Raw genomic sequence first — 142,545 nt, 5'->3', positions numbered from 1 at the left:
TAAAGCCAGAAAATGAAGAGCTGTTTAATCACTCAATTGGATTTTTTTTGCCAGCATATTTCTTTTTCTCTGCAACCCACTGCTAAATTGTGCTTCCTAGCTGTTTTTATAAAATCACTGAATCAAATCTAACTTTGATTACATCAGAGAAGGCCAGGTACCCTACACCATAACAGGGGGTTTGAAATTTTGACTTGTCTACTTAAAGATCACCAAAATCTGATAACAAGGTCAATTACGTCCCTGGTTGGGATTGAACCACCAACCTTTTGGTTAGTAGCCGGACACAATAACCGATTGCGCCACAGAGACACTTTGCAAAAAAGGCCATTCTGACAAAGTCTAATAAGCATACATCTAGAACGTTTCCTAGAAAAACTTTAAAAAGTCAATAATCTGGAGAGTTTTTGTAAGATGTTTCTTCCATCAACCAATGAAGAAACACATTGGTACTTTCCCATGATGAGTGAGTGCTTCAGGATCTCTTGCACTTACATGTGCTGCAGAGTACTGCAATGGAAGCATGCTGGGCCCATAACCCAGAGGTAGGCAGATTGAAACTATCCTTTGCTATATGCATTTTTTTTTGTTCATTTAATTAATCAAAACTGGGATTGATATTTTTGCTCTTTTATTTTTACTTAAAGTACAATAACTTTTACCATTTTAATTTGTTTTAATAGTATATTGACAGTATAGTTTTCTTTAAAAAATCCACTTAATTTTCTTTACCCTATTATTAAAAGGGTAATTGACAAAAACAAACTACATTGTCACCAGAAGAGCAATACAAAATGTACAAGTGATATATTAAAATCATCTTTCCAGCTTGAATTTCAATGATGCATTGGGGCAACGATTTTGTGAGAAACATCTTCACCCTTAAATAAAGATTTTCTTAATTCCTTACCTGTGTGCTAATTAGATATCACCTTGTTTTCACATTAAACAGACTTCCACATGAGAAAGCAGCAAGGATGCATTGGCGTTAATGTTTCCTGGTGTCAACCTGTATTATTTCAGTAGACATTGAAATGAGGATGCATCTTGCTGCCTTTCCAATGAAGCAAGTTTAATTTAGTAATAGGTGAAAAACCATCCCTACAAAGGTGTTAATCAGAGACTTGGCTTTGTGGACACTTTTCAAAGAACAAATTTGTTAGCATAAAAATAAAGCCAGAAAATGAAGAGCTGTTTAATCACTCAATTGGATTTTTTTTTTGCCAGCATATTTCTTTTTCTCTGCAACCCACTGCTAAATTGTGCTTCCTAGCTGTTTTTATAAAATCACTGAATCAAATCTAACTCTGATTACATCAGAGAAGGTCAGGTACCCTACACCATAAGAGGGGATTTGAAATTTTGACTTGTCTACTTAAAGATCACCAAAATCTGATAACAAGGTCAATTACGTCCCTGGGTGGGATTGAACCACCAACCTTTTGGTTAGTAGCCGGACACACTAACCGATTGCGCCACAGAGACACTTTGCAAAAAGTACATACTGACAAAGGCTAATAAGCATTCATCTAAAATGTTTCCTAGAAAAACTTTAAAAAGTCAATAATCTGGAGAGTTTTTGTAAGATGTTTCTTCCATCCACCAACGAAGAAACACATTGGTACTTTCCCATGATGAGTGAGTGCTTCAGGATCTCTTGCACTTACATGTGCAGCAGAGTACTGCAATGGAAGCATGCTGGGCCCATAACCCAGAGGTAGGCAGATTAAAACTATCCTCTGCTATATGCATTTTTTTGTTAATTAAAGTAATCCAAAACTGGGATTGATATTTTTGCTCTTTTATTTTTCATTAAAGTACAATAACTTTTACCATTTTAATTTGTTTTAATAGTATATTGAAAGTATTGTTTTGTTTTAAAAATCCACTTAATTTTCTTTACCCTATTATTAAAATGGTAATTGACAAAAACAAACTACATTGTCAGCAGAAGAGCAATACAAAATGTACAAGTGATATATTAAAATCATCTTTCCAGCTGGAATTTCAATGATGCATTGGGGCAACGATTTTGTGAGAAACATTTTCACCCTTAAATAAAGATTTTCTTAATTCCTTACCTGTGTGCTAATTAGATATCACCTTGTTTTCACATTAAACAGACTTCCACATGAGAAAGCAGCAAGGATGCAGTGGCGTTAATGTTTCCTGGTGTCAACCTGTATTATTTCAGTAGACATTGAAATGAGGATGCATCTTGCTGCCTTTCCAATGAAGCAAGTTTAATTTAGTAATAGGTGAAAAACCATCCTTACAAAGGTGTTAATCAGAGACTTGGCTTTGTGGACACTTTTCAGAGAACAAATTTGTTAGCATAAAAATAAAGCCAGAAAATGAAGAGCTGTTTAATCACTCAATTGGATTTTTTTGCCAGCATATTTCTTTTTCTCTGCAACCCACTGCTAAATTGTGCTTCCTAGCTGTTTTTATAAAATCACTGAATCAAATCTAACTCTGATTACATCAGAGAAGGCCAGGTACCCTACACCATAAGAGGGGGTTTGAAATTTTGACTTGTCTACTTAAAGATCACCAAAATCTGATAACAAGGTCAATTACGTCCCTGGGTGGGATTGAACCACCAACCTTTTGGTTAATAGCCATACACACTAACTGATTGCGCCACAGAGACACTTTGCAAAAGTACATACTGACAAAGGCTAATAAGCATTCATCTAAAACGTTTCCTAGAAAAACTTTAAAAAGTCAATAATCTGGAGAGTTTTTGTAAGATGTTTCTTCCATCAACCAACGAAGAAACACATTGGTACTTTCCCATGATGAGTGAGTGCTTCAGGATCTCTTGCACTTACATGTGTTGCAGAGTACTGCAATGGAAGCATGCTGGGCCCATAACCCAGAGGTAGGCAGATTGAAACTATCCTTTGCTATATGCATTTTTTTTTGTTCATTTAATTAATCAAAACTGGGATTGATATTTTTGCTCTTTTATTTTTACTTAAAGTACAATAACTTTTACCATTTTAATTTGTTTTAATAGTATATTGACAGTATAGTTTTCTTTAAAAAATCCACTTAATTTTCTTTACCCTATTATTAAAAGGGTAATTGATAAAAACAAACTACATTGTCACCAGAAGAGCAATACAAAATGTACAAGTGATATATTAAAATCATCTTTCCAGCTTGAATTTCAATGATGCATTGGGGCAACGATTTTGTGAGAAACATCTTCACCCTTAAATAAAGATTTTCTTAATTCCTCACCTGTGTGCTAATTAGATATCACCTTGTTTTCACATTAAACAGACTTCTACATGAGAAAGCAGCAAGGATGCAGTGGCGTTAATGTTTCCTGGTGTCAACCTGTATTATTTCAGTAGACATTGAAATGAGGATGCATCTTGCTGCCTTTCCAATGAAGCAAGTTTAATTTAGTAATAGGTGAAAAACCATCCCTACAAAGGTGTTAATCAGAGACTTGGCTTTGTGGACACTTTTCAGAGAACAAATTTGTTAGCATAAAAATAAAGCCAGAAAATGAAGAGCTGTTTAATCACTCAATTGGATTTTTTTTGCCAGCATATATCTTTTTCTCTGCAACCCACTGCTAAATTGTGCTTCCTAGCTGTTTTTATTAAATCACTGAATCAAATCTAACTCTGATTACATCAGAAAAGGCCAGGTACCCTACACCATAACAAGGGGTTTGAAATTTTGACTTGTCTACTTAAAGATCACCAAAATCTGATAACAAGGTCAATTACGTCCCTGGGTGGGATTGAACCACCAACCTTTTAACTAGTAGCCGGACACACTAACCGATTGCGCCACAGAGATACTTCACAAAAAGTACATACTGACAAAGGCTAATAAGCATACATCTAGAACGTTTCCTAGAAAAACTTTAAAAAGTCAATAATCTGGAGAGTTTTTGTAAGATGTTTCTTCCATCAACCAAAGAAGAAACACATTGGTACTTTCCCATGATGACTGAGTGCTTCAGGATCTCTAGCACTTACATGTGCAGCAGAGTACTGCAATGGAAGCATGCTGGGCCCATAACCCAGAGGTAGGCAGATTGAAACTATCCTTTGCTATATGCATTTTTTTTGTTAATTTAAGTAATCAAAACTGGGATTGATATTTTTGCTCTTTTATTTTTACTTAAAGTACAATAACTTTTACCATTTTAATTTGTTTTAATAGTATATTGACAGTATAGTTTTCTTTAAAAAATCCACTTAATTTTCTTTACCCTATTATTAAAAGGGTATTTGACAAAAACAAACTACATTGTCACCAGAAGAGCAATACAAAATGTACAAGTGATATATTAAAATCATCTTTCCAGCTTGAATTTCAATGATGCATTGGGGCAACGATTTTGTGAGAAACATCTTCACCCTTAAATAAAGATTTTCTTAATTCCTTACCTGTGTGCTAATTAGATATCACCTTGTTTTCACATTAAACAGACTTCTACATGAGAAAGCAGCAAGGATGCAGTGGCGTTAATGTTTCCTGGTGTCAACCTGTATTATTTCAGTAGACATTGAAATGAGGATGCATCTTGCTGCCTTTCCAATGAAGCAAGTTTAATTTAGCAATAGGTGAAAAACCATCCCTACAAAGGTGTTAATCAGAGACTTGGCTTTGTGGACACTTTTCAGAGAACAAATTTGTTAGCATAAAAATAAAGCCAGAAAATGAAGAGCTGTTTAATCACTCAATTTGATTTTTTTTGCCAGCATATTTCTTTTTCTCTGCAACCCACTGCTAAATTGTGCTTCCTAGCTGTTTTTATAAAATCAATGAATCAAATCTAACTCTGATTACATCAGAGAAGGCCAGGTACCCTACACCATAAGAGGGGGTTTGAAATTTTGACTTGTCTACTTAAATATCACCAAAATCTGATAACAAGGTCAATTACGTCCCTGGGTGGGATTGAACCACCAACCTTTTGGTTAGTAGCTGGACACACTAACCGATTGCGCCACAGAGACACTTTGCAAAAAGTACATACTGACAAAGGCTAATAAGCATACATCTAGAACGTTTCCTAGAAAAACTTTAAAAAGTCAATAATCTGGAGAGTTTTTGTAAGATGTTTCTTCCATCAACCAACGAAGAAACACATTGGTACTTTCCCATGATGACTGAGTGCTTCAGGATCTCTTGCACTTACATGTGCAGCAAAGTACTGCAATGGAAGCATGCTGGGCCCATAACCCAGAGGTAGGCAGATTGAAACTATCCTTTGCTATATGCATTTTTTTTTGTTAATTTAAGTAATCAAAACTGGGATTGATATTTTTGCTCTTTTATTTTTACTTAAAGTACAATAACTTTTACCATTTTAATTTGTTTTAATAGTATATTGACAGTATAGTTTTCTTTAAAAAATCCACTTAATTTTCTTTACCCTATTATTAAAAGGGTATTTGACAAAAACAAACTACATTGTCACCAGAAGAGCAATACAAAATGTACAAGTGATATATTAAAATCATCTTTCCAGCTTGAATTTCAATGATGCATTGGGGCAACGATTTTGTGAGAAACATCTTCACCCTTAAATAAAGATTTTCTTAATTCCTTACCTGTGTGCTAATTAGATATCACCTTGTTTTCACATTAAACAGACTTCCACATGAGAAAGCAGCAAGGATACAGTGGCGTTAATGTTTCCTGGTGTCAACCTGTATTATTTCAGTAGACATTGAAATGAGGATGCATCTTGCTGCCTTTCCAATGAAGCAAGTTTAATTTAGTAATAGGTGAAAAACCATCCCTACAAAGGTGTTAATCAGAGACTTGGCTTTGTGGACACTTTTCAAAGAACAAATTTGTTAGCATAAAAATAAAGCCAGAAAATGAAGAGCTGTTTAATCACTCAATTGGATTTTTTTTGCCAGCATATTTCTTTTTCTCTGCAACCCACTGCTAAATTGTGCTTCCTAGCTGTTTTTATAAAATCACTGAATCAAATCTAACTCTGATTACATCAGAGAAGGCCAGGTACCCTACACCAAACAGGGGGTTTGACATTTTGACTTGTCTACTTAAAGATCACCAAAATCTGATAACAAGGTCAATTACGTCCCTTGTTGGGATTGAACCACCAACCTTTTGGTTAGTAGCCTGACACACTAACCGATTGCGCCACAGAGACACTTTGCAAAAAGTACATACTGACAAAGGCTAATAAGCATACATCTAGAACGTTTCCTAGAAAAACTTTAAAAAGTCAATAATCTGGAGAGTTTTTGTAAAATGTTTCTTCCATCAACCAACGAAGAAACACATTGGTACTTTCCCATGATGACTGAGTGCTTCAGGATCTCTTGCACTTACATGTGCAGCAAAGTACTGCAATGGAAGCATGCTGGGCCCATAACCCAGAGGTAGGCAGATTGAAACTATCCTTTGCTATATGCATTTTTTTTTGTTAATTTAAGTAATCAAAACTGGGATTGATATTTTTGTTCTTTTATTTTTACTTAAAGTACAATAACTTTTACCATTATAATTTGTTTTAATAGTATATTGACAGTATAGTTTTCTTTAAAAAATCCACTTAATTTTCTTTACCCTATTATTAAAAGGGTAATTGACAAAAACAAACTACATTGTCACCAGAAGAGCAATACAAAATGTACAAGTGATATATTAAAATCATCTTTCCAGCTTGAATTTCAATGATGCATTGGGACAACGATTTTGTGAGAAACATTTTCACCCTTAAATAAAGATTTTCTTAATTCCTTACCTGTGTGCTAATTATATATAACCTTGTTTTCACATTAAACAGACTTCCACATGAGAAAGCAGCAAGGATGCAGTGGCGTTAATGTTTCCTGGTGGCAACCTGTATTATTTCAGTAGACATTGAAATGAGGATGCATCTTGCTGCCTTTCCAATGAAGCAAGTTTAATTTAGTAATAGGTGAAAAACCATCCTTGCAAAGGTGTTAATCAGAGACTTGGCTTTGTGGACACTTTTCAGAGAACAAATTTGTTAGCATAAAAATAAAGCCAGAAAATGAAGAGCTGTTTAATCACTCAATTGGATTTTTTTGCCAGCATATTTCCTTTTCTCTGCAACCCACTGCTAAATTGTGCTTCCTAGCTGTTTTTATAAAATCACTGTATCAAATCTAACTCTGATTACATCAGAGAAGGCCAGGTACCCTACACCATAAGAGAGGGTTTGAAATTTTGACTTGTCTACTTAAAGATCACCAAAATCTGATAACAAGGTCAATTACGTCCCTGGGTGGGATTGAACCACCAACCTTTTGGTTAATAGCCATACACACTAACTGATTGCGCCACAGAGACACTGTGCAAAAGTACATACTGACAAAGGCTAATAAGCATTCATCTAAAACGTTTCCTAGAAAAACTTTAAAAAGTCAATAATCTGGAGAGTTTTTGTAAGATGTTTCTTCCATCAACCAACGAAGAAACACATTGGTACTTTCCCATGATGAGTGAGTGCTTCAGGATCTCTTGCACTTACATGTGCAGCAGAGTACTGCAATGGAAGCATGCTGGGCCCATAACCCAGCGGTAGGCAGATTGAAACTATCCTCTGCTATATGCATTTTTTTTTGTTAATTAAAGTAATCCAAAACTGGGATTGATATTTTGGCTCTTTTATTTTTACTTAAAGTACAATAACTTTTACCATTTTAATTTGTTTTAATAGTATATTGACAGTATTGTTTTCTTTCAAAAATCCACTTAATTTTCTTTACCCTATTATTAAAATGGTAATTGACAAAAACAAACTACATTGTCACCAGAAGAGCAATACAAAATGTACAAGTGATATATTAAAATCATCTTTCCAGCTTGAATTTCAATGATGCATTGGGGCAACGATTTTGTGAGAAACATCTTCACCCTTAAATAAAGATTTTCTTAATTCCTTACCTGTGTGCTAATTAGATATCACCTTGTTTTCACATTAAACAGACTTCCACATGAGAAAGCAGCAAGGATACAGTGGCGTTAATGTTTCCTGGTGTCAACCTGTATTATTTCAGTAGACATTGAAATGAGGATGCATCTTGCTGCCTTTCCAATGAAGCAAGTTTAATTTAGTAATAGGTGAAAAACCATCCCTACAAAGGTGTTAATCAGAGACTTGGCTTTGTGGACACTTTTCAAAGAACAAATTTGTTAGCATAAAAATAAAGCCAGAAAATGAAGAGCTGTTTAATCACTCAATTGGATTTTTTTTGCCAGCATATTTCTTTTTCTCTGCAACCCACTGCTAAATTGTGCTTCCTAGCTGTTTTTATAAAATCACTGAATCAAATCTAACTCTGATTACATCAGAGAAGGCCAGGTACCCTACACCAAACAGGGGGTTTGAAATTTTGACTTGTCTACTTAAAGATCACCAAAATCTGATAACAAGGTCAATTACGTCCCTTGTTGGGATTGAACCACCAACCTTTTGGTTAGTAGCCGGACACACTAACCGATTGCGCCACAGAGACACTTTGCAAAAAGTACATACTGACAAAGTCTAATAAGCATACATCTAGAACGTTTCCTAGAAAAACTTTAAAAAGTCAATAATCTGGAGAGTTTTTGTAAGATGTTTCTTCTATCAACCAATGAAGAAACACATTGGTACTTTCCCATGATGAGTGAGTGCTTCAGGATCTCTTGCACTTACATGTGCAGCAGAGTACAGCAATGGAAGCATGCTGGGCCCATAACCCAGCGGTAGGCAGATTGAAACTATCCTCTGCTATATGCATTTTTTTTTGTTAATTAAAGTAATCCAAAACTGGGATTGATATTTTGGCTCTTTTATTTTTACTTAAAGTACAATAACTTTTACCATTTTAATTTGTTTAAATAGTATATTGACAGTATTGTTTTCTTTCAAAAATCCACTCAATTTTCTTTACCCTATTATTAAAATGGTAATTGACAAAAACAAACTACATTGTCACCAGAAGAGCAATACAAAATGTACAAGTGATATATTAAAATCATCTTTCCAGCTTGAATTTCAAAGATGCATTGGGGCAACGATTTTGTGAGAAACATCTTCACCCTTAAATAAAGATTTTCTTAATTCCTTACCTGTGTGCTAATTAGATATCACCTTGTTTTCACATTAAACAGACTTCCACATGAGAAAGCAGCAAGGATACAGTGGCGTTAATGTTTCCTGGTGTCAACCTGTATTATTTCAGTAGACATTGAAATGAGGATGCATCTTGCTGCCTTTCCAATGAAGCAAGTTTAATTTAGTAATAGGTGAAAAACCATCCCTACAAAGGTGTTAATCAGAGACTTGGCTTTGTGGACACTTTTCAAAGAACAAATTTGTTAGCATAAAAATAAAGCCAGAAAATGAAGAGCTGTTTAATCACTCAATTGGATTTTTTTTGCCAGCATATTTCTTTTTCTCTGCAACCCACTGCTAAATTGTGCTTCCTAGCTGTTTTTATAAAATCACTGAATCAAATCTAACTCTGATTACATCAGAGAAGGCCAGGTACCCTACACCAAACAGGGGGTTTGACATTTTGACTTGTCTACTTAAAGATCACCAAAATCTGATAACAAGGTCAATTACGTCCCTTGTTGGGATTGAACCACCAACCTTTTGGTTAGTAGCCGGACACACTAACCGATTGCGCCACAGAGACACTTTGCAAAAAGTACATACTGACAAAGTCTAATAAGCATACATCTAGAACGTTTCCTAGAAAAACTTTAAAAAGTCAATAATCTGGAGAGTTTTTGTAAGATGTTTCTTCTATCAACCAATGAAGAAACACATTGGTACTTTCCCATGATGAGTGAGTGCTTCAGGATCTCTTGCACTTACATGTGCAGCAGAGTACTGCAATGGAAGCATGCTGGGCCCATAACCCAGCGGTAGGCAGATTGAAACTATCCTCTGCTATATGCATTTTTTTTTGTTAATTAAAGTAATCCAAAACTGGGATTGATATTTTGGCTCTTTTATTTTTACTTAAAGTACAATAACTTTTACCATTTTAATTTGTTTTAATAGTATATTGACAGTATTGTTTTCTTTCAAAAATCCACTTAATTTTCTTTACCCTATTATTAAAATGGTAATTGACAAAAACAAACTACATTGTCACCAGAAGAGCAATACAAAATGTACAAGTGATATATTAAAATCATCTTTCCAGCTTGAATTTCAATGATGCATTGGGGCAACGATTTTGTGAGAAACATCTTCACCCTTAAATAAAGATTTTCTTAATTCCTTACCTGTGTGCTAATTAGATATCACCTTGTTTTCACATTAAACAGACTTCCACATGAGAAAGCAGCAAGGATACAGTGGCGTTAATGTTTCCTGGTGTCAACCTGTATTATTTCAGTAGACATTGAAATGAGGATGCATCTTGCTGCCTTTCCAATGAAGCAAGTTTAATTTAGTAATAGGTGAAAAACCATCCCTACAAAGGTGTTAATCAGAGACTTGGCTTTGTGGACACTTTTCAAAGAACAAATTTGTTAGCATAAAAATAAAGCCAGAAAATGAAGAGCTGTTTAATCACTCAATTGGATTTTTTTTGCCAGCATATTTCTTTTTCTCTGCAACCCACTGCTAAATTGTGCTTCCTAGCTGTTTTTATAAAATCACTGAATCAAATCTAACTCTGATTACATCAGAGAAGGCCAGGTACCCTACACCAAACAGGGGGTTTGAAATTTTGACTTGTCTACTTAAAGATCACCAAAATCTGATAACAAGGTCAATTACGTCCCTTGTTGGTATTGAACCACCAACCTTTTGGTTAGTAGCCGGACACACTAACCGATTGCGCCACAGAGACACTTTGCAAAAAGTACATACTGACAAAGTCTAATAAGCATACATCTAGAACGTTTCCTAGAAAAACTTTAAAAAGTCAATAATCTGGAGAGTTTTTGTAAGATGTTTCTTCTATCAACCAATGAAGAAACACATTGGTACTTTCCCATGATGAGTGAGTGCTTCAGGATCTCTTGCACTTACATGTGCAGCAGAGTACAGCAATGGAAGCATGCTGGGCCCATAACCCAGCGGTAGGCAGATTGAAACTATCCTCTGCTATATGCATTTTTTTTTGTTAATTAAAGTAATCCAAAACTGGGATTGATATTTTGGCTCTTTTATTTTTACTTAAAGTACAATAACTTTTACCATTTTAATTTGTTTTAATAGTATATTGACAGTATTGTTTTCTTTCAAAAATCCACTCAATTTTCTTTACCCTATTATTAAAATGGTAATTGACAAAAACAAACTACATTGTCACCAGAAGAGCAATACAAAATGTACAAGTGATATATTAAAATCATCTTTCCAGCTTGAATTTCAATGATGCATTGGGGCAACGATTTTGTGAGAAACATCTTCACCCTTAAATAAAGATTTTCTTAATTCCTTACCTGTGTGCTAATTAGATATCACCTTGTTTTCACATTAAACAGACTTCCACATGAGAAAGCAGCAAGGATACAGTGGCGTTAATGTTTCCTGGTGTCAACCTGTATTATTTCAGTAGACATTGAAATGAGGATGCATCTTGCTGCCTTTCCAATGAAGCAAGTTTAATTTAGTAATAGGTGAAAAACCATCCCTACAAAGGTGTTAATCAGAGACTTGGCTTTGTGGACACTTTTCAAAGAACAAATTTGTTAGCATAAAAATAAAGCCAGAAAATGAAGAGCTGTTTAATCACTCAATTGGATTTTTTTTTTGCCAGCATATTTCTTTTTCTCTGCAACCCACTGCTAAATTGTGCTTCCTAGCTGTTTTTATAAAATCACTGAATCAAATCTAACTCTGATTACATCAGAGAAGGCCAGGTACCCTACACCAAACAGGGGGTTTGACATTTTGACTTGTCTACTTAAAGATCACCAAAATCTGATAACAAGGTCAATTACGTCCCTTGTTGGGATTGAACCACCAACCTTTTGGTTAGTAGCCGGACACACTAACCGATTGCGCCACAGAGACACTTTGCAAAAAGTACATACTGACAAAGTCTAATAAGCATACATCTAGAACGTTTCCTAGAAAAACTTTAAAAAGTCAATAATCTGGAGAGTTTTTGTAAGATGTTTCTTCTATCAACCAATGAAGAAACACATTGGTACTTTCCCATGATGAGTGAGTGCTTCAGGATCTCTTGCACTTACATGTGCAGCAGAGTACAGCAATGGAAGCATGCTGGGCCCATAACCCAGCGGTAGGCAGATTGAAACTATCCTCTGCTATATGCATTTTTTTTTGTTAATTAAAGTAATCCAAAACTGGGATTGATATTTTGGCTCTTTTATTTTTACTTAAAGTACAATAACTTTTACCATTTTAATTTGTTTTAATAGTATATTGACAGTATTGTTTTCTTTCAAAAATCCACTCAATTTTCTTTACCCTATTATTAAAATGGTAATTGACAAAAACAAACTACATTGTCACCAGAAGAGCAATACAAAATGTACAAGTGATATATTAAAATCATCTTTCCAGCTTGAATTTCAATGATGCATTGGGGCAACGATTTTGTGAGAAACATCTTCACCCTTAAATAAAGATTTTCTTAATTCCTTACCTGTGTGCTAATTAGATATCACCTTGTTTTCACATTAAACAGACTTCCACATGAGAAAGCAGCAAGGATACAGTGGCGTTAATGTTTCCTGGTGTCAACCTGTATTATTTCAGTAGACATTGAAATGAGGATGCATCTTGCTGCCTTTCCAATGAAGCAAGTTTAATTTAGTAATAGGTGAAAAACCATCCCTACAAAGGTGTTAATCAGAGACTTGGCTTTGTGGACACTTTTCAAAGAACAAATTTGTTAGCATAAAAATAAAGCCAGAAAATGAAGAGCTGTTTAATCACTCAATTGGATTTTTTTTTTGCCAGCATATTTCTTTTTCTCTGCAACCCACTGCTAAATTGTGCTTCCTAGCTGTTTTTATAAAATCACTGAATCAAATCTAACTCTGATTACATCAGAGAAGGCCAGGTACCCTACACCAAACAGGGGGTTTGACATTTTGACTTGTCTACTTAAAGATCACCAAAATCTGATAACAAGGTCAATTACGTCCCTTGTTGGGATTGAACCACCAACCTTTTGGTTAGTAGCCGGACACACTAACCGATTGCGCCACAGAGACACTTTGCAAAAAGTACATACTGACAAAGTCTAATAAGCATACATCTAGAACGTTTCCTAGAAAAACTTTAAAAAGTCAATAATCTGGAGAGTTTTTGTAAGATGTTTCTTCTATCAACCAATGAAGAAACACATTGGTACTTTCCCATGATGAGTGAGTGCTTCAGGATCTCTTGCACTTACATGTGCAGCAGAGTACAGCAATGGAAGCATGCTGGGCCCATAACCCAGCGGTAGGCAGATTGAAACTATCCTCTGCTATATGCATTTTTTTTTGTTAATTAAAGTAATCCAAAACTGGGATTGATATTTTGGCTCTTTTATTTTTACTTAAAGTACAATAACTTTTACCATTTTAATTTGTTTTAATAGTATATTGACAGTATTGTTTTCTTTCAAAAATCCACTCAATTTTCTTTACCCTATTATTAAAATGGTAATTGACAAAAACAAACTACATTGTCACCAGAAGAGCAATACAAAATGTACAAGTGATATATTAAAATCATCTTTCCAGCTTGAATTTCAATGATGCATTGGGGCAACGATTTTGTGAGAAACATCTTCACCCTTAAATAAAGATTTTCTTAATTCCTTACCTGTGTGCTAATTAGATATCACCTTGTTTTCACATTAAACAGACTTCCACATGAGAAAGCAGCAAGGATACAGTGGCGTTAATGTTTCCTGGTGTCAACCTGTATTATTTCAGTAGACATTGAAATGAGGATGCATCTTGCTGCCTTTCCAATGAAGCAAGTTTAATTTAGTAATAGGTGAAAAACCATCCCTACAAAGGTGTTAATCAGAGACTTGGCTTTGTGGACACTTTTCAAAGAACAAATTTGTTAGCATAAAAATAAAGCCAGAAAATGAAGAGCTGTTTAATCACTCAATTGGATTTTTTTTGCCAGCATATTTCTTTTTCTCTGCAACCCACTGCTAAATTGTGCTTCCTAGCTGTTTTTATAAAATCACTGAATCAAATCTAACTCTGATTACATCAGAGAAGGCCAGGTACCCTACACCATAACAGGGAGTTTGAAATTTTGACTTGTCTACTTAAAGATCACCAAAATCTGATAACAAGGTCAATTACGTCCCTGGTTGGGATTGAACCACCAACCTTTTGGTTAGTAGCCAGACACACTAACCGATTGCGCCACAGAGACACTTTGCAAAAAGTACATACTGACAAAGTCTAATAAGCATACATCTAGAACGTTTCCTAGAAAAACTTTAAAAAGTCAATAATCTGGAGAGTTTTTGTAAGATGTTTCTTCCATCAACCAATGAAGAAACACATTGGTACTTTCCCATGATGAGTGAGTGCTTCAGGATCTCTTGCACTTACATGTGCAGCAGAGTACTGCAATGGAAGCATACAGGGCCCATAACCCAGAGGTAGGCAGATTGAAACTATCCTTTGCTATATGCATTTTTTTTGTTAATTTAAGTAATCAAAACTGGGATTGATATTTTTGCTCTTTTATTTTTACTTAAAGTACAATAACTTTTACCATTTTAATTTGTTTTAATAGTATATTGACAGTATAGTTTTCTTTAAAAATCCACTTAATTTTCTTTACCCTATTATTAAAAGGGTAATTGACAAAAACAAACTACATTGTCACCAGAAGAGCAATACAAAATGTACAAGTGATATATTAAAATCATCTTTCCAGCTTGAATTTCAATGATGCATTGGGACAACGATTTTGTGAGAAACATTTTCACCCTTAAATAAAGATTTTCTTAATTCCTTACCTGTGTGCTAATTAGATATCACCTTGTTTTCACATTAAACAGACTTCCACATGAGAAAGCAGCAAGGATGCAGTGGCGTTAATGTTTCCTGGTGGCAACCTGTATTATTTCAGTAGACATTGAAATGAGGATGCATCTTGCTGCCTTTCCAATGAAGCAAGTTTAATTTAGTAATAGGTGAAAAACCATCCTTACAAAGGTGTTAATCAGAGACTTGGCTTTGTGGACACTTTTCAAAGAACAAATTTGTTAGCATAAAAATAAAGCCAGAAAATGAAGAGCTGTTTAATCACTCAATTGGATTTTTTTTTCCAGCATATTTCTTTTTCTCTGCAACCCACTGCTAAATTGTGCTTCCTAGCTGTTTTTATAAAATCACTGAATCAAATCTAACTCTGATTACATCAGAGAAGGCCAGGTACCCTACACCAAACAGGGGGTTTGACATTTTGACTTGTCTACTTAAAGATCACCAAAATCTGATAACAAGGTCAATTACGTCCCTTGTTGGGATTGAACCACCAACCTTTTGGTTAGTAGCCGGACACACTAACCGATTGCGCCACAGAGACACTTTGCGAAAAGGACATACTGACAAAGTCTAATAAGCATACATCTAGAACATTTCCTAGAAAAACTTTAAAAAGTCAATAATCTGGAGAGTTTTTGTAAGATGTTTCTTCTATCAACCAATGAAGAAACACATTGGTACTTTCCCATGATGAGTGAGTGCTTCAGGATCTCCTGCACTTACATGTGCAGCAGAGTACAGCAATGGAAGCATGCTGGGCCCATAACCCAGCGGTAGGCAGATTGAAACTATCCTCTGCTATATGCATTTTTTTTTGTTAATTAAAGTAATCCAAAACTGGGATTGATATTTTGGCTCTTTTATTTTTACTTAAAGTACAATAACTTTTACCATTTTAATTTGTTTTAATAGTATATTGACAGTATTGTTTTCTTTCAAAAATCCACTCAATTTTCTTTACCCTATTATTAAAATGGTAATTGACAAAAACAAACTACATTGTCACCAGAAGAGCAATACAAAATGTACAAGTGATATATTAAAATCATCTTTCCAGCTTGAATTTCAATGATGCATTGGGGCAACGATTTTGTGAGAAACATCTTCACCCTTAAATAAAGATTTTCTTAATTCCTTACCTGTGTGCTAATTAGATATCACCTTGTTTTCACATTAAACAGACTTCCACATGAGAAAGCAGCAAGGATACAGTGGCGTTAATGTTTCCTGGTGTCAACCTGTATTATTTCAGTAGACATTGAAATGAGGATGCATCTTGCTGCCTTTCCAATGAAGCAAGTTTAATTTAGTAATAGGTGAAAAACCATCCCTACAAAGGTGTTAATCAGAGACTTGGCTTTGTGGACACTTTTCAAAGAACAAATTTGTTAGCATAAAAATAAAGCCAGAAAATGAAGAGCTGTTTAATCACTCAATTGGATTTTTTTTGCCAGCATATTTCTTTTTCTCTGCAACCCACTGCTAAATTGTGCTTCCTAGCTGTTTTTATAAAATCACTGAATCAAATCTAACTCTGATTACATCAGAGAAGGCCAGGTACCCTACACCATAACAGGGAGTTTGAAATTTTGACTTGTCTACTTAAAGATCACCAAAATCTGATAACAAGGTCAATTACGTCCCTGGTTGGGATTGAACCACCAACCTTTTGGTTAGTAGCCAGACACACTAACCGATTGCGCCACAGAGACACTTTGCGAAAAGTACATACTGACAAAGTCTAATAAGCATACATCTAGAACGTTTCCTAGAAAAACTTTAAAAAGTCAATAATCTGGAGAATTTTTGTAAGATGTTTCTTCCATCAACCAATGAAGAAACACATTGGTACTTTCCCATGATGAGTGAGTGCTTCAGGATCTCTTGCACTTACATGTGCAGCAGAGTACTGCAATGGAAGCATACAGGGCCCATAACCCAGAGGTAGGCAGATTGAAACTATCCTTTGCTATATGCATTTTTTTTGTTAATTTAAGTAATCAAAACTGGGATTGATATTTTTGCTCTTTTATTTTTACTTAAAGTACAATAACTTTTACCATTTTAATTTGTTTTAATAGTATATTGACAGTATTGTTTTCTTTCAAAAATCCACTCAATTTTCTTTACCCTATTATTAAAATGGTAATTGACAAAAACAAACTACATTGTCACCAGAAGAGCAATACAAAATGTACAAGTGATATATTAAAATCATCTTTCCAGCTTGAATTTCAATGATGCATTGGGGCAACGATTTTGTGAGAAACATCTTCACCCTTAAATAAAGATTTTCTTAATTCCTTACCTGTGTGCTAATTAGATATCACCTTGTTTTCACATTAAACAGACTTCCACATGAGAAAGCAGCAAGGATACAGTGGCGTTAATGTTTCCTGGTGTCAACCTGTATTATTTCAGTAGACATTGAAATGAGGATGCATCTTGCTGCCTTTCCAATGAAGCAAGTTTAATTTAGTAATAGGTGAAAAACCATCCCTACAAAGGTGTTAATCAGAGACTTGGCTTTGTGGACACTTTTCAAAGAACAAATTTGTTAGCATAAAAATAAAGCCAGAAAATGAAGAGCTGTTTAATCACTCAATTGGATTTTTTTTGCCAGCATATTTCTTTTTCTCTGCAACCCACTGCTAAATTGTGCTTCCTAGCTGTTTTTATAAAATCACTGAATCAAATCTAACTCTGATTACATCAGAGAAGGCCAGGTACCCTACACCAAACAGGGGGTTTGACATTTTGACTTGTCTACTTAAAGATCACCAAAATCTGATAACAAGGTCAATTACGTCCCTTGTTGGGATTGAACCACCAACCTTTTGGTTAGTAGCCAGACACACTAACCGATTGCGCCACAGAGACACTTTGCAAAAAGTCCATACTGACAAAGGCTAATAAGCATACATCTAGAACGTTTCCTAGAAAAACTTTAAAAAGTCAATAATCTGGAGAGTTTTTGTAAGATGTTTCTTCTATCAACCAATGAAGAAACACATTGGTACTTTCCCATGATGAGTGAGTGCTTCAGGATCTCTTGCACTTACATGTGCAGCAGAGTACAGCAATGGAAGCATGCTGGGCCCATAACCCAGCGGTAGGCAGATTGAAACTATCCTCTGCTATATGCATTTTTTTTTGTTAATTAAAGTAATCCAAAACTGGGATTGATATTTTGGCTCTTTTATTTTTACTTAAAGTACAATAACTTTTACCATTTTAATTTGTTTTAATAGTATATTGACAGTATTGTTTTCTTTCAAAAATCCACTCAATTTTCTTTACCCTATTATTAAAATGGTAATTGACAAAAACAAACTACATTGTCACCAGAAGAGCAATACAAAATGTACAAGTGATATATTAAAATCATCTTTCCAGCTTGAATTTCAATGATGCATTGGGGCAACGATTTTGTGAGAAACATCTTCACCCTTAAATAAAGATTTTCTTAATTCCTTACCTGTGTGCTAATTAGATATCACCTTGTTTTCACATTAAACAGACTTCCACATGAGAAAGCAGCAAGGATACAGTGGCGTTAATGTTTCCTGGTGTCAACCTGTATTATTTCAGTAGACATTGAAATGAGGATGCATCTTGCTGCCTTTCCAATGAAGCAAGTTTAATTTAGTAATAGGTGAAAAACCATCCCTACAAAGGTGTTAATCAGAGACTTGGCTTTGTGGACACTTTTCAAAGAACAAATTTGTTAGCATAAAAATAAAGCCAGAAAATGAAGAGCTGTTTAATCACTCAATTGGATTTTTTTTGCCAGCATATTTCTTTTTCTCTGCAACCCACTGCTAAATTGTGCTTCCTAGCTGTTTTTATAAAATCACTGAATCAAATCTAACTCTGATTACATCAGAGAAGGCCAGGTACCCTACACCATAACAGGGAGTTTGAAATTTTGACTTGTCTACTTAAAGATCACCAAAATCTGATAACAAGGTCAATTACGTCCCTGGTTGGGATTGAACCACCAACCTTTTGGTTAGTAGCCAGACACACTAACCGATTGCGCCACAGAGACACTTTGCAAAAAGTACATACTGACAAAGTCTAATAAGCATACATCTAGAACGTTTCCTAGAAAAACTTTAAAAAGTCAATAATCTGGAGAGTTTTTGTAAGATGTTTCTTCCATCAACCAATGAAGAAACACATTGGTACTTTCCCATGATGAGTGAGTGCTTCAGGATCTCTTGCACTTACATGTGCAGCAGAGTACTGCAATGGAAGCATACAGGGCCCATAACCCAGAGGTAGGCAGATTGAAACTATCCTTTGCTATATGCATTTTTTTTTTGTTAATTTAAGTAATCAAAACTGGGATTGATATTTTTGCTCTTTTATTTTTACTTAAAGTACAATAACTTTTACCATTTTAATTTGTTTTAATAGTATATTGACAGTATAGTTTTCTTTAAAAATCCACTTAATTTTCTTTACCCTATTATTAAAAGGGTAATTGACAAAAACAAACTACATTGTCACCAGAAGAGCAATACAAAATGTACAAGTGATATATTAAAATCATCTTTCCAGCTTGAATTTCAATGATGCATTGGGACAACGATTTTGTGAGAATCATTTTCACCCTTAAATAAAGATTTTCTTAATTCCTTACCTGTGTGCTAATTAGATATCACCTTGTTTTCACATTAAACAGACTTCCACATGAGAAAGCAGCAAGGATGCAGTGGCGTTAATGTTTCCTGGTGGCAACCTGTATTATTTCAGTAGACATTGAAATGAGGATGCATCTTGCTGCCTTTCCAATGAAGCAAGTTTAATTTAGTAATAGGTGAAAAACCATCCTTACAAAGGTGTTAATCAGAGATTGGCTTTGTGGACACTTTTCAAAGAACAAATTTGTTAGCATAAAAATAAAGCCAGAAAATGAAGAGCTGTTTAATCACTCAATTGGATTTTTTTTGCCAGCATATTTCTTTTTCTCTGCAACCCACTGCTAAATTGTGCTTCCTAGCTGTTTTTATAAAATCACTGAATCAAATCTAACTCTGATTACATCAGAGAAGGCCAGGTACCCTACACCAAACAGGGGGTTTGACATTTTGACTTGTCTACTTAAAGATCACCAAAATCTGATAACAAGATCAATTACGTCCCTGGGTGGGATTGAACCACCAACCTTTTGGTTAATAGCCATACACACTAACTGATTGCGCCACAGAGACACTGTGCAAAAGTACATACTGACAAAGGCTAATAAGCATTCATCTAAAACTTTTCCTAGAAAAACTTTAAAAAGTCAATAATCTGGAGAGTTTTTGTAAGATGTTTCTTCCATCAACCAACGAAGAAACACATTGGTACTTTCCCATGATGAGTGAGTGCTTCAGGATCTATTGCACTTACATGTGCAGCAGAGTACAGCAATGGAAGCATGCTGGGCACATAACCCAGAGGTAGGCAGATTGAAACTATCCTCTGCTATATGCATTTTTTTTTGTTAATTAAAGTAATCCAAAACTGGGATTGATATTTTGGCTCTTTTATTTTTACTTAAAGTACAATAACTTTTACCATTTTAATTTGTTTTAATAGTATATTGACAGTATAGTTTTCTTTCAAAAATCCACTTAATTTTCTTTACCCTATTATTAAAATGGTAATTGACAAAAACAAACTACATTGTCACCAGAAGAGCAATACAAAATGTACAAGTGATATATTAAAATCATCTTTCCAGCTTGAATTTCAATGATGCTTTGGGGCAACGATTTTGTGAGAAACATCTTCACCCTTAAATAAAGATTTTCTTAATTCCTTACCTGTGTGCTAATTAGATATCACCTTGTTTTCACATTAAACAGACTTCCACATGAGAAAGCAGCAAGGATACAGTGGCGTTAATGTTTCCTGGTGTCAACCTGTATTATTTCAGTAGACATTGAAATGAGGATGCATCTTGCTGCCTTTCCAATGAAGCAAGTTTAATTTAGTAATAGGTGAAAAACCATCCCTACAAAGGTGTTAATCAGAGACTTGGCTTTGTGGACACTTTTCAAAGAACAAATTTGTTAGCATAAAAATAAAGCCAGAAAATGAAGAGCTGTTTAATCACTCAATTGGATTTTTTTTGCCAGCATATTTCTTTTTCTCTGCAACCCACTGCTAAATTGTGCTTCCTAGCTGTTTTTATAAAATCACTGAATCAAATCTAACTCTGATTACATCAGAGAAGGCCAGGTACCCTACACCATAACAGGGGGTTTGAAATTTTGACTTGTCTACTTAAAGATCACCAAAATCTGATAACAAGGTCAATTACGTCCCTGGTTGGGATTGAACCACCAACCTTTTGGTTAGTAGCCGGACACACTAACCGATTGCGCCACAGAGACACTTTGCAAAAAGTACGTACTGACAAAGTCTAATAAGCATACATCTAGAACGTTTCCTAGAAAAACTTTAAAAAGTCAATAATCTGGAGAGTTTTTGTAAGATGTTTCTTCCATCAACCAACGAAGAAACACATTGGTACTTTCCCATGATGAGTGAGTGCTTCAGGATCTCTTGCACTTACATGTGCAGCAGAGTACTGCAATGGAAGCATGCTGGGCCCATAACCCAGCGGTTTGCAGATTGAAACTATCCTCTGCTATATGCATTTTTTTTTGTTAATTAAAGTAATCCAAAACTGGGATTGATATTTTGGCTCTTTTATTTTTACTTAAAGTACAATAACTTTTACCATTTTAATTTGTTTTAATAGTATATTGACAGTATTGTTTTCTTTCAAAAATCCACTTAATTTTCTTTACCCTATTATTAAAATGGTAATTGACAAAAACAAACTACATTGTCACCAGAAGAGCAATACAAAATGTACAAGTGATATATTAAAATCATCTTTCCAGCTTGAATTTCAATGATGCATTGGGGCAACGATTTTGTGAGAAACATCTTCACCCTTAAATAAAGATTTTCTTAATTCCTTACCTGTGTGCTAATTAGATATCACCTTGTTTTCACATTAAACAGACTTCCACATGAGAAAGCAGCAAGGATACAGTGGCGTTAATGTTTCCTGGTGTCAACCTGTATTATTTCAGTAGACATTGAAATGAGGATGCATCTTGCTGCCTTTCCAATGAAGCAAGTTTAATTTAGTAATAGGTGAAAAACCATCCCTACAAAGGTGTTAATCAGAGACTTGGCTTTGTGGACACTTTTCAAAGAACAAATTTGTTAGCATAAAAATAAAGCCAGAAAATGAAGAGCTGTTTAATCACTCAATTGGATTTTTTTTGCCAGCATATTTATTTTTCTCTGCAACCCACTGCTAAATTGTGCTTCCTAGCTGTTTTTATAAAATCACTGAATCAAATCTAACTCTGATTACATCAGAGAAGGCCAGGTACCCTACACCATAACAGGGAGTTTGATATTTTGACTTGTCTACTTAAAGATCACCAAAATCTGATAACAAGGTCAATTACGTCCCAGGTTGGGATTGAACCACCAACCTTTTGGTTAGTAGCCAGACACACTAACCGATTGCGCCACAGAGACACTTTGCAAAAAGTACATACTGACAAAGTCTAATAAGCATACATCTAGAACGTTTCCTAGAAAAACTTTAAAAAGTCAATAATCTGGAGAGTTTTTGTAAGATGTTTCTTCCATCAACCAATGAAGAAACACATTGGTACTTTCCCATGATGAGTGAGTGCTTCAGGATCTCTTGCACTTACATGTGCAGCAGAGTACTGCAATGGAAGCATACAGGGCCCATAACCCAGAGGTAGGCAGATTGAAACTATCCTTTGCTATATGCATTTTTTTTGTTAATTTAAGTAATCAAAACTGGGATTGATATTTTTGCTCTTTTATTTTTACTTAAAGTACAATAACTTTTACCATTTTAATTTGTTTTAATAGTATATTGACAGTATAGTTTTCTTTAAAAAATCCACTTAATTTTCTTTACCCTATTATTAAAAGGGTAATTGACAAAAACAAACTACATTGTCACCAGAAGAGCAATACAAAATGTACAAGTGATATATTAAAATCATCTTTCCAGCTTGAATTTCAATGATGCATTGGGGCAACGATTTTGTGAGAAACATCTTCACCCTTAAATAAAGATTTTCTTAATTCCTTACCTGTGTGCTAATTAGATATCACCTTGTTTTCACATTAAACAGACTTCTACATGAGAAAGCAGCAAGGATGCAGTGGCGTTAATGTTTCCTGGTGTCAACCTGTATTATTTCAGTAGACATTGAAATGAGGATGCATCTTGCTGCCTTTCCAATGAAGCAAGTTTAATTTAGTAATAGGTGAAAAACCATCCCTACAAAGGTGTTAATCAGAGACTTGGCTTTGTGGACACTTTTCAGAGAACAAATTTGTTAGCATAAAAATAAAGCCAGAAAATGAAGAGCTGTTTAATCACTCAATTGGATTTTTTTTGCCAGCATATTTCTTTTTCTCTGCAACCCACTGCTAAATTGTGCTTCCTAGCTGTTTTTATTAAATCACTGAATCAAATCTAACTCTGATTACATCAGAAAAGGCCAGGTACCCTACACCATAACAGGGGGTTTGAAATTTTGACTTGTCTACTTAAAGATCACCAAAATCTGATAACAAGGTCAATTACGTCCCTGGGTGGGATTGAACCACCAACCTTTTGGTTAGTAGCCGGATACACTAACCGATTGCGCCACAGAGACACTTCGCTAAAAATACATTCTGACAAAGGCTAATAAGCATACATCTAGAACGTTTCCTAGAAAAAACTTTAAAAAGTCAATAATCTGGAGAGTTTTTGTAAAATGTTTCTTCCATCAACCAACGAAGAAACACATTGGTACTTTCCCATGATGAGTGAGTGCTTCAGGATCTCTTGCACTTACATGTGCAGCAGAGTACTGCAATGGAAGCATGCTGGGCCCATAACCCAGAGATAGGCAGATTGAAACTATCCTTTGCTATATGCATTTTTTTTGTTAATTTAAGTAATCAAAACTGGGATTGATATTTTTGCTCTTTTATTTTTACTTGAAGTACAATAATTTTTACCATTTTAATTTGTTTGAATAGTATATTGACAGTATAGTTTTCTTTAAAAAATCCACTTAATTTTCTTTACCCTATTATTAAAAGGGTAATTGACAAAAACAAACTACATTGTCACCAGAAGAGCAATACAAAATGTACAAGTGATATATTAAAATCATCTTTCCAGCTTGAATTTCAATGATGCATTGGGGCAACGATTTTGTGAGAAACATCTTCACCCTTAAATAAAGATTTTCTTAATTCCTTACCTGTGTGCTAATTAGATATCACCTTGTTTTCACATTAAACAGACTTCCACATGAGAAAGCAGCAAGGATGCAGTGGCGTTAATGTTTCCAGGTGTCAACCTGTATTATTTCAGTAGAAATTGAAATGAGGATGCATCTTGCTGCCTTTCCAATGAAGCAAGTTTAATTTAGTAATAGGTGAAAAACCATCCCTACAAAGGTGTTAATCAGAGACTTGGCTTTGTGGACACTTTTCAGAGAACAAATTTGTTAGCATAAAAATAAAGCCAGAAAATGAAGAGCTGTTTAATCACTCAATTGGATTTTTTTTGCCAGCATATTTCTTTTTCTCTGCAACCCACTGCTAAATTGTGCTTCCTATCTGTTTTTATAAAATCACTGAATCAAATCTAACTCTGATTACATCAGAGAAGGCCAGGTACCCTACACCATAACGGGGGGTTTGAAATTTTGACTTGTCTACTTAAAGATCACCAAAATCTGATAACAAGGTCAATTACGTCCCTGGGTGGGATTGAACCACCAACCTTTCGGTTAGTAGCCAGACACACTAACCGATTGCGCCACAGAGACACTTTGTAAAAAGTACATACTGACAAAGGCTAATAAGCATACATCTGGAACGTTTCCTAGAAAAACTTTAAAAAGTCAATAATCCGGAGAGTTTTTGTAAGATGTTTCTTCCATCAACCAACGAAGAAACACATTGGTACTTTCCCATGATGAGTGAGTGCTTCAGGATCTCTTGCACTTACATGTGCAGCAGAGTACTGCAATGGAAGCATGCTGGGCCCATAACCCAGAGGTAGGCAGATTGAAACTATCCTTTGCTATATGCATTTTTTTTTGTTAATTTAAGTAATCAAAACTGGGATTGATATTTTTGCTCTTTTATTTTTACTTAAAGTACAATAACTTTTACCATTTTAATTTGTTTTAATAGTATATTGACAGTATAGTTTTCCTTAAAAAAATCCACTTAATTTTCTTTACCCTATTATTAAAAGGGTAATTGACAAAAACAAACTACATTGTCACCAGAAGAGCAATACAAAATGTACAAGTGATATATTAAAATCATCTTCCCAGCTTGAATTTCAATGATGCATTGGGGCAACGATTTTGTGAGAAACATCTTCACCCTTAAATAAAGATTTTCTTAATTCCTTACCTGTGTGCTAATTAGATATCACCTTGTTTTCACATTAAACAGACTTCTACATGAGAAAGCAGCAAGGATGCAGTGGCGTTAATGATTCCTGGTGTCAACCTGTATTATTTCAGTAGACATTGAAATGAGGATGCATCTTGCTGCCTTTCCAATGAAGCAAGTTTAATTTAGTAATAGGTGAAAAACCATCCCTACAAAGGTGTTAATCAGAGACTTGGCTTTGTGGACACTTTTCAGAGAACAAATTTGTTAGCATAAAAATAAAGCCAGAAAATGAAGAGCTGTTTCATCACTCAATTGGATTTTTTTTGCCAGCATATTTCTTTTTCTCTGCAACCCACTGCTAAATTGTGCTTCCTAGCTGTTTTTATAAAATCAATGAATCAAATCTAACTCTGATTACATCAGAGAAGGCCAGGTACCCTACACCATAACAGGGGGTTTGAAATTTTGACTTGTCTACTTAAAGATCACCAAAATCTGATAACAAGGTCAATTACATCCCTGGGTGGGATTGAACCACCAACCTTTGGTTAGTAGCCAGACACCCTAACCGATTGCGCCACAGAGACACTTTGCAAAAAGTACATACTGACAAAGGCTAATAAGCATACATCTAGAACGTTTCCTAGAAAAACTTTAAAAAGTCAATAATCTGGAGAGTTTTTGTAAGATGTTTCTTCCATCAACCAACGAAGAAACACATTGGTACTTTCCCATGATGAGTGAGTGCTTCAGGATCTCTTGCACTTACATGTGCAGCAGAGTACTGCAATGGAAGCATGCTGGGCCCATAACCCAGAGGTAGGCAGATTGAAACTATCCTTTGCTATATGCATTTTTTTTTGTTAATTTAAGTAATCAAAACTGGGATTGATATTTTTGCTCTTTTATTTTTACTTAAAGTACAATAACTTTTACCATTATAATTTGTTTTAATAGTATATTGACAGTATAGTTTTCTTTAAAAAATCCACTTAATTTTCTTTACCCTATTATTAAAAGGGTAATTGACAAAAACAAACTACATTGTCACAAGAAGAGCAATACAAAATGTACAAGTGATATATTAAAATCATCTTTCCAGCTTGAATTTCAATGATGCATTGGGGCAACGATTTTGTGAGAAACATTTTCACCCTTAAATAAAGATTTTCTTAATTCCTTACCTGTGTGCTAATTAGATATCACCTTGTTTTCACATTAAACAGACTTCCACATGAGAAAGCAGCAAGGATGCAGTGGCGTTAATGTTTCCTGGTGGCAACCTGTATTATTTCAGTAGACATTGAAATGAGGATGCATCTTGCTGCCTTTCCAATGAAGCAAGTTTAATTTAGTAATAGGTGAAAAACCATCCTTACAAAGGTGTTAATCAGAGACTTGGCTTTGTGGACACTTTTCAGAGAACAAATTTGTTAGCATAAAAATAAAGCCAGAAAATGAAGAGCTGTTTAATCACTCAATTGGATTTTTTTGCCAGCATATTTCTTTTTCTCTGCAACCCACTGCTGAATTGTGCTTCCTAGCTGTTTTTATAAAATCACTGAATCAAATCTAACTCTGATTACATCAGAGAAGGCCAGGTACCCTACACCATAAGAGGGGGTTTGAAATTTTGACTTGTCTACTTAAAGATCACCAAAATCTGATAACAAGGTCAATTACGTCCCTGGGTGGGATTGAACCACCAACCTTTTGGTTAATAGCCATACACACTAACTGATTGCGCCACAGAGACACTGTACAAAAGTACATACTGACAAAGGCTAATAAGCATTCATCTAAAACTTTTCCTAGAAAAACTTTAAAAAGTCAATAATCTGGAGAGTTTTTGGAAGATGTTTCTTCCATCAACCAACGAAGAAACACATTGGTACTTTCCCATGATGAGTGAGTGCTTCAGGATCTATTGCACTTACATGTGCAGCAGAGTACAGCAATGGAAGCATGCTGGGCACATAACCCAGAGGTAGGCAGATTGAAACTATCCTCTGCTATATGCATTTTTTTTTTTAATTTTAGTAATCAAAACTGGGATTGATATTTTTGCTTTTTTATTTTTACTTAAAGTACAATAACTTTTACCTTTTTAATTTGTTTTAATAGTATATTGACAGTATAGTTTTCTTTAAAAAATCCACTTAATTTTCTTTACCCTATTATTAAAAGGGTAATTGACAAAAACAAACTACATTGTCACCAGAAGAGCAATACAAAATGTACAAGTGATATATTAAAATCATCTTTCCAGCTTGAATTTCAATGATGCATTGGGGCAACGATTTTGTGAGAAACATCTTCACCCTTAAATAAAGATTTTCTTAATTCCTTACCTGTGTGCTAATTAGATATCACCTTGTTTTCACATTAAACAGACTTCTACATGAGAAAGCAGCAAGGATGCAGTGGCGTTAATGTTTCCTGGTGTCAACCTGTATTATTTCAGTAGACATTGAAATGAGGATGCATCTTGCTGCCTTTCCAATGAAGCAAGTTTAATTTAGTAATAGGTGAAAAACCATCCTTACAAATGTGTTAATCAGAGACTTGGCTTTGTGGACACTTTTCAGAGAACAAATTTGTTAGCATAAAAATAAAGCCAGAAAATGAAGAGCTGTTTAATCACTCAATTGGATTTTTTTGCCAGCATATTTCTTTTTCTCTGCAACCCACTGCTAAATTGTGCTTCCTAGCTGTTTTTATAAAATCACTGAATCAAATCTAACTCTGATTACATCAGAGAAGGCCAGGTACCCTACACCAAACAGGGGGTTTGACATTTTGACTTGTCTACTTAAAGATCACCAAAATCTGATAACAAGGTCAATTACGTCCCTTGTTGGGATTGAACCACCAACTTTTGGTTAGTAGCCGGACACACTAACCGATTGCGGCACAGAGACACTTTGCAAAAAGTACATACTGACAAAGTCTAATAAGCATACATCTAGAACGTTTCCTAGAAAAACTTTAAAAAGTCAATAATCTGGAGAGTTTTTGTAAGATGTTTCTTCTATCAACCAATGAAGAAACACATTGGTACTTTCCCATGATGAGTGAGTGCTTCAGGATCTCTTGCACTTACATGTGCAGCAGAGTACAGCAATGGAAGCATGCTGGGCCCATAACCCAGCGGTAGGCAGATTGAAACTATCCTCTGCTATATGCATTTTTTTTTGTTAATTAAAGTAATCCAAAACTGGGATTGATATTTTGGCTCTTTTATTTTTACTTAAAGTACAATAACTTTTACCATTTTAGTTTGTTTTAATAGTATATTGACAGTATTGTTTTCTTTCAAAAATCCACTCAATTTTCTTTACCCTATTATTAAAATGGTAATTGACAAAAACAAACTACATTGTCACCAGAAGAGCAATACAAAATGTACAAGTGATATATTAAAATCATCTTTCCAGCTTGAATTTCAATGATGCATTGGGGCAACGATTTTGTGAGAAACATCTTCACCCTTAAATAAAGATTTTCTTAATTCCTTACCTGTGTGCTAATTAGATATCACCTTGTTTTCACATTAAACAGACTTCCACATGAGAAAGCAGCAAGGATACAGTGGCGTTAATGTTTCCTGGTGTCAACCTGTATTATTTCAGTAGACATTGAAATGAGGATGCATCTTGCTGCCTTTCCAATGAAGCAAGTTTAATTTAGTAATAGGTGAAAAACCATCCCTACAAAGGTGTTAATCAGAGACTTGGCTTTGTGGACACTTTTCAGAGAACAAATTTGTTAGCATAAAAATAAAGCCAGAAAATGAAGAGCTGTTTCATCACTCAATTGGATTTTTTTTGCCAGCATATTTCTTTTTCTCTGCAACCCACTGCTAAATTGTGCTTCCTAGCTGTTTTTATAAAATCAATGAATCAAATCTAACTCTGATTACATCAGAGAAGGCCAGGTACCCTACACCATAACAGGGGGTTTGAAATTTTGACTTGTCTACTTAAAGATCACCAAAATCTGATAACAAGGTCAATTACATCCCTGGGTGGGATTTAACCACCAATCTTTTGGTTAGTAGTCAGACACACTAACCGATTGCGCCACAGAGACACTTTGCAAAAAGTACATACTGACAAAGGCTAATAAGCATACATCTAGAACGTTTCCTAGAAAAACTTTAAAAAGTCAATAATCTGGAGAGTTTTTGTAAGATGTTTCTTCCATCAACCAACGAAGAAACACATTGGTACTTTCCCATGATGAGTGAGTGCTTCAGGATCTCTTGCACTTACATGTGCAGCAGAGTACTGCAATGGAAGCATGCTGGGCCCATAACCCAGAGGTAGGCAGAATGAAACTATCCTTTGCTATATGCATTTTTTTTTGTTAATTTAAGTAATCAAAACTGGGATTGATATTTTTGCTCTTTTATTTTTACTTAAAGTACAATAACTTTTACCATTATAATTTGTTTTAATAGTATATTGACAGTATAGTTTTCTTTAAAAAATCCACTTAATTTTCTTTACCCTATTATTAAAAGGGTAATTGACAAAAACAAACTACATTGTCACCAGAAGAGCAATACAAAATGTACAAGTGATATATTAAAATCATCTTTCCAGCTTGAATTTCAATGATGCATTGGGGCAACGATTTTGTGAGAAACATTTTCACCCTTAAATAAAGATTTTCTTAATTCCTTACCTGTGTGCTAATTAGATATCACCTTGTTTTCACATTAAACAGACTTCCACATGAGAAAGCAGCAAGGATGCAGTGGCGTTAATGTTTCCTGGTGGCAACCTGTATTATTTCAGTAGACATTGAAATGAGGATGCATCTTGCTGCCTTTCCAATGAAGCAAGTTTAATTTAGTAATAGGTGAAAAACCATCCTTACAAAGGTGTTAATCAGAGACTTGGCTTTGTGGACACTTTTAGGAGAACAAATTTGTTAGCATAAAAATAAAGCCAGAAAATGAAGAGCTGTTTAATCACTCAATTGGATTTTTTTTGCCAGCATATTTATTTTTCTCTGCAACCCACTGCTAAATTGTGCTTCCTAGCTGTTTTTATAAAATCACTGAATCAAATCTAACTCTGATTACATCAGAGAAGGCCAGGTACCCTACACCATAACGGGGGGTTTGAAATTTTGACTTGTCTACTTAAAGATCACCAAAATCTGATAACAAGGTCAATTACGTCCCTGGGTGTGATTGAACCACCAACCTTTTGGTTAGTAGCCAGACACACTAACCGATTGTTCCACAGAGACACTTTGTAAAAAGTACATACTGACAAAGGCTAATAAGCATACATCTGGAACGTTTCCTAGAAAAACTTTAAAAAGTCAATAATCCGGAGAGTTTTTGTAAGATGTTTCTTCCATCAACCAACGAAGAAACACATTGGTACTTTCCCATGATGAGTGAGTGCTTCAGGATCTCTTGCACTTACATGTGCAGCAGAGTACTGCAATGGAAGCATGCTGGGCCCATAACCCAGAGGTAGGCAGATTGAAACTATCCTTTGCTATATGCATTTTTTTTTGTTAATTTAAGTAATCAAAACTGGTATTGATATTTTTGCTCTTTTATTTTTACTTAAAGTACAATAACTTTTACCATTTTAATTTGTTTTAATAGTATATTGACAGTATAGTTTTCCTTAAAAAAATCCACTTAATTTTCTTTACCCTATTATTAAAAGGGTAATTGACAAAAACAAACTACATTGTCACCAGAAGAGCAATACAAAATGTACAAGTGATATATTAAAATCATCTTTCCAGCTTGAATTTCAATGATGCATTGGGGCAACGATTTTGTGAGAAACATCTTCACCCTTAAATAAAGATTTTCTTAATTCCTTACCTGTGTGCTAATTAGATATCACCTTGTTTTCACATTAAACAGACTTCTACATGAGAAAGCAGCAAGGATGCAGTGGCGTTAATGTTTCCTGGTGTCAACCTGTATTATTTCAGTAGACATTGAAATGAGGATGCATCTTGCTGCCTTTCCAATGAAGCAAGTTTAATTTAGTAATAGGTGAAAAACCATCCCTACAAAGGTGTTAATCAGAGACTTGGCTTTGTGGACACTTTTCAGAGAACAAATTTGTTAGCATAAAAATAAAGCCAGAAAATGAAGAGCTGTTTCATCACTCAATTGGATTTTTTTTGCCAGCATATTTCTTTTTCTCTGCAACCCACTGCTAAATTGTGCTTCCTAGCTGTTTTTATAAAATCAATGAATCAAATCTAACTCTGATTACATCAGAGAAGGCCAGGTACCCTACACCATAACAGGGGGTTTGAAATTTTGACTTGTCTACTTAAAGATCACCAAAATCTGATAACAAGGTCAATTACATCCCTGGGTGGGATTTAACCACCAATCTTTTGGTTAGTAGTCAGACACACTAACCGATTGCGCCACAGAGACACTTTGCAAAAAGTACATACTGACAAAGGCTAATAAGCATTCATCTAAAACTTTTCCTAGAAAAACTTTAAAAAGTCAATAATCTGGAGAGTTTTTGTAAGATGTTTCTTCCATCAACCAACGAAGAAACACATTGGTACTTTCCCATGATGACTGAGTGCTTCAGGATCTCTTGCACTTACATGTGCAGCAAAGTACTGCAATGGAAGCATGCTGGGCCCATAACCCAGAGGTAGGCAGATTAAAACTATCCTCTGCTATATGCATTTTTTTTGTTAATTAAAGTAATCCAAAACTGGGATTGATATTTTTGCTCTTTTATTTCTCATTAAAGTACAATAACTTTTACCATTTTAATTTGTTTGAATAGTATATTGACAGTATAGTTTTCTTTCAAAAATCCACTTAATTTTCTTTACCCTATTATTAAAATGGTAATTGACAAAAACAAACTACATTGTCACCAGAAGAGCAATACAAAATGTACAAGTGATATATTAAAATCATCTTTCCAGCTTGAATTTCAATGATGCATTGGGGCAACGATTTTGTGAGAAACATCTTCACCCTTAAATAAAGATTTTCTTAATTCCTTACCTGTGTGCTAATTAGATATCACCTTGTTTTCACATTAAACAGACTTCCACATGAGAAAGCAGCAAGGATGCAGTGGCGTTAATGTTTCCTGGTGTCAACCTGTATTATTTCAGTAGAAATTGAAATGAGGATGCATCTTGCTGCCTTTCCAATGAAGCAAGTTTAATTTAGTAATAGGTGAAAAACCATCCCTACAAAGGTGTTAATCAGAGACTTGGCTTTGTGGACACTTTTCAGAGAACAAATTTGTTAGCATAAAAATAAAGCCAGAAAATGAAGAGCTGTTTAATCACTCAATTGGATTTTTTTTGCCAGCATATTTCTTTTTCTCTGCAACCCACTGCTAAATTGTGCTTCCTAGCTGTTTTTTATAAAATCACTGAATCAAATCTAACTCTGATTACATCAGAGAAGGCCAGGTACCCTACACCATAACAGGGGGTTTGAAATTTTGACTTGTCTACTTAAAGATCACCAAAATCTGATAACAATGTCAATTACGTCCCTGGTTGGGATTGAACCACCAACCTTTTGGTTAGTAGCCGGACACACTAACCGATTGCGCCACAGAGACACTTTGCAAAAAGTACATACTGACAAAGTCTAATAAGCATACATCTAGAACGTTTCCAAGAAAAACTTTAAAAAGTCAATAATCTGGAGAGTTTTTGTAAGATGTTTCTTCCATCAACCAATGAAGAAACACATTGGTACTTTCCCATGATGAGTGAGTGCTTCAGGATCTCTTGCACTTACATGTGCAGCAGAGTACTGCAATGGAAGCATACAGGGCCCATAACCCAGAGGTAGGCAGATTGAAACTATCCTTTGCTATATGCATTTTTTTTGTTAATTTAAGTAATCAAAACTGGGATTGATATTTTTGCTCTTTTATTTTTACTTAAAGTACAATAACTTTTACCATTTTAATTTGTTTTAATAGTATATTGACAGTATAGTTTTCTTTAAAAAATCCACTTAATTTTCTTTACCCTATTATTAAAAGGGTAATTGACAAAAACAAACTACATTGTCACCAGAAGAGCAATACAAAATGTACAAGTGATATATTAAAATCATCTTTCCAGCTTGAATTTCAATGATGCATTGGGGCAACGATTTTGTGAGAAACATCTTCACCCTTAAATAAAGATTTTCTTAATTCCTTACCTGTGTGCTAATTAGATATCACCTTGTTTTCACATTAAACAGACTTCTACATGAGAAAGCAGCAAGGATGCAGTGGCGTTAATGTTTCCTGGTGTCAACCTGTATTATTTCAGTAGACATTGAAATGAGGATGCATCTTGCTGCCTTTCCAATGAAGCAAGTTTAATTTAGTAATAGGTGAAAAACCATCCCTACAAAGGTGTTAATCAGAGACTTGGCTTTGTGGACACTTTTCAGAGAACAAATTTGTTAGCATAAAAATAAAGCCAGAAAATGAAGAGCTGTTTAATCACTCAATTGGATTTTTTTTGCCAGCATATTTCTTTTTCTCTGCAACCCACTGCTAAATTGTGCTTCCTAGCTGTTTTTATAAAATCAATGAATCAAATCTAACTCTGATTACATCAGAGAAGGCCAGGTACCCTACACCATAACAGGGGGTTTGAAATTTTGACTTGTCTACTTAAAGATCACCAAAATCTGATAACAAGGTCAATTACATCCCTGGTTGGGATTGAACCACCAACCTTTTGGTTAGTAGCCAGACACACTAACCGATTGCGCCACAGAGACACTTTGCAAAAAGTACATACTGACAAAGTCTAATAAGCATACATCTAGAACGTTTCCTAGAAAAACTTTAAAAAGTCAATAATCTGGAGAGTTTTTGTAAGATGTTTCTTCCATCAACCAACGAAGAAACACATTGGTACTTTCCCATGATGAGTGAGTGCTTCAGGATCTCTTGCACTTACATGTGCAGCAGAGTACTGCAATGGAAGCATGCTGGGCCCATAACCCAGAGGTAGGCAGATTGAAACTATCCTTTGCTATATGCATTTTTTTTTGTTAATTTAAGTAATCAAAACTGGGATTGATATTTTTGCTCTTTTATTTTTACTTAAAGTACAATAACTTTTACCATTATAATTTGTTTTAATAGTATATTGACAGTATAGTTTTCTTTAAAAAATCCACTTAATTTTCTTTACCCTATTATTAAAAGGGTAATTGACAAAAACAAACTACATTGTCACCAGAAGAGCAATACAAAATGTACAAGTGATATATTAAAATCATCTTTCCAGCTTGAATTTCAATGATGCATTGGGGCAACGATTTTGTGAGAAACATTTTCACCCTTAAATAAAGATTTTCTTAATTCCTTACCTGTGTGCTAATTAGATATCACCTTGTTTTCACATTAAACAGACTTCCACATGAGAAAGCAGCAAGGATGCAGTGGCGTTAATGTTTCCTGGTGGCAACCTGTATTATTTCAGTAGACATTGAAATGAGGATGCATCTTGCTGCCTTTCCAATGAAGCAAGTTTAATTTAGTAATAGGTGAAAAACCATCCTTACAAAGGTGTTAATCAGAGACTTGGCTTTGTGGACACTTTTAGGAGAACAAATTTGTTAGCATAAAAATAAAGCCAGAAAATGAAGAGCTGTTTAATCACTCAATTGGATTTTTTTGCCAGCATATTTCTTTTTCTCTGCAACCCACTGCTAAATTGTGCTTCCTAGCTGTTTTTATAAAATCACTGAATCAAATCTAACTCTGATTACATCAGAGAAGGCCAGGTACCCTACACCATAAGAGGGGGTTTGAAATTTTGACTTGTCTACTTAAAGATCACCAAAATCTGATAACAAGGTCAATTACGTCCCTGGGTGGGATTGAACCACCAACCTTTTGGTTAATAGCCATACACACTAACTGATTGCACCACAGAGACACTGTGCAAAAGTACATACTGACAAAGGCTAATAAGCATTCATCTAAAACTTTTCCTAGAAAAACTTTAAAAAGTCAATAATCTGGAGAGTTTTTGTAAGATGTTTCTTCCATCAACCAACGAAGAAACACATTGGTACTTTCCCATGATGAGTGAGTGCTTTAGGATCTATTGCACTTACATGTGCAGCAGAGTACAGCAATGGAAGCATGCTGGGCACATAACCCAGAGGTAGGCAGATTGAAACTATCCTCTGCTATATGCATTTTTTTTTTGTTAATTTTAGTAATGAAAACTGGGATTGATATTTTTGCTTTTTTATTTTTACTTAAAGTACAATAACTTTTACCATTTTAATTTGTTTTAATAGTATATTGACAGTATAGTTTTCTTTAAAAAATCCACTTAATTTTCTTTACCCTATTATTAAAAGGGTAATTGACAAAAACAAACTACATTGTCACCAGAAGAGCAATACAAAATGTACAAGTGATATATTAAAATCATCTTTCCAGCTTGAATTTCAATGATGCATTGGGGCAACGATTTTGTGAGAAACATCTTCACCCTTAAATAAAGATTTTCTTAATTCCTTACCTGTGTGCTAATTAGATATCACCTTGTTTTCACATTAAACAGACTTCTACATGAGAAAGCAGCAAGGATGCAGTGGCGTTAATGTTTCCTGGTGTCAACCTGTATTATTTCAGTAGACATTGAAATGAGGATGCATCTTGCTGCCTTTCCAATGAAGCAAGTTTAATTTAGTAATAGGTGAAAAACCATCCCTACAAAGGTGTTAATCAGAGACTTGGCTTTGTGGACACTTTTCAGAGAACAAATTTGTTAGCATAAAAATAAAGCCAGAAAATGAAGAGCTGTTTAATCACTCAATTGGATTTTTTTTGCCAGCATATTTCTTTATCTCTGCAACCCACTGCTAAATTGTGCTTCCTAGCTGTTTTTATAAAATCAATGAATCAAATCTAACTCTGATTACATCAGAGAAGGCCAGGTACCCTACACCATAACAGGGGGTTTGAAATTTTGACTTGTCTACTTAAAGATCACCAAAATCTGATAACAAGGTCAATTACGTCCCTGGGTGGGATTGAACCACCAACCTTTTGATTAGTAGCCGGACACACTAACCGATTGCGCCACAGAGACACTTTGCAAAAATTACATACTGACAAAGGCTAATAAGCATACATCTAGAACGTTTCCTAGAAAAACTTTAAAAAGTCAATAATCTGGAGAGTTTTTGTAAGATGTTTCTTCCATCAACCAACGAAGAAACACATTGGTACTTTCCCATGATGACTGAGTGCTTCAGGATCTCTTGCACTTACATGTGCAGCAAAGTACTGCAATGGAAGCATGCTGGGCCCATAACCCAGAGGTAGGCAGATTAAAACTATCCTCTGCTATATGCATTTTTTTTGTTAATTAAAGTAATCCAAAACTGGGATTGATATTTTTGCTCTTTTATTTCTCATTAAAGTACAATAACTTTTACCATTTTAATTTGTTTGAATAGTATATTGACAGTATAGTTTTCTTTCAAAAATCCACTTAATTTTCTTTACCCTATTATTAAAATGGTAATTGACAAAAACAAACTACATTGTCACCAGAAGAGCAATACAAAATGTACAAGTGATATATTAAAATCATCTTTCCAGCTTGAATTTCAATGATGCATTGGGGCAACGATTTTGTGAGAAACATCTTCACCCTTAAATAAAGATTTTCTTAATTCCTTACCTGTGTGCTAATTAGATATCACCTTGTTTTCACATTAAACAGACTTCCACATGAGAAAGCAGCAAGGATGCAGTGGCGTTAATGTTTCCTGGTGTCAACCTGTATTATTTCAGTAGAAATTGAAATGAGGATGCATCTTGCTGCCTTTCCAATGAAGCAAGTTTAATTTAGTAATAGGTGAAAAACCATCCCTACAAAGGTGTTAATCAGAGACTTGGCTTTGTGGACACTTTTCAGAGAACAAATTTGTTAGCATAAAAATAAAGCCAGAAAATGAAGAGCTGTTTAATCACTCAATTGGATTTTTTTTGCCAGCATATTTCTTTTTCTCTGCAACCCACTGCTAAATTGTGTTTCCTAGCTGTTTTTTATAAAATCACTGAATCAAATCTAACTCTGATTACATCAGAGAAGGCCAGGTACCCTACACCATAACAGGGGGTTTGAAATTTTGACTTGTCTACTTAAAGATCACCAAAATCTGATAACAATGTCAATTACGTCCCTGGTTGGGATTGAACCACCAACCTTTTGGTTAGTAGCCGGACACACTAACCGATTGCGCCACAGAGACACTTTGCAAAAAGTACATACTGACAAAGTCTAATAAGCATACATCTAGAACGTTTCCAAGAAAAACTTTAAAAAGTCAATAATCTGGAGAGTTTTTGTAAGATGTTTCTTCCATCAACCAATGAAGAAACACATTGGTACTTTCCCATGATGAGTGAGTGCTTCAGGATCTCTTGCACTTACATGTGCAGCAGAGTACTGCAATGGAAGCATACAGGGCCCATAACCCAGAGGTAGGCAGATTGAAACTATCCTTTGCTATATGCATTTTTTTTGTTAATTTAAGTAATCAAAACTGGGATTGATATTTTTGCTCTTTTATTTTTACTTAAAGTACAATAACTTTTACCATTTTAATTTGTTTTAATAGTATATTGACAGTATAGTTTTCTTTAAAAAATCCACTTAATTTTCTTTACCCTATTATTAAAAGGGTAATTGACAAAAACAAACTACATTGTCACCAGAAGAGCAATACAAAATGTACAAGTGATATATTAAAATCATCTTTCCAGCTTGAATTTCAATGATGCATTGGGGCAACGATTTTGTGAGAAACATCTTCACCCTTAAATAAAGATTTTCTTAATTCCTTACCTGTGTGCTAATTAGATATCACCTTGTTTTCACATTAAACAGACTTCTACATGAGAAAGCAGCAAGGATGCAGTGGCGTTAATGTTTCCTGGTGTCAACCTGTATTATTTCAGTAGACATTGAAATGAGGATGCATCTTGCTGCCTTTCCAATGAAGCAAGTTTAATTTAGTAATAGGTGAAAAACCATCCCTACAAAGGTGTTAATCAGAGACTTGGCTTTGTGGACACTTTTCAGAGAACAAATTTGTTAGCATAAAAATAAAGCCAGAAAATGAAGAGCTGTTTAATCACTCAATTGGATTTTTTTTGCCAGCATATTTCTTTTTCTCTGCAACCCACTGCTAAATTGTGCTTCCTAGCTGTTTTTATAAAATCAATGAATCAAATCTAACTCTGATTACATCAGAGAAGGCCAGGTACCCTACACCATAACAGGGGGTTTGAAATTTTGACTTGTCTACTTAAAGATCACCAAAATCTGATAACAAGGTCAATTACATCCCTGGTTGGGATTGAACCACCAACCTTTTGGTTAGTAGCCAGACACACTAACCGATTGCGCCACAGAGACACTTTGCGAAAAGTACATACTGACAAAGTCTAATAAGCATACATCTAGAACGTTTCCTAGAAAAACTTTAAAAAGTCAATAATCTGGAGAGTTTTTGTAAGATGTTTCTTCCATCAACCAACGAAGAAACACATTGGTACTTTCCCATGATGAGTGAGTGCTTCAGGATCTCTTGCACTTACATGTGCAGCAGAGTACTGCAATGGAAGCATGCTGGGCCCATAACCCAGAGGTAGGCAGATTGAAACTATCCTTTGCTATATGCATTTTTTTTTGTTAATTTAAGTAATCAAAACTGGGATTGATATTTTTGCTCTTTTATTTTTACTTAAAGTACAATAACTTTTACCATTTTAATTTGTTTTAATAGTATATTGACAGTATAGTTTTCTTTAAAAAATCCAATTAATTTTCTTTACCCTATTATTAAAAGGGTAATTGACAAAAACAAACTACATTGTCACCAGAAGAGCAATACAAAATGTACAAGTGATATATTAAAATCATCTTTCCAGCTTGAATTTCAATGATGCATTGGGGCAACAATTTTGTGAGAAACATCTTCACCCTTAAATAAAGATTTTCTTAATTACTAACCTGTGTGCTAATTAGATATCACCTTGTTTTCACATTAAACAGACTTCTACATGAGAAAGCAGCAAGGATGCAGTGGCGTTAATGTTTCCTGGTGTCAACCTGTATTATTTCAGTAGACATTGAAATGAGGATGCATCTTGCTGCCTTTCCAATGAAGCAAGTTTAATTTAGTAATAGGTTAAAAACCATCCCTACAAAGGTGTTAATCAGAGACTTGGCTTTGTGGACACTTTTCAAAGAACAAATTTGTTAGCATAAAAATAAAGCCAGAAAATGAAGAGCTGTTTAATCACTCAATTGGATTTTTTTTGCCAGCATATTTCTTTTTCTCTGCAACCCACTGCTAAATTGTGCTTCCTAGCTGTTTTTATTAAATCACTGAATCAAATCTAACTCTGATTACATCAGAGAAGGCCAGGTACCCTACACCATAACGGGGGGTTTGAAATTTTGACTTGTCTACTTAAAGATCACCAAAATCTGATAACAAGGTCAATTACGTCCCTGGGTGGGATTGAACCACCAACCTTTCGGTTAGTAGCTAGACACACTAACCGATTGCGCCACTGAGACACTTTGTAAAAAGTACATACTGACAAAGGCTAATAAGCATACATCTGGAACGTTTCCTAGAAAAACTTTAAAAAGTCAATAATCTGGAGAGTTTTTGTAAGATGTTTCTTCCATCAACCAACGAAGAAACACATTGGTACTTTCCCATGATGAGTGAGTGCTTCAGGATCTCTTGCACTTACATGTGCAGCAGAGTACTGCAATGGAAGCATGCTGGGCCCATAACCCAGAGGTAGGCAGATTGAAACTATCCTTTGCTATATGCATTTTTTTTTTTGTTAATTTAAGTAATCAAAACTGGGATTGATATTTTTGCTCTTTTATTTTTACTTAAAGTACAATAACTTTTACCATTTTAATTTGTTTTAATAGTATATTGACAGTATAGTTTTCCTTAAAAAAATCCACTTAATTTTCTTTACCCTATTATTAAAAGGGTAATTGACAAAAACAAACTACATTGTCACCAGAAGAGCAATACAAAATGTACAAGTGATATATTAAAATCATCTTTCCAGCTTGAATTTCAATGATGCATTGGGGCAACGATTTTGTGAGAAACATCTTCACCCTTAAATAAAGATTTTCTTAATTCCTTACCTGTGTGCTAATTAGATATCACCTTGTTTTCACATTAAACAGACTTCTACATGAGAAAGCAGCAAGGATGCTGTGGCGTTAATGTTTCCTGGTGTCAACCTGTATTATTTCAGTAGACATTGAAATGAGGATGCATCTTGCTGCCTTTCCAATGAAGCAAGTTTAATTTAGTAATAGGTGAAAAACCATCCCTACAAAGGTGTTAATCAGAGACTTGGCTTTGTGGACACTTTTCAGAGAACAAATTTGTTAGCATAAAAATAAAGCCAGAAAATGAAGAGCTGTTTCATCACTCAATTGGATTTTTTTTGACAGCATATTTCTTTTTCTCTGCAACCCACTGCTAAATTGTGCTTCCTAGCTGTTTTTATAAAATCAATGAATCAAATCTAACTCTGATTACATCAGAGAAGGCCAGGTACCCTACACCATAACAGGGGGTTTGAAATTTTGACTTGTCTACTTAAAGATCACCAAAATCTGATAACAATGTCAATTACGTCCCTGGTTGGGATTGAACCACCAACCTTTTGGTTAGTAGCCAGACACACTAACCGATTGCGCCACAGAGACACTTTACAAAAAGTACATACTGATAAAGTCTAATAAGCATACATCTAGAACGTTTGCTAGAAAAACTTTAAAAAGTCAATAATCTGGAGAGTTTTTGTAAGATGTTTCTTCCATCAACCAATGAAGAAACACATTGGTACTTTCCCATGATGAGTGAGTGATTCAGGATCTCTTGCACTTACATGTGCAGCAGAGTACTGCAATGGAAGCATACAGGGCCCATAACCCAGAGGTAGGCAGATTGAAACTATCCTTTGCTATATGCATTTTTTTTGTTAATTTAAGTAATCAAAACTGGGATTGATATTTTTGCTCTTTTATTTTTACTTAAAGTACAATAACTTTTACCATTTTAATTTGTTTTAATAGTATATTGACAGTATAGTTTTCTTTAAAAAATCCACTTAATTTTCTTTACCCTATTATTAAAAGGGTAATTGACAAAAACAAACTACATTGTCACCAGAAGAGCAATACAAAATGTACAAGTGATATATTAAAATCATCTTTCCAGCTTGAATTTCAATGATGCATTGGGGCAACGATTTTGTGAGAAACATCTTCACCCTTAAATAAAGATTTTCTTAATTCCTTACCTGTGTGCTAATTAGATATCACCTTGTTTTCACATTAAACAGACTTCTACATGAGAAAGCAGCAAGGATGCAGTGGCGTTAATGTTTCCTGGTGTCAACCTGTATTATTTCAGTAGACATTGAAATGAGGATGCATCTTGCTGCCTTTCCAATGAAGCAAGTTTAATTTAGTAATAGGTGAAAAACCATCCCTACAAAGGTGTTAATCAGAGACTTGGCTTTGTGGACACTTTTCAGAGAACAAATTTGTTAGCATAAAAATAAAGCCAGAAAATGAAGAGCTGTTTAATCACTCAATTGGATTTTTTTTGCCAGCATATTTCTTTTTCTCTGCAACCCACTGCTAAATTGTGCTTCCTAGCTGTTTTTATTAAATCACTGAATCAAATCTAACTCTGATTACATCAGAAAAGGCCAGGTACCCTACACCATAACAGGGGGTTTGAAATTTTGACTTGTCTACTTAAAGATCACCAAAATCTGATAACAAGGTCAATTACGTCCCTGGGTGGGATTGAACCACCAACGTTTTGGTTAGTAGCCGGATACACTAACCGATTGCGCCACAGAGACACTTCGCTAAAAATGCGTTTTGACAAAGGCTAATAAGCATACATCTAGAACGTTTCCTAGAAAAACTTTAAAAAGTCAATAATCTGGAGAGTTTTTGTAAAATGTTTCTTCCATCAACCAGCGAAGAAACACATTGGTACTTTCCCATGATGAGTGAGTGCTTCAGGATCTCTTGCACTTACATGTGCAGCAGAGTACTGCAATGGAAGCATGCTGGGCCCATAACCCAGAGGTAGGCAGATTGAAACTATCCTTTGCTATATGCATTTTTTTTGTTAATTTAAGTAATCAAAACTGGGATTGATATTTTTGCTCTTTTATTTTTACTTGAAGTACAATAACTTTTACCATTTTAATTTGTTTGAATAGTATATTGACAGTATAGTTTTCTTTAAAAAATCCACTTAATTTTCTTTACCCTATTATTAAAAGGGTAATTGACAAAAACAAACTACATTGTCACCAGAAGAGCAATACAAAATGTACAAGTGATATATTAAAATCATCTTTCCAGCTTGAATTTCAATGATGCATTGGGGCAACAATTTTGTGAGAAACATCTTCACCCTTAAATAAAGATTTTCTTAATTCCTAACCTGTGTGCTAATTAGATATCACCTTGTTTTCACATTAAACAGACTTCTACATGAGAAAGAAGCAAGGATGCAGTGGCGTTAATGTTTCCTGGTGTCAACCTGTATTATTTCAGTAGACATTGAAATGAGGATGCATCTTGCTGCCTTTCCAATGAAGCAAGTTTAATTTAGTAATAGGTGAAAAACCATCCCTACAAAGGTGTTAATCAGAGACTTGGCTTTGTGGACACTTTTCAGAGAACAAATTTGTTAGCATAAAAATAAAGCCAGAAAATGAAGAGCTGTTTAATCACTCAATTGGATTTTTTTGCCAGCATATTTCTTTTTCTCTGCAACCCACTGCTAAATTGTGCTTCCTAGCTGTTTTTATAAAATCACTGAATCAAATCTAACTCTGATTACATCAGAGAAGGCCAGGTACCCTACACCATAAGAGGGGGTTTGAAATTTTGACTTGTCTACTTAAATATCACCAAAACCTGATCACAAGGTCAATTATGTCCCTGGGTGGGATTGAACCACCAACCTTTTGGTTAGTAGCCAGACACACTAACCGATTGCGCCACAGAGACACTTTGCAAAAAGTACATACTGACAAAGGCTAATAAGCATTCATCTAGAACGTTTCCTAGAAAAACTTTAAAAAGTCAATAATCTGGAGAGTTTTTGTAAGAATTTTCTTATATCAACCAACGAAGAAACACATTGGTACTTTCCCATGATGAGTGAGTGCTTCAGGATCTCTTGCACTTACATGTGCAGCAGAGTACTGCAATGGAAGCATGCTGGGCCCATTACCCAGAGGTAGGCAGATTGAAACTATCCTCTGCTATATGCATTTTTTTTTGTTAATTAAAGTAATCCAAAACTGGGATTGATATGTTAGCTATTTTATGTTTACTTAAAGTACAATAACTTTTACCATTTTAATTTTTTTAATAGTATATTGACAGTATTGTTTTCTTTCAAAAATCCACTTAATTTTCTTTACCCTATTATTAAAATGGTAATTGACAAAAACAAACTACATTGTCACCAGAAGAGCAATACAAAATGTACAAGTGATATATTAAAATCATCTTTCCAGCTTGAATTTCAATGATGCATTGGGGCAACGATTTTGTGAGAAACATCTTCACCCTTAAATAAAGATTTTCTTAATTCCTTACCTGTGTGCTAATTAGATATCACCTTGTTTTCACATTAAACAGACTTCTACATGAGAAAGCAGCAAGGATGCAGTGGCGTTAATGTTTCCTGGTGTCAACCTGTATTATTTCAGTAGATATTGAAATGAGGATGCATCTTGCTGCCTTTCCAATGAAGCAAGTTTAATTTAGTAATAGGTGAAAAACCATCCCTACAAAGGTGTTAATCAGAGACTTGGCTTTGTGGACACTTTTCAGAGAACAAATTTGTTAGCATAAAAATAAAGGCAGAAAATGAAGAGCTGTTTAATCACTCAATTGGATTTTTCTGCCAGCATATTTCTTTTTCTCTGCAACCCACTGCTAAATTGTGCTTCCTAGCTATTTTTATAAAATCACTGAATCAAATCTAACTCTGATTACATCAGAGAAGGCCAGGTACCCTACACCATAAGAGGGGATTTGAAATTTTGACTTGTCTACTTAAAGATCACCAAAATCTGATAACAAGGTCAATTACGTCCCTGGGTGGGATTGAGCCACCAACCTTTTGGTTTATAGCCATACACACTAACTGATTGCGCCACAGAGACACTTTGCAAAAGTACATACTGACAAAGGCTAATAAGCATTCATCTAAAACGTTTCCTAGAAAAACTTTAAAAAGTCAATAATCTGGAGAGTTTTTGTAAGATGTTTCTTCCATCAACCAATGAAGAAACACATTGGTACTTTCCCATGATGAGTGAGTGCTTCAGGATCTATTACACTTACATGTGCAGCAGAGTACAGCAATGGAAGCATGCTGGGCACATAACCCAGAGGTAGGCAGATTGAAACTATCCTCTGCTATATGCATTTTTTTTTGTTAAAGTAATCCAAAACTGGGATTGATATGTTGGCTCTTTTATTTTTACTTACAGTACAATAACTTTTACCATTTTAATTTGTTTTAATAGTATATTGACAGTATTGTTTTCTTTCAAAAATCCACTTAATTTTCATTACCCTATTATTAAAATGGTAATTGACAAAAACAAACTACATTGTCACCAGAAGAGCAATACAAAATGTACAAGTGATATATTAAAATCATCTTTCCAGCTTGAATTTCAATGATGCATTGGGGCAACGATTTTGTGAGAAACATTTTCACCCTTAAATAAAGATTTTCTTAATTCCTTACCTGTGTGCTAATTAGATATCACCTTGTTTTCACATTAAACAGACTTCCACATGAGAAAGCAGCAAGGATGCAGTGGCGTTAATGTTTCCTGGTGTCAACCTGTATTATTTCAGTAGACATTGAAATGAGGATGCATCTTGCTGCCTTTCCAATGAAGCAAGTTTAATTTAGTAATAGGTTAAAAACCATCCTTACAAAGGTGTTAATCAGAGACTTGGCTTTGTGGACACTTTTCAGAGAACAAATTTGTTAGCATAAAAATAAAGCCAGAAAATTAAGAGCTGTTTAATCACTCAATTTGATTTTTTTTGCCAGCATATTTCTTTTTCTCTGCAACCCACTGCTAAATTGTGCTTCCTAGCTGTTTTTATAAAATCACTGAATCAAATCTAACTCTGATTACATCAGAGAAGGCCAGGTACCCTACACCAGAACAGGGGGATTTGAAATTTTGACTTGTCTACTTAAAGATCACCAAAATCTGATAACAAGGTCAATTACGTCCCTGGGTGGGATTGAACCACCAACCTTTTGGTTAATCGCCGTGCACACTAAATGATTGCGCCACAGAGACACTTTGCAAACGTCCATACTGACAAAGGCTAATAAGCATTCATCTAAAACGTTTCCTAGAAAAACTTTAAAAAGTCAATAATCTGGAGAGTTTTTGTAAGATGTTTCTTCCATCAACCAACGAAGAAACACATTGGTACTTTCCCATGATGAGTGAGTGCTTCAGGATCTCTTGCACTTACATGTGCAGCAGAGTACAGCAATGGAAGCATGCTGGGCCCATAACCCAGCGGTAGGCAGATTGAAACTATCCTCTGCTATATGCATTTTTTTTTTGTTAATTAAAGTAATCCAAAACTGGGATTGATATTTTGGCTCTTTTATTTTCACTTAAAGTACAATAACTTTTACCATTTTAATTTGTTTTAATAGTATATTGACAGTATTGTTTTCTTTAAAAAAATCCACTTAATTTTCTTTACCCTATTATTAAAAGGGTAATTGACAAAAACAAACTACATTGTCACCAGAAGAGCAATACAAAATGTACAAGTGATATATTAAAATCATCTTTCCAGCTTGAATTTCAATGATGCATTGGGGCAACAATTTTGTGAGAAACATCTTCACCCTTAAATAAAGATTTTCTTAATTCCTAACCTGTGTGCTAATTAGATATCACCTTGTTTTCACATTAAACAGACTTCTACATGAGAAAGCAGCAAGGATGCAGTGGCGTTAATGTTTCCTGGTGTCAACCTGTATTATTTCAGTAGACATTGAAATGAGGATGCATCTTGCTGCCTTTCCAATGAAGCAAGTTTAATTTAGTAATAGGTGAAAAACCATCCCTACAAAGGTGTTAATCAGAGACTTGGCTTTGTGGACACTTTTCAGAGAACAAATTTGTTAGCATAAAAATAAAGCCAGAAAATGAAGAGCTGTTTAATCACTCAATTGGATTTTTTTGCCAGCATATTTTTTTTCTCTGCAACCCACTGCTAAATTGTGCTTCCTAGCTGTTTTTATAAAATCACTGAATCAAATCTAACTCTGATTACATCAGAGAAGGCCAGGTACCCTACACCATAAGAGGGGGTTTGAAATTTTGACTTGTCTACTTAAATATCACCAAAACCTGATCACAAGGTCAATTATGTCCCTGGGTGGGATTGAACCACCAACCTTTTGGTTAGTAGCCAGACACACTAACCGATTGCGCCACAGAGACACTTTGCAAAAAGTACATACTGACAAAGGCTAATAAGCATTAATCTAGAACGTTTCCTAGAAAAACTTTAAAAAGTCAACAATCTGGAGAGTTTTTGTAAGAATTTTCTTAAATCAACCAACGAAGAAACACATTGGTACTTTCCCATGATGAGTGAGTGCTTCAGGATCTCTTGCACTTACATGTGCAGCAGAGTACTGCAATGGAAGCATGCTGGGCCCATTACCCAGAGGTAGGCAGATTGAAACTATCCTCTGCTATATGCATTTTTTTTGTTAATTAAAGTAATCCAAAACTGGGATTGATATGTTAGCTATTTTATGTTTACTTAAAGTACAATAACTTTTACCATTTTAATTTGTTTTAATAGTATATTGACAGTATTGTTTTCTTTCAAAAATCCACTTAATTTTCTTTACCCTATTATTAAAATGGTAATTGACAAAAACAAACTACATTGTCACCAGAAGAGCAATACAAAATGTACAAGTGATATATTAAAATCATCTTTCCAGCTTGAATTTCAATGATGCATTGGGGCAACGATTTTGTGAGAAACATCTTCACCCTTAAATAAAGATTTTCTTAATTCCTTACCTGTGTGCTAATTAGATATCACCTTGTTTTCACATTAAACAGACTTCTACATGAGAAAGCAGCAAGGATGCAGTGGCGTTAATGTTTCCTGGTGTCAACCTGTATTATTTCAGTAGACATTGAAATGAGGATGCATCTTGCTGCCTTTCCAATGAAGCAAGTTTAATTTAGTAATAGGTGAAAAACCATCCCTACAAAGGTGTTAATCAGAGACTTGGCTTTGTGGACACTTTTCAGAGAACAAATTTGTTAGCATAAAAATAAAGGCAGAAAATGAAGAGCTGTTTAATCACTCAATTGGATTTTTCTGCCAGCATATTTCTTTTTCTCTGCAACCCACTGCTAAATTGTGCTTCCTAGCTGTTTTTATAAAATCACTGAATCAAATCTAACTCTGATTACATCAGAGAAGGCCAGGTACCCTACACCATAAGAGGGGATTTGAAATTTTGACTTGTCTACTTAAATATCACCAAAATCTGATAACAAGGTCAATTACGTCCCTGGGTGGGATTGAGCCTCCAACCTTTTGGTTTATAGCCGTACACACTAACTGATTGCGCCACAGAGACACTTTGCAAAAGTACATACTGACAAAGGCTAATAAGCATTCATCTAAAACGTTTCCTAGAAAAACTTTAAAAAGTCAATAATCTGGAGAGTTTTTGTAAGATGTTTCTTCCATCCACCAACGAAGAAACACATTGGTACTTTCCCATGATGAGTGAGTGCTTCAGGATCTCTTGCACTTACATGTGCAGCAGAGTACTGCAATGGAAGCATGCTGGGCCCATAACCCAGAGGTAGGAAGATTAAAACTATCCTCTGCTATATGCATTTTTTTTGTTAAAGTAATCCAAAACTGGGATTGATATTTTTGCTCTTTTATTTTTCATTAAAGTACAATAACTTTTACCATTTTAATTTGTTTTAATAGTATATTGAAAGTATTGTTTTCTTTTAAAAATCCACTTAATTTTCTTTACCCTATTATTAAAATGGTAATTGACAAAAACAAACTACATTGTCACCAGAAGAGCAATACAAAATGTATAAGTGATATATTAAAATCATCTTTCCTGCTTGAATTTCAATGATGCATTGGGGCAACGATTTTGTGAGAAACATTTTCACCCTTAAATAAAGATTTTCTTAATTCCTTACCTGTGTGCTAATTAGATATCACCTTGTTTTCACATTAAACAGACTTCCACATGAGAAAGCAGCAAGGATGCAGTGGCGTTAATGTTTCCTGGTGTCAACCTGTATTATTTCAGTAGACATTGAAATGAGGATGCATCTTGCTGCCTTTCCAATGAAGCAAGTTTAATTTAGTAATAGGTGAAAAACCATCCCTACAAAGGTGTTAATCAGAGACTTGGCTTTGTGGACACTTTTCAGAGAACAAATTTGTTAGCATAAAAATAAAGCCAGAAAATGAAGAGCTGTTTAATCACTCAATTGGATTTTTTTGCCAGCATATTTATTTTTCTCTGCAACCCACTGCTAAATTGTGCTTCCTAGCTGTTTTTATAAAATCACTGAATCAAATCTAACTCTGATTACATCAGAGAAGGCCAGGTACCCTACACCATAAGAGAGGGTTTGAAATTTTGACTTGTCTACTTAAAGATCACCAAAATCTGATAACAAGGTCAATTACGTCCCTGGGTGGGATTGAACCACCAACCTTTTGGTTAATAGCCATACACACTAACTGATTGCGCTACAGAGACACTTTGCAAAAGTACATACTGGCAAAGGCTAATAAGCATTCATCTAAAACGTTTCCTAGAAAAACTTTAAAAAGTCAATAATCTGGAGAGTTTTTGTAAGATGTTTCTTCCATCAACCAATGAAGAAACACATTGGTACTTTCCCATGATGAGTGAGTGCTTCAGGATCTATTACACTTACATGTGCAGCAGAGTACAGCAATGGAAGCATGCTGGGCACATAACCCAGAGGTAGGCAGATTGAAACTATCCTCTGCTATATGCATTTTTTTTTGTTAAAGTAATCCAAAACTGGGATTGATATGTTGGCTCTTTTATTTTTACTTACAGTACAATAACTTTTACCATTTTAATTTGTTTTAATAGTATATTGACAGTATTGTTTTCTTTCAAAAATCCACTTAATTTTCATTACCCTATTATTAAAATGATAATTGACAAAAACAAACTACATTGTCACCAGAAGAGCGATACAAAATGTACAAGTGATATATTAAAATCTTCTTTCCAGCTTGAATTTCAATGATGCATTGGGGCAACGATTTTGTGAGAAACATTTTCACCCTTAAATAAAGATTTTCTTAATTCCTTACCTGTGTGCTAATTAGATATCACCTTGTTTTCACATTAAATAGACTTCTACATGAGAAAGCAGCAAGGATGCAGTGGCGTTAATGTTTCCTGGTGTCAACCTGTATTATTTCAGTAGACATTGAAATGAGGATGCATCTTGCTGCCTTTCCAATGAAGCAAGTTTAATTTAGTAATAGGTTAAAAACCATCCTTACAAAGGTGTTAATCAGAGACTTGGCTTTGTGGACACTTTTCAGAGAACAAATTTGTTAGCATAAAAATAAAGCCAGAAAATTAAGAGCTGTTTAATCACTCAATTTGATTTTTTTTGCCAGCATATTTCTTTTTCTCTGCAACCCACTGCTAAATTGTGCTTCCTAGCTGTTTTTATAAAATCACTGAATCAAATCTATCTCTGATTACATCAGAGAAGGCCAGGTACCCTACACCAGAACAGGGGGATTTGAAATTTTGACTTGTCTACTTAAAGATCACCAAAATCTGATAACAAGGTCAATTACGTCCCTGGGTGGGATTGAACCACCAACCTTTTGGTTAATAGCCGTGCACACTAAATGATTGCGCCACAGAGACACTTTGCAAAAGTCCATACTGACAAAGGCTAATAAGCATTAATCTAAAACGTTTCCTAGAAAAACTTTAAAAAGTCAATAATCTGGAGAGTTTTTGTAAGATGTTTCTTCAATCAACCAACGAAGAAACACATTGGTACTTTCCCATGATGAGTGAGTGCTTCAGGATCTCTTGCACTTACATGTGCAGCAGAGTACAGCAATGGAAGCATGCTGGGCCCATAACCCAGCGGTAGGCAGATTGAAACTATCCTCTGCTATATGCATTTTTTTTTTGTTAATTAAAGTAATCCAAAACTGGGATTGATATTTTGGCTCTTTTATTTTCACTTAAAGTACAATAACTTTTACCATTTTAATTTGTTTTAATAGTATATTGACAGTATTGTTTTCTTTCAAAAATCCACTTAATTTTCTTAACCCTATTATTAAAATGGTAATTGACAAAAACAAACTACATTGTCACCAGAAGAGCAATACAAAATGTACAAGTGATATATTAAAATCATCTTTCCAGCTTGAATTTCAATGATGCATTGGGGCAACGATTTTGTGAGAAACATCTTCACCCTTAAATAAAGATTTTCTTAATTCCTTACCTGTGTGCTAATTAGATATCACCTTGTTTTCACATTAAACAGACTTCCACATGAGAAAGCAGCAAGGATGCAGTGGCGTTAATGTTTCCTGGTGTCAACCTGTATTATTTCAGTAGACATTGAAATGAGGATGCATCTTGCTGCCTTTCCAATGAAGCGTTTAATTTAGTAATAGGTGAAAAACCATCCCTACAAAGGTGTTAATCAGAGACTTGGCTTTGTGGACACTTTTCAGAGAACAAATTTGTTAGCATAAAAATAAAGCCAGAAAATGAAGAGCTGTTTAATCACTCAATTGGATTTTTTTTTGCCAGCATATTTCTTTTTCTCTGCAACCCACTGCTAAATTGTGCTTCCTAGCTGTTTTTATTAAATCACTGAATCAAATCTAACTCTGATTACATCAGAAAAGGCCAGGTACCCTACACCATAACAGGGGGTTTGAAATTTTGACTTGTCTACTTAAAGATCACCAAAATCTGATAACAAGGTCAATTACGTCCCTGGGTGGGATTGAACCACCAACCTTTTGGTTAGTAGCCGGACACACTAACCGATTGCGCCACAGAGACACTTTGCAAAAAGTACATACTGACAAAGGCTAATAAGCATACATCTAGAACGTTTCCTAGAAAAACTTTAAAAAGTCAATAATCTGGAGAGTTTTTGTAAAATGTTTCTTCCATCAACCAACGAAGAAACACATTGGTACTTTCCAACGATGAGTGAGTGCTTCAGGATCTCTTGCACTTACATGTGCAGCAGAGTACTGCAATGGAAGCATACAGGGCCCATAACCCAGCGGTAGGCAGATTGAAACTATCCTTTGCTATATGCATTTTTTTTGTTAATTTAAGTAATCAAAACTGGGATTGATATTTTTGCTCTTTTATTTTTACTTGAAGTACAATAATTTTTACCATTTTAATTTGTTTAAATCCACTTAATTTTCTTTACCCTATTATTAAAAGGGTAATTGACAAAAACAAACTACATTGTCACCAGAAGAGCAATACAAAATGTACACGTGATATATTAAAATCATCTTTCCAGCTTGAATTTCAATGATGCATTGGGGCAACGATTTTGTGAGAAACATCTTCACCCTTAAATAAAGATTTTCTCAATTCCTTACCTGTGTGCTAATTAGATATCACCTTGTTTTCACATTAAACAGACTTCCACATGAGAAAGCAGCAAGGATGCAGTGGCGTTAATGTTTCCTGGTGTCAACCTGTATTATTTCAGTAGACATTGAAATGAGGATGCATCTTGCTGCCTTTCCAATGAAGCGTTTAATTTAGTAATAGGTGAAAAACCATCCCTACAAAGGTGTTAATCAGAGACTTGACTTTGTGGACACTTTTCAGAGAACAAATTTGTTAGCATAAAAATAAAGCCAGAAAATGAAGAGCTGTTTAATCACTCAATTGGATTTTTTTTGCCAGCATATTTCTTTTTCTCTGCAACCCACTGCTAAATTGTGCTTCCTAGCTGTTTTTATTAAATCACTGAATCAAATCTAACTCTGATTACATCAGAAAAGGCCAGGTACCCTACACCATAACAGGGGGTTTGAAATTTTGACTTGTCTACTTAAAGATCACCAAAATCTGATAAGAAGGTCAATTACGTCCCTGGGTGGGATTGAACCACCAACCTTTTGGTTAGTAGCTGGACACACTAACCGATTGCGCCACAGAGACACTTCACAAAAAGTGCATACTGACAAAGGCTAATAAGCATACATCTAGAACGTTTCCTAGAAAAACTTTAAAAAGTCAATAATCTGGAGAGTTTTTGTAAAATGTTTCTTCCATCAACCAACAAAGAAACACATTGGTACTTTCCCATGATGAGTGAGTGCTTCAGGATCTCTTGCACTTACATGTGCAGCAGAGTACTGCAATGGAAGCATACAGGGCCCATAACCCAGAGGTAGGCAGATTGAAACTATCCTTTGCTATATGCATTTTTTTTGTTAATTTAAGTAATCAAAACTGGGATTGATATTTTTGCTCTTTTATTTTTACTTGAAGTACAATAATTTTTACCATTTTAATTTGTTTAAATCCACTTAATTTTCTTTACCCTATTATTAAAAGGGTAATTGACAAAAACAAACTACATTGTCACCAGAAGAGCAATACAAAATGTACAAGTGATATATTAAAATCATCTTTCCAGCTTGAATTTCAATGATGCATTGGGGCAACGATTTTGTGAGAAACATCTTCACCCTTAAATAAAGATTTTCTTAATTCCTTACCTGTGTGCTAATTAGATATCACCTTGTTTTCACATTAAACAGACTTCCACATGAGAAAGCAGCAAGGATACAGTGGTGTTAATGTTTCCTGGTGTCAACCTGTATTATTTCAGTAGACATTGAAATGAGGATGCATCTTGCTGCCTTTCCAATGAAGCAAGTTTAATTTAGTAATAGGTGAAAAACCATCCTTACAAAGGTGTTCATCAGAGACTTGGCTTTGTGGACACTTTTCAGAGAACAAATTTGTTAGCATAAAAATAAAGCCAGAAAATGAAGAGCTGTTTAATCACTCAATTGGATTTTTTTTGCCAGCATATTTCTTTTTCTCTGCAACCCACTGCTAAATTGTGCTTCCTAGCTGTTTTTATAAAATCACTGAATCAAATCTAACTCTGATTACATCAGAGAAGGCCAGGTACCCTACACCAGAACAGGGGTTTTGAAATTTTGACTTGTCTACTTAAAGATCACCAAAATCTGATAACAAGGTCAATTACGTCCCTGGGTGGGATTGAACCACGAACCTTTTGGTTAATAGCCGTGCACACTAACTGATTGCGCCACAGAGACACTTTGCAAAAGTCCATACTGACAAAGGCTAATAAGCATTCATCTAAAACGTTTCCTAGAAAAACTTTAAAAAGTCAATAATCTGGAGAGTTTTTGTAAGATGTTTCTTCCATCAACCAACGAAGAAACACATTGGTACTTTCCCATGATGAGTGAGTGCTTCAGGATCTCTTGCACTTACATGTGCAGCAGAGTACAGCAATGGAAGCATGCTGGGCCCATAACCCAGCGGTAGGCAGATTGAAACTATCCTCTGCTATATGCATTTTTTTTTGTTAATTTAAGTAATCAAAACTGGGATTGATATGTTAGCTCTTTTATGTTTACTTAAAGTACAATAACTTTTACCATTTTAATTTGTTTTAATAGTATATTGACAGTATTGTTTTCTTTCAAAAATCCACTTAATTTTCTTTACCCTATTATTAAAATGGTAATTGACAAAAACAAACTACATTGTCACCAGTAGAGCAATACAAAATGTACAAGTGATATATTAAAATCATCTTTCCAGCTTGAATTTCAATGATGCATTGGGGCAACGATTTTGTGAGAAACATCTTCACCCTTAAATAAAGATTTTCTTAATTCCTTACCTGTGTGCTAATTAGATATCACCTTGTTTTCACATTAAACAGACTTCCACATGAGAAAGCAGCAAGGATACAGTGGTGTTAATGTTTCCTGGTGTCAACCTGTATTATTTCAGTAGAAATTGAAATGAGGATGCATCTTGCTGCCTTTCCAATGAAGCAAGTTTAATTTAGTAATAGGTGAAAAACCATCCCTACAAAGGTGTTAATGAGAGACTTGGCTTTGTGGACACTTTTCAGAGAACAAATTTGTTAGCATAAAAATAAAGCCAGAAAATGAAGAGCTGTTTAATCACTCAATTGGATTTTTTTTGCCAGCATATTTCTTTTTCTCTGCAACCCACTGCTAAATTGTGCTTCCTAGCTGTTTTTATAAAATCACTGAATCAATTCTAACTCTGATTACATCAGAGAAGGCCAGGTACCCTACACCATAACAGGGGGTTTGAAATTTTGACTTGTCTACTTAAAGATCACCAAAATCTGATAACAAGGTCAATTACGCCCCTGGTTGGAATTGAACCACCAACCTTTTGGTTAGTAGCCGGACACACTAACCGATTGCGCCACAGAGACACTTTGCAAAAAGTACATACTGACAAAGTCTAATAAGCATATATCTAGAACGTTTCCTAGAAAAACTTTAAAAAGTCAATAATCTGGAGAGTTTTTGTAAGATGTTTCTTCCATTAACCAATGAAGAAACACATTGGTACTTTCCCATGATGAGTGAGTGCTTCAGGATCTCTTGCACTTACATGTGCAGCAGAGTACTGCAATGGAAGCATGCTGGGCCCATTACCCAGAGGTAGGCAGATTGAAACTATCCTCTGCTATATGCATTTTTTTTGTTAATTAAAGTAATCCAAAACTGGGATTGATATGTTAGCTCTTTTATGTTTACTTAAAGTACAATAACTTTTACCATTTTAATTTGTTTTAATAGTATATTGACAGTATTGTTTTCTTTCAAAAATCCACTTAATTTTTTTACCCTATTATTAAAATGGTAATTGACAAAAACAAACTACATTGTCACCAGAAGAGCAATACAAAATGTACAAGTGATATATTAAAATCATCTTTCCAGCTTGAATTTCAATGATGCATTGGGGCAACGATTTTGTGAGAAACATCTTCACCCTTAAATAAAGATTTTCTTAATTCCTTACCTGTGTGCTAATTAGATATCACCTTGTTTTCACATTAAACAGACTTCCACATGAGAAAGCAGCAAGGATACAGTGGTGTTAATGTTTCCTGGTGTCAACCTGTATTATTTCAGTAGACATTGAAATGAGGATGCATCTTGCTGCCTTTCCAATGAAGCAAGTTTAATTTAGTAATAGGTGAAAAACCATCCTTACAAAGGTGTTCATCAGAGACTTGGCTTTGTGGACACTTTTCAGAGAACAAATTTGTTAGCATAAAAATAAAGCCAGAAAATGAAGAGCTGTTTAATCACTCAATTGGATTTTTTTGCCAGCATATTTTTTTTCTCTGCAACCCACTGCTAAATTGTGCTTCCTAGCTGTTTTTTATAAAATTACTTAATCAAATCCAACTCTGATTACATCAGAGAAGGCCAGGTACCCTACATCACAGGTTCTCAAACTCGGTCCTCAGGACCCTACACAGTGCATGTTTTGCAGGTAACCCAGCTGGAGTACAGGTGTATTAATTGCTCACTAACACATTTTAAAAGGCCCACAGGTGCAGCTAATTATTTCACTTGTGATTCTGTGAGGATACCTGCAAAACATGCACTGTGTGGGGTCCTGAGGACCGAGTTTGAGAACCTATGCCCTACATCATAAGAGGGGGTTTGATATTTTGACTTGTCTACTTAAAGATCACCAAAACATGATCACAAGGTCAATTACATCCCTGGGTGGGATTGAACCACCAACCTTTTGGTTAGTAGCCAAACACACTAACTGATTGCACCACAGAGACACTTTGCAAAAATGCATACTGACAAAGGCTAATAAGCATTCATCTAGAACGTTTCCTAGAAAAACTTTAAAAAGTCAATAATCTGGAGAGTTTTTGTAAGATGTTTCTTAGATCAACCAACGAAGAAACACATTGGTACTTTACCATGATGAGTGAGTGCTTCAGGATCTCTTGCACTTACATGTGCAGCAGAGTACTGCAATGGAAGCATGCTGGGCCCATAACCCAGAGGTAGGCAGATTGAAACTATCCTCTGCTATATGCATTTTTTTTTTATTAAAGTAATCCAAAACTGGGATTGATATTTTAGCTCTTTTATTTTTACTTAAAGTACAATAACTTTTACCATTTTAATTTGTTTTAATAGTATATTGACAGTATTGTTTTCTTTCAAAAATCCACTTAATTTTCTTTACCCTATTATTAAAATGGTAATTGACAAAAACAAACTACATTGTCACCAGAAGAGCAATACAAAATGTACAAGTGATATATTAAAATCATCTTTCCAGCTTGAATTTCAATGATGCATTGGGGCAACAATTTTGTGAGAAAAATCTTCACCATTAAATAAAGATTTTCTTAATTCCTTACCTGTGTGCTAATTAGATATCACCTTGTTTTCACATTAAACAGACTTCCACATGAGAAAGCAGCAAGGATGCATTGGCGTTAATGTTTCCTGGTGTCAACCCGTATTATTTCAGTAGACATTGAAATGAGGATGCATCTTGCTGCCTTTCCAATGAAGCAAGTTTAATTTAGTAATAGGTGAAAAACCATCCCTACAAAGGTGTTCATCAGAGACTTGGCTTTGTGGACACTTTTCAGAGAACAAATTTGTTAGCATTAAAATAAAGCCAGAAAATGAAGAGCTGTTCAATCACTCAATTGGATTTTTCTGCCAGCATATTTTTTTTTCTCTGCAACCCACTGCTAAATTGTGCTTCCTAGCTGTTTTTTTATAAAATCACTTAATCAAAACGAACTCTGGTTACATCAGAGAAGGCCAGGTACCCTACATCATAAGAGGGGGTTTGAAATTTTGACTTGTCTACTTAAAGATCACCAAAACCTGATCACAAGGTCAATTACATCCCTGGGTGGGATTGAACCACCAACCTTTTGGTTAGTAGCCAAACACACTAACTGATTGCACCACAGAGACACTTTGCAAAAATGCATACTGACAAAGGCTAATAAGCATTCATCTAGAACGTTTCCTAGAAAAACTTTAAAAAGTCAATAATCTGGAGAGTTTTTGTAAGATGTTTCTTAGATCAACCAACGAAGAAACACATTGGTACTTTCCCATGATGAGTGAGTGCTTCAGAATCTCTTGCACTAACATGTGCAGCAGAGTACTGCAATGGAAGCATGCTTGGCTTATAACCCAGAGGTAGGCAGATTGAAACTATCCTCTGCTATATGCATTTTTTTTAATTAAAGTAATCCAAAACTGGGATTGATATTTTAGCTCTTTTATTTTTACTTAAAGTACAATAACTTTTACCATCTTAATTTGTTTTAATAGTATATTGACAGTATTGTTTTCTTTCAAAAATCCACTTAATTTTCTTTACCCTATTATTAAAATGGTAATTGACAAAAACAAACTACATTGTCACCAGAAGAGCAATACAAAATGTACAAGTGATATATTAAAATCATCTTTCCAGCTTGAATTTCAATGATGCATTGGGGCAACGATTTTGTGAGAAACATTTTCACCCTTAAATAAAGATTTTCTTAATTCCTTACCTGTGTGCTAATTAGATATCACCTTGTTTTCACATTAAACAGACTTCCACATGAGAAAGCAGCAAGGATGCAGTGGCGTTAATGTTTCCTGGTGTCAACCTGTATTATTTCAGTAGACATTGAAATGAGGATGCATCTTGCTGCCTTTCCAATGAAGCAAGTTTAATTTAGTAATAGGTGAAAAACCATCCTTACAAAGGTGTTAATCAGAGACTTGGCTTTGTGGACACTTTTCAGAGAACAAATTTGTTAGCATAAAAATAAAGCCAGAAAATTAAGAGCTGTTTAATCTCTCAATTGGATTTTTTTTTGCCAGCATATTTCTTTTTCTCTGCAACCCACTGCTAAATTGTGCTTCCTAGCTGTTTTTATAAAATCACTGAATCAAATCTAACTCTGATTACATCAGAGAAGGCCAGGTACCCTACACCATAACAGGGGGTTTGAAATTTTGACTTGTCTACTTAAAGATCACCAAAATCTGATAACAAGGTCAATTACGTCCCTGGGTGGGATTGAACCACCAACCTTTTAGCTAATAGCCGTGCACACTAACTGATTGCGCCACAGAGACACTTTGCAAAAGTCCATACTGACAAAGGCTAATAAGCATTCATCTAAAACGTTTCCTAGAAAAACTTTAAAAAGTCAATAATCTGGAGAGTTTTTGTAAGATGTTTCTTCCAACAACCAACGAAGAAACACATTGGTACTTTCCCATGATGAGTGAGTGCTTCAGGATCTCTTGCACTTACATGTGCAGCAGAGTACTGCAATGGAAGCATGCTGGGCCCATAACCCAGAGGTAGGCAGATTGAAACTATCCTCTGCTATATGCATTTTTTTTTTATTAAAGTAATCCAAAACTGGGATTGATATTTTAGCTCTTTTATTTTTACTTAAAGTACAATAACTTTTACCATCTTAATTTGTTTTAATAGTATATTGACAGTATTGTTTTCTTTCAAAAATCCACTTAATTTTCTTTACCCTATTATTAAAATGGTAATTGACAAAAACAAACTACATTGTCACCAGAAGAGCAATACAAAATGTACAAGTGATATATTAAAATCATCTTTCCAGCTTGAATTTCAATGATGCATTGGGGCAACAATTTTGTGAGAAACATCTTCACCATTAAATAAAGATTTTCTTAATTCCTTACCTGTGTGCCACTTAGATATCACCTTGTTTTCACATTAAACAGACTTCCACATGAGAAAGCAGCAAGGATGCATTGGCGTTAATGTTTCCTGGTGTCAACCCGTATTATTTCAGTAGACATTGAAATGAGGATGCATCTTGCTACCTTTCCAATGAAGCAAGTTTAATTTAGTAATAGGTGAAAAACCATCCCTACAAAGGTGTTCATCAGAGACTTGGCTTTGTGGACACTTTTCAGAGAACAAATTTGTTAGCATTAAAATAAAGCCAGAAAATGAAGAGCTGTTCAATCACTCAATTGGATTTTTCTGCCAGCATATTTTTTTTCTCTGCAACCCACTGCTAAATTGTGCTTCCTAGCTGTTTTTTATAAAATCACTTAATCAAAACGAACTCTGGTTACATCAGAGAAGGCCAGGTACCCTACATCATAAGAGGGGGTTTGAAATTTTGACTTGTCTACTTAAAGATCACCAAAACCTGATCACAAGGTCAATTACATCCTTGGGTGGGATTGAACCATCAACTTTTTGGTTAGTAACCGAACACACTAACTGATTGCGCAACAGAGACACTTTGCAAAAGTGCATACTGACAAAGGCTAATAAGCATTCATCTAGAACGTTTCCTAGAAAAACTTTAGAAAGTCAATAATCTGGAGAGTTTTTGTAAGATGTTTCTTAGATCAACCAACGAAGAAACACATTGGTACTTTCCCATGTTGAGTGAGTGCTTCAGGATCTCTTGCACTTACATGTGCAGCAGAGTACTGCAATGGAAGCATGCTGGGCCTATAACCCAGAGGTAGGCAGATTGAAACTATCCTCTGCTATATGCATTTTTTTTAATTAAAGTAATCCAAAACTGGGATTGATATTTTAGCTCTTTTATTTTTACTTAAAGTACAATAACTTTTACCATTTTAATTTGTTTTAATAGTATATTGACAGTATTGTTTTCTTTCAAATATCAACTTAATAGTATCTCACCTGGCAGGTAAGTAGGAGTTGGGCTAGAGCTGGGGAGGGTCGCTGCTCGGGCACCCCCCTGTCAAGTGAAGGAGATCCAACTGAGGCAGCACAAGGGAACTCTCGAAAGAAGAACAAGGCTAGAGGAAGATCTGAGACAAAGAAATCTGACTTTTACCAGAGCTGACCAGAGGAAAGCACAAACACACTCCCCCACTACCACAAATAATGCAGTCGAGTTTCCCACATTTGGGGAAATCACAGGGGTCAGCATACCCAGAATGCAATGAATGACCCTCACCCTGGGAGAACAATCTTCATGACCATGGTATCTCCTATGCAAAATAAGTATGATTTGGGATAGGGCTGGGGAGGGCCGCTGCTCAGGCACATCTCTGTCAAGTAAAGGAGATTCAACTGAGGCAGCACAAGGGAACTCTCATCTGGGGACAACAACTGCAGGGAGAACACATATTTTCAGATGAACATGGGAGGGCAGAAGGCTGCCTAATACTGAAGCACCCCCAAACAACAAACCAAATGCAACAACTAGGCAAGCATTCCTGGGGGAAGGCCTGCAGCAGATGGATTTGCATATGGTGATGTCATCAAAGCAGTGGGTCAAAGTTGGCTTCAACCCTCGTCTGCATATGAAAAGAGAAAAGGGGCGTGCAGGGCATGGCAGCCTTTTGCGGCGCTTGGAAGACCCCTAGTTCGCATTAAACACCTCCACCCTCCTTCGGTGTGGGGCTCATGTTGGCTATGCCCCAGCCCCTGAAGCATTCAAGCTGATTTCTTGCAGCGGCTGGGCACTGTAACAGCTCCAGAGCTGATCTGTAAGGCAAGTAAAAGGGAGTGGGCCCTGCAGCACTACCTGTAGTTCGCATTGTGCGTTGGAAGGCACAAATTAAGCAGACGGGAGAAGTCAGGATAGTGCGCAAGGGCATAGAAGGGAGTGGCTCAAGAAAAGAGAAGTGGAAACAGACAGCAAACTAGGCTGGAGAGAGACCTGAGACAAAGAGATCTGAATTATATGAGAGCCGACCAGGGGAAACACAAATTATGCAGTCAAGTGTCCAACATTTGGGGAAACCGCAGGAGCAGCACACCCAGAGTGCAATGGGTGAGCCTTGCCCTGGGAGAAGCACCTTCATGATCATAGTATCTCACCTGGCAGGTAAGTAGGAGTTGGGCTAGAGCTGGGGAGGGTCGCTGCTCGGGCACCCCCCTGTCAAGTGAAGGAGATCCAACTGAGGCAGCACAAGGGAACTCTCGAAAGAAGAACAAGGCTAGAGGAAGATCTGAGACAAAGAAATCTGACTTTTACCAGAGCTGACCAGAGGAAAGCACAAACACAGTCCCCCACTACCACAAATAATGCAGTCAAGTTTCCCACATTTGGGGAAATCACAGGGGTCAGCATACCCAGAATGCAATGACTGAACCTCACCCTGGGAGAACAATCTTCATGACCATGGTATCTCCTATGCAAAATAAGTATGATTTGGGATAGGGCTGGGGAGGGCCGCTGCTCAGGCACATCTCTGTCAAGTAAAGGAGATTCAACTGAGGCAGCACAAGGGAACTCTCAGCTGGGGACAACAACTCCAGGGAGAACACATATTTTCAGATGAACATGGGAGGGCAGAAGGTTGCCTAATACTGAAGCACCTCCAAACAACAAACCAAATGCAACAACTTGTGCAAGCATTCCTGGGGGAAGGCCTGCAGCAGATGGATTTGCATATGGTGATGTCATCCAAGCAGTGGGTCAAAGATGGCTTCAACCCTCGTCTGCATATGAAAAGAGAAAAGGGGCGTGCAGGGCATGGCAGCCTTTTGCGGCGCTTGGAAGACCCCTAGTTCGCATTAAACACCTCCACCCTCCTTCGGTGTGGGGCTCATGTTGGCTATGCCCCAGCCCCTGAAGCATTCAAGCTGATTTCTTGCAGCAGCTGGGCACTGTAACAGCTCCAGAGCTGATCTGTAAGGCAAGTAAAAGGGTGTGGGCCCTGCAGCACTACCTGTAGTTCGCATTGTGCGTTGGAAGGCACAAATTAAGCAGACGGGAGAAGTCAGGATAGTGCGCAAGGGCATAGAAGGGAGCGGCTCAAGAAAAGAGAAGTGGAAACAGACAGCAAACTAGGCTGGAGAGAGACCTGAGACAAAGAGATCTGAATTATACGAGAGCCGACCAGGGGAAACACAAATTATGCAGTCAAGTTTCCCACATTTGGGGAAATCGCAGGAGCAGCACACCCAGAGTGCAATGGGTGAGCCTTGCCCTGGGAGAAGCACCTTCATGATCATAGTATCTCACCTGGCAGGTAATTAAGATTTGGGATAGAGCTGGGGAGGGTCGCTGCTCGGGCACCCCCCTGTCAAGTGAAGGAGATCCAACCGAGGCAGCACAAGGAAACTCTCGAAAGAAGAACAAGGCTAGAGGAAGATCTGAGACAAATAAATCTGACTTTTACCAGAGCTGACCAGAGGAAAGAACAAACACAGTCCCCCACTACCACAAATAATGCAGTCGAGTTTCCCACATTTGGGGAAATTATAGGAGTCAGCATACCCAGAATGCAATGAATTAACCTCACCCTGGGAGAACAATCTTCATGACCATGGTATCTCCTATGCAAAATAAGTATGATTTGGGATAGGGCTGGGGAGGGCCGCTGCTCAGGCACATCTCTGTCAAGTAAAGGAGATTCAACTGAGGCAGCACAAGGGAACTCTCAGCTGGGGACAACAACTCCAGGGAGAACACATATTTTCAGATGAACATGGGAGGGCAGAAGGCTGCCTAATACTGAAGCACCCCCAAACAACAAACCAAATGCAACAACTAGTGCAAGCATTCCTGGGGGAAGGCCTGCAGCAGATGGATTTGCATATGGTGATGTCATCCAAGCAGTGGGTCAAAGTTGGCTTCAACCCTCGTCTGCATATGAAAAGAGAAAAGGGGCGTGCAGGGCATGGCGGCCTTTTGCGGCGCTTGGATGACCCCTAGTTCGCATTAAACACCTCCACCCTCCTTCGATGTGGGGCTCATGTTGGCTATGCCCCAGCCCCTGAAGCATTCAAGCTGATTTCTTGCAGCAGCTGGGCACTGTAACAGCTCCAGAGCTGCTCTGTAAGGCAAGTAAAAGGGCGTGGGCCCTGCAACACTACCTGTAGTTTGCATTGTGCGTTGGAAGGCACAAAGTAAGCAGACGGGAGAAGTCAGGATAGTGCGCAAGGGCATAGAAGGGAGCGGCTCAAGAAAAGAGAAGTGGAAACAGACAGCAAACTAGGCTGGAGAGAGACCTGAGACAAAGAGATCTGAATTATACGAGAGCCGACCAGGGGAAACACAAATTATGCAGTCAAGTTTCCCACATTTGGGGAAATCACAGGAGCAGCACACCCAGAGTGCAATGGGTGAGCCTTGCCCTGGGAGAAGCACCTTCATGATCATAGTATCTCACCTGGCAGGTAAGTAGGAGTTGGGCTAGAGCTGGGGAGGGTCGCTGCTCGGGCACCCCCCTGTCAAGTGAAGGAGATCCAACTGAGGCAGCACAAGGGAACTCTCGAAAGAAGAACAAGGCTAGAGGAAAATCTGAGACAAATAAATCTGACTTTTACCAGAGCTGACCAGAGGAAAGCACAAACACAGTCCCCCACTACCACAAATAATGCAGTCGAGTTTCCCACATTTGGGGAAATCACAGGGGTCAGCATACCCAGAATGCAATGAATGAACCTCACCCTGGGAGAACAATCTTCATGAAAATGTTATCTCCTATGCAAAATAAGTATGATTTGGGATAGGGCTGGGGAGGGCCGCTGCTCAGGCACATCTCTGTCAAGTAAAGGAGATTCAACTGAGGCAGCACAAGGGAACTCTCATCTGAGGACAACAACTGCAGGGAGAACACATATTTTAAGATGAACATGGTAGGGCAGAAGGCTGCCTAATACTGAAGCACCCCCAAACAACAAACCAAATGCAACAACTAGTGCAAGCATTCCCGGGGGAAGGCATGCAGCAGATGGATTTGCATATGGTGATGTCATCCAAGCAGTGGGTCAAAGTTGGCTTCAACCCTCGTCTGCATATGAAAAGAGAAAAGGGGCGTGCAGGGCATGGCGGCCTTTTGCGGCGCTTGGATGACCCCTAGTTCGCATTAAACACCTCCACCCTCCTTCGGTGTGTGGGGCTCATGTTGGCTATGCCCCAGCCCCTGAAGCATTCAAGCTGATTTCTTGCAGCAGCTGGGCACTGTAACAGCTCCAGAGCTGCTCTGTAAGGCAAGTAAAAGGGCGTGGGCCCTGCAGCACTACCTGTAGTTTGCATTGTGCGTTGGAAGGCACAAAGTAAGCAGACGGGAGAAGTCAGGATAGTGCGCAAGGGCATAGAAGGGAGCGGCTCAAGAAAAGAGAAGTGGAAACAGACAGCAAACTAGGCTGGAGAGAGACCTGAGACAAAGAGATCTGAATTATACGAGAGCCGACCAGGGGAAACACAAATTATGCAGTCAAGTGTCCAACATTTGGGGAAACCGCAGGAGCAGCACACCCAGAGTGCAATGGGTGAGCCTTGCCCTGGGAGAAGCACCTTCATGATCATAGTATCTCACCTGGCAGGTAAGTAGGAGTTGGGCTAGAGCTGGGGAGGGTCGCTGCTCGGGCACCCCCCTGTCAAGTGAAGGAGATCCAACTGAGGCAGCACAAGGGAACTCTCGAAAGAAGAACAAGGCTAGAGGAAGATCTGAGACAAAGAAATCTGACTTTTACCAGAGCTGACCAGAGGAAAGCACAAACACAGTCCCCCACTACCACAAATAATGCAGTCGAGTTTCCCACATTTGGGGAAATCACAGGGGTCAGCATACCCAGAATGCAATGAATGAACCTCACCCTGGGAGAACAATCTTCATGACCATGGTATCTCCTATGCAAAATAAGTATGATTTGGGATAGGGCTGGGGAGGGCCGCTGCTCAGGCACATCTCTGTCAAGAATTTATAAAGTCTATACATATATATAACCAAATGTCAATATATATATATAGAACCCAGCGCTCCTATCAAAACTTATCTATTTCACCAATTTGTTGCTTATTTAATCTTTATACATCTATTAATTTTCACCATATATTATAAAATGCTGCTCCCATAGGTAGTACTGTTCTACCAATAATAAACCAAATTTTAAAGATAATCACACTTGTTATCAAGGGAGCGCAAAAAATAAAATATACAAGCTCTTTATTTTAAAAAAAATATATATAGACAGAAGAAACCCACATTCAATAAAATACAATGGAGTCAACATATATAGGCACCACTATCCATATCTAAATGTAATCAGTATCTATTTCATATTGCCCTTGATGACAACGGAATGTCTATTAAAGTGTCCAAAAAATCCTCCTGGATACAGCTGTTGTAATTTAATCGTTACTTTCCAATTGTAATTGATACATTAAATTCCTTCTTGTGGATGAACAGCAACAGTTGTAACCAACGCCTCTTATTTACTGCAGTTAAAGTTCATATGTAACTCACGTGAGTAATGAAAGAAAACAGGGGGAGAGCGCTGTGATGGTTGATGAAACACAGCGGTATGCTACGACCCCCGTTAACCGTGGCTGGATCTTATTGGCACTCGCGGTCGGGATATTCCTCCCTGCCGTGGGGTAGAGACCTCCTTTTGCTCGCTCTCAAATTGCTTTTTCCCCTTCACCGCTGTCTTTACATCAGACGTCCGCCGTGATGTAGCTCGTTCATGAACGGGCTTATATCTCAGCAATCAGAGTGTCCGGTAGTCACCTTCTGACGCGTTTCTCCGCTGTTATCCAAGAGCGGTTTCGTCAGAGGATACATCAGCAGCCTAGCAGGCTCTTTTTAAAATGCACCGGACCAATAGCATTACTAATTAGTTGATTGGATACATACATATACTAATTGGATGCATACATGTAATGACTCATATATGGAACAACTTTCTAATTGCAATTGCACATATAAAGGCATTTCATAATATAAAAATAAGCAACATGGTGATTAAAAATAATAATAAAATAAGCAACAAGGTGGTTTAAAAAATAACAGAAAATATATAATCTATATACAGATTAACCTCTAATCTTTCAATCAATACCTCATATCTATAATCACATATACATAATTCATAAACTCAGCACTAAGGATCCCCATTTACTTATATAAAACCTTTTAGGGTAACATAAATCCATGCCACTACTAAAGCTGCTCTCGTGGCGCAGGGGAAACATCACCTGCACTTTATGCAGTGAGTCCCATGTTCGAATCCAACCCGCTCAGCTTAACATCCATATTATTTATTTACTTTTAATGGGATCATTCTATCAATTCATTTTTACCTTTAATTTTTGTTAATATTATTTCTATATTTCATTATTTTAACCCCTGGAATAATTACATTGCAGCTTAAACAACAAAAAGAATTGAAGAAAAAATAAATATTAAACAGACAATTTAAGGATTCGAAGATTTAAAGATTTAAAGATTTTAAAATTTAAAACAGGGAGGGGGGGGGAGGGAGGGGGGCCTTTTGGGAGAAGGAGGGGAAAAAAATAAAATAAAAATAAAAATATATATATATATATATAGAACCAAGAGAAAGTGTAAAAAGAGGATGGAGGAAGAAATCTGATGTTCATCATTACTAGTGGATTTTACTAAAGAACTTTAAAGGAACACACACAACAGGATTATACAGTTTCATCCTAAGAGGAAAGCTGTTTCCAAAATAGCTACTTCTAATAATTTTGTTTATTTATTAAACATACAATAAATGGATATTCAATAAATAATATATTAGGTAAATCAATAGATAAAATCTTCAGAGACTGCCAATGTTGTTCAGTTCGATGCTCTCATTCAGACCATCAGGTGTAAGGGTACCCAAAGAAAAAATCCAAAATGCCTCCCTTGTCAAGTAAAGGAGATTCAACTGAGGCAGCACAAGGGAACTCTCATTTGGGGACAACAACTGCAGGGAGAACACATATTTTCAGATGAACATGGGAGGGCAGAAGGCTGCGTAATACTGAAGCACCCCCAAACAACAAACCAAATGCAACAACTAGTGCAAGCATTCCTTGGGGAAGGTCTGCAGAAGATGGATTTGCATACGGTGATGTTAGCCAAGCAGTGGGCCAAAGTTGGCTGGAACCCTCATCTGCATATGAAAAGAGAAAAGGGGTATGCAGGGCATGGCGGCCTTTTGCGGCGCTTGGATGACCCCTAGTTTGCATTAAACACCCCCACCCTCCATCGGTGTGGGGCTCATGTTGGCCATGCCCCAGCCCCTGAAGCATTCAAGCTGATTTCTTGCAGCAGCTTGGCACTGTAACAGCTCCAGAGCTACTCTGTAAGGCAAGTAAAAGGGCGTGGGCCCTGCAGCACTACCTGTAGTTCGCATTGTGCGTTGGAAGGCACAAAGTCCGCAGACGGGAGAAGTCAAGATAGTGCGCAAGGGCATAGAAGGGAGCGGCTCAAGAAAAGAGAAGTGGAAACAGACAGCAAACTAGGCTGGAGAGAGACCTGAGACAAAGAGATCTGAATTATACGAGAGCCAACCAGGGGAAACACAAATTATGCAGTCAAGTTTCCCACATTTGGGGAAATCGCAGGAGCAGCACACACAGAGTGCAATGGGTGAGCCTTGCCCTGGGAGAAGCACCTTCATGATCATGAAGGTGCTTCTCCCAGGGCAAGGCTCATCCATTGCACTCTGGGTGTGCTGCTCCTGCGATTTCCCCAAATGTGGGTAAGTTGACTGCATAATTTGTGTTTCCCCTGGTTGGCTCTCGTATAATTCAGATCTCTTTGTCTCAGGTCTCTCTCCAGCCTAGTTTGCTGTCTGTTTCCACTTCTCTTTTCTTGAGCCGCTCCCTTCTATGCCCTTGCGCACTATCCTGACTTCTCCCGTCTGCTTACTTTGTGCCTTCCAACGCACAATGCGAACTACAGGTAGTGCTGCAGGGCCCACACCCTTTTACTTGCCTTACAGAGCAGCTCTGGAGCTATTACAGTGCCCAGCTGCTGCAAGTAATAAGCTTGAATGCTTCAGGGGCTGGGTCATAGCCAACATGAGCCCCACACCGAAGTAGGGTGGAGGTGTTTAATGCGAACTAGGGGTCATCCAAGCGCCGCAAAAGGCCGCCATGCCCTGCACGCCCCTTTTCTCTTTTCATATGCAGACGAGGGTTGAAGCCAACTTTGACCCACTGCTTGGATGACATCACCATATGCAAATCCATCTGCTGCAGGCCTTCCCCCAGGAATGCTTGTACTAGTTGTTGCATTTGTTTTGTTGTTTGGGGGTGCTTCAGTATTAGGCAGCCTTCTGCCCTCCCATGTTCATCTGAAAATATGTGTTCTCCCTGCAGTTGTTGTCCCCAGATGAGAGTTCCCTTGTGCTGCCTCAGTTGAATCTCCTTTACTTGACAGAGATGTGCCTGAGCAGCGGCCCTCCCCAGCCCTATCCCAAATCATTCTTATTTTGCAGGAGATACCATGGTCATGAAGATTGTTCTCCCAGGGTGAGGTTCATACATTGCATTCTGGGTATGCTGACCCCTGTGATTTCCCCAAATGTGGGAAACTCGACTGCATTATTTGTGGTAGTGGGGGACTGTGTTTGTGCTTTCCTCTGGTCAGCTCTGGTAAAAGCCAGATTTCTTTGTCTCAGATCTTCCTCTAGCCTTGTTCTTCTTTCGAGAGTTCTCTTGTGCTGCCTCAGTTGGATCTTCTTCACTTGACAGGGGGGTGCCCGAGCAGCGACCCTCCCCAGCTCTAGCCCAACTCCTACTTACCTGCCAGGTGAGATACTATGATCATGAAGGTGCTTCTCCCAGGGCAAGGCTCACCCATTGCACTCTGGGTGTGCTGCTCATGTGATTTCCCCAAATGTGGGAAACTTGACTGCATAATTTGTGTTTCCCCTGGTCGGCTCTCGTATAATTCAGATCTCTTTGTCTCAGGTCTCTCTCCAGCCTAGTTTGCTGTCTGTTTCCACTTCTCTTTTCTTGAGCCGCTCCCTTCTATGCCCTTGCGCACTATCCTGACATCTCCCGTCTGCTTACTTTGTGCCTTCCAATGCACAATGCAAACTACAGGTAGTGCTGCAGGGCCCACGCCCTTTTACTTGCCTTACAGAGTAGCTCTGGAGCTGTGACAGTGCCCAGCTGCTGCAAGAAATCAGCTTGAATGCTTCAGGGGCTGGGGCATTGCCAACATGAGCCCCACACACCGAAGGAGGGTGGAGGTGTTTAATGCGAACTAGGGGTCATCCAAGTGCCGCAAAAGGCTGCCATGCCCTGCACGCCCCTTTTCTCTTTTCATATGCAGACGAGGGTTGAGGCCAACTTTGACCCACTGCTTGGATGACATCACCATATGCAAATCCATCTGCTGCAGGCCTTCCCCCAGGAATGCTTGCACAAGTTGTTGCATTTGGTTTGTTGTTTGGGGGTGCTTCAGTATTAGGCAACCTTCTGCCCTCCCATGTTCAGCTGAAAATATGTGTTCTCCCTGGAGTTGTTGTCCCCAGATGAGAGTTCCCTTGTGCTGCCTCAGTTGAATCTCCTTTACTTGTCAGAGATGTGCCTGAGCAGCGGCCCTCCCCAGCCCTATCCCAAATCATACTTATTTTGCATAGGAGATACCATGGTCATGAAGATTGTTCTCCCAGGGTGAGGTTCATTCATTGCATTCTGGGTATGCTGACCCGTATGATTTCCCCAAATGTGGGAAACTCGACTGTATTATTTGTGGTAGTGGGGGACTGTGTTTGTTCTTTCCTCTGGTCAGCTCTGGTAAAAGTCAGATTTATTTGTCTCAGATCTTCCTCTAGCCTTGTTCTTCTTTCGAGAGTTTCCTTGTGCTGCCTCAGTTGGATCTCCTACACTTGACAGGGGGGTGCCCGAGCAGCGACCCTCCCCAGCTCTAGCCCAACTCCTACTTACCTGCCAGGTGAGATACTATGATCATGAAGGTGCTTCTCCCAGGGCAAGGCTCACCCATTGCACTCTGGGTGTGCTGCTCCTGTGACTTCCCCAAATGTGAGAAACTTGACTGCATAATTTGTGTTTCCCCTGGTCGGCTCTCGTATAATTCAGATCTCTTTGTCTCAGGTCTCTCTCCAGCCTAGTTTGCTGTCTGTTTCCACTTCTCTTTTCTTGAGCCGCTCCCTTCTATGCCCTTGCGCACTATCCTGACTTCTCCCGTCTGCTTAATTTGTGCCTTCCAACGCACAATGCGAACTACAGGTAGTGCTGCAGGGCCCACACCCTTTTACTTGCCTTACAGAGCAGCTCTGGAGCTGTTACAGTGCCCAGCTGCTGCAAGAAATCAGCTTGAATGCTTCAGGGGCTGGGGCATAGCCAACATGAGCCCCACACCGAAGGAGGGTGGAGGTGTTTAATGCGAACTAGTGGTCATCCAAGCGCCGCAAAAGGCCGCCATGCCCTGCACGCCCCTTTTCTCTTTTCATATGCAGACGAGGGTTGAAGCCAACTTTGACTCACTGCTTGGATGACATCACCATATGCAAATCCATCTGCTGCAGGCCTTCCCCCTGGAATGCTTGCACTAGTTGTTGCATTTGGTTTGTTGTTTGGGGGTGCTTCAGTATTAGGCAGCCTTCTGCCCTCCCATGTTCATCTGAAAATATGTGTTCTCCCTGGAGTTGTTGTCCCCAGATGAGAGTTCCCTTGTGCTGCCTCAGTTGAATCTCCTTTACTTGACAGAGATGTGCCTGAGCAGCGGCCCTCCCCAGCCCTATCCCAAATCATACTTATTTTGCATAGGAGATACCATGGTCATGAAGATTGTTCTCCCAGGGTGAGGTTCATTCATTGCATTCTGGGTATGCTGACCCCTGTGATTTCCCCAAATGTGGGAAACTCGACTGCATTATTTGTGGTAGTGGGGGACTGTGTTTGTGCTTTCCTCTGGTCAGCTCTGGTAAAAGTCAGATTTATTTGTCTCAGATTTTCCTCTAGCCTTGTTCTTCTTTCGAGAGTTCCCTTGTGCTGCCTCAGTTGGATCTCCTTCACTTGACAGGGGGGTGCCCGAGCAGCGACCCTCCCCAGCTCTAGCCCAACTCCTACTTACCTGCCAGGTGAGATACTATGATCATGAAGGTGCTTCTCCAAGGGCAAGGCTCACCCATTGCACTCTGGGTGTGCTGCTCCTGTGATTTCCCCAAATGTGGGAAACTTGACTGCATAATTTGTGTTTCCCCTGGTCGGCTCTCGTATAATTCAGATCTCTTTGTCTCAGGTCTCTCTCCAGCCTAGTTTGCTGTCTGTTTCCACTTCTCTCTTCTTGAGCTGCTCCCTTCTATGCCCTTGCGCACTATCCTGACTTCTCCCGTCTGCTTACTTTGTGCCTTCCAACGCACAATGCAAACTACAGGTAGTGCTGCAGGGCCCACGCCCTTTTACTTGCCTTACAGAGTAGCTCTGGAGCTGTTACAGTGCCCAGCTGCTGCAAGAAATCAGCTTGAATGCTTCAGGGGCTGGGGCATAGCCAACATGAGCCCCACACCGAAGGAGGGTGGAGGTGTTTAATGCGAGCTAGGGGTCATTCAAGCGCCGCAAAAGGCCGCCATGCCCTGCACGCCCCTTTTCTCTTTTCATATGCAGACGAGGGTTGAAGCCAACTTTGACCCACTGCTTGGATGACATCACCATATGCAAATCCATCTGCTGCAGGACTTCCCCCAGGAATGCTTGCACTAGTTGTTGCATTTGGTTTGTTGTTTGGGGGTGCTTCAGTATTAAGCAGCCTTCTGCCCTCCCATGTTCATCTGAAAATATGTGTTCTCCCTGCAGTTGTTGTCCCCAGATGAGAGTTCCCCTGTGCTGCCTCAGTTGAATCTCCTTTACTTGACAGAGATGTGCCTGAGCAGCGGCCCTCCCCAGCCCTATCCCAAATCATACTTATTTTGCATAGGAGATACCATGGTCATGAAGATTGATCTCCCAGGGTGAGGTTCATTCATTGCATTCTGGGTATGCTGACCCCTATAATTTCCCCAAATGTGGGAAAGTCGACTGCATTATTTGTGGTAGTGGAGGACTGTGTTTGTGCTTTCCTCTGGTCAGCTCTGGTAAAAGTCAGATTTCTTTGTCTTAGATCTTCCTCTAGCCTTGTTCTTCTTTCGAGAGTTCCCTTGTGCTGCCTCAGTTGGATCTCCTTCACTTGACAGGGGGGTGCCCGAGCAGCGACCCTCCCCAGCTCTAGACCAACTCCTACTTACCTGCCAGGTGAGATACTATGATCAGGAAGGTGCTTCTCCCAGGGCAAGGCTCACCCATTGCACTCTGGGTGTGCTGCTCCTGTGATTTCCCAAAATGTGGGACACTTGACTGCATAATTTGTGTTTCCTCTGGTCGGCTCTCGTATAATTCAGATCTCTTTGTATCAGGTCTCTCTCCAGCCTAGTTTGCTGTCTGTTTCCACTTCTCTTTTCTTGAGCCGTTCCCTTCTATGCCCTTGCGCATTATCCTGACTTCTCCCGTCTGCTTACTTTGTGCCTTCCAACGCACAATGCGAACTACAGGTAGTGCTGCAGGGCCCACACCCTTTTACTTGCCTTAAAGAGCAGCTCTGGAGCTGTTACAGTGCCCAGCTGCTGCAAGAAATCAGCTTGAATGCTTCAGGGGCTGGGGCATGGCCGAAGGAGGGTGGGGGTGTTTAATGCGAACTAGGGGTCATCCAAGCGCCGCAAAAGGCCGCCATGCCCTGCATAACCCTTTTCTCTTTTCATATGCAGATGAGGGTTCCAGCCAACTTTGGCCCACTGCTTGGATGACATCACTGTATGCAAATCCGTCTTCTGCAGACCTTCCCCAAGGAATGCTTGTACTAGTTGTTGCATTTGGTTTGTTGTTTGGGGGTGCTTCAGTATTAGGCAGCCTTCTGCCCTCCCATGTTCATCTGAAAATATGTGTTCTCCCTGCAGTTGTTGTCCCCAGATGAGAGTTCCCTTGTGCTGCCTCAGTTGAATCTCCTTTACTTGACAGAGATGTGCCTGAGCAGCGGCCCTCCCCAGCCCTATCCCAAATCATACTTATTTTTCATAGGAGATACCATGGTCATGAAGATTGATCTCCCAGGGTGAGGATCATTCATTGCATTCTGGGTATGCTGACCCATATGATTTCCCCAAATGTGGGAAACTCGACTGCATTATTGACCATGGTATCTCCTATGCAAAATAAGTATGATTTGGGATAGGGCTGGGGTGGGCCGCTGCTCAGGCATATCTCTGTCAAGTAAAGGAGATTCAACTGAGGCAGCACAAGGGAACTCTCATCTGGGGACAACAACTGCAGGGAGAACACATATTTTCAGATGAACATGGGAGGGCAGAAGGCTGCCCAATACTGAAGCACCTTCAAACAACAAACCAAATGCAACAACTAGTGCAAGCAATCCTGGGGGAAGGCCTGCAGCAGATGGATTTGCATATGGTGATGTCATCCAAGCAGTGGGTCAAAGTTGGCTTCAACCCTCGTCTGCATATGAAAAGAGAAAAGGGGTGTGCAGGGCATGGCGGCCTTTTGCGGTGCTTGGATGACCCCTAGTTCGCATTAAACACCTCCACCCTCCTTCGGTGTGGGGCTCATGTTGGCTATGCCCCAGCCCCTTAAGCATTCAAGCTGATTTCTTGCAGCAACTGGAAACTGTAACAGCTCCAGAGCTGCTCTGTAAGGCAAGTAAAAGGGTGTGGGCCCTGCAGCACTACCTGTAGTTCGCATTGTGCGTTGGAAGGCACAAAGTAAGCAGACGGGAGAAGTCAGGATAGTGCGCAAGGGCATAGAAGGGAGCGGCTCAAGAAAAGAGAAGTGGAAACAGACAGCAAACTAGGCTGGAGAGAGACCTGAGACAAAGAGATCTGAATTATACGAGAGCCGACCAGGGGAAACACAAAATATGCAGTCAAGTGTCCCACATTTGGGGAAATCGCAGGAGCAGCACACCCAGAGTGCAATGGGTGAGCCTTGCCCTGGGAGAAGCACCTTCATGATCATAGTATCTCACCTGGCAGGTAAGTAGGAGTTGGGCTAGAGCTGGGGAGGGTCGCTGCTCGGGCACCCCCCTGTCAAGTGAAGGAGATCCAACTGAGGCAGCACAAGGGAACTCTCGAAAGAGGAACAAGGCTAGAGGAAGATCTGAGACAAAGAAATTTGACTTTTACCAGAGCTGACCAGAGGAAAGCACAAACACAGTCCCCCACTACCACAAATAATGCAGTCAAGTTTCCCACATTTGGGGAAATCACAGGGGTCAGCATACCCAGAATGCAATGAATGAACCTCACCCTGGGAGAAAAATCTTCATGACCATGGTATCTCCTATGCAAAATAAGTATGATTTGGGATAGGGCTGGGGAGGGCCGCTGCTCAGGCATATCTCTGTCAAGTAAAGGAGATTCAACTGAGGCAGCACAAGGGAACTCTCATCTGGGGACAACAACTGCAGGGAGAACACATATTTTCAAATGAACATGGGAGGGCAGAAGGCTGCCTAATACTGAAGCACCCCCAAACAACAAACCAAATGCAACAACTAGTACAAGCATTCCTGGGGGAAGGTCTGCAGAAGACGGATTTGCATACAGTGATGTCATCCAAGCAGTGGGCCAAAGTTGGCTGGAACCCTCATCTGCATATGAAAAGAAAAAAGGGGTATGCAGGGCATGGCGGCCTTTTGCGGCGCTTGGATGACCCTTAGTTCGCATTAAACACCCCCACCCTCCTTCGGTGTGGGGCTCATGTTGGCAATGCCCCAGCCCCTGAAGCATTCAAGCTGATTTCTTGCAGCAGCTTGGCACTGTAACAGCTCCAGAGCTGCTCTGTAAGGCAAGTAAAAGGGTGTGGTCCCTGCAGCACTGCCTGTAGTTTGCAATGTGCATTGGAAGGCCCAAAGTAAGCAGACAGGAGGAGAAGTCAGGATAGTGCACAAGGGTATAGAATGGAGGGGCTCAAAAAAAAAAGAAGTGGAAACAGACAGCAAACTAGGCTGGAGAGAGACCTGAGACAAAGAGATCTGAATTATATGAAAGCCGACCAGTGGAAATACAAATTATGCAGTCAAGTTTCCCACATTTGGGGAAATCACAGGAGCAGCACACCCAGAGTACAATGGGTGAGCCTTGCCCTGGGAGAAGCACCTTCATAATCATAGTATCTCACCTGGCAGGTAAGTAGGAGTTGGGCTAGAGCTGGGGAGGGTCGCTGCTCAAGCACCCCCCTGTCAAGTGAAGGAGATCCAACTGAGGCAGCACAAGAGAACTCTCGAAAGAAGAATAAGGCTAGAGGAAGAAATGAGACAAAGAAATCTGACTTTTACCAGAGCTGACCAGAGGAAAGCACAAACACAGTCCCCCACTACCACAAATAATGCAGTCGAGTTTCCCACATTTGGGGAAATCACAGGGGTCAGCATACCCAGAATGCAATGACTGAACCTCACCCTGGGAGAACAATCTTCATGACCATGGTATCTCCTATGCAAAATAAGTATGATTTGGGATAGGGCTGGGGAGGGCCGCTGCTCAGGCATATCTCTGTCAAGTAAAGGAGATTCAACTGAGGCAGCACAAGGGAACTCTCATCTGGGGACAACAACTGCAGGGAGAACACATATTTTCAAATGAACATGGGAGGGCAGAAGGCTGCCTAATACTGAAGCACCTCCAAACAACAAACCAAATGCAACAACTAGTACAAGCATTCCTGGGGGAAGGTCTGCAGAAGACGGATTTGCATACAGTGATGTCATCCAAGCAGTGGGCCAAAGTTGGGTGGAACCCTCATCTGCATATGAAAAGAGAAAAGGGGTATGCAGGGCATGGCAGCCTTTTGCGGTGCTTGGATGACCCTTAGTTCGCATTAAACACCCCCACCCTCCTTCGGTGTGGGGCTCATGTTGGCAATGCCCCAGCCCCTGAAGCATTCAAGCTGATTTCTTGCAGCAGCTTGGCACTGTAACAGCTCCAGAGCTGCTCTGTAAGGCAAGTAAAAGGGTGTGGGCCCTGCAGCACTACCTGTAGTTCGCATTGTGCGTTGGAAGGCACAAAGTAAGCAGACAGGAGGAGAAGTCAGGATAGTGCACATGGGTATAGAAGGGAGAGGCTCAAAAAAAAAGAAGTGGAAACAGACAGCAAACTAGGCTGGATAGAGACCTGAGACAAAGAGATCTGAATTATATGAAAGCCGACCAGTGGAAACACAAATTATGCAGTTAAGTGTCCCACATTAGGGGAAATCGCAGGAGCAGCACACCCAGAGTGCAATGGGTGAGCCTTGCCCTGGGAGAAGTACCTTCCTGATCATAGTATCTCACCTGGCAGGTAAGTAGGAGTTGGGCTAGAGCTGGGGAGGGTCACTGCTCGGGCACCCCCCTGTCAAGTGAAGGAGATCCAACTGAGGCAGCACAAGGGAACTCTCGAAAGAAGAACAAGGCTAGAGGAATATCTGAGACAAAGAAATCTGACTTTTACCAGAGCTGACCAGAGGAAAGCACAAACACAGTCCCCCACTACCACAAATAATGCAGTCAAGTTTCCCACATTTGGGGAAATCACAGGGGTCAGCATACCCAGAATGCAATGAATGAACCTCACCCTGGGAGAACAATCTTCATGACCATGGTATCTCCTATGCAAAATAAGTATGATTTGGGATAGGGCTGGGGAGGGCCGCTGCTCAGGCATATCTCTGTCAAGTAAAGGAGATTCAACTGAGGCAGCACAAGGGAACTCTCATCTGGGGACAACAACTGCAGGGAGAACACTTATTTTCAAATGAACATGGGAGGGCAGAAGGCTGCCTAATACTGAAGCACCCCCAAACAACAAACCAAATGCAACAACTAGTACAAGCATTCCTGGGGGAAGGTCTGCAGAAGACGGATTTGCATACAGTGATGTCATCCAAGCACTGGGCCAAAGTTGGCTGGAACCCTCATCTGCATATGAAAAGAGAATAGGGGTATGCAGGGCATGGCGGCCTTTTGCGGCGCTTGGATGACCCTTAGTTCGCATTAAACACCCCCACCCTCCTTCGGTGTGGGGCTCATATTGGCAATGCCCCAGCCCCTGAAGCATTCAAGCTGATTTCTGGCAGCAGCTTGGCACTGTAACAGCTCCAGAGCTGCTCTGTAAGGCAAGTAAAAGGGTGTGGGCCCTGCAGCACTGCCTGTAATTTGCATTGTGCATTGGAAGGCCCAAAGTAAGCAGACAGGAGGAGAAGTCAGGATAGTGCACAAGGGTATAGAAGGGAGGGGCTCAAAAAAAAAGAAGTGGAAACAGACAGCAAACTAGGCTGGAGAGAGACCTGAGACAAAGAGATCTGAATTATATGAAAGCCGACCAGTGGAAATACAAATTATGCAGTCAAGTTTCCCACATTTGGGGAAATCACAGGGGCAGCACACCCGGAGTGCAATGGGTGAGCCTTGCCCTGGGAGAAGCACCTTCCTGATCATAGTATCTCACCTGGCAGGTAAGTAGGAGTTGGGCTAGAGCTGGGGAGGGTCGCTGCTCAAGCACCCCCCTGTCAAGTGAAGGAGATCCAACTGAGGCAGCACAAGGGAACTCTCGAAAGAAGAACAAGGCTAGAGGAAGATCTGAGACAAAGAAATCTGACTTTTACCAGAGCTGACCAGAGGAAAACACAAACACAGTCCCCCACTACCACAAATAATGCAGTCGAGTTTCCCACATTTGGGGAAATCACAGGGGTCAGCATACCCAGAATGCAATGAATGAACCTCACCCTGGGAGAACAATCTTCATGACCATGGTATCTCCTATGCAAAATAAGTATGATTGGGATAGGGCTGGGGAGGGCCGCTGCTCAGGCACATCTCTGTCAAGTAAAGGAGATTCAACAGAGGCAGCACAAGGGAACTCTCATCTGGGGACAACAACTGCAGGGAGAACACATATTTTCAAATGAACATGGGAGGGCAGAAGGCTGCCTAATACTGAAGCACCCCCAAACAACAAACCAAATGCAACAACTAGTACAAGCATTCCTGGGGGAAGGTCTGCAGAAGACGGATTTGCATACAGTGATGTCATCCAAGCAGTGGGCCAAAGTTGGCTGGAACCCTCATCTGCATATGAAAAGAGAATAGGGGTATGCAGGGCATGGCGGCCTTTTGCAGCGCTTGGATGACCCCTAGTTCGCATTAAACACCTCCACCCTCCTTCGGTGTGGGGCTAAGCCCCAGCCCCTGAAGCATTCAAGCTGATTTCTTGCAGCAGCTGGGCACTGTAACAGCTCCAGAGCTGCTCTGTAAGGCAAGTTAAAGGGTGTGGGCCCTGCAGCACTACCTGTAGTTTGCATTGTGCGTTGGAAGGCACAAAGTAAGCAGACGGGAGAAGTCAGGATAGTGCGCAAGGGCATAGAAGGGAGCAACTCAAGAAAAGAGAATTGGAAACAGACAGCAAACTAGGCTGGAGAGAGACCTGAGACAAAGAGATCTGAATTATACGAGAGCCGACCAGGGGAAACACAAATTATGCAGTCAAGTGTCCAACATTTGGGGAAACCGCAGGAGCAGCACACCCAGAGTGCAATGGGTGAGCCTTGCCCTGGGAGAAGCACCTTCATGATCATAGTATCTCACCTGGCAGGTAAGTAGGAGTTGGGCTAGAGCTGGGGAGGGTCGCTGCTCAGGCACCCCCCTGTCAAGTGAAGGATATCCAACTGAGGCAGCACATGGAAACTCTCGAAAGAAGAACAAGGCTAGAGGAAGATCTGAGACAAATAAATCTGACTTTTACCAGAGCTGACCAGAGGAAAGCACAAACACAGTCCCCCACTACCACAAATAATGCAGTCGAGTTTCCCACATTTGGGGAAATCACAGGGGTCAGCATACCCTGAATGCAATGAATGAACCTCACCCTGGGAGAACAATCTTCATGACTATGGTATCTCCTATGCAAAATAAGTATGATTTGGGATAGGGCTGGGGAGGGCCGCTGCTCAGGCACATCTCTGTCAAGAATTTATAAAGTCTATACATATATATAACCAAATGTCAATATATATATATAGAACCCAGCGCTCCTATCAAAACTTATCTATTTCACCAATTTGTTGCTTATTTAATCTTTATACATCTATTAATTTTCACCATATATTATAAAATGCTGCTCCCATAGGTAGTACTGTTCTACCAATAATAAACCAAATTTTAAAGATAATCACATTTGTTATAAAGGGAGCGCAAAAAATAAAATATACAAGCTCTTTATTTTAAAAAAATATATATAGACAGAAGAAACCCACATTCAATAAAATACAATGGAGTCAACATATATAGGCACCACTATCCATATCTAAATGTAATCAGGATCTATTTCATATTGCCCTTGATGACAACGGAATGTTTATTAAAGTGTCCAAAAAATCCTCCTGGATACAGCTGTTGTAATTTAATCGTTACTTTCCAATTGTAATTGATACATTAAATTCCTTCTTGTGGATGAACAGCAACAGTTGTAACCAACGCCTCTTATTTACTGCAGTTAAAGTTCATATGTAACTCACGTGAGTAATGAAAGAAAACAGGGGGAGAGCGCTGTGATGGTTGGTGAAACACAGCGGTATGCTACGACCCCCGTTAACCGTGGCTGGATCATATTGGCACTCGCGGTCGGGATATTTCTCCCTGCCGTGGGGTAGAGACCTCCTTTTGCTCGGTCTCAAATTGCTTTTTCCCCTTCACCGCTGTCTTTACATCAGACGTCCGCCGTGATGTAGCTCGTTCATGAACGGGCTTTATATCTCAGCAATCAGAGTGTCCTGTAATCACCTTTCTTACGCGTTTCTCCGCTGTTATCCAAGAGCGGTTTCGTCAGAGGATACATCAGCAGCCTAGCAGGCTCTTTTTAAAATGCACCGGACCAATAGCATTACTAATTAGTTGATTGGATACATACATGTACTAATTGGATGCATACATGTAATGACTCACATATGGAACAACTTTCTAATTGCAATTGCACATATAAAGGCATTTCATAATATAAAAATAAGCAACATGGTGATTAAAAATAATAATAAAATAAGCAACAAGGTGGTTTAAAAAATAACAGAAAATATATAATCTATATACAGATTAACCTATAATCTGTCAATCAATACCTCATATCTATAATCACATATACATAATTCAGAGACTCAGCACTAAGGATCCCCATTTACTTATATAAAACTGTCAAAATCAGAAAAATATCACTATGCACACTGCCATATCTGCACCTCATGCGAGCTCCCGCTGCGCGTGCAAGAGCTCTCCCGTGCGTGCGCATACTCGCAGTCGCGTACACCCGCAGGCGCACGATATGCGGATTTACGGTAGAGTTTGTATGCGTCTAGCGGGCGACTCAATCGATATATATTTTAACCATATAATGTATTTTGTAGATTATGGTCCCTTTGATAGAATCTGAAAGTTTAGTTAATATAGCATGTTCATGGACAGAGAGATCCCTCTTTGTTTGATACGAAGGGTCAGACATGAGTCATACAGTGGTGTTTAGTATCCATCGGAAGAGTATTTAATTAGCAATATTCCGGTGTTGGTTTGAAGCAGATTAATCGCTCGTGCGAATAGTTATGGACATAAGAAGTTTATGTACTTTTACTATTATTTGCACTTACTTATCCATGCGGCGGGAAACCTAGTTTCCCACCCACCTGAGCAGTTGGAAATAGTCACAGCCCACCTGTATGAATCAACCTATAACCTTTTGTTATAATGCGAAGACGAATTCCTGTGTCCAATGAACAATGAGATTGTAGGGACCATTGAATTGTATTGTGTGTGTGGGGCATAAATAGACAAGCCGATCATATCCAGCTCTCACTCTTCAACGGTTCTCATTGCTGATAATCGGGAGCTGGATATCCAGAGGCGCATGCAATCGTTCCCCTTGGGCGTAAGTTTTTCTCCGCAATCATATTGTCTTTATTGGTATTGTGGGCCATATCTCTCTCTCTCTCCTCTCCTCTTTCTCTCATTTTTTTCCTTAAACGTACTTGTATTGTATTGTATTTCCTGTGTAGTTATCTGGTTAGTTAGTCTATGTTATATTGGTAGTGTATGACTTGTATTGTATTATTCTTTTGCAAGTATAACATTCATATAAGGCGTTAGACCCTAAGCCCGGCATTTGTGTATTTCTTATGGTGTTAAGTATTCTAAGGTCTGTCGGAGACGCTCGAACAGCTTTAAGTTAATAAGGTTACATTGTGTTGCATCTACACCCCACCATTACACTAAGGTTTTTCCTGTATAATACATTGTTCATGGTTTACATGTAAAGGTTTAACATTGTGAGCGTCTGCGCCGCTGGTGATCTCCTCGTGGTCCCGAGCGTACGCTACGCTAAGCGATTGTTACGCAACGTGCGTACCCTTACGGTACTCCAGACGTCAATAGCGTACAGTGCTCTGAGGCCTCTTAAAGGGTTTTAAGTAAGATAAATATTTAGCTTTATCAATTGGCGGCTCGTCCGTCCTTCACATATCTGCACTAGGTAATTTCAGCAGACATTATCCATCAGCAAAGGGCGGGAGGTCATATTCCTCGTAGTGCTGTCTGGATAAGCGTCTGCTTCGCTTAGTAAAGGGTGCTGAGGGAATCCGGAACCGGAGGTAAGAACAACACGCTAGTGTCTTTTAAAACTGTTTATTTCTGTCTTGCGTACGCACGCACATATCTGCATTTCTTTTCATTTTCGTGTATTTTCACATATCACTCTTCTGTTTGCCATTTTATAATTGATAAACGTGCTAAGAGAGATTTGCCGCTATTTCATAGTTAAAGAGTAAAAGTAATACATTAAGGTGTAAATTGAAAAGCACGCACGCAGCTCTACCTAAAGATACAAGGAGAGATTTGTGTGGTGTTCGGTAGATTATCGAGGATCATCTACATTGATAAACGTGTAAAATTGTGTTACGGTGGATATTTGCTTTGTGTACACGTGTCTCTAACAAAGGGTGAGACTCGCGTACGCAACTCAAAGGCCGACGCACGCAGCGTATATTACGCAACGGAGCGTCCGGGTACGCCCACGTAACTCAAATCACACGCTAGTGTTATTGTAACAGGCGAAAAGGTGGCAACGCGATAAATAGCGCAAATCTATTTTAGTGTCCGAAATTTAGATTAACAGATCCTTCTCCAAATTTACAACACATCTGGTCTAAAGGAAAGAAAATTTCTGCGCAGAAATAGAAATAGAAACAAAAGTGTACATGTGGTGAGTGAGTGTGTGCATATATAAGTTTATACAATTTTTTGAGGTTGAACCACAAGAAGTCGAGTTCTCGCAGGGTACATACATGTAAGTGACGTGCATGGTGGCAAGGGAGGCATCCTTTGTTAAACATAAAATCTGAGCATTAGAGTATAGCAGACCAGGAGGTCTATTGTAGCACAGACCAGGAGGTCCGGAATTGACCAGGAGGTCCAGGTACAGCAGACAAGGAAGTCCGCTATAAATAGAGAAAAGAGCACAACCCAGGGGGTTGGTGCAGAACCCATATAGGCCATTAAAGCTCATGCTGAAGGAATTCGCAGCCGCAATTTTCGATTCCACTGGTCGCTCTGCACATAAGATTAGTTGCTTATGTGCAGACTGATTGTACCGCACGTAATTGTGTGCATTAGTTAATCTGACCAGTACCATTTGTGTACGAAACGGGTCATAAACACTATTTGTACATTCTGACGTGATTTGTGTAATTTTTTATTTTCTGAAGGGAAGTTCGCTGGTCACTCAGGAATTATCCAACAACCAACAGTTACTGGAAAGGGTTAATGCTCTGCGGATCACACTCACATGTTCCAGTAAACGAAGGTTCATAGGGGCCCTGGGTCGAGTACGCCAGCACTAGGGCAGTGTGTAGGTCGTATTGGTCGGCGTGGGCGAGTGAGTGGGGTACTCGGTAAACCGCCACCGTCAGCCTATCTTGAACATTTTGGTTTTGTAAGGGTTCGCTGAAGACCCTGATTGAAGGTCAGAGGTGGTGAAAGCAACACCTACAGGTATGGGGGCCAATTGTTCAGGTAGGGGGCGATCAACCTCGGTTCGGGTTGATTCAGTAAACCGACCAATCGGGTCGGCAAGGTACGTAATGTGTGAAAAATACGGTTCACACACAGAGGTTTTATGTGATGAATGGGAGAGAATGACGGTACATGACGGGGAGAAGTTCCCAAGAGTAGGCAGCTTTAGCCCAGAAGTGTTACAAAATCTAAGGAGGAGGATATGTCTCATTAAATCAACAAAGAGACGGATTAAACATTATGATTATTTGCAGTTATGGCAACAGGAGGGTGAAATACAGAGAGGATTGGCTCAGGCGGCGGGATCTAACCCTATCAGGAAACTGATAGCCACGGCACCGCCGCCACCATACATATCAGGAGAGAAATCGGTTGCGGAGAATGACGCATTAGGGTGTAACAAACAAACACTTAGCAACTGTGTAAATGTTAATAAGTTAACCAATGCAAGTATTAACCCGTGCAAGTTGTACCCTGTTTTGAACTTTCCCCAGGAGTGTGATCAAGAGGATGAATCGGCAACAATATCGGCGCTCTCTCTAGCAGCCACCATATCAGAAACAACAGTAGGCACGGCCCAACCCTTAAGATTAGTAACAAAGGCCCCTAGCGGAGGGACAGGTGAGGTCGTATCAACAGGTAAGTACGGCACCATACACTATGCTGAAACCATTTCACCACAGGCTGTAGAATCTACACAGAATGATGTTATTAAACTTGCTCCCGTGAGGGTAATAGCAGTTCCAAATGGGAAAACGGACACTACAGGAGTCACTCCTATCAGGAACATTGCCATGTACAGCCCGTTTTCCCGAATGGAATTAAGAACCATAGTGTCTGAATTCCCTGACCCTAGGAAAGACTTAGTTGCTAGCCAGAAATACATCAGAGACCTAGGGAACACTTTAGAGCCCAATAACAAAGACTGGCAGGTATTGCTGAGGGCTTGTTTACCCTCCAATGTCGACTCGGCTCAATTTTTAGCTGACTGTGGATTGGATCAGGATGTACCTCTTACAGATGTGTACAACAAAGACAATGTAAAAAGGATAAGTTTACAGTTAAAGGAGTATTTTCCAGCTGTAGTTAAATGGAACAAGATTTTCTCCATTAAACAAAAGGAGTCAGAAACAGCTGCAGAGTATTTTCACAGGGCATTACTAGATATGGCAAAATACACAGGCATAGAGGACATTAAAACAAACATAAACCATCGAGAAGTAGCAGTATCTGTACTAATGGATGGTTTAAAAGAGGCATTAAAGACAAGGGTACAGACCACGCAACCATGTTGGCGAGGTCTGTCGGTGGCTACTTTGAGAGAGGCAGCTGTGGATCACGATCGGAATATCACCAGACACAGGGAATTACAAGGTGATAAGTTAATGGCCGTAAGTATACAGGCCCTGACCACAAGGCAGCCTTTGTATAAATCACCAAACCCTGTGGGTAAGTCGAATGTGGTAACCTGTTATTTCTGTCATAGAGAGGGACACTTTGCACGAGACTGTAAATCGAGAAACATACAAAAGTCTTATCAACCCCCTAGACAACGACACGACACACGACATTGGGAGCAGGGTCCGCAGAAACGGAGTTATGAGCCACATGCAGGGGAAACAAAAAGATACCCCCCGAACAGAGACTGGCAAGCCTCTGGCAGTTCCCAGTTAACCCCTTCACAAGTAGTTGCTGCCAGCGGGATTCAGGGAGGTCACCATACCCAATAGGGGTGTGGCCATACCTGTAATCTGCAGCCAGTAAAATTGATTGCAAGTCTTGGTAGTGAACCCGAAATTGCAATTGATGTAGCTGGTAAAACATTAAACTTTCTTGTAGATACGGGGGCGGCCAAATCAGTGATAAATTCGACAGTGGGCATGAGAACCACTGGTAAGACAATTCCAGCCATGGGAGTAACGGGAGTAGTCCAGCATTACCCTGTTAGCAAACCAGCCGAGATTACAATAGGGCCTTTACATACCAAGCATTCCTTTTTGCTGGCTGCATCGGCACCGACAAATCTCTTGGGAAGAGACTTATTGTGTAAAATGGGGTGCGTCATTTATTGTACTCCTGAAGGTGTATTCTTGGACATACCTGAGAATCACGCTCAGGAAGTGCGAGACATGTTAGACTCCCCATCAAAATTAATGTCACATACCATTATGACAAATAGGACTCCATCCCAAGTAGAAGAAATGACATCCCAGATACCAGAGTCACTGTGGACTAAAGACGGACAAGACACTGGATTGATGGCAAACGTAGCTCCAGTAGTTGTGCAAGTAAAAGATGGTAGGATAGCTCCAAAAATCCCACAATACCCTCTGAAGCCAGAGGTGGAGTTAGGAGTATACCCAGTAATAGAGTGCTTGCTACAACAGGGCATCCTGGTAAGAACATCCAGCACAGCCAATAGTCCCATCTTCCCTGTGAAAAAGAGTGGGGGGAGGGGTTACCGGCTAGTGCAGGATTTAAGGGGGATTAACAAAATAGTTGAGAGTCAGTTCCCCGTAGTGCCAAATCCAGCTGTCATCCTTATGCAAATCCCTCCCACTGCGAAATTTTTCACTGTTATTGACCTCTGCTCCACTTTCTTTTCGGTACCTCTGCACCCTGACAGCCAATATTTGTTTGCATTTACATACAGAGGAGTCCAATACACATGGACTCGATTACCACAAGGTTTCATAGACAGTCCAAGTATTTTTTCCCAGGCTTTGCATGATTGTTTACAGTCTTTCCAACCAGAGAGTGGATCAATATTGATACAGTACGTGGATGATTTACTACTGTGTTCAGATTCATTGGAAGCATCCCTGAAGGATACGAAACAGCTCCTGTTTCATCTTTCAGACACAGGACACAAGGTTTCCAAAGACAAGTTGCAATTATGCCAAACTAAAGTAAAATATTTGGGACACTGTCTAACACAAGGACTGAGACACCTGACCGCTGATAGAATTCAAGCAATTAGAGACATGACTCTGACTCAAACCCAGCAACAGATCAGAACGTTTTTAGGAATGTGTGGGTATTGCCGTAACTGGATCCCAGGATTTTCCATTCTAGCATTACCTTTGCAGGAGATGGTCTCCTCAAACAAGCCTGATCGGATTTCGCACACAGACGAGTCCGAGATGGCATTTGAGAGACTTAAACAGTGCCTAACGCAGGCACCAGCATTAGGTATGCCAGACTATGGGAAACCCTTTGAGCTGTACGGAACAGAAAGTGCTGGTTGCGCAGCAGGCGTCCTAACCCAAAAGCACGGTGATGCCAGCAGGCCGGTAGCATACTACAGCGCTCAGCTAGATACGGTAGCGCGATCCCTCCCCACATGCTTGCGAAGCGTTGCTGCGATAGCATTGCTAGTAACGAAAAGCGAAGATGTAGTGCTAGGTCACAACCTCACAATTCATACACCACATGCAGTGTCAGCCTTGCTAAATTCTGCCCAAACCAGACACGTCTCATCAGCGCGGTTTACAAGATGGGAATTGGCACTAATGGCCCCCGTAAACATCACCATAAGGAGATGCAGTGCATTAAATCCTGCAACATATCTCCCAGGTGTGCCTGGACAGGCACAAAGGGTGGAGGATGAGAGTGGTGGGGAAGGAGAATTTAATACAAAGGAGGACACACATGATTGTATGGAATATTTGACCCAAAATTTTACCGCAAGGCCTGACATCAGTGACAACCCACTGGAAGATGTAGATCTTACCTTCTACACGGATGGTAGTTGTCACAGACAGTCGGACTCGGGAGACTTGTGTACTGGATACGCAGTCGTAGATGATCAAGGCACCATAGAAGCAGAACCGCTAGGCCCACCTCACTCAGCCCAGGTTGCTGAACTGGTCGCCCTAACCAGAGCATGTGAATTGGCTAAGGGCAAATCAGCCAATATCTACACCGACTCTAGATACGCATTCGGGGTAGTCCATGATTTTGGAGCCCTATGGCGCCTCAGAAATTTCATGACGGCAGCTGGTACACCGGTAGCGCATGCAGCTCACATCAAAAGGCTTCTAGCAGCGATACAGGAACCCGACAGAGTGGCTGTTATCAAGTGTAAAGCACACACATATAGCCAGGACCCAGTATCACTTGGTAACAGCCGAGCAGACGAAGCTGCTAAGTTAGCAGCTGGTACCTCCAGACAGACAGACACCACACAACTGATGGTATTTAATACCATCAACACACAGAAGTTGTGTGAGATGCAAAATTTGTGTTCCACACAGGAAAAGGCAGTCTGGAAGGCAAAAGAATATGGCCAGGAGTCCTCAGGACTCTGGACGGATGGACAGGGTAAACCAGTGGCCCCCAGAGCATATCTTCCATGTTTAGCTGAGGCAGCACACGGGCTGACTCATCTGGGCAAGGAGGGAATGTGCAAGTTGGTAAGAGCATATTGGTGCGCCCCAGGATTTTCATCTCATGCAGGTAAGAGAGCAATGTCATGCCTTACCTGTTTGAGGAAGAACATCGGAAAGGCAATACCAACAGAACCATCTCATATTCCACCTACAGGCGGCCCTTTTCAGGTAATACAGATTGACTTTATTCAATTACCCCCTTGTCGAAATTTGAAATATGTACTTGTTTGTATAGATGTATTCTCAAATTGGGTTGAAGCATTTCCTGCGGCCACAAATACCACTATGTTTACTGCTAAGAAAATTGTGCAGGAATTTGTGTGTAGATATGGTATCCCTAGAATAATCGAAAGTGATAGGGGTACCCATTTTACAGGTGATGTCTTTCAAGGAATGTGTAAGTTGATGGGAATTGATAGTAAGCTGCACACTCCATACCATCCACAGGCGAGTGCGAAGGTGGAAAGAGTGAACAGCACTATTAAAAATAAACTGAGCAAAGTTATGGCAGAAACAGGATTGGCATGGCCAGAAGCTTTACCCATAGTACTGTACAGCATCAGAACCACTCCCAGGTCCCCTCTTAATCTGTCTCCCTTTGAAATCTTGTTTGGTCGACAACCGCATGTTATGATTAACCCTCAGGATGATTTGAAGTGTAACAATGAAGTGACTGTAAAGTACCTGATTAACATGAGTAAACAGCTAAGGAATCAAAATGATAATTTGAAGTTATTGATTCCTGATTTACCAGATAGTAATTGTCATGACATTGAACCTGGGGATTATATAATGATACGGAATTTTCTACGCTCAGGTTGCCTTATTGACAGATGGGAAGGACCATACCAAGTCTTATTGACTAGCACTACAGCATTGAAGGTTGTCCAGAGAGAGACTTGGGTTCATTCGTCCCATTGTAAGAAGGTTGCTGATCCAGAGAGGTCCCGTGATAAGGAACAGACGGTAGAGGAAGTTGTATCACTGGAGTGTCTGTTCCAGGAGGACTGAGGCGGCACCTGAGCATTGAAAATCACAAGATCAAAAGCAGTTGTCGATTCCCTGTTCCCTTTTATTGTTTTTCTCCACTTCCCATCCCCTCTCCCTCAAATTATTTTTTCCCCCTTCTCATTCTTCTTCGTTTCCTCCTATAAGATGGACTTGCCCCAAGAGACTGTGATCCGGATTTTCCTGTTGACCATGATGTTGACCAGAGCAGTCTGTTCCGGCGAGAGTACCATGGAGGTCGAGAAAGGTTCTGGAATGGGTTCTGATGACAAAGATGGAGGCGTAGTTTTCCAAGAACAACTTAACCAACAAGTAAAGGCGAGTATCAGAAAACGATCCGATAGCATTGACAATAGAAGGAATTGTGAAGGATTGTTAGCTGAAGAAAACTGTATCTGTAGGCTCTGTGACAATGTAGTTGAGGATGGGTGCATCAAGAAATGCCAATCCAGTTTTAATATCCACATGGACCGGCAGCCCTTGAGTGACTATCACTCCTTAGTGGGTAGTGTGTTAAATCAAACAGATTGTTGGGTATGCTCTCAAGTACCTCAAGGTCATAGCAAATCAGGACTAGTACCATTTCCTTTAATGGTAGGGGAGGTACTTGAGCTAAAGGGTGGGGGACCGGTGGACAGGAGGTTTAATATCTCCAGTCCTCCTAGTTTGAAGCTCCACCAATATTATGTGGATAGATCCCTAATATGTTTTAACATTTCCAATCCCCGAAAGCCGGGAAATTGGGAAGTGTCATGGAGTAACCAAACCATGACCTTTTCATATAGAGCAGATAGAATGCCGACAGATACAGAGCTTATACGCCACATAGCCAGTAGAGAAAAATCTTTCCGATATAGGTATACCCTAGGAAGTAGGATTACGAGAGTTGGAGAGGTATCACCAGGATACTGTGCACATATCGTACAAACTGATACGTGTACCAGACAGATGGGAGAATTAGGGTTAGGAGATTTCACATGGAAGATGTGTAATATGGTTATGTCCTACTCCGTCCCATATGTTCTCCCCGATGATGCCTATTTCATATGCGGGAGGAAGGCGTATAAGTGGCTTGCCCCAAACTCTGAAGGATTGTGTTATATTGGAAAAGTACTGCCTGAAGTAATGACTGTATCACATGCCAAAATTAAAGATATACACCGTGGTGCCCAAGCTCCTTATACTCATACTCATTACGAGCATGTAGTTAAACGGCACCTGATAGAAAGAACAGAGCATCCGGCCTCTGACATGATCCATGAATCCACCGGGATTCAGGTTCTACTCGCGTTAGACATCACTCGCACCGCCAGAGGAGTGTTGAATTATAAATACATATCTGCGCTTGCAAATTTGTTAGACAATATCACAGAAATGTATGATGACACTTTTAGGTATACTGGAAGAGAGCTTCAAGCTTATAAAACAGAACTGGTTCAGCATAGAATGGTTCTTAATTATCTCACAGCAGTAACAGGTGGATATTGTGTCACACTGGCAACGCAGTACGGCGTGAAATGCTGCACATATATAACGAATAGTACCGAGGATCCGGTCGAGGTCATAGACCAAAAGATGGACGATATTCTCCAATTAAAGTGGGAATTTCGCAGGAGACACAATCTCACCCTTGCTGCTGTGGGTAATGAGCTGACTGGTTGGGTGTCATGGTTGAACCCGTGAAATTGGTTCTCTGGTTTAGGAGAATGGGCTCAAGGAGTCATAATGGATGTAGGGAAGTTTCTTCTATGTATCTTAGGTGTTGTCATAACGATTGGCTTGACATTTAGATGCGGTCAGGCTTTAATGAAGTGCAAACGTAGTACCAGGGTAATGAGTCTAAGGAGTGAGGAAATTGTAATTCCAATGGATTTGATTTATGACCCAACTGTAGAAACAATGATGTGATGAAAATGCGATTATACGGTCCGTTTCTTTCACCTGTTTTTCCGTTTTTTCCAAGGTAAAAAGACCCACTTTTTGACGAGGAATTTGATGACCCTGTATACAGACAACTGATGGATTAAAGAAGAAGTTTTGACAACCTTATACACAGATATTTGATAAACTATGCCATAGACCCCCAGTTTCCCTAGAAATTTTAAAATTACGCTAGCCCAACACTTTTGTAAGTCTATGGACATTGACAAAGCTTTTTGCCCACACCTTTTGACAAAAGCCCAAAGAAGACTGCATTCAACAGACACCGAACAAGACTTCAACCGACAAATGTTCATTAACCTGACTTAGAATACCACTGCATTTACCATAATTGTGTCTTATCTTCATCTCTACAACCTTCAGGTAATTACACACATAGGGGTAAATTTACTAAGGTCCCGATTTTGACCAAGATGCCGTTTTTTTATCAAAGTGTCATCTCGGTAATTTACTAAGCAATAATCACGGCAGTGATGAGGGCATTCGTAATTTTTTGGAAGTCCAACAAAAAAAATACAAATGAATACACCATCGGTCAAAACGCGGCTGTTTAAGTATGAATCTCGGTAATTTACTAAGAAGTGCAAAGCAAAAAACAAACAAACACTGCCGTGAAAAATTACAACTCGTAAAAAAGTGCTAAAAAAAAACAGACCTGCTTTTTTAATCCGTGATTGTATAGGCATGCACGGATCCATGAGATCCGTGCATGTATATCAGTGGGAAGGGGTTGGAAAGTGGTTATTTTCTTAAAAAAAATTGCGTGGGGTCCCCCCTCCTAAGCATAACCAGCCTCGGGCTCTTTGAGCCGATCCTGGTTGCAGAAATATGGGGAAAAAATTGACAGGGGTTCCCCCATATTTAAGCAACCAGCATCGGGCTCTGCGCCTGGTCCTGGTTCCAAAAATACGGGGGACAAAAAGAGTAGGGGTCCCCCGTATTTTTAAAACCAGCACCGGGCTCCACTAGCTGGACAGATAATGCCACAGCCGGGGGTCACTTTGATATAGTGCCCTGCGGCCGTGGCATCAAAAATCCAACTAGTCACCCCTGGCCAGGGTACCCTGGGGGAGTGGGGACCCCTTCAATCAAGGGGTCCCCCCCCCAGCCACCCAAGGGCCAGGGGTGAAGCCCGAGGCTGTCCCCCCCCCATCCAATGGGCTGCGGATGGGGGGGCTGATAGCCTTTTGTGATAATGAAAATATATTGTTTTTAGTAGCAGTACTACAAGGCCCAGCAAGCCTCCCCCGCATGCTGGTACTTGGAGAACCACAAGTACCAGCATGCGGCGGAAAAACGGGCCCGCTGGTACCTGTAGTACTACTACTAAAAAAATACCCAAAAAAAGACAAGACACACACACACCGTGAAAGTAAAGATTTATTACATACATGCACACAAACATACATACATACTTACCTTATGTTCACACGAGGGTCTGTCCTCTTCTCCAGTAGAATCCAAGGGGTACCTGTTGAATAAATTCTACTCACCAGATCCCGGGTCCCAGGGTCCTCGGGGCAACCATTTGTAATCCAGGTACTTGCATAAAATAACAAAACGGAAAGCCGAGCCACGAACTGAAAGGGGCCCCATGTTTTCGCATGGGACTCCTTTCCCCGAATGCCAGAAACCCACTCTGACTTCTGTCTAAGTGGGTTTCTTCAGCCAATCAGGGAGCGCCACGTTGTAGCACCCTCCTGATCGGCTGTGTGCTCCTGTACTGAGTGACAGGCGGCACACGGCAGTGTTACAATGTAGCGCCTATGCGCTCCATTGTAACCAATGGTGGGAACTTTCTGCTCAGCGGTGACGTCACTTTAGGTCAACCGCAGGGCAGAAAGTTCCCACCATTGGTTACAATGTAGCGCATAGGCGCTACATTGTAACACTGCCGTGTGCCGCCTGTCACTCAGTACAGGAGCACACAGCCGATCAGGAGGGTGCTACAACGTGGCGCTCCCTGATTGGCTGAAGAAACCCACTTAGACAGAAGTCAGAGTGGGTTTCAGGCATTCGGGGAAAGGAGTCCCATGTGAAAACATGGGGCCCCTTTCAGTTCGTGGCTCGGCTTTCCGTTTTGTTATTTTATGCAAGTACCTGGATTACAAATGGTTGCCCCGAGGACCCTGGGACCCGGGATCTGGTGAGTAGAATTTATTCAACAGGTACCCCTTGGATTCTACTGGAGAAGAGGACAGACCCTCGTGTGAACATAAGGTAAGTATGTATGTATGTTTGTGTGCATGTATGTAATAAATCTTTACTTTCACGGTGTGTGTGTCTTGTCTTTTTTTGGGTATTTTTTTTAGTAGTAGTACTACAGGTACCAGCGGGCCCGTTTTTCCGCTGCATGCTGGTACTTGTGGTTCTCCAAGTACCAGCATGCGGGGGAGGCTTGCTGGGACTTGTAGTACTGCTACTAAAAACAATATCTTTTCATTATCACAAATGGCTATCAGCCCCCCCATCCGCAGCCCATTGGATGGGGGGGGACAGCCTCGGGCTTCACCCCTGGCCCTTGGGTGGCTGGGGGGGGGGACCCCTTGATTGAAGGGGTCCCCACTCCCCCAGGGTACCCCGGCCAGGGGTGACTAGTTGGATTTTTGATGCCACGGCCGCAGGGCACTATATAAAAGTGACCCCCGGCTGTGGCATTATCTGTCCAGCTAGTGGAGCCCGGTGCTGGTTTTAAAAATACGGGGGACCCCTACTCTTTTTGTCCCCCGTATTTTTGGAACCAGGACCAGGCGCAGAGCCCGATGCTGGTTGCTTAAATATGGGGGAACCCCTGTCAATTTTTTCCCCATATTTCTGCAACCAGGATCGGCTCAAAGAGCCCGAGGCTGGTTATGCTTAGGAGAGGGGACCCCACGCAATTTTTTTTTTGGATTTTACAGTGTTTAATTAAAAAAAAAAAAAAAAAAATGAACCCCAGCACGGATCACACAGATCCGGCCGAGATTCATTGTAAAAAAGTCGGCAGTGTTTTGCTAATCACTGCCGTAAAAATTAAAAAAAAATCACGAATGACATCGACATCGGAACAAAAGAAAAACCCGAATACGACAGCTTAGTAAATCCGTCGTAACAAATTTAAAAAGTTGCAGTTTTACACTTTCGATGTCATTCGTGATTGAACTTTGACCTGAAACGGGAAAACACGAATCTTAGTAAATTTACCCCATAGTCGATAGGGAATACACGCACAGATATCAGCATTCACATATTCCCCCATTCATGTATCATCAACTAAAATGTGCTCCCCGATTTTGTTACAACCACAGCCGAAAAGAGCTCGGTAAAGTTTGACAGCCCATCCACAGACCCGTACCACGGGATAAGAAGGAATTCAAATGTATACTTCGCAATACCTCGAAGCTTGATTTAAAACACGTACGGCACGATGATACATGACCCCCCAAACATGGATTCATACACACATGCTTCTGCTATCTCAATAGGTCATACCCTTTTCCTACCTTCTCCTCTCCTCCCTTACCCAATCATAGAAATGTATTTACACTTGATATATATTTTTCTCGTTTTGAAATGTTTTAGGAAGTGGCAGTTATTGTTGACTGCCAAAGGGTGGACTGTCAAAGTCAGAAAAATATCACTATGCACACTGCCATATCTGCACCTCATGCGAGCTCCCGCTGCGCATGCAAGAGCTCTCCCGTGCGTGCGCATACTCGCAGTCGCGTGCACCCGCAGGCGCACGATATGCGGATTTACGGTAGAGTTTGTATGCGTCTAGCGGGCGACTCAATCGATATATATTTTAACCATATAATGTATTTTGTAGATTATGGTCCCTTTGATAGAATCTGAAAGTTTAGTTAATATAGCATGTTCATGGACAGAGAGATCCCTCTTTGTTTGATACGAAGGGTCAGACATGAGTCATACAGTGGTGTTTAGTATCCATCGGAAGAGTATTTAATTAGCAATATTCCGGTGTTGGTTTGAAGCAGATTAATCGCTCGTGCGAATAGTTATGGACATAAGAAGTTTATGTACTTTTACTATTATTTGCACTTACTTATCCATGCGGCGGGAAACCTAGTTTCCCACCCACCTGAGCAGTTGGAAATAGTCACAGCCCACCTGTATGAATCAACCTATAACCTTTTGTTATAATGCGAAGACGAATTCCTGTGTCCAATGAACAATGAGATTGTAGGGACCATTGAATTGTATTGTGTGTGTGGGGCATAAATAGACAAGCCGATCATATCCAGCTCTCACTCTTCAACGGTTCTCATTGCTGATAATCGGGAGCTGGATATCCAGAGGCGCATGCGATCGTTCCCCTTGTGCGTAAGTTTTTCTCCGCAATCATATTGTCTTTATTGGTATTGTGGGCCATATCTCTCTCTCTCTCTCCTCTCCTCTTTCTCTCATTTTTTTCCTTAAACGTACTTGTATTGTATTGTATTTCCTGTGTAGTTATCTGGTTAGTTAGTCTATGTTATATTGGTAGTGTATGACTTGTATTGTATTATTCTTTTGCAAGTATAACATTCATATAAGGCGTTAGACCCTAAGCCCGGCATTTGTGTATTTCTTATGGTGTTAAGTATTCTCAGGTCTGTCGGAGACGCTCGAACAGCTTTAAGTTAATAAGGTTACATTGTGTTGCATCTACACCCCACTATTACACTAAGGTTTTTCCTGTATAATACATTGTTCATGGTTTACATGTAAAGGTTTAACATTGTGAGCGTCTGCGCCGCTGGTGATCTTCTCGTGGTCCCGAGCGTACGCTACGCTAAGCGATTGCTACGCAACGTGCGTACCCTTACGGTACTCCAGACGTCAATAGCGTACAGTGTTCTGAGGCCTCTTAAAGGGTTTTAAGTAAGATAAATATTTAGCTTTATCAAAACCTTTTAGGGTAACATAAATCCATGCCACTACTAAAGCATTTCTTGTGGCGCAGGGGAAACATCAAATGCACTCTATGCAGCTAGTCCCATGTTCGAATCCAACCCGCTGAGCTTAACATCCATATTATTTATTTACTTTTAATGGGATCATTCTATCAATTCATTTTTACCTTTAATTTTTGTTAATATTATTTCTATATTTCATTATTTTAACCCCTGGAATAATTACATTGCTGTTTAAACAACAAAAAGAATTGAAGAAAAAATAAATATTAAACAGACAATTTAAGGATTCGAAGATTTAAATATTTAAAGATTTTAAAATTTAAAACAGGGAGGGGGGGAGGGAGGGGGGCCTTTTGGGAGAAGGAGGGGAAAAAAATAAAAATAGAAAAAAAAATATATATATAGAACCAAGAGAAAGTGTAAAAAGAGGATGGAGGAAGAAATCTGATGTTCATCATTACTAGTGGATTTTACTAAAGAACTTTAAAGGAACACACACAACAGGATTATACAGTTTCATCCTAAGAGGAAAGCTGTTTCCAAAATAGCTACTTCTAATAATTTTGTTTATTTATTAAACATACAATAAATGGATATTCAATAAATAATATATTAGGTAAATCAATAGATAAAATCTTCAGAGACTGCCAATGTTGTTCAGTTCGATGCTCTCATTCAGACCATCAGGTGTAAGGGTACCCAAAGAAAAAATCCAAAATGCCTCCCTTGTCAAGTAAAGGAGATTCAACTGAGGCAGCACAAGGGAACTCTCATCTGGGGACAACAACTGCAGGAGGTACACATATTTTCAGATGAACATGGGAGGGCCGAAGGCTGCCTAATACTGAAGCACCCCCAAACAACAAACCAAATGCAACAACTAGTACAAGCATTCCTGGGGGAAGGCCTGCAGCAGATGGATTTGCATATGGTGATGTCATCCAAGCAGTGGGTCAAAGTTGGCTTCAACCCTCGTCTGCATATGAATAGAGAAGAGGGGCGTGCAGGGCATGGCGGCCTTTTGCGGCGCTTGGATGACCCCTAGTTCGCATTAAACACCCCCACCCTCCTTCGGTGTGGGGCTCATGTTGGCTATGCCCCAGCCCCTAAAGCATTCAAGCTGATTTCTTGCAGCAGCTGGGCACTGTAACAGCTCCAGAGCTGCTCTGTAAGGCAAGTAAAAGGGTGTGGGCACTGCAGCACTACCTGTAGTTCGCATTGTGCGTTGGAAGGCACAAAGTAAGCAGACGGGAGAAGTCAGGATAGTGCGCAAGGGCATAGAAGGGAGCGGCTCAAGAAAAGAGAAGTGGAAACAGACAGCAAACTAGGCTGGAGAGAGACCTGAGACAAAGACATCTGAATTATATGAGAGCCGACCAGGGGAAACACAAATTATGCAGTCAAGTTTCCCACATTTGGGGAAATCACAGGGGCAGCACACCCAGAGTGCGATGGGTGAGCCTTGCCCAGGGAGAAGCACCTACATGATCATAGTATCTCACCTGGCAGGTAAGTAGGAGTTGGGCTAGAGCTGGGAGGGTCGCTGCTCGGGCACCCCCCTGTCAAGTGAAGGAGATCCAACTGAGGCAGCACAAGGGAACTCTCGAAAGAAGAACAAGGCTAGAGGAAGATCTGAGACAAAGAAATCTGACTTTTACCAGAGCTGACCAGAGGAAAGCACAAACACAGCCCCCCACTACCACAAATAATGCAGTCGAGTTTCCAACATTTGTGGAAATCACAGGGGTCAGCATACCCAGAATGCAATGAATGAACCTCACCCTGGGAGAACAATCTTCATGACCATGGTATCTCCTATGCAAAATAAGTATGATTTGGGATAGGGCTGGGGAGGGCCGCTGCTCATGCACATCTCTGTCAAGTAAAGGCGATTCAACTGAGGCAGTACAAGGGAACTCTCATCTTGGGACAACAACTGCAGGGAGAACACATATTTTCAGATGAACATGGGAGGGCAGAAGGCTGCCTAATACTGAAGCACCCCCAAACAACAAACCAAATGCAACAACTAGTGCAAGCATTCCTGGGGAAGGCCTGCAGCAGATGGATTTGCATATGGTGATGTCATCCAAGCAGTGGGTCAAAGTTGGCTTCAACCCTCGTCTGCATATGAAAAGAAAAAAGGGATGTGCAGGGAATGGCGGCCTTTTGCGGCGCTTGGATGACCCCTAATTCGCATTAAACATCTCCACCCTCCTTCGGTGTGGGGCTTATGTTGGCTATGCCCCAGCCCCTGAAGCATTCAAGCTGATTTCTTGCAGCAGCTGGGCACTGTAACAGCTCCAGAGCTGCTCTGTAAAGCATGTAAAAGGGTGTGGGCCCTGCAGCACTACCTGTAATTTGCATTGTGCGTTGGAAGGCACAAAGTAAGCAGACAGGAGAGGTCAGAATAGTGCGCAAGGGCATGGAAGGGAGCGGCTCAAGAAAAGAGAAGTGGAAACAGACAGCAAACTAGGCTGGAGAGAGACCTGAGACAAAGACATCTGAATTATACGAGAGCCGACCAGGGGAAACACAAATTATGCAGTCAAGTTTCCCACATTTGGGGAAATCACAGGGGCAGCACACCCAGAGTGCGATGGGTGAGCCTTGCCCTGGGAGAAGCACCTTCATGATCATAGTATCTCACCTGGCAGGTAAGTAGGAGTTGGGCTAGAGCTGGGGAGGGTCGCTGCTCGGGCACCCCCCTGTCAAGTGAAGGAGATCCAACTGAGGCAGCACAAGGGAACTCTCGAAAGAAGAACAAGGCTAGAGGAAGATCTGAGACAAAGAAATCTGACTTTTACCAGAGCTGACCAGAGGAAAGCACAAACACAGTCCCCCACTACCACAAATAATGCCGTCAAGTTTCCCACATTTGGGGAAATCACAGGGGTCAGCATACCCAGAATGCAATGAATGAACCTCAACCTGGGAGAGCAATCTTCATGACCATGGTATCTCCTATGCAAAATAAGTATGATTTGGGATAGAGCTGGGGAGGGCCGCTGCTCAGGCACATCTCTGTCAAGTAAAGAAGATTCAACTGAGGCAGCACAAGGGAACTCTCATCTGGGGACAACAACTGCAGGGAGAACACATATTTTCAGATGAACATGGGAGGGCAGAAGGCTGCCTAATACTGAAGCACCCCCAAACAACAAACCAAATGCAACAACTAGTGCAAGCATTCCTGGGGGAAGGCCTGCAGCAGATGGATTTGCATATGGTGATGTCATCCAAGCAGTGGGTCAAAGTTGGCTTCAACCCTCGTCTGCATATGAAAAGAAAAAAGGGATGTGCAGGGCATGGCGGCCTTTTGCGGCGCTTGGATGACCCCTAATTCACATTAAACACCTCCACCCTCCTTCGGTGTGGGGCTCATGTTGGCTATGCCCCAGCCCCTGAAGCATTCAAGCTGATTTCTTGCAGCAGCTGGGCACTGTAACAGCTCCAGAGCTGCTCTGTAAAGCATGTAAAAGGGTGTGGGCCCTGCAGCACTACCTGTAGTTTGCATTGACGTTGGAAGGCACAAAGTAAGCAGACAGGAGAGGTCATAATAGTGCGCAAGGGCATAGAAGGGAGCGGCTCAAGAAAAGAGAAGTGGAAACAGACAGCAAACTAGGCTGGAGAGAGACCTGAGACAAAGAGATCTGAATTATACGAGAGCCGACCAGGGGAAACACAAATTATGCAGTCAAGTTTTCCACATTTGGGGAAATCGCAAGAGCAGCACACCCAGAGTGCAATGGGTGAGCCTTGCCCTGGGAGAAGCACCTTCATGATCATAGTATCTAACCTGGCAGGTAAGTAGGAGTTGGGCTAGAGCTGGGTAGGGTCGCTGCTCGGGCACTTCCCTGTCAAGTGAAGGAGATCCAACTGAGTCAGCACAAGGGAACTCTCGAAAGAAGAACAAGGCTAGAGGAAGATCTGAGACAAATAAATCTGACTTTTACCAGAGCTGACCAGAGGAAAGCACAAACACAGTCCCCCACTACCACAAATAATGAAGTCGAGTTTCCCACATTTGGGGAAATCACAGGGGTCAGCATACCCAGAATGCAATGAATGAACCTCACCCTGGGATAACAGTCTTCATTACCATGATATCTCCTATGCAAAATAAGTATGCTTTGGGATAGGGCTGGGGAGGACCGCTGCTCAGGCACATCTCTGTCAAGTAAAGGAGATTCAACTGAGGCAGCACAAGGGAACTCTCATCTGGGGACAACAACTGCAGGGAGAACACATATTTTCAGATGAACATGGGAGGGCAGAAGGCTGCCTAATACTGAAGCACCCCCAAACAACAAACCAAATGCAACAACTAGTACAAGCATTCCTGGGGGAAGGTCTGCAGAAGACGGATTTGCATACAGTGATGTCATCCAAGCAGTGGGCCAAAGTTGGCTGGAACCCTCATCTGCATATGAAAAGAGAAAAGGGGTATGCAGGGAATGGCGGCCATTTGCGGCGCTTGGATGACCCTTAGTTCGCATTAAACACCCCCACCCTCCTTCGGTGTGGGGCTCATGTTGGCAATGCCCCAGCCCCTGAAGCATTCAAGCTGATTTCTTGCAGCAGCTTGGCACTGTAACAGCTCCAGAGCTGCTCTGTAATGCAAGTAAAAGTTTGTGGGCCCTGCAGCACTACCTGTAGTTTGCATTGTGCATTGGAAGGCACAAAGTAAGCAGACAGGAGGAGAAGTCAGGATAGTGCACAAGGGTATAGAAGGGAGGGGCTCAAAAAAGAACAAGTGGAAACAGACTGCAAACTAGGCTGGAGAGAGACCTGAGACAAAGAGATCTGAATTATATGAAAGCCGACCAGTGGAAACACAAATTATGCAGTCAAGTTTCCCACATTTGGGGAAATCACAGGGGCAGCACACCCAGAGTGCAATGGGTGAGCCTTGCCCTGGGAGAAGCACCTTCATGATCATAGTATCTCACCTGGCAGGTAAGTAGGAGTTGGGCTAGAGCTGGGGAGGGTCGCTGCTTGGGCACCCCCCTGTCAAGTAAAGGAGATCCAACTGAGGCAGCACAAGGGAACTCTCGAAAGAAGAACAAGGCTAGAGGAAGATCTGAGACAAAGAAATCTGACTTTTACCAGAGCTGACCAGAGGAAAGCACAAACACAGTCCCCCACTACCACAAATAATGCAGTCAAGTTTCCCACATTTGGGGAAATCACAGGGGTCAGCATACCCAGAATGCAATGAATGAACCTCACCCTGGGAGAGCAATCTTCATGACCATGGTATCTCCTATGCAAAATAAGTATGATTTGGGATAGGGCTGGGGAGGGCCGCTGCTCAGGCACATCTCTGTCAAGTAAAGAAGATTCAACTGAGGCAGCACAAGGGAACTCTCATCTGGGGACAACAACTGCAGGGAGAACACATATTTTCAGATGAACATGGGAGGGCAGAAGGCTGCCTAATACTGAAGCACCCCCAAACAACAAACCAAATGCAACAACTAGTGCAAGCATTCCTGGGGGAAGGCCTGCAGCAGATGGATTTGCATATGGTGATGTCATCCAAGCAGTGGGTCAAAGTTGGCTTCAGCCCTCGTCTGCATATGAAAAGAGAAAAGGGGCGTGCAGGGCATGGCGGCCTTTTGCGGCGCTTGGATGACCCCTAGTTCGCATTAAACACCTCCACCCTCCTTCGGTGTGGGGCTCATGTTGGCTATGCCCCAGCCCCTGAAGCATTCAAGCTGATTTCTTGCAGAAGCTGGGCACTGTAACAGCTCCAGAGCTGCTCTGTATGGCAAGTAAAAGGGTGTGGGCCCTGCAGCACTACCTGTAGTTCGCATTGTGCGTTGGAAGGCACAAAGTAAGCAGATGGGAGAAGTCAGGATAGTGCGCAAGGGCATAGAAGGGAGCGGCTCAAGAAAAGAGAAGTGGAAACAGACAGCAAACTAGGCTGGAGAGCTCTTCTGTCTATATTTTGCAAACCTGCTCTTGTCCTCTCCAGCTGCTCCATGTAGATTTGACGTCTGGAAAGGTGCATAACCCACTGACAAGCAGGCACACTCCTGCATGAGTTTTCTCTCTCACTAGCTGGATGATACACAATCATTTGCATGTGCTCCACCTCCGACACACCACCCACCCAACCACCCAGTGACCAGAGCCACCCACAAGCCAACTGGCTCCGTGATTTAATTTGCACAGTGTAGTCATCCAGGCAGCATGTCCTTCTCAATGGAAGGATCTCTGTTTCCATGGAATCTTCCACATTGGAATGCTGCGGAATAAAAAGGATTTAAATATTCAGCTTGCTAGCATTCAATGTACCTGCGGCTTGGCTTTAGCACATTGGTCTTCATCCTGTGGCCCTCCAGCTGCTGTGAAACTACACATCCCAACATGCCCTGCCACATTTTTGCTATTAAGGTATGCTAAAACTGAGGCAGGGCATGCTGGGATGTGTAGTTCCACAGCAGCTGGAGGGTCGCAGGTTGAAGACCCATGTTCTAGCATGCCTGTTCTATGATGCATGTACCGTGATGTCACAATCAGCTTGGAATGGGGTGTCTAGCAGGCATTTGCTGACAGACACTTGAGGGAGACACACATCAGGAGATGCAGCATATCGGAGGTCTTCGATGCCTTTCCAGCAAATGCACACCACCTGCTGCTGGTCTGGACACAAAACAATGCCCACAATCGAAGTCCCAAAATGCCCAACTACAGGATTCATGTAAGTAGTGAATTTAGGAATGAATTTAGAAGTAGGAAATTAAGTTAGTTCACAAGTACATTCAAATTCAGATCTAAAGTCTAGGTAGGCCTCACGTCCTGGCAGCCCCCAGCACTTAAAAATGCCTTGATTAGAGGTAGAGAATTAAATGTAGATAAAAAGTAGACACAAAATAAGACTCCACAGAGCAGTTATCAGGTGTCTTTATCAATTGTTGCATTTAAAAAATCAAGCAATTAGGGAACACAATGTTGCAACAATGTAACCCTATTTGCAAAATAGTACTAAATAAGTTTGTCGATGTAAGACATTTGCAAAGGCGCATCCAAAACACGCTGGAAAATGCAACTGAATCTGTTTTTGGAGGCTAGAAAAGGAAATGTGCATCGGTCCTACAAGTACTGAAAGCTCTTCTACCATCTCCCTTTTCTGAAAAGCCATTTAATATATGGTTCCCAGATAGGGGACATATCAGATATTGCCTTTCAAAAGCAGCAAATATCATACCACTTCTATTGCCATCAAAGATAAACATTGATTGTTTTCAGATATTGGATTGAAAAAGCAGTCTTTATTGACATAAAGAAGCAAAAAAACATACATAAACATTACACACATAAGTACTGTGTTGCAGCACAGATAAAACACAATACAAATGCTGTCGGTATAGTACAGTTCAAGAACTACAGCACAGGCCAGCCTACACTATAAATCATGAACTGCACTATACATTTAAACAATACAATAATACAACAGTTAATAAGGCTATGGGTGTGGAGTGTAAGAGGGTGAGGGAATCACAAGCCCGAAGCTTTATTGAAAGACGGACACATATAAAGGGAGGATTAATAAATACAAAGATATCCTTTACTATAGAATGTAGTCCAATCCGGTCTTTCAACTCTTCCACAACTGAAAAACGGATAGTGTTCCCAAGCCTTCCATCCTGGAATATCTTCAGTCTCTCGCCAATGAAGAAAACAATCCCTCCAGCAGACTCTTCAACCACGATACAAGATCACAGCCAAAAGGGCGAGAAGCAACTACACTTGCGTTTAACCAAAATAGCTAAAACTTAGTGGAGGAAAGTGCAGTGCACCAAAACATAAGCTGACACAATCATGGAGAATGCGCCAGCATATATGCTCTTCTATCTATATTTTGCAAACCTGCTCTTGTCCCCTCCAGCTGCTCCATGTAGATTTGACGTCTGGCAAGGTGCATAACCCACTGACAAGCAGGCACACTCCTGCATGAGTTTTCACTCTCACTAGCTGGATGATACACATTCATTTGCATGTGCTCCACCTCCGACACACCGCCCACCCAACCACCCAGTCACCAGAGCCACCCACAAGCCAACTGGCTTCGTGACTTAATTTGCACAGTGCAGTCATCCAGGCAGCATGTCCTTCTCAATGGAATAATCTCTGGTTCCATGGAATCTTCCGCATTGGAATGTTGCGGAACAAAAAGGATTTAAACATTCAGCTTGCTAGCATTCAATGTACCTGCGGCTTGGCTCTAGCACATGGGTCTTCATCCTGTGGCCCTCCAGCTGCTGTGAAACTACACATCCCAGCATGCCCTGCCACAGTTTTGCTATTAAGGTATGCTAAAACTGAGGCAGGGCATGCTGGGATGTGTAGTTCCACAGCAGCTGGAGGGTCGCAGGTTGAAGACCCATGTTCTAGCATGCCTGTTCGATGATGCATGTTCCGTGATGTCACAATCAGCTTGGAATGGGGTATCTAGCAGGCATTTGCTGACAGCCACTTGAGGTAGACACACATCAGGAGATGCAGCATATCGGAGGTCTTCGATGCCTTTCCAGCAAATGCACACCACCTGCTGCTGGTCTGGACACAAAACAATGCCCACAATTGAAGTCCCAAAATGCCCAACTACAGGATTCATGTAAGTAGTGAGTTTAGGAATGAATTTAGAAGTAGGAAATTAAGTTAGTTCACAAGTACATTCAAATTCAGATCTAAAGTCTAGGTAGGCCTCACGTCCTGGCAGCCCCCAGCATTTAAAAATGCCTTGATTAGAGGTAGGGAATTAAATGTAGATAAGAAGTAGACGCAAAATAAGACTCCACAGAGCAGTTATCAGGTGTCTTTATCAATTGTTGCATTTAAAAAATCAAGCAATTAGGGAACACAATGTTGCAACAATGTAACCCTATTTGCAAAATAGTACTAAATAAGTTTGTCGATGTAAGACATTTGCAAAGGCGCATTTAAAACACACTGGAAAATGCAACTGAATCTGTTTTTGGAGGCTAGAATAGGAAATGTGCATCGGTCCAACAAGTACTGAAAGCTCTTCTACCATCTTCCTTTTCTGAAAAGCCATTTAATATATGGTTCCCAGATAGGGGACATATCAGATATTGCCTTTCAAAAGCAGCAAATATCATACCACTTCTATTGCCATCAAAGATAAACATTGATTGTTTTCAGATATTGGATTGAAAAAGCAGTCTTTACTGACATAAAGAAGCAAAAAAACATACATAAACATTACACACATAAGTACTGTGTTGCAGCACAGCCAAAACACAATACAAATGCTGTCGGTATAGTACAGTTCAAGAACTACAGCACAGGCCAGCCTACACTATAAATCATGAACTGCACTATACATTTAAACTATACAATAATACAACAGTTAATAAGGCTATGTGTGTGGAGTGTAAGAGGGTGAGGGAATCACAAGACCGAAGCTTTATTGTAACACAGTCACATATAAGGGGAGGGGCAATAGCTCTTCCACAACTGAAAAACGGATAGTGTTCCCAAGCCTTCCATCCTGGAATATTTTTGGTCTTTCGCCAATGAAGAAAACAATCCCTCCCTCCAGCAGACCCTTCAACCACGATACAAGATCACAGCCAAAAGGCCGAGAAGCAACTACACTTGAGCTTAACAAAAATGGCTAAAACTTAGTGGAGGAAAGTGCAGTGCGCCAAAACATAAGCTGACACAATCATGGAGAATGTGCCAGCATATATGCTCTTCTATCTATATTTTGCAAACCTGCTCTTGTCCCCTCCAGCTGCTCTATGTAGATTTGACGTCTGGCAAGGTGCATAACCCACTGACAAGCAGGCACACTCCTGCATGAGTTTTCTCTCTCACTAGCTGGATGATACACAATCATTTGCATGTGCTCCACCTCCGACACACCACCCACCCAACCACCCAGTCACCAGAGCCACCCACAAACCAACTGGCTCCGTGATTTAATTTGCACAGTGTAGTCATCCAGGCAGCATGTCCTTCTCAATGGAAGGATCTCTGGTTCCATGGAATCTTCCACATTGGAATGCTGCGGAACAAAAAGGATTTAAATATTCAGCTTGCTAGCATTCAATGTACCTGCGGCTTGGCTCTAGCACATGGGTCTTCATCCTGTGGCCCTCCAGCTGCTGTGAAACTACTCATCCCAGCATGCCCTGCCACAGTTTTGCTATTAAGGTATGCTAAAACTGAGGCAGGGCATGCTGGGATGTGTAGTTCCACAGCAGCTGGAGGGTCGCAGGTTGAAGACCCATGTTCTAGCATGCCTGTTCTATGATGCATGTACCGTGATGTCACAATCAGCTTGGAATGGGGTGTCTAGCAGGCATTTGCTGACAGACACTTGAGGGAGACACACATCAGGAGATGCAGCATATCGGAGGTCTTCGATGCCTTTCCAGCAAATGCACACCACCTGCTGCTGGTCTGGACACAAAACAATGCCCACAATCGAAGTCCCAAAATGCCCAACTACAGGATTCATGTAAGTAGTGAATTTAGGAATGAATTTAGAAGTAGGAAATTAAGTTAGTTCACAAGTACATTCAAATTCAGATCTAAAGTCTAGGTAGGCCTCACGTCCTGGCAGCCCCCAGCATTTAAAAATGCCTTGATTAGAGGTAGAGAATTAAATGTAGATAAGAAGTAGACACAAAATAAGACTCCACAGAGCAGTTATCAGGTGTCTTTATCAATTGTTGCATTTAAAAAATCAAGCAATTAGGGAACACAATGTTGCAACAATGTAACCCTATTTGCAAAATAGTACTAAATAAGTTTGTCGATGTAAGACATTTGCAAAGGCGCATCCAAAACACGCTGGAAAATGCAACTGAATCTGTTTTTGGAGGCTAGAATAGGAAATGAGCATCGGTCCTACAAGTACTGAAAGCTCTTCTCCCATCTCCCTTTTCTGAAAAGCCATTTAATATATGGTTCCCAGATAGGGGACATATCAGATATTGCCTTTCAAAAGCAGCAAATATCATACCACTTCTATTGCCATCAAAGATAAACATTGATTGTTTTCAGATATTGGATTGAAAAAGCAGTCTTTATTGACATAAAGAAGCAAAAAAACATACATAAACATTACACACATAAGTACCGTGTTGCAGCACAGCCAAAACACAATACAAATGCTGTCGGTATAGTACAGTTCAAGAACTACAGCACAGGCCAGCCTACACTATAAATCATGAACTGCACTATACATTTAAACAATACAATAATACAACAGTTAATAAGGCTATGGGTGTGGAGTGTAAGAGGGTGAGGGAATCACAAGCCCGAAGCTTTATTGAAAGACAGACACATATAAAGGGAGGATTAATAAATACAAAGATATCCTTTACTATAGAATGTAGTCCAATCCGGTCTTTCAACTCTTCCACAACTGAAAAACGGATAGTGTTCCCAAGCCTTCCATCCTGGAATATCTTCAGTCTCTCGCCAATGAAGAAAACAATCCCTCCAGCAGACTCTTCAACCACGATACAAGATCACAGCCAAAAGGGCGAGAAGCAACTACACTTGCGTTTAACCAAAATGGCTAAAACTTAGTGAAGGAAAGTGCAGTGCACCAAAACATAAGCTGACACAATCATGGAGAATGCGCCAGCATATATGCTCTTCTATCTATATTTTGCAAACCTGCTCTTGTCCCCTCCAGCTGCTCCATGTAGATTTGACGCCTGGCAAGGTGCATAACCCACTGACAAGCAGGCACACTCCTGCATGAGTTTTCACTCTCACTAGCTGGATGATACACATTCATTTGCATGTGCTCCACCTCCGACACACCGCCCACCCAACCACCCAGTCACCAGAGCCACCAACAAGCCAACTGGCTCCGTGATTTAATTTGCACAGTGCAGTCATCCAGGCAGCATGTCCTTCTCAATGGAATAATCTCTGGTTCCATGGAATCTTCCGCATTGGAATGCTGCGGAACAAAAATGATTTAAACATTCAGCTTGCTAGCATTCAATGTACCTGCGGCTTGGCTCTAGCACATGGGTCTTCATCCTGTGGCCCTCCAGCTGCTGTGAAACTACACATCCCAGCATGCCCTGCCACAGTTTTGCTATTAAGGTATGCTAAAACTGAGGCAGGGCATGCTGGTATATGTAGTTCCACAGCAGCTGGAGGGTCGCAGGTTGAAGACCCATATTCTAGCATGCCTGTTCTATGATGCATGTTCCGTGATGTCACAATCAGCTTGGAATGGGGTGTCTAGCATGCATTTGCTGACAGCCACTTGAGGGAGACACACATCAGGAGATGCAGCATATCGGAGGTCTTCGATGCCTTTCCAGCAAATGCACACCACCAGCTGCTGGTCTGGACACAAAACAATGCCCACAATTGAAGGCTCAAAATGCCCAACTACAGGATTAATGTAAGTAGTGAATTTAGGAATGAATTTAGAAGTAGGAAATTAAGTTAGTTCACAAGTACATTCAAATTCAGATCTAAAGTCTAGGTAGGCCTCACGTCCTGGCAGCCCCCAGCATTTAAAAATGCCTTGATTAGAGGTAGGGAATTAAATGTAGATAAGAAGTAGACACAAAATAAGACTCCACAGAGCAATTATCAGGTGTCTTTATCAATTGTTGCATTTAAAAAAATCAAGCAATTAGGGAACACAATGTTGCGACAATGTAACCCTATTTGCAAAATAGTACTAAATAAGTTTGTCGATGTAAGACATTTGCAAAGGCGCAAACAAAACACGCTGGAAAATGCAACTGAATCTGTTTTTGGGGGTTAGAATAGATGCAGGATCAAGTAGCTCAATGGGTAGGGTATTTGATTAGAATTCAACAGGTTATAGGTTTGAATCCTGGGTATGATAGTTTGAGGTGTTATTTAATAAAGTATGTTTATATATTAGTCACACATGGCTTACTTGTACAAATGGCATGTCACCAGTTAGTGCTGACTGCTGATATGCCATTTGCACAAACACGCCATGTGTGACTGTATATGCATTTAAGGAGGGCACCCCGGCAATACCACAAACCATTGAGTGTCAAGTATACTAGATATATCTTCATATCTCATGTGCTTTCTCTGAGACCAATCTTGTTATGCCCCTTCCCCACAAGGCATGCGCCTTTTGTCCATATTGCAAAAATGGGGAGGGGGTGGGGGGGCATATAATTATCTGTCACAGGGCACCAAAAAGTCTAGTTATGGCTCTGGTATGCATTATGTAATCTGGCAGACCATATCTCCAACACTGGCTGGTTGGAATAGAAATCCGGTTATCTATGTGAGCAAATGACCATCAACGATTTACTCTCAAACACTAGAAAATGGACAAAAATGGTCCCCTAAACAAATTGGTTCAATTTTGGGTTTAACTAATTTGTGTAATGACCATTTTTGACCACTTTTCTAGTGTTTGGGAGCAAATGGTTAATTGACATTTGCTCCTATACATTACCAGATTTTCATTCCATCCATCCAGACTGGATAAATAGCCTGACAGATAATTGTGTAGTGTACGCCCAGGATAACTGTCAGTTGTGCTTTCTTTTATGACGGCACATAAATGGGTGGGCAGATCCAGAGCAAGCACTGCCCACTCATGCATAGTTGTCAACTGATGTGAAGTTCCAGGGGGCAATCTCAGTTATAAAGAAAAGTATCTGGAAATTGTCCCTAGTTTAAAAAAAAAATAAAAAAAATTGATCAACTCCATTTATTTAGTATGATATCCCAGGTGATAGGATGCCGGCAGTCAGAACAACATACTTTATTAAATAACACATCTCAAACTACCATACCCAGGATTCAAACTTATAACCTGTTGAATTCTAATCAAACACCCTACCTATTGAGCTATTTGATCCTGCATAAAAATTGTGAACATTATATGAAGCTATTGGTACATTGAAAAAAAAAGTATCAGCATTACAACGCAGCAGATCCATGCAGTTTGCAGCCACACACTACATGTATCTGCTCAGCCACAATGCTGATTATTTCTTCACAAAGTACAAGGTGAGCTCCAAACAGAATTCTCTAGCTTAGAATTATGCCAAACCTAGAAGTCGGGCCCCCCACCCTGGGATCCCCCAGAGGGAGGCCTGCACCGTCATGCGGCAGGCTTGTCCGTTTTGGAAGCAGGCTGATGGGCAGCCCAGGCTTGCTTCAGTCTGGGCTTGGCAGGTCTGGAAGCATGAGCTTGCTTTGGGTATGCCTGACCTTGGGTACGCTTTACCTTGAGGATGAAAGGGCCAAGGGAAAGTACTTTTAGCCTTCTGCGTGGTAGGAGTCATACTAGGTAGGCAAGCTGTTTTAGCAGTAGCCAGATCAGCTACAATCTTATTGAGGTCTTCTCCAAAGAGAGTGTCTCCCTTGAAAGGAAGCACCTCCAGGGTTTTCTTGGAATCCATATCCACCGACCAGGATCTCAACCAGCTGTATAAAGTATTACCTTGGAACTGGCTCTCCACTCCCCATTATCTGGTTATCATGGCTTCCTCCGCCAGTGTCCAGACTCGCTTGCTGAAGCTCGGCCACTTCTTCCTAGCAGCAGGCTCCTGGATCACTGGGCAGCAGAGGTGCTTTGGAGCCGGAAGGGGGCGGAGCAATCAGGCAGGCAGTTGCAGTGCTGCCCAGCTATCTGTGGTGTGAGAAGAAGCAGGGGCACCCCACCGCTGGCAGTGCTGCAGCTAGCGGTGGTGGCAGCGGCGAGGCTGCTGGGCTGGGTCTTGAAAAAGGTGGAAAGAAGGGTGTTACGGCATGGAATGTACAAACTGCGAGACCTTGCTGGTAGCGCCTTGGTCTATTTAGTAGGAAGGGCACGTAACAGCCGGAGGGCAATGGAGGAAGCCCCTTTAGGGCTGGAGCCCGGCGGCAACTGACTCCGTTGTCTCTGGCAGTTCCGCCCCTGGACTAGAGGAATGGTCAAGAACATGGCAACATTTAATGCCAAAAAATGCAAAATCATACACGTCTCAAAAATACAAAGGCTAACTATAATATTAAGGGCATTATAATGGCAAGAGGAAAGCTATCTAAGTATTACTATTTCAGGTGAGCAATGTAACAAAGCAATAGGAAAGGCAAGTCAGATGCTTGTTTGCATAGGTAAAGAACCAGTAGCAGAAAAAAGTAATACAGGTTGAGTATCCCATATCCAAATATTCCGAAATACGGAATATTCCGAAATACGGACTTTTTTGAGTGAGACTGAGATAGTGAAACCTTTGTTTTTTGATGGCTCAGTGTACACAAACTTTGTTTAATACTCAAAGTTATTAAAAATATTGTATTAAATGAACTTCAGACTGTGTGTATAAGGTGTATATGACACATAAATGAATTCTGTGAATGTACACACACTTTGTTTAATGCACAAAGTTATAAAAAATATTGGCTAAAATGACCTTCAGGCTGTGTGTATATGGTATATATGAAACATAAATGCATTCTGTGCTTAGATTTAGGTCCCATCACCATAATATCTCGTTATGGTATGCAATTATTCCAAAATACAGAAAAATACGATACTGGACAATAGACAAACCAGTAGATTCTGATCTACTGTAAGCACACCTGTGAATTCCAATGACCAACAGAGCTCTGTCACATACCTATTATCATTTATGGCCTAATACCTTTTCTCTACAATGACTCTTGATCTTACTGTAACCTCTCTGGCCTTATTTATGACTAGAGCAGAATAAACCTGTTCCCTACACTGTTTTACCATCTTGCAGTAAAACACAAATATACAGTATATCTATATAAACACATACACAAACCTAATCTCTTAAATCAGCTAAACATTACCTCATACATTCAAACTTATTTCATATCTATTCCTTACTATATATATATCCACTATACTGTCCACTATGGTAACATCGCCTATTTATAATGAATTATATTTTGATTCAGACAACATCTATTAGCCTAATATTATACTAAGTGCAGACAATTACCCATATGGCAACAGTCGCCCCCTTGTGGCCATGAGAAATTATTTTGATTGGCCACACATTAAACTAGCGTAATTGCTTCCAAATAAATTTCAAAATATTCCTTCAAAACATAACTTTTGTTGTAACCATAATATAAACCATAAGTGTAATAATAATAACTATTGTGATTTTAAAAAAAAATCTCTAAAAATTCTTAGCTTACCTAACCTTATTCTACTTTTACTTTTAACTAAAGCAGACCAAGACTGAGGTTTTTATTCAGTATTCATGAGGAAAACTAATTTCTACAGACATTTGGAATACCATAGCCCAATTGTAGACCTTTTTTCTGTATCTGGATCAGTACATTTGGACATTTTTGCTGTTCTTGGCTGTAGCAATTTACTGGGATAAGACTGTCATCTGCGTGGTTTGCTTGCAATTGGAGACGCCTTGCGTCTGCATTATGGAGGCAGTTGAAGTAGAATTCTTCATAGCAGCTGCTCCTTTGCTTGCCATTTCACTGTTTGAGGCAGAGGGCTTTGTACGTCGAGTGCTGTGTATTTTGCGTACTGTAATCTTGAGTTTGCAACTCAGTACTTGTGACAACCCTCAGTAATGGTCTTTATACAGTCCTTAGCAGTTCTGTTTCCTTTGCGTTTATCCAATACCGCAGTTGTGACAAGTGTCCATATTGCTTTTGCACAAACAGGTTGTGATTTTGAATAGAACAGGCATATATGAAAGTCTTTCTTTCTTTCTTTCTTTCTTTCTTTCTTTCTTTCTTTCTTTCTTTCTTTCTTTCTTTCTTTCTTTCTTTCTTTCCTTGCTTGTTAATAGTAGGTCTTAATTGTCTTCGGGCAATAGTACCACAAATGGCTGTGAGTAGTACACCTACTCTGTTCTGTATTTCCTCACTGAATAAATTACCATGCAGTCTTAAGTCTCCTTATTCTACCTTGAACCTATTTATACATCTCAATCTTAAATAACCTTATACCAGTTTAACCCATATAAAAGCGTTTCCTATCCTACCTATATTTAAACTAATAATGCTATATAAAATTATTTGACATGTCTATAGCAACATCCTATCAATACAATAAATGAATATAATTTTGCTTCAAACAGATATTAAATATCATTTAGGAATGGCTTTAAATATCAAATAATTCCCTTTGACTTGTTACAGTCTTTATTAAGAGAATTATTCATCCCACTTAATAATCTTGTCCCAATTTGTTAAAACGTGGTATACCATCCTGTATTAGATATTTAATTACTTTTGAAGCTTTTACGAAGGAAGCATAGGTAGTATCTACTGTGTAATATAAAAAAAACCCATAAAATATTTACAAGGTATATAATACAATGATATAATATATATATATATATATATATATCAGACAAATGTTTACATATATTTGATTAAGGTATATGAAGGGATGAGACAGTTCTGTATAATCACAGTGATGAGATGTGCTGTACACTGTTGTGGGGGTGTACATGTAGTTTGAAAGACAAGTAATGATTACTTGTGATGAAAGGGTTAATGAAAACCTTCCCCTTTCTTGTGAAACTGGAAAACTCCTTGAGGATTTGTCCATATATCAGTCTTTAGGGATGCTATGTAGATTTTGCTGGATAGCAGCGATGAAAGGGTTAATGAAGACCTTTTCCCTTGTAAATTGGAGTCTTTTGGAGTCTTGCACCATTCTGTATACAGGTTGCCAGGATTACTATGAATCAAACAAAAAGACATACAATGAATATCACAGATATTTATACAGTGATTTAACATACCGTGCTATGCATTCTGTCCTATCTGCTGCATGTTATCAGGGACAGAATTTACAAATGTGTCTTTAAAGATTGAATAACAAACAAACAATTGTTTCTGGCCTGTGCCAATCTTTCCTATCACCTTGTGTGTCAATGGCAGCACAATTGTCGCTGCAGATATGATGCAGGTTTAATTTGGAAACTGTGGCTGTTGGAACATCAAAGCAAACAATGGCTACATTGGATCTAACAAGTAAAGGAATGATACTACCGTATTCACTTGTGACCATACTCCCTTGTGATGCAGCCTGGTCCCAGACTGTCTCCAACCATAGCGTTTGCTGCTTGGCATGGCTTCTTGGTCTTGAAGCATCTTGTATTTCCTGAAAAATATTCTTGTGGGGAGAGAAACTTGTTAGACTTTGCCAAATATGTATTGCAGGTCCCAGGGCTTTCTGTCTTTCCACACCTGTAATAAAATGGTTATGGCACCAGGGCATAAAAAGATTCTCATCCTGGTGATACTTTGTGTCATTGTTAATTGGTGTGTGGTTTGCAGAATGACACTCTGCATGTGGTCTCTCTGAGAGCATGCAAACATTTGCACCATCACTAGATGTCTCTGAGTGTTGTGTGGGGGTTACAAAAGTTTGGGAACTTTGTTTGTAAACATGCATTCCTGAATTAATTTCATGGATTTTCCCTTTAAACATGTTTCCAGGTGAATACATTTCAAGGTTTGCAACTCTGGTTGCCATGGGAGTTTTCACCATGGGGAACTTCTCCACCCCTGTGTGCACTGTACTGCAGCTATCAGTGTTTAAATCTGCTGACAATTCACCTTTGCCTAAGGGCATAACAAATTCTTCATTTACATTGGGAACTCTGAGAGTGTATTCAGCAGAATACTCATAATCTGAGTTACAATAATCTTCCCCTTTAGTAGAAACAGTATAGGGGACATCTCCTATTGCTGCTACCTCCTTTACATTAATGTGCTGTCTGATGATAGACACATCCTGCACATTGCTACTATCTTCATTTACCAAAGAGGCTGTTCTGCTGGTGGTCTGTGTGACCATAGCAGACTCTGTGTGCTGCACATGGACAATGCTGTCCTGAGTCTCACCTACATCTACAATATTCTCCCTTGTACTGCCTTTTATCTCCTCCTGAGAGGTCATGACAGTTTGCTTACAATCTGCCAGGCTTTTTGCTTCTGCCCCAAACTTTTTCTGTTTATTTTTCTGTTTAAGGGACTTAAATAATGAATGCATTTTTGCATTAATGGTCAGGCACGCCTTACGAAGACGCGAACCTGATACTTCTTTACATTTCAGTTTTGCTTCTAAAGCCGCAGTTCTGCGCATTTTTCTTAAAGCTACAGAAAACTTTTGCATTTTTAACATTGCAATCATTTACAATGCTAAATTTTTATATTCCTTGTTTTTGTACTGACGGTATCCTCTCCTTAAGATTGACCGGTGTCTTAAGGTTAAACTCTAATACCTGGTACATATATTCATTTATTTGGAAATACTCATTTCCACTGTGCACATTTTCTATTCTAGGCCTTTAAATTCTTTATTCTCATTTGTAACCTATTCCACTGTGATCTTGTACTTTGCCAGCAGGCTTACAGCCATTGGTGCTGCTTCCTAATAGATATTATGTTAGTTAAAATAACGTATATTGCACTAACACATTTATCCTAGGTTATACAGAATACAAAATTGACATTACACAATGGTAATAAATTTTCATAGATACATCCCCACCGTGATTCTGTAGATTTGGTAGCCAGCTTATAGCATTTGCTACTCCTCATAAATATTATAAATCAGATAATCAGATTCAGTAATAACAAGTCCAATTCGTGGTCGCCAATATTGCTTTATGGAATCATATTTATGAATATTAATATTTAATATATCATATATGGTATTTAATATATGGATATATTTTAATTAATATGCGTTTATCATATATATCTGCAAATATATTATGTCAGGCCTACAAGCTAATTGGCTGATACATATATGCAGTCCTTATACATATGACTTATTAATTTATGAAGTTAAGATTCCTTAAAGAGAGTTCAAGCTTGAATATTACCGCTCTTTTTATATGATTCTTTATTTACAGGCAGATCAAATCGTACAGAATAAGATATACACAGTAGTGATATATATACTAATTATTTATCTAATGCTTCGTTCGTTATATAACATAAAACAACATGACATAAGTTTCACAAACAGTTTCAATTGCTAACATAAAATGTATACTTGCATCCTTTCCTCCTGCATGTTCTCTCCATGACTTCTTCTCCTCCTGACTGACTTCCTTCCTTCTCCTTCTCCTCCTTCCTTCTTCCTCTTCCTTCTAACTCCTAACTACAAGTCTGGTCCTTTTATCTCATATTTTACCAATTCAAACTATCATATTCTCATAGTTTCCAATGGAATAGGTAATTATAGGTTTGTCAGATTCCAAGGTGTAATAAAACAAACATTGAACTGGGCTGTCGTGTCCTGTTCACGGAGGCATGGTGTCATAAAAGTGTGGTGTCCACACTGCCTTAAGCAAGTATAGTATTGTAAAATCTGGAATGTCTTTTCATCCAAAGTTCTGTTGTATTGACAAGTTTTCCTGGGGTCGGTTACACAATGTTTTATCAATGGATGTGATCTCTTTTCATAGTAGTTAATTTATGCTCCCTAGCTTTTAACCTTCACTGGACAATAGACAAACCAGTAGATTCTGATCTACTGTAAGCACACCTGTGAATTCCAATGACCAACAGAGCTCTATCACATACCTATTATCATTTATGGCCTAATACCTTTTCTCTACAATGACTCTTGATCTTACTGTAACCTCTCTGGCCTTATTTATGACTAGAGCAGAATAAACCTGTTCCCTACACTGTTTTACCATCTTGCAGTAAAACACAAATATACAGTATATCTATATAAACACATACACAAACCTAATCTCTTAAATCAGCTAAACATTACCTCATACATTCAAACTTATTTCATATCTATTCCTTACTATATATATATCCACTATACTGTCCACTATGGTAACATCGCCTATTTATAATGAATTATATTTTGATTCAGACAACATCTATTAGCCTAATATTATACTAAGTGCAGACAATTACCCATATGGCAACACAGGGCAGGCAGTGCATTGCACTGGGGCCCCGCCGCACTCAAGGGCCCACAGCCGCCGGCATTACAATGAGTCACAATGACTCATTGTATCATGCCGCAGCCGCACACCAGCGCTCCCGTCGGGTCTGCGTCCTGCGACTCCCGCCGCCCGCCCGTCATAACGAACAGATCAGGCCAGGGCACTACGGGCAGCAGCTGCAGCACCAGACACGCTGCCGCCTCTGTAACACACGAAGAGGGAGGAGGGTCGCTTGGAGATGAGAGGAGCAGCGGCACGGAGGGGGGGGAGGAGGAGGAGGGAGGTGAAGGAAGGAGCCGCAGCAGCGCTTTGTTACTGGTGGAGGCGCTGCTGCTGCTGCCCCTCTGCTTCACTATGGGCTGTCTTCCGAGAACAGCCTATAGTGAAGCAGAGGGGCAGCAGCAGCAGCGCCTCCACCAATAACACAGCGCTGCTGCGGCTCCCTCCTCTACCTCCCTCCTCCTCCTACTCTACTGCCCGGGAATCGTCAAGCTGCACGAGGAGCCTGAGCCAGCGGAGAGGGTAAGTATAATTCTTCTTTCTTTCTTTCTTTCTTTCTTTCTTTCTTTCTTTCTTTCTTTCTTTCTTTCTTTCTTTCTTTCTTTCTTTCTTCTCTTTCTTTCTTGGGACTGCCTGCCGCTATGTGTAAAAAGGGGGAATCTGCCTGCCGCTATGTGTAAAAAGGGGGAATCTGCCTGCCGCTATGTGTAAAAAGGGGGAATCTGCCTGCCGCTATGTGTAAAAAGGGGGAATCTGCCTGCAGCTATGTGTAAAAGGGGGGAATCTGCCTGCAGCTATGTGTTAAAAGGGGGAATCTGCCTGCAGCTATGTGTAAAAAGGGGGACTGCCTGCCGCAATGTGTAAAAAGGGGGAATCTGCCTGCCGCTATGTGTAAAAAGGGGGAATCTGCCTGCAGCTATGTGTAAAAAGGGGGACTGCCTGCCGCAATGTGTAAAAAGGGGGAATCTGCCTGCCGCAATGTGTAAAAAGGGGGAAGCTGCTTGCCGCAATGTGTAAAAAGGGGGAATCTGCTTGCCGCAATGTGTAACAAGGGGGAATCTGCCTGCCGTAATGTGTAACAAGGGGGATGCTGTCTGCCGTAATGTGTAACAAGGGCACGCTGTCTGCCAAAATGTGTAACAAGGGCAAGCTGTCTGCTGTAATGTGTAACAAGGGCAAGCTGTCTGCTGTAATGTGTAAAAAGTGTACGATGTCTGCCATTATGTGTAACAAGGGCAGGCTGACTGCTGTTATGTGAAAAAAGTTTACGCTGTCTGCCGCTATGTTTAACAAGGGCAGGCTGTCTGCCGTTATGTGTAAAAAGTGTACGCTGTCTGCCGCTATGTTTAACAAGGGCAGGCTGTCTGCCGTTATGTGAAAAAAATGTACGCTGTCTGCCGCTATGTGTAACAAGGGCACGCTGTCTGCCGTTGTGTAAAAAAGGGGGATGCTGTCTGCCGTAATGTGTAAAAAGGGGACGCTGTCTGCTGTAATGTGTAAAAAGAGGACGCTGTCTGCTGTAATGTGTAAAAAGAGGAATCTGTCCGCCGTAAGGTGTAAAAGGGTCTCTACCTGGTGTAGTGGTGCTACTGTGGGGCGTAATTTGAATAATGGAGACTACTGTGCACCGTTTTATGAATTGGTATTATTTTGTGGCCACACCCCTTAACCACGAAGCCACGCCACTATGTTTTTTTGCACGCGCCTACGGCGCGCACTGCCCCTGTTTTGCATGCAGGGGTGGGGCTCCAATGCCATTTCTTGCACACACTGCTAAAATGTCTAGTTACGGCACTGTTGCTAGGTATCCACTTCCCTGAGCAGGCCCCCCTCACCAGATCCTCTCCAGGGGTGAGGGGGTGGACTTGGATGGGATGGGATGGGGGGGGGGCCCAAGCCATTTTGTCGCACATGGGCCCACTGCTCGCTAGTTCCGCCACTGGGGGGCACGTCTAAAACTCTTCAGTCAGTTCTGGATTCATTCGGACCTCGACTCGTGGGTTTTACAAATAGTGTCCCAAGGGTACAAACTGGGGTTTCAAGAAATTCCCCCTCACCGATTGTTCAAATCAGCCTTAGTCAGCAGGGAGAAGGTTTTTATTCAAGCCTCTTCGTGGTCCCGAAGCCGGACGGCTCAGTCAGACCAATCTTAAATCTGAAATCCCTTAATTTCTACCTAAAGAAATTAAATTTCAAGATGGAATCTCTCAGGGTAGTGATCTCCAGTCCGGGGGATAAAGGAGATTTCATGGTTTTGGTAGACATAAAGGATGCCTACTTACATGTTCCCATTTAGCCACTGCATCAAGCTACCTGAGGTTTGCAATTCATGATTGTCATTACCAATTTCAGACGTTGCCGTTTGGTCTGTCCACGGCTCCGAGGATTTTCACCAGGGTGATGGCGGAAATGATGGTTCTCCTTCGCAAGCAAGGAGTCACAATTATCCCGTACTTGGATGATCTCCTGATAAAGGCGAGATCCAGGTACCAGTTGGTGCAAAACATCTACTCTCCCTGACAGTTCTTTAACAACATGGTTGGCTCCTAAACTTGCCAAAATCGCAGTTGGTCCTAATGACGCGGTTGTTGTTTTTAGGAGTGATACTGGACACAGAAGAGGTTTTCTTCTAGTGGAATGGCTCTGGAGATCCAGAGTCTGGTCAAACAAATTCTGAAACCAGCAAGAGTGTTAATCCATCAATGCATTCGGTTGCTGGGGAAGATGGTTGCGGCCTACGAGGCCATTCAGTTTGGCAGGCTCCATGCCAGAGTGTTCCAGTGGGACCTGTTGGACAAGTGGTCCGGATCCCACCTACACATGCACCGGAGGATAATCCTGTCTTCCAAGACCAGAATCTCACTCCATTGGTGGCTGCACAGTTCTCACCACCTAGAGGGGCGATGGTTTGGGATCCAGGACGGGATCCTAGGGACCACGGATGCAACCCTCCGAGGCTGGGGAGCAGTCACACAGGGGGAAAACATCCAAGGAAGATGGTCAAGTCAGGAAAGTTGTCTCCACATAAATGTTCTGGAGTTAAGGGCCATTTAATAACTGCAGACACAGTACGCACTGGGACGGGTGCCCAGCATCCTCTACGGACTAAGAGAAAAGGATTTACCAGTAGGTATTAAAATCCTATTTTCTCTAAAGTCCTAGAGGATGCTGGGGACTCCGTAAGGACCATGGGGATAGACGGGCTCCGCAGGAGACATGGGCACTTTAAGAAAGACTTTAGTTCTGGGTGTGCACTGGCTCCTCCCTCTATGCCCCTCCTCCAGATCTCAGTTTGATACTGTGCCCAGTGGAGACTGGGTGCTTTTCAGGAGCTCTCCTGAGCTTTCTGACAGAAAGTATTTTGTTAGGTTTTTAATTTTCAGGGAGCACTGCTGGCAACAGACTCCCTCATCGAGGGACTGAGGGGAGAGAAGCAGCCCTACTCTCTGAGTTGCAAGGTCCTGCTTCTTAGGCTACTGGACACCATTAGCTCCAGAGGGATTGGTACGCAGGATCTCACCCTCGCCGTCCGTCCCAGAGCCGCGCCTCCGTCCCCCTCGCAGAGCCGGAAGATAGAAGCCGGGTGAGTATGAGAAGAAAAGAAGACTTCAGAGGCGGCAGAAGACTTCATGATCTTCACTGAGGTAACGCACAGCACTGCAGCTGTGTGCCTTTGCTCCCATACACCTCACATACTCCGGTCACTGTAAGGGTGCAGGGCGCAGGGGGGGCGCCCTGGGCAGCAATATAAACCTCTTTCGCAAAAATATAACATATATACAGCTGGGCACTGTATATATGTATGAGCCCCCACCAATTTTACAGTTTAAGCGGGACAGAAGCCCGCCTCCGAGGGGGCGGGGCTTCTCCCTCAGCACTCACCAGCGCCATTTTTTCTCCACAGCACCGCTGAGAGGAAGCTCCCCGGACTCTACCCTGCTTATACCACGTTAGACAAGAGGGTTGAAAAGAGGGGGGGGGCACATAATTCGCAAATTACATACAGCAGCACTACTGGGCAAACATTAAGTTACTGTTTTATTCCTGGGTTATATAGCGCTGGGGTGTGTGCTGGCATACTCCCTCTCTGTCTCTCCAAAGGGCCTTGTGGGGAAACTGTCTTCAGAAAAAGCATTCCCTGTGTGTGTGGTGTGTCGGTACACGTGTGTCGACATGTCTGAGGAAGAAGGCTATATTAGAGAGGAGCGGGAGCAAATGAATGTGGTGTCTCCGCCGACAGCTGATTGGATGGATATGTGGAATGTTTTAAATGCTAGTGTAAACTCATTGCACAAAAGATTAGACAAGGCAGAAGCTTTGGGACAGTCAGGGTCTCAACCCATGCCTGATCCTATGTTGCAGGGACTGTCAGGGTCTCATAAGCGCCCACTATACCAGTTTGTTGACACAGATACCGACACGGATTCTGACTCCAGTGTCGATTACGATGATGCAAAGTTACAGCCAAAATTGGCAAAATCCATTCGATTTATGATTATGGCAATAAAAGATGTTTTGCACATCACAGAGTAACCCCCTGTCGCTGACAAGAGGGTACATATGTACAAGGGAAAGAAGCCTGAGGTAACCTTTCCCCCCTCACACGAGCTGAACGAGTTATGTGAAAAAGCTTGGAAATATCCAGATAAAAGACTGCAGATTTCCAAAAGGATTCTTATGGCGTATCCTTTCCCATCAACGGATAGGTTACGATGGGAATCCTCCCGTGGATAACGCGCTTATCCAAGAAGGTAACCCTCCCGTCCCAGGATACGGCTACCCTCAAAGAGTGTGCTGACCGCAAACAGGAGATTACCCTAATGTGAAAACAAGGTGATATCTAATTAGCACACAGGTAAGGAATTAAGAAAATCTTTATTTAAGGGTGAAGATGTTTCTCACAAAATCGTTGCCCCAATGCATCATTGAAATTCAAGCTGGAAAGATGATTTTAATATATCACTTGTACATTTTGTATTGCTCTTCTGGTGACAATGTAGTTTGTTTTTGTCAATTACCATTTTAATAATAGGGTAAAGAAAATTAAGTGGATTTTTGAAAGAAAACAATACTGTCAATATACTATTAAAACAAATTAAAATGGTAAAAGTTATTGTACTTTAAGTAAACATAAAAGAGCTATTCAGGGCTATGCCGTGTAGATGATGGCCTAACAGGAGGCTTTAAAATTTTCTTTCTAGTGTCCTTCGTTTGGGAGAAAAATGCAAAGGTACAAGACATCTTTTCCTTGCCAATATCTCTCTTTTGCAAAGAGCTACGCATTGGAAAATTAAGGGCTATACCGTGTAGATGATGGCCTAACAGGAGGCTTTAAAATTTTCATTGTAGTGTCCTTCGTTTGGGAGAAAAATCCAATGGTACAAGACAGCTTTTCCTTGCCAATATCTCTCTTTTGCACAAAGCTGCGCATTGGAAAATTCAGGGCTATGCCGTGTAGATGATGGCCTAACAGGAGGCTTTAAAATTTTCTTTCTAGTGTCCTTCGTTTGGGAGAAAAATGCAAAGGTACAAGACAGCTTTTCCTTGCCAATATCTCTCTTTTGCAAAGAGCTGCGCATTGGAAAATTCAGGGCTATGCCGTGAAGATGATGGCCTAACAGGAGGCTTTAAAATTTTCTTTCTAGTGTCCTTCGTTTGGGAGAAAAATGCAAGGGTACAAGACAGCTTTTCCTTGCCAATATCTCTCTTTTGCAAAGAGCTGCGCATTGGAAAATTCAGGGCTATGCCGTGTAGATTATGGCCTAACAGGAGGCTTTAAAATTTTCTTTCTAGTGTCCTTCGTTTGGGAGAAAAATGCAAAGGTACAAGACAGCTTTTCCTTGCCAATATCTCTCTTTTGCAAAGAGCTATGCATTGGAAAATTCAGGGCTATACCGTGTAGATGAAGGACTAACAGGAGGCTTTAAAATTTTCATTGTAGTGTCCTTCGTTTGGGAGAAAAATCCAATGGTACAAGACAGCTTTTCCTTGCCAATATCTTTCTTTTGCACAAAGCTGCGCATTGGAAAATTCAGGGCTATGCCGTGTAGATAATGGCCTAACAGGAGGCTTTAAAATTTTCTTTCTAGTGTCCTTCGTTTGGGAGAAAAATGCAAAGGTACAAGACAGCTTTTCCTTGCCAATATCTCTCTTTTGCAAAGAGCTGCGCATTGGAAAATTCAGGGCTATGCCGTGTAGATGATGGCCTAACAGGAGGCTTTAAAATTTTCTTTCTAGTGTCCTTCGTTTGGGAGAAAAATGCAAAGGTACAAGACAGCTTTTCCTTGCCAATATCTCTCTTTTGCAAAGAGCTGCGCATTGGAAAATTCAGGGCTATGCCGTGTAGATGATGGCCTAACAGGAGGCTTTAAAATTTTATTTCTAGTGTCCTTCGTTTGGGAGAAAAATGCAAAGGTACAAGACAGCTTTTCCTTGCCAATATCTCTCTTTTGCAAAGAGCTGCGCATTGGAAAATTCAGGGCCATGCCGTGTAGATGATGGCCTAACAGGAGGCTTTAAAATTTTCTTTCTAGTGTCCTTCGTTTGGGAGAAAAATGCAAAGGTACAAGACAGCTTTTCCTTGCCAATATCTCTCTTTTGCATAAAGCTGCGCATTGGAAAATTCAGGGCTATGCCGTGTAGATGATGGCCTAACAGGAGGCTTTAAAATTTTCTTTCTAGTGTCCTTCGTTTGGGAGAAATATGCAAAGGTACAAGACAGCTTTTCCTTGCCAATATCTCTCTTTTGCAAAGAGCTGCGCATTGGAAAATTCAGGGCTATGCCGTGTAGATGATGGCCTAACAGGAGGCTTTAAAATTTTCTTTCTAGTGTCCTTCGTTTGGGAGAAAAATGCAAACACAGCTTTTCCTTGCCAATATCTCTCTTTTGCAAAGAGCTGCGCATTGGAAAATTCAGGGCTATGCCGTGTAGATAATGGCCTAACAGGAGGCTTTAAAATTTTCTTTCTAGTGTCCTTCGTTTGGGAGAAAAATGCAAAGGTACAAGACAGCTTTTCCTTGCCAATATCTCTCTTTTGCAAAGAGCTGCGCATTGGAAAATTCAGGGCTATGCCGTGTAGATGATGGCCTAACAGGAGGCTTTAAAATTTTCTTTCTAGTGTCCTTCGTTTGGGAGAAAAATGCAAAGGTACAAGACAGCTTTTCCTTGCCAATATCTCTCTTTTGCAAAGAGCTGCGCATTGGAAAATTCAGGGCTCTGCCGTGTAGATGATGGCCTAACAGGAGGCTTTAAAATTTTATTTCTAGTGTCCTTCGTTTGGGAGAAAAATGCAAAGGTACAAGACAGCTTTTCCTTGCCAATATCTCTCTTTTGCAAAGAGCTGCGCATTGGAAAATTCAGGGCCATGCCGTGTAGATGATGGCCTAACAGGAGGCTTTAACATTTTCTTTCTAGTGTCCTTCGTTTGGGAGAAAAATGCAAAGGTACAAGACAGCTTTTCCTTGCCAATATCTCTCTTTTGCAAAGAGCTGCGCATTGGAAAATTCAGGGCTATGCCGTGTAGATGATGGCCTAACAGGAGGCTTTAAAATTTTCTTTCTAGTGTCCTTCGTTTGGGAGAAAAATGCAAAGGTACAAGACAGCTTTTCCTTGCCAATGTCTCTCTTTTGCAAAGAGCTGCGCATTGGAAAATTCAGGGCTCTGCCGTGTAGATGATGGCCTAACAGGAGGCTTTAAAATTTTATTTCTAGTGTCCTTCGTTTGGGAGAAAAATGCAAAGGTACAAGACAGCTTTTCCTTGCCAATATCTCTCTTTTGCAAAGAGCTGCGCATTGGAAAATTCAGGGCCATGCCGTGTAGATGATGGCCTAACAGGAGGCTTTAAAATTTTCTTTCTAGTGTCCTTCGTTTGGGAGAAAAATGCAAAGGTACAAGACAGCTTTTCCTTGCCAATATCTCTCTTTTGCATAAAGCTGCGCATTGGAAAATTCAGGGCTATGCCGTGTAGATGATGGCCTAACAGGAGGCTTTAAAATTTTCTTTCTAGTGTCCTTCGTTTGGGAGAAATATGCAAAGGTACAAGACAGCTTTTCCTTGCCAATATCTTTCTTTTGCAAAGAGCTGCGCATTGGAAAATTCAGGGCTATGCCGTGTAGATGATGGCCTAACAGGAGGCTTTAAAATTTTCTTTCTAGTGTCCTTCGTTTGGGAGAAAAATACAAACACAGCTTTTCCTTGCGAATATCTCTCTTTTGCAAAGAGCTGCGCATTGGAAAATTCAGGGCTATGCCGTGTAGATGATGGCCTAACAGGAGGCTTTAAAATTTTCTTTCTAGTGTCCTTCGTTTGGGAGAAAAATACAAACACAGCTTTTCCTTGCGAATATCTCTCTTTTGCAAAGAGCTGCGCATTGGAAAATTCAGGGCTATGCCGTGTAGATGATGGCCTAACAGGAGGCTTTAAAATTTTCATTGTAGTGTCCTTCGTTTGGGAGAAAAATGCAAAGGTACAAGACAGCTTTTCCTTGCCAATATCTCTCTTTTGCACAAAGCTGCGCATTGGAAAATTCAGGGCTATGCCGTGTAGATGATGGCCTAACTGGAGGCTTTAAAATTTTCTTTCTAGTGTCCTTCGTTTGGGAGAAAAATGCAAAGGTACAAGACAGCTTTTCCTTGCCAATATCTCTCTTTTGCAAAGAGCTGCGCATTGGAAAATTCAGGGCTATGCCGTGTAGATGATGGCCTAACAGGAGGCTTTAAAATTTTCTTTCTAGTGTCCTTCGTTTGGGAGAAAAATGCAAAGGTACAAAACAGCTTTTCCTTGCCAATATCTCTCTTTTGCAAAGAGCTGCGCATTGGAAAATTCAGGGCTATGCCGTGAAGATAATGGCCTAACAGGAGGCTTTAAAATTTTCTTTCTAGTGTCCTTCGTTTGGGAGAAAAATGCAAAGGTACAAGACAGCTTTTCCTTGCCAATATCTCTCTTTTGCAAAGAGCTGCGCATTGGAAAATTCAGGGCTATGCCGTGTAGATGATGGCCTAACAGGAGGCTTTAAAATTTTCTTTCTAGTGTCCTTCGTTTGGGAGAAAAATGCAAAGGTACAAGACAGCTTTTCCTTGCCAATATCTCTCTTTTGCAAAGAGCTGCGCATTGGAAAATTCAGGGCTATGCCGTGTAGATGATGGCCTAACAGGAGGCTTTAAAATTTTCTTTCTAGTGTCCTTCGTTTGGGAGAAAAATGCAAAGGTACAAGACAGCTTTTCCTTGCCAATATCTCTCTTTTGCAAAGAGCTGCGCATTGGAAAATTCAGGGCTATGCCGTGTAGATGATGGCCTAACAGGAGGCTTTAAAATTTTCTTTCTAGTGTCCTTCGTTTGGGAGAAAAATGCAAAGGTACAAGACAGCTTTTCCTTGCCAATATCTCTATTTTGCAAAGAGCTGCGCATTGGAAAATTCAGGGCTATGCCGTGTAGATGATGGCCTAACAGGAGGCTTTAAAATTTTCTTTCTAGTGTCCTTCGTTTGGGAGAAAAATGCAAAGTTACAAGACAGCTTTTCCTTGCCAATATCTCTCTTTTGCAAAGAGCTGCGCATTGGAAAATTCAGGGCTATGCCGTGTAGATGATGGCCTAACAGGAGGCTTTAAAATTTTCTTTCTAGTGCCCTTCGTTTGGGAGAAAAATGCAAAGGTACAAGACAGCTTTTCCTTGCCAATATCTCTCTTTTGCAAAGAGCTGCGCATTGGAAAATTCAGGGCTATGCTGTGTAGATGATGGCCTAACAGGAGGCTTTAAAATGTTCTTTCTAGTGTCCTTCGTTTGGGAGAAAAATGCAAAGGTACAAGACAGCATTTCCTTGCCAATATCTCTCTTTTGCAAAGAGCTGCGCATTGGAAAATTCAGGGCTATGCCGTGTAGATGATGGCCTAACAGGAGGCTTTAAAATTTTCTTTCTAGTGTCCTTCGTTTGGGAGAAAAATGCAAAGGTACAAGACAGCTTTTCCTTGCCAATATCTCTCTTTTGCAAAGAGCTACGCATTGGAAAATTCTGGGCTATACCGTGTAGATGAAGCACTAACAGGAGGCTTTAAAATTTTCATTCTAGTGTCCTTCGTTTGGGAGAAAAATCCAATGGTACAAGACAGCTTTTCCTTGCCAATATCTCTCTTTTGCACAAAGCTGCGCAATGGAAAATTCAGGGCTATGCCGTGTAGATGATGGCCTAACAGGAGGCTTTAAAATTTTCTTTCTAGTGTCCTTCGTTTGGGAGAAAAATGCAAAGGTACAAGACAGCTTTTCCTTGCCAATATCTCTCTTTTGCAAAGAGCTGCGCATTGGAAAATTCAGGGCTATGCCGTGTAGATGATGGCCTAACAGGAGGCTTTAAAATTTTCTTTCTAGTGTCCTTCGTTTGGGAGAAAAATGCAAAGGTACAAGACAGCTTTTCCTTGCCAATATCTCTCTTTTGCAAAGAGCTGCGCATTGGAAAATTCAGGGCTATGCCGTGTAGATGATGGCCTAACAGGAGGCTTTAAAATTTTCTTTCTAGTGTCCTTCGTTTGGGAGAAAAATGCAAAGGTACAAGACAGCTTTTCCTTGCCAATATCTCTCTTTTGCAAAGAGCTGTGCATTGGAAAATTCAGGGCTATGCCGTGTAGATGATGGCCTAACAGGAGGCTTTAAAATTTTCTTTCTAGTGTCCTTCGTTTGGGAGAAAAATGCAAAGGTACAAGACAGCTTTTCCTTGCCAATATCTCTCTTTTGCAAAGAGCTGCGCATTGGAAAATTCAGGGCTATGCCGTGTAGATGATGGCCTAACAGGAGGCTTTAAAATTTTCTTTCTAGTGCCCTTCGTTTGGGAGAAAAATGCAAAGGTACAAGACAGCTTTTCCTTGCCAATATCTCTCTTTTGCAAAGAGCTGCGCATTGGAAAATTCAGGGCCATGCCGTGTAGATGATGGCCTAACAGGAGGCTTTAAAATTTTCTTTCTAGTGTCCTTCGTTTGGGAGAAAAATGCAAAGGTACAAGACAGCTTTTCCTTGCCAATATCTCTCTTTTGCAAAGAGCTGCGCATTGGAAAATTCAGGGATATGCCGTGTAGATGATGGCCTAACAGGAGGCTTTAAAATTTTCTTTCTAGTGTCCTTCGTTTGGGAGAAAAATGCAAAGGTACAAGACAGCTTTTCCTTGCCAATATCTCTCTTTTGCAAAGAGCTGCGCATTGGAAAATTCAGGGCTATGCTGTGTAGATGATGGCCTAACAGGAGGCTTTAAAATGTTCTTTCTAGTGTCCTTCGTTTGGGAGAAAAATGCAAAGGTACAAGACAGCATTTCCTTGCCAATATCTCTCTTTTGCAAAGAGCTGCGCATTGGAAAATTCAGGGCTATGCCGTGTAGATGATGGCCTAACAGGAGGCTTTAAAATTTTCTTTCTAGTGTCCTTCGTTTGGGAGAAAAATGCAAAGGTACAAGACAGCTTTTCCTTGCCAATATCTCTCTTTTGCAAAGAGCTGCGCATTGGAAAATTCAGGGCTATGCCGTGTAGATGATGGCCTAACAGGAGGCTTTAAAATTTTCTTTCTAGTGTCCTTCGTTTGGGAGAAAAATGCAAAGGTACAAAACAGCTTTTCCTTGCCAATATCTCTCTTTTGCAAAGAGCTGCGCATTGGAAAATTCAGGGCTATGCCGTGAAGATAATGGCCTAACAGGAGGCTTTAAAATTTTCTTTCTAGTGTCCTTCGTTTGGGAGAAAAATGCAAAGGTACAAGACAGCTTTTCCTTGCCAATATCTCTCTTTTGCAAAGAGCTGCGCATTGGAAAATTCAGGGCTATGCCGTGTAGATGATGGCCTAACAGGAGGCTTTAAAATTTTCTTTCTAGTGTCCTTCGTTTGGGAGAAAAATGCAAAGGTACAAGACAGCTTTTCCTTGCCAATATCTCTCTTTTGCAAAGAGCTGCGCATTGGAAAATTCAGGGCTATGCCGTGTAGATTATGGCCTAACAGGAGGCTTTAAAATTTTCTTTCTAGTGTCCTTCGTTTGGGAGAAAAATGCAAAGGTACAAGACAGCTTTTCCTTGCCAATATCTCTCTTTTGCAAAGAGCTGCGCATTGGAAAATTCAGGGCTCTGCCGTGTAGATGATGGCCTAACAGGAGGCTTTAAAATGTTATTTCTAGTGTCCTTCGTTTGGGAGAAAAATGCAAAGGTACAAGACAGCTTTTCCTTGCCAATATCTCTCTTTTGCAAAGAGCTGCGCATTGGAAAATTCAGGGATATGCCGTGTAGATGATGGCCTAACAGGAGGCTTTAAAATTTTCTTTCTAGTGTCCTTCGTTTGGGACAAAAATGCAAAGGTACAAGACAGCTTTTCCTTGCCAATATCTCTCTTTTGCAAAGAGCTGCGCATTGGAAAATTCAGGGCTATGCCGTGTAGATGATGGCCTAACAGGAGGCTTTAAAATGTTCTTTCTAGTGTCCTTCGTTTGGGAGAAAAATGCAAAGGTACAAGACAGCATTTCCTTGCCAATATCTCTCTTTTGCAAAGAGCTGCGCATTGGAAAATTCAGGGCTATGCCGTGTAGATGATGGCCTAACAGGAGGCTTTAAAATTTTCTTTCTAGTGTCCTTCGTTTGGGAGAAAAATGCAAAGGTACAAGACAGCTTTTCCTTGCCAATATCTCTCTTTTGCAAAGAGCTACGCATTGGAAAATTCTGGGCTATACCGTGTAGATGAAGCACTAACAGGAGGCTTTAAAATTTTCATTCTAGTGTCCTTCGTTTGGGAGAAAAATCCAATGGTACAAGACAGCTTTTCCTTGCCAATATCTCTCTTTTGCACAAAGCTGCGCAATGGAAAATTCAGGGCTATGCCGTGTAGATGATGGCCTAACAGGAGGCTTTAAAATTTTCTTTCTAGTGTCCTTCGTTTGGGAGAAAAATGCAAAGGTACAAGACAGCTTTTCCTTGCCAATATCTCTCTTTTGCAAAGAGCTGCGCATTGGAAAATTCAGGGCTATGCCGTGTAGATGATGGCCTAACAGGAGGCTTTAAAATTTTCTTTCTAGTGTCCTTCGTTTGGGAGAAAAATGCAAAGGTACAAGACAGCTTTTCCTTGCCAATATCTCTCTTTTGCAAAGAGCTGCGCATTGGAAAATTCAGGGCTATGCCGTGTAGATGATGGCCTAACAGGAGGCTTTAAAATTTTCTTTCTAGTGTCCTTCGTTTGGGAGAAAAATGCAAAGGTACAAGACAGCTTTTCCTTGCCAATATCTCTCTTTTGCAAAGAGCTGCGCATTGGAAAATTCAGGGCTATGCCGTGTAGATGATGGCCTAACAGGAGGCTTTAAAATTTTCTTTCTAGTGTCCTTCGTTCGGGAGAAAAATGCAAAGGTACAAGACAGCTTTTCCTTGCCAATATCTCTCTTTTGCAAAGAGCTGCGCATTGGAAAATTCAGGGCTATGCCGTGTAGATGATGGCCTAACAGGAGGCTTTAAAATTTTCTTTCTAGTGTCCTTCGTTTGGGAGAAAAATGCAAAGGTACAAGACAGCTTTTCCTTGCCAATATCTCTCTTTTGCAAAGAGCTGCGCATTGGAAAATTCAGGGCTATGCCGTGTAGATGATGGCCTAACAGGAGGCTTTAAAATTTTCTTTCTAGTGTCCTTCGTTTGGGAGAAAAATGCAAAGGTACAAGACAGCTTTTCCTTGCCAATATCTCTCTTTTGCAAAGAGCTGCGCATTGGAAAATTCAGGGCTATGCCGTGTAGATGATGGCCTAACAGGAGGCTTTAAAATTTTCTTTCTAGTGCCCTTCGTTTGGGAGAAAAATGCAAAGGTACAAGACAGCTTTTCCTTGCCAATATCTCTCTTTTGCAAAGAGCTGCGCATTGGAAAATTCAGGGCCATGCCGTGTAGATGATTGCCTAACAGGAGGCTTTAAAATTTTCTTTCTAGTGTCCTTCGTTTGGGAGAAAAATGCAAAGGTACAAGACAGCTTTTCCTTGCCAATATCTCTCTTTTGCAAAGAGCTGCGCATTGGAAAATTCAGGGATATGCCGTGTAGATGATGGCCTAACAGGAGGCTTTAAAATTTTCTTTCTAGTGTCCTTCGTTTGGGAGAAAAATGCAAAGGTACAAGACAGCTTTTCCTTGCCAATATCTCTCTTTTGCAAAGAGCTGCGCATTGGAAAATTCAGGGCTATGCTGTGTAGATGATGGCCTAACAGGAGGCTTTAAAATGTTCTTTCTAGTGTCCTTCGTTTGGGAGAAAAATGCAAAGGTACAAGACAGCATTTCCTTGCCAATATCTCTCTTTTGCAAAGAGCTGCGCATTGGAAAATTCAGGGCTATGCCGTGTAGATGATGGCCTAACAGGAGGCTTTAAAATTTTCTTTCTAGTGTCCTTCGTTTGGCAGAAAAATGCAAAGGTACAAGACAGCTTTTCCTTGCCAATATCTCTCTTTTGCAAAGAGCTGCGCATTGGAAAATTCAGGGATATGCCGTGTAGATGATGGCCTAACAGGAGGCTTTAAAATGTTCTTTCTAGTGTCCTTCGTTTGGGAGAAAAATGCAAAGGTACAAGACAGCATTTCCTTGCCAATATCTCTCTTTTGCAAAGAGCTGCGCATTGGAAAATTCAGGGATATGCCGTGTAGATGATGGCCTAACAGGAGGCTTTAAAATTTTCTTTCTAGTGTCCTTCGTTTGGGAGAAAAATGCAAAGGTACAAGACAGCTTTTCCTTGCCAATATCTCTCTTTTGCAAAGAGCTACGCATTGGAAAATTCTGGGCTATACCGTGTAGATGAAGCACTAACAGGAGGCTTTAAAATTTTCATTCTAGTGTCCTTCGTTTGGGAGAAAAATCCAATGGTACAAGACAGCTTTTCCTTGCCAATATCTCTCTTTTGCACAAAGCTGCGCAATGGAAAATTCAGGGCTATGCCGTGTAGATGATGGCCTAACAGGAGGCTTTAAAATTTTCTTTCTAGTGTCCTTCGTTTGGGAGAAAAATGCAAAGGTACAAGACAGCTTTTCCTTGCCAATATCTCTCTTTTGCAAAGAGCTGCGCATTGGAAAATTCAGGGCTATGCCGTGTAGATGATGGCCTAACAGGAGGCTTTAAAATTTTCTTTCTAGTGTCCTTCGTTTGGGAGAAAAATGCAAAGGTACAAGACAGCTTTTCCTTGCCAATATCTCTCTTTTGCAAAGAGCTGCGCATTGGAAAATTCAGGGCTATGCCGTGTAGATGATGGCCTAACAGGAGGCTTTAAAATTTTCTTTCTAGTGTCCTTCGTTTGGGAGAAAAATGCAAAGGTACAAGACAGCTTTTCCTTGCCAATATCTCTCTTTTGCAAAGAGCTGCGCATTGGAAAATTCAGGGCTATGCCGTGTAGATGATGGCCTAACAGGAGGCTTTAAAATTTTCTTTCTAGTGTCCTTCGTTCGGGAGAAAAATGCAAAGGTACAAGACAGCTTTTCCTTGCCAATATCTCTCTTTTGCAAAGAGCTGCGCATTGGAAAATTCAGGGCTATGCCGTGTAGATGATGGCCTAACAGGAGGCTTTAAAATTTTCTTTCTAGTGTCCTTCGTTTGGGAGAAAAATGCAAAGGTACAAGACAGCTTTTCCTTGCCAATATCTCTCTTTTGCAAAGAGCTGCGCATTGGAAAATTCAGGGCTATGCCGTGTAGATGATGGCCTAACAGGAGGCTTTAAAATTTTCTTTCTAGTGTCCTTCGTTTGGGAGAAAAATGCAAAGGTACAAGACAGCTTTTCCTTGCCAATATCTCTCTTTTGCAAAGAGCTGCGCATTGGAAAATTCAGGGCTATGCCGTGTAGATGATGGCCTAACAGGAGGCTTTAAAATTTTCTTTCTAGTGCCCTTCGTTTGGGAGAAAAATGCAAAGGTACAAGACAGCTTTTCCTTGCCAATATCTCTCTTTTGCAAAGAGCTGCGCATTGGAAAATTCAGGGCCATGCCGTGTAGATGATTGCCTAACAGGAGGCTTTAAAATTTTCTTTCTAGTGTCCTTCGTTTGGGAGAAAAATGCAAAGGTACAAGACAGCTTTTCCTTGCCAATATCTCTCTTTTGCAAAGAGCTGCGCATTGGAAAATTCAGGGATATGCCGTGTAGATGATGGCCTAACAGGAGGCTTTAAAATTTTCTTTCTAGTGTCCTTCGTTTGGGAGAAAAATGCAAAGGTACAAGACAGCTTTTCCTTGCCAATATCTCTCTTTTGCAAAGAGCTGCGCATTGGAAAATTCAGGGCTATGCTGTGTAGATGATGGCCTAACAGGAGGCTTTAAAATGTTCTTTCTAGTGTCCTTCGTTTGGGAGAAAAATGCAAAGGTACAAGACAGCATTTCCTTGCCAATATCTCTCTTTTGCAAAGAGCTGCGCATTGGAAAATTCAGGGCTATGCCGTGTAGATGATGGCCTAACAGGAGGCTTTAAAATTTTCTTTCTAGTGTCCTTCGTTTGGGAGAAAAATGCAAAGGTACAAGACAGCTTTTCCTTGCCAATATCTCTCTTTTGCAAAGAGCTGCGCATTGGAAAATTCAGGGATATGCCGTGTAGATGATGGCCTAACAGGAGGCTTTAAAATGTTCTTTCTAGTGTCCTTCGTTTGGGAGAAAAATGCAAAGGTACAAGACAGCATTTCCTTGCCAATATCTCTCTTTTGCAAAGAGCTGCGCATTGGAAAATTCAGGGATATGCCGTGTAGATGATGGCCTAACAGGAGACTTTAAAATTTTCTTTCTAGTGTCCTTCGTTTGGGAGAAAAATGCAAAGGTACAAGACAGCTTTTCCTTGCCAATATCTCTCTTTTGCAAAGAGCTACGCATTGGAAAATTCTGGGCTATACCGTGTAGATGAAGCACTAACAGGAGGCTTTAAAATTTTCATTCTAGTGTCCTTCGTTTGGGAGAAAAATCCAATGGTACAAGACAGCTTTTCCTTGCCAATATCTCTCTTTTGCACAAAGCTGCGCAATGGAAAATTCAGGGCTATGCCGTGTAGATGATGGCCTAACAGGAGGCTTTAAAATTTTCTTTCTAGTGTCCTTCGTTTGGGAGAAAAATGCAAAGGTACAAGACAGCTTTTCCTTGCCAATATCTCTCTTTTGCAAAGAGCTGCGCATTGGAAAATTCAGGGCTATGCCGTGTAGATGATGGCCTAACAGGAGGCTTTAAAATTTTCTTTCTAGTGTCCTTCGTTTGGGAGAAAAATGCAAAGGTACAAGACAGCTTTTCCTTGCCAATATCTCTCTTTTGCAAAGAGCTGCGCATTGGAAAATTCAGGGCTATGCCGTGTAGATTAAGGCCTAACAGGAGGCTTTAAAATTTTCTCTCTAGTGTCCTTCGTTTGGGAGAAAAATGCAAAGGTACAAGACAGCTTTTCCTTGCCAATATCTCTCTTTTGCAAAGAGCTGCGCATTGGAAAATTCAGGGCTCTGCCGTGTAGATGATGGCCTAACAGGAGGCTTTAAAATTTTATTTCTAGTGTCCTTCGTTTGGGAGAAATATGCAAAGGTACAAGACAGCTTTTCCTTGCCAATATCTCTCTTTTGCAAAGAGCTGCGCATTGGAAAATTCAGGGCTATGCCGTGTAGATGATGGCCTAACAGGAGGCTTTAAAATTTTCTTTCTAGTGTCCTTCGTTTGGGAGAAAAATGCAAAGGTACAAGACAGCTTTTCCTTGCCAATATCTCTCTTTTGCAAAGAGCTGCGCATTGGAAAATTCAGGGCTATGCCGTGTAGATGATGGCCTAACAGGAGGCTTTAAAATTTTCTTTCTAGTTTCCTTCGTTTGGGAGAAAAATGCAAAGGTACAAGACAGCTTTTCCTTGCCAATATCTCTCTTTTGCAAAGAGCTGCGCATTGGAAAATTCAGGGCTATGCCGTGTAGATGATGGCCTAACAGGAGGCTTTAAAATTTTCTTTCTAGTGTCCTTCGTTTGGGAGAAAAATGCAAAGGTACAAGACAGCTTTTCCTTGCCAATATCTCTCTTTTGCAAAGAGCTGCGCATTGGAAAATTCAGGGCTCTGCCGTGTAGATGATGGCCTAACAGGAGGCTTTAAAATGTTATTTCTAGTGTCCTTCGTTTGGGAGAAAAATGCAAAGGTACAAGACAGCTTTTCCTTGCCAATATCTCTCTTTTGCAAAGAGCTGCGCATTGGAAAATTCAGGGATATGCCGTGTAGATGATGGCCTAACAGGAGGCTTTAAAATTTTCTTTCTAGTGTCCTTCGTTTGGGACAAAAATGCAAAGGTACAAGACAGCTTTTCCTTGCCAATATCTCTCTTTTGCAAAGAGCTGCGCATTGGAAAATTCAGGGCTATGCCGTGTAGATGATGGCCTAACAGGAGGCTTTAAAATGTTCTTTCTAGTGTCCTTCGTTTGGGAGAAAAATGCAAAGGTACAAGACAGCATTTCCTTGCCAATATCTCTCTTTTGCAAAGAGCTGCGCATTGGAAAATTCAGGGCTATGCCGTGTAGATGATGGCCTAACATGAGGCTTTAAAATTTTCTTTCTAGTGTCCTTCGTTTGGGAGAAAAATGCAAAGGTACAAGACAGCTTTTCCTTGCCAATATCTCTCTTTTGCAAAGAGCTACGCATTGGAAAATTCTGGGCTATACCGTGTAGATGAAGCACTAACAGGAGGCTTTAAAATTTTCATTCTAGTGTCCTTCGTTTGGGAGAAAAATCCAATGGTACAAGACAGCTTTTCCTTGCCAATATCTCTCTTTTGCACAAAGCTGCGCAATGGAAAATTCAGGGCTATGCCGTGTAGATGATGGCCTAACAGGAGGCTTTAAAATTTTCTTTCTAGTGTCCTTCGTTTGGGAGAAAAATGCAAAGGTACAAGACAGCTTTTCCTTGCCAATATCTCTCTTTTGCAAAGAGCTGCGCATTGGAAAATTCAGGGCTATGCCGTGTAGATGATGGCCTAACAGGAGGCTTTAAAATTTTCTTTCTAGTGTCCTTCGTTTGGGAGAAAAATGCAAAGGTACAAGACAGCTTTTCCTTGCCAATATCTCTCTTTTGCAAAGAGCTGCGCATTGGAAAATTCAGGGCTATGCCGTGTAGATGATGGCCTAACAGGAGGCTTTAAAATTTTCTTTCTAGTGTCCTTCGTTTGGGAGAAAAATGCAAAGGTACAAGACAGCTTTTCCTTGCCAATATCTCTCTTTTGCAAAGAGCTGCGCATTGGAAAATTCAGGGCTATGCCGTGTAGATGATGGCCTAACAGGAGGCTTTAAAATTTTCTTTCTAGTGTCCTTCGTTCGGGAGAAAAATGCAAAGGTACAAGACAGCTTTTCCTTGCCAATATCTCTCTTTTGCAAAGAGCTGCGCATTGGAAAATTCAGGGCTATGCCGTGTAGATGATGGCCTAACAGGAGGCTTTAAAATTTTCTTTCTAGTGTCCTTCGTTTGGGAGAAAAATGCAAAGGTACAAGACAGCTTTTCCTTGCCAATATCTCTCTTTTGCAAAGAGCTGCGCATTGGAAAATTCAGGGCTATGCCGTGTAGATGATGGCCTAACAGGAGGCTTTAAAATTTTCTTTCTAGTGTCCTTCGTTTGGGAGAAAAATGCAAAGGTACAAGACAGCTTTTCCTTGCCAATATCTCTCTTTTGCAAAGAGCTGCGCATTGGAAAATTCAGGGCTATGCCGTGTAGATGATGGCCTAACAGGAGGCTTTAAAATTTTCTTTCTAGTGCCCTTCGTTTGGGAGAAAAATGCAAAGGTACAAGACAGCTTTTCCTTGCCAATATCTCTCTTTTGCAAAGAGCTGCGCATTGGAAAATTCTGGGCTATACCGTGTAGATGAAGCACTAACAGGAGGCTTTAAAATTTTCATTCTAGTGTCCTTCGTTTGGGAGAAAAATCCAATGGTACAAGACAGCTTTTCCTTGCCAATATCTCTCTTTTGCACAAAGCTGCGCAATGGAAAATTCAGGGCTATGCCGTGTAGATGATGGCCTAACAGGAGGCTTTAAAATTTTCTTTCTAGTGTCCTTCGTTTGGGAGAAAAATGCAAAGGTACAAGACAGCTTTTCCTTGCCAATATCTCTCTTTTGCAAAGAGCTGCGCATTGGAAAATTCAGGGCTATGCCGTGTAGATGATGGCCTAACAGGAGGCTTTAAAATTTTCTTTCTAGTGTCCTTCGTTTGGGAGAAAAATGCAAAGGTACAAGACAGCTTTTCCTTGCCAATATCTCTCTTTTGCAAAGAGCTGCGCATTGGAAAATTCAGGGCTATGCCGTGTAGATGATGGCCTAACAGGAGGCTTTAAAATTTTCTTTCTAGTGTCCTTCGTTTGGGAGAAAAATGCAAAGGTACAAGACAGCTTTTCCTTGCCAATATCTCTCTTTTGCAAAGAGCTGCGCATTGGAAAATTCAGGGCTATGCCGTGTAGATGATGGCCTAACAGGAGGCTTTAAAATTTTCTTTCTAGTGTCCTTCGTTCGGGAGAAAAATGCAAAGGTACAAGACAGCTTTTCCTTGCCAATATCTCTCTTTTGCAAAGAGCTGCGCATTGGAAAATTCAGGGCTATGCCGTGTAGATGATGGCCTAACAGGAGGCTTTAAAATTTTCTTTCTAGTGTCCTTCGTTTGGGAGAAAAATGCAAAGGTACAAGACAGCTTTTCCTTGCCAATATCTCTCTTTTGCAAAGAGCTGCGCATTGGAAAATTCAGGGCTATGCCGTGTAGATGATGGCCTAACAGGAGGCTTTAAAATTTTCTTTCTAGTGTCCTTCGTTTGGGAGAAAAATGCAAAGGTACAAGACAGCTTTTCCTTGCCAATATCTCTCTTTTGCAAAGAGCTGCGCATTGGAAAATTCAGGGCTATGCCGTGTAGATGATGGCCTAACAGGAGGCTTTAAAATTTTCTTTCTAGTGCCCTTCGTTTGGGAGAAAAATGCAAAGGTACAAGACAGCTTTTCCTTGCCAATATCTCTCTTTTGCAAAGAGCTGCGCATTGGAAAATTCAGGGCCATGCCGTGTAGATGATTGCCTAACAGGAGGCTTTAAAATTTTCTTTCTAGTGTCCTTCGTTTGGGAGAAAAATGCAAAGGTACAAGACAGCTTTTCCTTGCCAATATCTCTCTTTTGCAAAGAGCTGCGCATTGGAAAATTCAGGGATATGCCGTGTAGATGATGGCCTAACAGGAGGCTTTAAAATTTTCTTTCTAGTGTCCTTCGTTCGGGAGAAAAATGCAAAGGTACAAGACAGCTTTTCCTTGCCAATATCTCTCTTTTGCAAAGAGCTGCGCATTGGAAAATTCAGGGCTATGCTGTGTAGATGATGGCCTAACAGGAGGCTTTAAAATGTTCTTTCTAGTGTCCTTCGTTTGGGAGAAAAATGCAAAGGTACAAGACAGCATTTCCTTGCCAATATCTCTCTTTTGCAAAGAGCTGCGCATTGGAAAATTCAGGGCTATGCCGTGTAGATGATGGCCTAACAGGAGGCTTTAAAATTTTCTTTCTAGTGTCCTTCGTTTGGGAGAAAAATGCAAAGGTACAAGACAGCTTTTCCTTGCCAATATCTCTCTTTTGCAAAGAGCTGCGCATTGGAAAATTCAGGGATATGCCGTGTAGATGATGGCCTAACAGGAGGCTTTAAAATTTTCTTTCTAGTGTCCTTCGTTTGGGAGAAAAATGCAAAGGTACAAGACAGCTTTTCCTTGCCAATATCTCTCTTTTGCAAAGAGCTGCGCATTGGAAAATTCAGGGCTATGCCGTGTAGATGATGGCCTAACAGGAGGCTTTAAAATGTTCTTTCTAGTGTCCTTCGTTTGGGAGAAAAATGCAAAGGTACAAGACAGCATTTCCTTGCCAATATCTCTCTTTTGCAAAGAGCTGCGCATTGGAAAATTCAGGGATATGCCGTGTAGATGATGGCCTAACAGGAGGCTTTAAAATTTTCTTTCTAGTGTCCTTCGTTTGGGAGAAAAATGCAAACGTACAAGACAGCTTTTCCTTGCCAATATCTCTCTTTTGCAAAGAGCTACGCATTGGAAAATTCTGGGCTATACCGTGTAGATGAAGCACTAACAGGAGGCTTTAAAATTTTCATTCTAGTGTCCTTCGTTTGGGAGAAAAATCCAATGGTACAAGACAGCTTTTCCTTGCCAATATCTCTCTTTTGCACAAAGCTGCGCAATGGAAAATTCAGGGCTATGCCGTGTAGATGATGGCCTAACAGGAGGCTTTAAAATTTTCTTTCTAGTGTCCTTCGTTTGGGAGAAAAATGCAAAGGTACAAGACAGCTTTTCCTTGCCAATATCTCTCTTTTGCAAAGAGCTGCGCATTGGAAAATTCAGGGCTATGCCGTGTAGATGATGGCCTAACAGGAGGCTTTAAAATTTTCTTTCTAGTGTCCTTCGTTTGGGAGAAAAATGCAAAGGTACAAGACAGCTTTTCCTTGCCAATATCTCTCTTTTGCAAAGAGCTGCGCATTGGAAAATTCAGGGCTATGCCGTGTAGATTAAGGCCAAACAGGAGGCTTTAAAATTTTCTCTCTAGTGTCCTTCGTTTGGGAGAAAAATGCAAAGGTACAAGACAGCTTTTCCTTGCCAATATCTCTCTTTTGCAAAGAGCTGCGCATTGGAAAATTCAGGGCTCTGCCGTGTAGATGATGGCCTAACAGGAGGCTTTAAAATTTTATTTCTAGTGTCCTTCGTTTGGGAGAAATATGCAAAGGTACAAGACAGCTTTTCCTTGCCAATATCTTTCTTTTGCAAAGAGCTGCGCATTGGAAAATTCAGGGCTATGCCGTGTAGATGATGGCCTAACAGGAGGCTTTAAAATTTTCTTTCTAGTGTCCCTCGTTTGGGAGAAAAATGCAAAGGTACAAGACAGCTTTTCCTTGCCAATATCTCTCTTTTGCAAAGAGCTGCGCATTGGAAAATTCAGGGCTATGCCGTGTAGATGATGGCCTAACAGGAGGCTTTAAAATTTTCTTTCTAGTTTCCTTCGTTTGGGAGAAAAATGCAAAGGTACAAGACAGCTTTTCCTTGCCAATATCTCTCTTTTGCAAAGAGCTGCGCATTGGAAAATTCAGGGCTATGCCGTGTAGACGATGGCCTAACAGGAGGCTTTAAAATTTTCTTTCTAGTGTCCTTCGTTTGGGAGAAAAATGCAAAGGTACAAGACAGCTTTTCCTTGCCAATATCTCTCTTTTGCAAAGAGCTGCGCATTGGAAAATTCAGGGCTATGCCGTGTAGATGATGGCCTAACAGGAGGCTTTAAAATTTTCTTTCTAGTGTCCTTCGTTTGGGAGAAAAATGCAAAGGTACAAGACAGCTTTTCCTTGCCAATATCTCACTTTTGCAAAGAGCTACGCATTGGAAAATTCAGGGCTATGCCGTGTAGATGATGGCCTAACAGGAGGCTTTAAAATTTTCTTTCTAGTGTCCTTCGTTTGGGAGAAAAATGCAAAGGTACAAGACAGCTTTTCCTTGCCAATATCTCTCTTTTGCAAAGAGCTGCGCATTGGAAAATTCAGGGCTATGCCGTGTAGATGATGGCCTAACAGGAGGCTTTAAAATTTTCTTTCTAGTGTCCTTCGTTTGGGAGAAAAATGCAAAGGTACAAGACAGCTTTTCCTTGCCAATATCTCTCTTTTGCAAAGAGCTACGCATTGGAAAATTCAGGGCTATGCCGTGTAGATGATGGCCTAACAGGAGGCTTTAAAATTTTCTTTCTAGTGTCCTTCGTTTGGTAGAAAAATGCAAAGGTACAAGACAGCTTTTCCTTGCCAATATCTCTCTTTTGCAAAGAGCTGCGCATTGGAAAATTCAGGGCTATGCCGTGTAGATGATGGCCTAACAGGAGGCTTTAAAATTTTCTTTCTAGTGTCCTTCGCTTGGGAGAAAAATGCAAAGGTACAAGACAGCTTTTCCTTGCCAATATCTCTCTTTTGCAAAGAGCTGCGCATTGGAAAATTCAGGGCTATGCCGTGTAGATGATGGCCTAACAGGAGGCTTTAAAATTTTCTTTCTAGTGTCCTTCGTTTGGGAGAAAAATGCAAAGGTACAAGACAGCTTTTCCTTGCCAATATCTCTCTTTTGCAAAGAGCTACGCATTGGAAAATTCAGGGCTATACCGTGTAGATGAAGCACTAACAGGAGGCTTTAAAATTTTCATTGTAGTGTCCTTCGTTTGGGAGAAAAATCCAATGGTACAAGACAGCTTTTCCTTGCCAATATCTCTCTTTTGCACAAAGCTGCGCATTGGAAAATTCAGGGCTATGCCGTGTAGATGATGGCCTAACAGGAGGCTTTAAAATTTTCTTTCTAGTGTCCTTCGTTTGGGAGAAAAATGCAAAGGTACAAGACAGCTTTTCCTTGCCAATATCTCTCTTTTGCAAAGAGCTGCGCATTGGAAAATTCAGGGCTATGCCGTGTAGATGATGGCCTAACAGGAGGCTTTAAAATGTTCTTTCTAGTGTCCTTCGTTTGGGAGAAAAATGCAAAGGTACAAGACAGCATTTCCTTGCCAATATCTCTCTTTTGCAAAGAGCTGCGCATTGGAAAATTCAGGGCTATGCCGTGTAGATGATGGCCTAACAGGAGGCTTTAAAATTTTCTTTCTAGTGTCCTTCGTTTGGGAGAAAAATGCAAAGGTACAAGACAGCTTTTCCTTGCCAATATCTCTCTTTTGCAAAGAGCTACGCATTGGAAAATTCTGGGCTATACCGTGTAGATGAAGCACTAACAGGAGGCTTTAAAATTTTCATTCTAGTGTCCTTCGTTTGGGAGAAAAATCCAATGGTACAAGACAGCTTTTCCTTGCCAATATCTCTCTTTTGCAAAGAGCTGCGCATTGGAAAATTCAGGGCTATGCCGTGTAGATGATGGCCTAACAGGAGGCTTTAAAATTTTCTTTCTAGTGTCCTTCGTTTGGGAGAAAAATGCAAAGGTACAAGACAGCTTTTCCTTGCCAATATCTCTCTTTTGCAAAGAGCTGCGCATTGGAAAATTCAGGGCTATGCCGTGTAGATTATGGCCTAACAGGAGGCTTTAAAATTTTCTCTCTAGTGTCCTTCGTTTGGGAGAAAAATGCAAAGGTACAAGACAGCTTTTCCTTGCCAATATCTCTCTTTTGCAAAGAGCTGCGCATTGGAAAATTCAGGGCTCTGCCGTGTAGATGATGGCCTAACAGGAGGCTTTAAAATTTTATTTCTAGTGTCCTTCGTTTGGGAGAAATATGCAAAGGTACAAGACAGCTTTTCCTTGCCAATATCTTTCTTTTGCAAAGAGCTGCGCATTGGAAAATTCAGGGCTATGCCGTGTAGATGATGGCCTAACAGGAGGCTTTAAAATTTTCTTTCTAGTGTCCTTCGTTTGGGAGAAAAATGCAAAGGTACAAGACAGCTTTTCCTTGCCAATATCTCTCTTTTGCAAAGAGCTGCGCATTGGAAAATTCAGGGCTATGCCGTGTAGATGATGGCCTAACAGGAGGCTTTAAAATTTTCTTTCTAGTTTCCTTCGTTTGGGAGAAAAATGCAAAGGTACAAGACAGCTTTTCCTTGCCAATATCTCTCTTTTGCAAAGAGCTGCGCATTGGAAAATTCAGGGCTATGCCGTGTAGATGATGGCCTAACAGGAGGCTTTAAAATTTTCTTTCTAGTGTCCTTCGTTTGGGAGAAAAATGCAAAGGTACAAGACAGCTTTTCCTTGCCAATATCTCTCTTTTGCAAAGAGCTGCGCATTGGAAAATTCAGGGCTATGCCGTGTAGATGATGGCCTAACAGGAGGCTTTA

General features: G+C 40.3%; 38 non-coding genes and 2 pseudogenes across 38 annotated transcripts; 9 read left to right on the top strand and 31 right to left on the bottom strand.

The window, feature by feature from the left end:
- Positions 1-24,804: 24,804 nt before the first annotated feature.
- On the bottom strand, positions 24,805-24,878 carry TRNAS-ACU (transfer RNA serine (anticodon ACU)). Its single transcript has one exon. It is a non-coding gene; the product is annotated as a tRNA-Ser (tRNA).
- Positions 24,879-43,519: 18,641 nt separating this feature from the next.
- Positions 43,520-43,593, bottom strand: TRNAS-ACU (transfer RNA serine (anticodon ACU)). The gene has a single exon. It is a non-coding gene; the product is annotated as a tRNA-Ser (tRNA).
- Positions 43,594-47,025: 3,432 nt separating this feature from the next.
- TRNAS-ACU (transfer RNA serine (anticodon ACU)) lies at positions 47,026-47,099 on the bottom strand. Its single transcript has one exon. It is a non-coding gene; the product is annotated as a tRNA-Ser (tRNA).
- Positions 47,100-60,672: 13,573 nt separating this feature from the next.
- On the bottom strand, positions 60,673-60,836 carry LOC135037338 (U1 spliceosomal RNA). Its single transcript, XR_010231900.1, has one exon. It is a non-coding gene; the product is annotated as a U1 spliceosomal RNA (small nuclear RNA).
- Positions 60,837-61,527: 691 nt separating this feature from the next.
- On the bottom strand, positions 61,528-61,669 carry LOC135037371 (U1 spliceosomal RNA; annotated as a pseudogene).
- Positions 61,670-61,821: 152 nt separating this feature from the next.
- On the bottom strand, positions 61,822-61,985 carry LOC135037343 (U1 spliceosomal RNA). The gene has a single exon (XR_010231905.1). It is a non-coding gene; the product is annotated as a U1 spliceosomal RNA (small nuclear RNA).
- Positions 61,986-62,656: 671 nt separating this feature from the next.
- Positions 62,657-62,819, bottom strand: LOC135037356 (U1 spliceosomal RNA). Its single transcript, XR_010231917.1, has one exon. It is a non-coding gene; the product is annotated as a U1 spliceosomal RNA (small nuclear RNA).
- Positions 62,820-62,971: 152 nt separating this feature from the next.
- Positions 62,972-63,135, bottom strand: LOC135037350 (U1 spliceosomal RNA). Its single transcript, XR_010231912.1, has one exon. It is a non-coding gene; the product is annotated as a U1 spliceosomal RNA (small nuclear RNA).
- Positions 63,136-63,806: 671 nt separating this feature from the next.
- On the bottom strand, positions 63,807-63,969 carry LOC135037357 (U1 spliceosomal RNA). The gene has a single exon (XR_010231918.1). It is a non-coding gene; the product is annotated as a U1 spliceosomal RNA (small nuclear RNA).
- A 152-nt stretch (positions 63,970-64,121) lies between these two features.
- Positions 64,122-64,285, bottom strand: LOC135037346 (U1 spliceosomal RNA). Its single transcript, XR_010231908.1, has one exon. It is a non-coding gene; the product is annotated as a U1 spliceosomal RNA (small nuclear RNA).
- A 673-nt stretch (positions 64,286-64,958) lies between these two features.
- On the bottom strand, positions 64,959-65,121 carry LOC135037368 (U1 spliceosomal RNA). Its single transcript, XR_010231931.1, has one exon. It is a non-coding gene; the product is annotated as a U1 spliceosomal RNA (small nuclear RNA).
- A 152-nt stretch (positions 65,122-65,273) lies between these two features.
- Positions 65,274-65,437, bottom strand: LOC135037336 (U1 spliceosomal RNA). Its single transcript, XR_010231898.1, has one exon. It is a non-coding gene; the product is annotated as a U1 spliceosomal RNA (small nuclear RNA).
- A 2,634-nt stretch (positions 65,438-68,071) lies between these two features.
- LOC135037373 (U1 spliceosomal RNA) lies at positions 68,072-68,235 on the bottom strand. Its single transcript, XR_010231935.1, has one exon. It is a non-coding gene; the product is annotated as a U1 spliceosomal RNA (small nuclear RNA).
- LOC135037374 (U1 spliceosomal RNA) lies at positions 68,176-68,339 on the top strand. The gene has a single exon (XR_010231936.1). It is a non-coding gene; the product is annotated as a U1 spliceosomal RNA (small nuclear RNA).
- Positions 68,340-69,010: 671 nt separating this feature from the next.
- LOC135037348 (U1 spliceosomal RNA) lies at positions 69,011-69,172 on the top strand. Its single transcript, XR_010231910.1, has one exon. It is a non-coding gene; the product is annotated as a U1 spliceosomal RNA (small nuclear RNA).
- A 152-nt stretch (positions 69,173-69,324) lies between these two features.
- LOC135037365 (U1 spliceosomal RNA) lies at positions 69,325-69,487 on the top strand. The gene has a single exon (XR_010231928.1). It is a non-coding gene; the product is annotated as a U1 spliceosomal RNA (small nuclear RNA).
- Positions 69,488-70,160: 673 nt separating this feature from the next.
- LOC135037351 (U1 spliceosomal RNA) lies at positions 70,161-70,324 on the top strand. The gene has a single exon (XR_010231913.1). It is a non-coding gene; the product is annotated as a U1 spliceosomal RNA (small nuclear RNA).
- A 152-nt stretch (positions 70,325-70,476) lies between these two features.
- LOC135037369 (U1 spliceosomal RNA) lies at positions 70,477-70,639 on the top strand. The gene has a single exon (XR_010231933.1). It is a non-coding gene; the product is annotated as a U1 spliceosomal RNA (small nuclear RNA).
- Positions 70,640-71,310: 671 nt separating this feature from the next.
- On the top strand, positions 71,311-71,474 carry LOC135037376 (U1 spliceosomal RNA). The gene has a single exon (XR_010231937.1). It is a non-coding gene; the product is annotated as a U1 spliceosomal RNA (small nuclear RNA).
- Positions 71,475-71,626: 152 nt separating this feature from the next.
- On the top strand, positions 71,627-71,789 carry LOC135037363 (U1 spliceosomal RNA). The gene has a single exon (XR_010231925.1). It is a non-coding gene; the product is annotated as a U1 spliceosomal RNA (small nuclear RNA).
- Positions 71,790-72,460: 671 nt separating this feature from the next.
- LOC135037347 (U1 spliceosomal RNA) lies at positions 72,461-72,624 on the top strand. The gene has a single exon (XR_010231909.1). It is a non-coding gene; the product is annotated as a U1 spliceosomal RNA (small nuclear RNA).
- Positions 72,625-72,776: 152 nt separating this feature from the next.
- On the top strand, positions 72,777-72,939 carry LOC135037360 (U1 spliceosomal RNA). Its single transcript, XR_010231922.1, has one exon. It is a non-coding gene; the product is annotated as a U1 spliceosomal RNA (small nuclear RNA).
- A 1,484-nt stretch (positions 72,940-74,423) lies between these two features.
- On the bottom strand, positions 74,424-74,586 carry LOC135037359 (U1 spliceosomal RNA). The gene has a single exon (XR_010231921.1). It is a non-coding gene; the product is annotated as a U1 spliceosomal RNA (small nuclear RNA).
- A 152-nt stretch (positions 74,587-74,738) lies between these two features.
- On the bottom strand, positions 74,739-74,902 carry LOC135037344 (U1 spliceosomal RNA). Its single transcript, XR_010231906.1, has one exon. It is a non-coding gene; the product is annotated as a U1 spliceosomal RNA (small nuclear RNA).
- A 675-nt stretch (positions 74,903-75,577) lies between these two features.
- Positions 75,578-75,740, bottom strand: LOC135037370 (U1 spliceosomal RNA). The gene has a single exon (XR_010231934.1). It is a non-coding gene; the product is annotated as a U1 spliceosomal RNA (small nuclear RNA).
- Positions 75,741-75,892: 152 nt separating this feature from the next.
- LOC135037337 (U1 spliceosomal RNA) lies at positions 75,893-76,056 on the bottom strand. The gene has a single exon (XR_010231899.1). It is a non-coding gene; the product is annotated as a U1 spliceosomal RNA (small nuclear RNA).
- A 674-nt stretch (positions 76,057-76,730) lies between these two features.
- LOC135037364 (U1 spliceosomal RNA) lies at positions 76,731-76,893 on the bottom strand. Its single transcript, XR_010231927.1, has one exon. It is a non-coding gene; the product is annotated as a U1 spliceosomal RNA (small nuclear RNA).
- A 152-nt stretch (positions 76,894-77,045) lies between these two features.
- On the bottom strand, positions 77,046-77,209 carry LOC135037341 (U1 spliceosomal RNA). Its single transcript, XR_010231903.1, has one exon. It is a non-coding gene; the product is annotated as a U1 spliceosomal RNA (small nuclear RNA).
- A 674-nt stretch (positions 77,210-77,883) lies between these two features.
- Positions 77,884-78,046, bottom strand: LOC135037361 (U1 spliceosomal RNA). Its single transcript, XR_010231923.1, has one exon. It is a non-coding gene; the product is annotated as a U1 spliceosomal RNA (small nuclear RNA).
- A 152-nt stretch (positions 78,047-78,198) lies between these two features.
- On the bottom strand, positions 78,199-78,362 carry LOC135037339 (U1 spliceosomal RNA). Its single transcript, XR_010231901.1, has one exon. It is a non-coding gene; the product is annotated as a U1 spliceosomal RNA (small nuclear RNA).
- A 660-nt stretch (positions 78,363-79,022) lies between these two features.
- On the bottom strand, positions 79,023-79,185 carry LOC135037367 (U1 spliceosomal RNA). Its single transcript, XR_010231930.1, has one exon. It is a non-coding gene; the product is annotated as a U1 spliceosomal RNA (small nuclear RNA).
- Positions 79,186-79,337: 152 nt separating this feature from the next.
- On the bottom strand, positions 79,338-79,501 carry LOC135037340 (U1 spliceosomal RNA). Its single transcript, XR_010231902.1, has one exon. It is a non-coding gene; the product is annotated as a U1 spliceosomal RNA (small nuclear RNA).
- A 17,743-nt stretch (positions 79,502-97,244) lies between these two features.
- Positions 97,245-97,386, bottom strand: LOC135037372 (U1 spliceosomal RNA; annotated as a pseudogene).
- A 151-nt stretch (positions 97,387-97,537) lies between these two features.
- Positions 97,538-97,701, bottom strand: LOC135037342 (U1 spliceosomal RNA). The gene has a single exon (XR_010231904.1). It is a non-coding gene; the product is annotated as a U1 spliceosomal RNA (small nuclear RNA).
- A 670-nt stretch (positions 97,702-98,371) lies between these two features.
- On the bottom strand, positions 98,372-98,534 carry LOC135037362 (U1 spliceosomal RNA). The gene has a single exon (XR_010231924.1). It is a non-coding gene; the product is annotated as a U1 spliceosomal RNA (small nuclear RNA).
- Positions 98,535-98,686: 152 nt separating this feature from the next.
- On the bottom strand, positions 98,687-98,850 carry LOC135037352 (U1 spliceosomal RNA). The gene has a single exon (XR_010231914.1). It is a non-coding gene; the product is annotated as a U1 spliceosomal RNA (small nuclear RNA).
- Positions 98,851-99,520: 670 nt separating this feature from the next.
- On the bottom strand, positions 99,521-99,683 carry LOC135037366 (U1 spliceosomal RNA). Its single transcript, XR_010231929.1, has one exon. It is a non-coding gene; the product is annotated as a U1 spliceosomal RNA (small nuclear RNA).
- Positions 99,684-99,835: 152 nt separating this feature from the next.
- On the bottom strand, positions 99,836-99,999 carry LOC135037353 (U1 spliceosomal RNA). Its single transcript, XR_010231915.1, has one exon. It is a non-coding gene; the product is annotated as a U1 spliceosomal RNA (small nuclear RNA).
- A 674-nt stretch (positions 100,000-100,673) lies between these two features.
- LOC135037358 (U1 spliceosomal RNA) lies at positions 100,674-100,836 on the bottom strand. Its single transcript, XR_010231919.1, has one exon. It is a non-coding gene; the product is annotated as a U1 spliceosomal RNA (small nuclear RNA).
- A 152-nt stretch (positions 100,837-100,988) lies between these two features.
- On the bottom strand, positions 100,989-101,152 carry LOC135037345 (U1 spliceosomal RNA). The gene has a single exon (XR_010231907.1). It is a non-coding gene; the product is annotated as a U1 spliceosomal RNA (small nuclear RNA).
- Positions 101,153-142,545: the final 41,393 nt, after the last annotated feature.

Source organism: Pseudophryne corroboree, unplaced genomic scaffold (assembly GCF_028390025.1).
Source record: "Pseudophryne corroboree isolate aPseCor3 unplaced genomic scaffold, aPseCor3.hap2 scaffold_671, whole genome shotgun sequence".
Lineage (NCBI taxonomy): Eukaryota > Metazoa > Chordata > Amphibia > Anura > Myobatrachidae > Pseudophryne > Pseudophryne corroboree.
The sequence above is the reverse complement of the archived record's forward strand: the minus strand, read 5'-3'. Positions and strand labels throughout refer to the sequence as shown.